Below are 143,051 nucleotides of genomic sequence, written 5' to 3' on the forward strand. Positions count from 1 at the left end.
ACATAACTTTAAAAATCTCTCCCTTAAATAATGTAATCCTTACATGTAATACATAAGTATTACTATGTTATGTAATACTTATGTATTACATAATAGTTCATGGTGATTTACCTGATTTTCTATTTTGGTTCTAAATACTAGTCTTGTTGCGCAATTTTGAACAGACTGCATTTTTTTAATAGTATCTTTTGAATACCAAAGTAGAGGAAGTTCCGATAATCTAGCTGTGAAAATATTAGTAAACATACAATGACGTATAAACCTTGTGCAAAAAGAATTGTTTTATTTTAAATATTTTGCTCATCATATCGTAACATCATGGCAGTGGTTGGCATCATAGAATATTATTATAATGTAAATTTATCTTATTACATATGTTATGTAACACTTGATAGACATGAAATTGGAGATAAGACTAGAATAAATGACAAAATAAATTTAAATAAACATACTAAATCTAAACAATTTAGTATGTTTAATTAAAAAAAAGCTTGTATGAAAGTTTGAATATTAAAGTATTTACAAAAGGTTATCCATCATTTACAAAGAATATACTAAAGTTTACAATTTCTAAAACTAAATAAGCTGAAAACAAAAAAATCACTCATCCTAAAATTCATTTTTCAAAATGAAGTCAATTTAAGAATTTAAATTTTGATAACTTCGATAAGTTTGAACAAAATACTTTCATTAAAACTATGAAACAAAGATCTCACACAAGTATCAAGGTGGCTTGCAAACAATAAATTAAAATTTAAAACAGTAAAATCCATGGCTATTCTAGTAACTGCAGCATATACATATACTGTAGTAAAATCGGCATAAGAACACCATTTATTTAAATTAGGTATAAGCATTTATTTTTAAAAGTGTTACATTACAATTTTATGTTAAATGCCCTTCAAATTTTTTGAAAAAAAATTTAAAAACCTCTAATATAATTAAGGATTGTCATTTGTTACATTTTCAGTTGTTATGTAATTGCATTGAAGTTGTTTCTTAGACCATTGAAGTTTAGTAACCATAATGTTTATATATTTTACATATGCAATTTAATGAATTATTCAGCTGATAAAATTTCAAGAGAGAACTGCTTATTTAAAGAATAAGTGACAACTTATCGAGTCGGTGTTAGAAAACAACTTTTAGGCAATTAGTGCTAAACATTATGACTGTAGCATATTTACACTGGCAAAATCTTACAACCTTAATTTAAGTTTGTAAGATTTTAACTAAATTAAGGTCTAATCTAGTTTAGAGTTCTACTATAGAACTCTAAACAAAACCATAAAATATATTCTGGTCGAACTTTTATTATTCTGGTAGAACTCCTACCACCTTTAATTTAGTTTTATGGTAAGTGAATGTCCTGGTTTTTAAACAACTTTAGGGAATTAGGTTAAACAAATAACAGAAACTTATTAGAATTATTTTAAAATTTTGTGATTTTGCCGGAATGTCTCAACAGAAATCTGAGAGCCTTAATCTAGTCCATTTTGGTAAGTGTATTTAATAAGAATTCAAAATAAAAACTTAATAATATTTCCGCGCGCGTTTACAATTTTTTTTTTATTCGAACTAGTTTGGGTAGGTACAAACGGCAGAGCGAATTATAATATCAGGTGAATTCTTAAAAGTAATCTGCCTAATAAATCGGCAGATCACATGCACACAAAGCAATCCAAATCAAAAGGTAATCCTAAAAAGAATAAATAGTTGAGATACTTGTGTACAATTGTTTTTTGTGTTTGTTAGTAAAAGCCTTATCAATAAAAAAATGGATCTGCCGTATTCTAAAATAATGATCTAATATGAACTGCCAAATAGTTTCGCAGATCGTATGTTAGAATTAGGTTGTTCTGATTTCCGAAAGTTTAGTTACAATGTATCACGTTGAATTGAATATCAATGCTAAAATGAATATACCATCTATAGTTTTATATTAACTGTTGAGAATGTATCCTTTTTACCAACAAGCTTCGATCAAACGTGATACATGCTACCTTTATTGATTATTTCTACCATTAAATTTCAATATAAATTGCATTGTTTTTCATTGCATATTTGATTTATAAATACAATATTTATAACATTTGTTTAGCCAAATTATTGTGCAGATCCCTAATAAGAATTCAGCTTCCTTTATAATTAAAAAGGTTGTCTTAAACAAGAACACAGCTGATTTTATAATCCGCTCTACCGATTGTACCATACAAATGATCTGCTCAGCCAATCTGCTCTGCTCTGCTGATTGTATCTACCCCTAATTTTATTACTAATAGTAAAGCTAAAATGATTAGGTCGTAAGTGTGCAATGAAAAAAAAATTAGGTTGTAAGTATGTGATGAAAAAATAAATAATAATAAAAAGTTAATTTTTGTTTGTAAATCTCACCTGCTAACTGTTGTAAACTGTTTACACTTATATAGGCGTATTTAAATAAGAAAACAGCATTGTAGAAACTCGTCCAAACAAATTAGGAATTTTGGACGTTTAACATTAAAAAAAATAACTATGCTTAACTGGATTAACTATGGAATAACTATGCTTAAACTACTGATCTAATGAAAAGAATAGTGACAGCTTGTACTTGTTAAGAAATTGTTGAATGACAGAGGAAGGTTTTTGTGATGATACTTCCAGACAAATTTGCAGTTAAGGAATGCCATAAGACTGCCTAACTTTAATATATATTAGAGATATGATATAGCACAATAGATTCAAAGTTATTAAACTGAAAATATGTCATTTTCAAGGATTTAATTTGGAGATGGGACAACCTTAAAATATTTGTTTATGGGAAATATTTGTTTAAATATTTGTTTATATTCCCCATACTTAACATGCATATCTTAGATGAATGGTATATATTGAGTTTCTTTACATAATGGCGGACTTTGACTAGCATTCCATTTGATCTGCTGAGTTTCATTGCCAAGTCATTTAGTTGGTCTTGAAAGAAAGATTAGGATCAATTTTAATGCCAAGTAATTAATAAATATTTTATAATATAATTTGCGTATAAGTTATGATATAAGTCGCAGCTGAAAAACCAAACAGCTCTACACTTTTTTATAGATGTCAAGGATTTGTGCAATATTTATAAACTAAATTTAGAAAACTTAATAGAAAGAAAAAAGTAGAATTATAATTAATGTCTTAAAATAAAGTTCCGAAAAAATCTCCTAACATATATTGTGCAATTGAGTGATGGAACAAAGTGGAACAAAAAAATATCTTGGAGAAATGATGTTCTTATAGAAAAAAATCAAAGATGATCTTATTTCGTTTTTTTTTTTCAATGTAACTAGATTACAATTTACCTTACTTGTATTTTGTAGTGGAAGTTTATAAATATATAATAATAATTTAAGTTCTGTATTTTAAAGCATTTAACCAGAAGAACAACCCACTGGACACCCAATATCATTCTGATCGCGGGTTTGCTTTGGATTTTCATCAAATACATATATTGATTCACCGAGCAATCTTTGCAATAACATCGCAAATGGAGGAAGTGTTTGTTTAACGGTGAAAAGTAAAAAAAAGTTTTATGAAGAAGAAAAAAAACCCAAACATTTTGGTAGTAAAAGTTTAAAAAATTAGTGTATAAACAAAATAGAGGTTTTAAATAAATAAATAATAAAAGACAAGAAAAAAAACCGAAACAAATAAAAACAAAGTTAAAAGAAAAAAGTCTTCAATGGAAAATAATAAAAAAGAACTAAAATATTTTATGGAAAGAAAAGAAAAAGAACAATTGTAATTAATTTTTTACATTGTTTATATGTTGTGTGTTTATGAATATAAAAAATGTTGAATGTATTTATTTTTTTGCATTTTTTTCTGTCAATTTAGTTGTTGTTACTTTTTCTATATCTTATATTTACTTTTATTTAACTAATTTATGTAATGCATGATATAGGCTTTAATATTGTATGTAGTAGTGTATATATATATATTTTTAATTTAGTTTGCCTTTAATTTGCTTTTTTATATTTTTCTACGAAAAGTTTTTTCTCTCACTCTATCATTCTGAACTTATGTGATTAAAATTTTTGTTTTCTCTTACATTTTTTTTCTTATCTTATTTCATCCGTTCATTCTCTCTTTTTTTTTTTTCATTTTTCTCGGAACGACGCACAGTTGCAAATAAATTGACAAAATTTAGCTTAACTTTAAAAGATTGTGTTGGTATAGACACTAATATGCAACAGAGCAGTCACAAAAACAAACGCAATAAAAAGTCATAACAATATTTTAAACTTATAAATTTTCTATTGTTCGTCTGTACAAGCTGTAAGAAATACAATTGGCACAATGTAAGAAGTAGTATCATATGTTAAATCTTTGCTAAAGCAAAGGAACGTGCTTGAATATATAAATAAGCTCTAAAGCTTATGTGAAACGAGATTGAACGACATGATTCTGTGTTAATTTTTATATCTAGATTGATAAATAAAGAAGAAACATTTTATTTGATATCTCAGTGGAAGAAACGGGATTTAACAAAGGCCGCATTACTAAAAAAATGCAATATCTGAGCCCTTATTTTTATTAACACTATGTGCATTAACCAGTTTGTTAAACACCGCAGTCTTTTTAAGTGAGGCATTTTAAAAAGAAATTAGATAAAGAATATGCAAAAACTATTCTAAAAGATACCATAAAGATATTAAATAAAAGGCCATGAAACAATGATGGAAACTTAAATGTTAAATTTAATAGTGCATTAAAATTACTAGAACACCCAAGCCTCTATGCTAAAACACCCATACCTCTATGCCAAATATTTTCAAATTTACTAAAGGTTCAATGTTTATTTACCTTTATTTGATAGTTTTACTTCTAGATTTATAGTTCAACTTTTCTGATGATAATTATATTATTGTAATTATATGATTCTAAATTTTGAGGAAAATAAGTATCTTGTCTTTTTTTTGTTGTTGTTGTTAATGAAACCTTGTACTCTTTTCAACTAAATGTAGCAATACGTAGGCTAAATGTAGCAATACGTAATTTGGCATCAATAACTAGTGTACTAAGTTTTATTAAAAAGCTGCCTAGCAACTGATCAATGTTTTTGAGATTATCAAATCATTTCTATCTAACCACAGTGTTAAAGTCATTCTCAAATGCCAACACTCTTTTTTATTTCCAGTTACTTCTAGGGTACCTCAAGGTTCTATCTTTAGTCCTGTATTGATTCTATATCGACGATTTTCTCTTTTAAACAAGATTCGAAAACGCATTGTAAACTTTTTTGGAACTGCTTTTTCCATCAATCAAAACTCATTCTGTCTTTAATTTATCTGTTTGTACAAAGATTTTATTCATCTAGTTTTTTATCCCGCTCTTCAATCTTTTTGAGTTCTCTCCCATTTTCATGTTTTCCTGACTTGTACAAAATACAACTTTTCAAGTTGTAATCTGTTACCTTGCTCTTTAACTTTATTCTTTGCTTTCTAGAAACTCTCTAATAATAAATAACTAATAATAATAATAACAACCTAATAGATTTAAAATTAGCTAGTTAGATTTAAAAAAAGAAAGAAATAACACAAATACTATTGATGAAAATGTTCAAATAACTAAAAAATTTTCAGAATTTGTATTTTTGAGCTAAAATGAAAAGACGCGATCAAAAAGGACAAGATCTACCTGACTGTGCACTTTTCTGTATAACGTTCTAACCTGAAAAAAATAGTAAAATGTATTGAAATGTAATAATAATAATTAAAAAAAAAAAAAAAAATACTACAATTTTACTACTTTTTTTGTTATTAACATTACATTTTAGCATATTATACATATGCTAAAATGTAATGTTAATAACAAAAAAAGTAGTAAAATTGTAGTATTTTTTTTTTTTTTTTTTTACCAATATTACATTTTAGTATATACCATAACACTCTAAGCATACAAGCAGTGTGATGGCTTCACTTTAATTAAAATTGTTTTGCAACTACTTTGCGCTTCTTTGTTTAACGTTGCTTCAGTAGAACCTTAGTTTCTCGGTTTAAAAAAAACTTAAAGCTTGATTAAGATTGACAATAAGATAAGATCAATTAAATGGTTTAGCTGTTTTGGACTATTCCCATCCCCTTCCGCTTTCCTCCTCCTCCTTAAGGACAATATCCTGGATCCACCATTAGTTAGCATATCATCAATAAAGAAAAGAAAAGAAAATTATTTAAAAATTTTTACATTGAGAAAGGTAAAAAGATTTAAAAGATTTTAATGCCGGTTAAAAAGATGTATTATTTGCAAGCTATTCGAAACGAAAAATATGGCGTCATGTTTTAAATTTTATTTTATTTTTCTGAATTCGTAAGTATGCGCGTGCATACGAATTCCGATGTTACAAATTCAGACATTCTCTCGTATACCATAAGTGTGATACACTATTAAAGAGATGGTTTAATGCTAAGTAAATGAGTAGATGGTTTAACGCTGGGTAAATAAGTACACGATTTAATGCTGATTAAAATGTTTTTAAAAATAATTTTTGCTTTGCGGCGAAATTTTTCAATTCATATAAAAAAAGAAAAAATGCAACAAAAAATTAAAACTATCACTACTATTTAAAAAATTTTTTAAATAGTAGTGAAATTGCATACTTGTACACAGTGAAGATTAAACACAGTGGATTTACGATACAATTGAATACAATGAAGTATATGTACTGTATATTGTGTGTAAAATATCATGGGATTCACTGTACCTATGACGTAAAAACATATGATAATAATGAAGCAGCAGATGATCGATGCAGATGATCATGAAGCAGCAGATGACGCGTTGATTCTAAAATATTTTTAAATAAATTGAACTTCTGATTCAATCAATTTTATTTTCAGGGGTTTTTAAGAAAAAAAAGTTTCATGGAAAATGTTTTAACGCAATTAAGATTGTAGCTCTGAGCAGCCGTGGTGTAGTGATGTAGTGGTGTAGTGATGTAGTGGTTAGAGTTCTGGCTTCAGAACTAAATTTCTGTTCGAAGCCAGCTCTAGCTATTTATTCATCATTGGTAAGGAATGGTAAGGAATTGGTAAGGAATGAGGCGTGAAATTCCAAATGGAATATTATTTCATAGAGCTTTTTAATAATAATTTTTAATAATATTTTTTATTTCATATTTTTAATAAGACCTTCTTAAAGCTCCTAAATAACAAACAAACAAAAAAAAACTAGAAAAATTTTATTTTAGCCAAGTCTGATCCTTTTAAAGTTTGCAAAGTCAAACTCAGACAGAAGCTATTTGCAAGACCAATATAATTGGGTTTATTAATTACAAATACCTTTGGTTGCAGTTAAAATTGCTGCAAATAAAATGATTTCATGAAAGTTGTAACTGTAAACATTAGGTAATGTTGATGGGTTTGTCAAAGCGATAACATAAGCTTTTAAAACTCCCAAAGTATTTTTATACAATATGAAAGTTTATCGAAAAATGATTCAAAACGTCCTCAAAGGAGTTATTATTTTGAAAAAATTGACGAATCTTAAAGTATATTTAAAAAAAAAGAAGTTAACGTTTAAAGATATGTCATTCTTTTGCTATATCATATTTAATTTTTTTTATGATAAATAATTTGCTTGTAAAAAGTTATAAAAAAATTGAAATTCAATTTATTTAAAAAACTGTTTTTTTTCTTGCGATAATTAGCTCGATAGACTAAATTACAACTTTCTTAGGTATCAATATATTTGAAACATCTTACATCATGATCATCATATATATAAGACAGCTTTCAAGTGGATCTCAAATTCCAGTTTACAACTATATGTCTAAATTAGAGTTATATCGTAGTTTTAAACTAATGATATAAACTAATTTTGATAACCATCAAAATGTCTGTTTTTGAATGAAATACAAATATATTTACAACATCTCTAAAAAAAGATATATTTGTTGTAAACTGAAATTCCAAATGTATATATTAGGAATCTATGCTGGAAAATTCAGATCATATGATTAATCATGGATAAAGGCATTAATTTGCGTATTAGGCGAATGGAGAAGTCCGTATATGTAGAAAAGAAACGCAAAAATTTTGCGAGCAAGAAGAAAAGGATTTTGGTGATAAATTGAAAGAAAAGAAATAGTAAAATTATACCAGTCTGGTGTTTACTAGTCAGAAAAAGGGTTTTCCATATAGTGCATGCGCAGGTATAAAGGAGTAAAGGGGTTACCCAAAAATGTGTACAAGGAGAGGGGAGCGAGGGGATTTTAAAGACAGCGTTCGTACGCAGTTTGACTATTTTTCTTAAAAATTGTTTTTTTTTTTAACAAAAGCATTGAATTTCGTGAGTTTAAAAATCAGCGTCATGTTAGGAGAGAAATGTTAAATCTAAATTTTTTTATTTCTTGAAAACTTTCAAGATGAAAGAGAGGTGGTTTTGTTATAAATAATGCGTACGTACGCAGACATTACAAAATTTATCATAAATTAATAATTTCACTAACACTGCAATAACTTTAAAATGGTTTATGACAGTTCTGTCAGTCATCCAAAATATAAAACGTGAAAGGGTTTCAATTAGACTTATTTCATCGTGTTATTTCATCTGTTACAAAAATACACCCGGTCAAAAAAAATATAGCGAAACCTTCAACGAAAAGCTTGTTAATCTGGAAAATATATTATAAATTTTAAATAGTTTAATAAGGGAAAAAAAATAATGATAATTTATAAAAAATATATGCATTTTTTTTAAAAAAATAAAACCTTTTTACTAAAACTACTTTTTTGGTTAACATGCTATAACCAAAATCGGATTCGCCCGTAAATTTAATTTATTTTAATCATATAAGTTAATATTGTTAACAATCAGTTTAAAGGTAAAGGATTGTAGGGTTTTTTTAGTGTTTTTTTTGTGAAGAATTTTTGTTAAGGGAGATTTTGTTTGCGGAGATATTGTTGGAAGAATACTAAATTTTCATTTTGTAGGCTTTAAAACTTTAAATTTGTGTGACAGGCGCAAAGATAGGTCAAACCAGGTGTAAGCAACATTTTGTATAGGGAGTCATTTTTTTGAAAATAATTCGTAAAATATTATAAAAAGTTGCAAGTATAGAAGTTGTAATATGTTTTAATGATAATTTTGAATTAAAATATATCATTTGGACAGCCTGAAAAGCCACACAATTTGGGTAAAAAAGCCGCATGTGGCTCGCGAGGAGTGCTCAGCCAAATTGATAATTTAGTTCATTAAGGTTATTATTATGTTTTTTTAAAATATTAATTTTTCAATTTGACCTACGATTTGAATATAGAAAAATGTAAAAAAACTATTTTTGAGTTTGCTGCATTAAAAAAACGTTATTAATTAAAATAAAATTTAAGTAGGAGATTTATTAAAAAATAACTTATTATTATTATATACTTATAATAAAATAGGAAATAGATTTAATAAATGGCAATAACCGAATAATATGTATATATATATATATATATATATATATATATATATATATATATATATATATATATATATATATATATATATATATATTATATATATCGATTTTTATAAAGTTCTTTTTCTTATTGCCCTTTATCTCTTCTTGCTCTGCATTTTGATATGGTAGTATGTTGCTATGGTAGCTATGGTAGTATGTTGCTATCGTTCATCTCCATATTCTGCTCAGTAGAGGTTTATTAAAAATAACTTATTATTATTATATACTTATAATAAAATAGGAAATAGGTTTAATAAATGGCAATAACCGAATAATATATAAATATATATATATATATATATATATATATATATTATATATATATATATATATATATATATATATATATATATATATATATATATATATATATATATATATATTATATATATCGATTTTTATAAAGTTCTTTTTTTTATTGCCCTTAATCTCTTCTTGCTCTGCATTTTGATATGGTAGTATGTTGCTATGGTAGCTATGGTAGTATGTTGCTATCGTTCATCTCCATATTCTGCTCAGTAGAATGTATCAAACTAAGCCCTTCTTATCAACAGGAACTTCACAACTTTCTGTTGGTCTCCATTTGTTGTATATTTTTTGAAAAATACTCATGACAACCCATGTTTTTATTTCAGCTTGAAAAAGACTCCCTATTTTTATATGAAATTTTTCTGTGCTAGACTTTATTTTCAAAGTTGGTCTTTACCAACGTTGCACAGTGTGGCAGAATAGCTTTAAAATCGGACAAAATTAATTTTTTCTGTTTTGGATTTTTAAGTTAAATAATAATTTTGTTAGGAAAAGTTACTCCATAGTTTTTATTTATAAACTTTGGCATATATATAATTCTAACATATATAAAATTCGCCGAATGGTCACACACAAGCAGTAAACGCCTGAGGGAAGAAATGAAGTACATTAGAATAAAGGAGAGTTGTTTTTCAAACAAAGCATATTTTGACAGTTGTCAAGACAAAATAAAGATTAATAGAGGAATATTTAAAAAATATAAATAAGAAAGACAATGCACCTAAACAGTACTAACAATAATAATAAAAAATAAATTGTTATATAAATACTAATATGAACAAAGATAAACAAAAAATATATCACCAAACAAAAAATAAATAAAACAAAAAATACATTTAAAAATAAAAAGTATGGATACAACAATGAGGCCTCAGAATGGAAAAAAAACATTAATGCCAATGTTTAAACATAATTTGTGTAGTGATTAAGTAATAATCATCTCCTCAGAGTCGCGTCTATTATTACTAGGTTATCCCGTCAGACAAACGTCATCGCCTTTTATGCTTTACCCCGCGACTTACGCCTATTCCATACTGCAGTAAAAAAAGACTCACTACAAATAGCCAAAACCCAACCACACCCAAATTTGTAAAAAACTAATATTTTTTTGATGACATGATATTACAAGTGTAGATTTACTGCACAATATAAATAAAAACAACTAAATAAATCACTTACCATACCACCGGTAGAAAAAAACTAAGCACAATAAATCAAAGTTCAAATAAAAACGCCAGAAACAAAACTAAAACAGCTAAAGTTCGCAAACAGAAAACAATAAATTTTCCCCTAAGACCATTTAAATCACACAGGTACTTTCAGCAAAAAAAAAAGCCATGTCTGATTGTGAACCAAAAGTTATAAATTTGAAAAAACGCAATCTTAAAACGAGTAATACTAATGAATTATCGATTAGACTAAAACAAGAAACGTGGTCAAACGTGTATAGATGTCACGACACTAACGAAGCTTTTGATAATTTTTTAGATATATTCCTAGACTGCTTTAATGAAACCTGTCCTCAAGAGAACATAAAAATCAAGACAAAAGCAATTGCCAATCCGTGGATGGATAAATCAATGATAAAATGCTCAAAAAAGAAGCAAAAACTCTAAAATAAATTTAAAAAAATAAAAACACTGAAAATGATATAAACTACAAAAATTATAAATATTTTTACCAAAATCTTATTAAAAAGGCTAAAAATAAATACTACAGTAATTAAATCATTAAATGCAAACCTGATAATAACAAAACGTGGACCATCATTAATGAGATAATGGGAAGGAAAAAAATAAATTCAACTTCTTTACCAAAAAGAATTAATATTAACAACACTGGCATATTCTGTAAAAAACAAATCTCGGAAGAATTTAACAAATACTTTATAAATATTGGTCCTAATCTCGCTAATAAAATAAGTCCAACATCTGATTCATTTAAAAACCCGCAAATAACGCTATCATGTATGATAATGAAGTCAATCTAAACCCGCAAATAACGCTATCATGTATGATAATGAATTCAACTATAAAGAATTCGAAAAAGCCTTTTCCTCTTTAAAAAACTAGAAAGCACCAGGGTTTGATGAAATAACTAGCGATTTAGTTATCTTCAATAAAATCAGTCTAAGCAGACCTCTGATCTATATACTTAAGCTATCAATAACATCGGGGATTTTCCCTGATGTACTTAAATTAGCAAAAGTAATTCCTATTTTTAAATGCAAAATAATCACCTCACTAAAAACAAATTATTTTACCCAAACCAGTTTGGATTTCAAAAAAATCTCTCAACAGAGCATGCAATCATTAAATTAGTTAATTAAATAACTGATGGTTTTAAACAAAACAAATTTACTCTAGGAGTATTTATTGACTTATCAAAAGCTTTTGACATAGTTGACCATTGCATCCTTTTAGATAAACTAAAGCACTATGGTATAATTAATAAAACTTACAATTGGATTAAAAGTTATATTACCAATAGAAAACAAATCCTTGGGGGATTTTACGTGTGTAAAATCCCCCAAGGATCTATCCTTGGTCCACTCCTATTTTTTATTTATATAAATGATTTTTGCAATGCATCTTTAAAACTTAATTCAGCCATGTTTTCTGATGATACAAATATCTTTCTTACTAAGAATGATATCAAGAAATTATACTTAGATATGAATATTGAACTAAATAAAGTAAATAATTGGTTTAGGGCAAACAAACTCTCACTTAACTCAGAGAAAACAAACTATATATTGTTCCATAAAAAAATACAAGAAGAAAATCTTCCTCTTAAGTTGCCTGACCTTATTTTAAATGATAGCTTAATTAAAAAACAAGCCAGTATTAGATTCTTAGGAGTTTTTGTTGATGAGAATTTATCCTGGCTACCTCAAAGAAGATATATTCAATCTAAAATCACTAATATAATTGGTATGATGTATCGAGTTTGCTCATATATCAATAAACAAAGTCTCAAACTAATATATTTTTGACTAATTCATTGCTTTATCAGCTATGCAAACATAACATGGGCGAGTACGCAACCATCAAAACTTAAAAAAATTTATAGTCAACAAAAACATGCTAGCAGAATCATTTACTCTAAAAATAAGCGTGAACACGCCAAACTTATAATGAAAGATATGAAAATGATGGATTTTTATGAAATAAATATCTATCAGCATTTAATTTTTATGTATCGATTCAATAATAATCTCTCTCCTGCAAACTTTAATAACAAGTTTGAAATAAACATAAATGAAAACTATTACCTAAGAGCAAATATAAGTAACTCTTATAAACTTCCTCAAAACTTCAATAAATATGCTGAATATAGCATTGCGTATCGAGGACAAATATATATGGAACAATTATCAAAAAAGATTCAAATGTATGGCAAAGTCATTAAGTTCATTTAAGTTCTAATAAAAAAGGAAATTTTGAAAATTTGAGAATCAATTGTGCTTAAAGAGATCACCAAGTAATTTTAATTATTTTAGTATTTATTTTATTTAATCTTTTTTTGATTTACTGATTAGCGCAGCAGTTTTATGCCCATTAGGGTTTTTAATTTAATATCTATATTCTATTGAAAATGTATAAAGGGGCTCTGTGAAAAGATTGCGATGACGTATTGTCATTTTTATCTTCTTTGAGCCCCTGTCTGTTTAACTCTTTATTTTATAAAGATCATTGTAAAAAAGATCAGTTTTTATTTTTTATTGTATATATAAAAATGGTGCTTGTTGACAAGATTTTACTGTCTTCTTTGTATCTACGGACATACTTTTATTTTTTTCTTGTATATATATGTTAATTATTTATTGTTAAAAAGCAAAAAAAAAAAAAAAAAAAAAATTTAAATTGGCTCAAAACAAATCTTACAAATTAGAAAGAACGTCATTAGTTCAAGCGTTCATTATCTGGTTTCTAATGATGTAATTGACACATTTCCACAAATACACACAAATGATGCAAATAAGTGCAAAAAAAAAAAAAAAGTTTTACAATCTGTATTAATCAGCAATTTCATAAAATAAAAATTTGATTCTTTTTTTTTTTTTTTTTTAATTTAAGTTTACCATGTTAGTCGTGTTACATAATTCATAAGCCGTTATACATAAACATAAGTCGTAATACAATTACGCAAATAATACAATTCAGCGTACTAACAATATGAAGCTAGGTTTCCAAAAGAAGATCATAAGGATCTTATCATCGGAACCTTAAAAAGTAATATTTATAACGTATATATATAAAATAAAAAAATATATATATATATACATACATGTTAAACATATATATATATATATATATATATATATATATATATATATATATATATATGTATATATATATATATATATACACATACATACACATACACATACATACACACATATATATATACATATACACACATATATATATATATATATATATATATATATATATATATATATATATATATATATATATATATATATATATATATATATATACATATACATATATATACATACACATACATACACACACATATATATATATATATATATATATATATATATATATATATATATATATATATATATATATATATATATATATATATATATATATATATATATATATATATATACATAAGAGTTAACGTATTTACATTATGCAAATATACAACACATTTTAATATATAATAAGCTGAAAATTTAACAAATACATTTTACATTTATTTTTAGTAGAAGTTTAGAATGTTGTCCATAGAGAGAATTAATTTTTTTAACTTAATTTTAAAAACAGGAAGAGTAATAGAAGGATCAAAGTTAGGTAATACTATTTTATTCCAAAGATGGGGTGCACGATATGTAATTCAAAATTGATTGAACTTAGTTCTACAAAAAGGTTCACTTAAAAAACTAAAATTTCTTAATGTGTACTTATTTATTATTATATACTTATTTATTTTTTAAAGAAAAAAGGTCATTAAAAACAAATAAAGATAAATCGTTTTTCCATATAAAAGTAAAACATAAGACATTAAATACGTTCAGCTTATAAACATCTAAAACCTTCATATAATCAAAAAAATATTTTGAATGTGAAAAGCGATCCGCATAATTAACTACGCGGATTGCATGTTTCTGACGGCGATAAAGATGTTGTAATTAACTTTTATCCGTACTTCCCCAGGCGATGATTGCATAATTTATATAATTGTGTACAAATGAATAATAGAGTTGGGTTAGGTTTTTTTTGTTTAGATAATTTCGGGCTTTGTACAAAATGCCAATGTTTTTAGAAATTTTAGTGCTTATATGATCAATATGTTTTCTCTAAGTAATATTCTCATCGAGATAAACACCTAAGAATTTTATAACATTATCTCTTTTTATTATTGTTTCATCAATATAAATTTAAGGCATATTACTTGGTAAAAAACGTTTTTTTGTGCAGGAGTGAAAAATAATCCATTTTGTTTTGTTAATATTTAAAGTTAATTTATTAGCTTTGAACCAATTAGAAATGAGATTGAGTTCTTTGTTTGTAGTTGAAAAGAGTTCATAAACATCAGTATGGGATAAGAAAAGATTAGTATCATCAGCGAACAGTATACTTTTCAATTTGGAAGCATTGTTTAAGTCGTTTACATAGATTAAAAATAGTAGTGGTCCGAGAATAGAACCTTGTGGAACACCACAGGTTATGCTCAGGGGTTCACTTTGCTGACCATCATTACTATACACAAGTTGTTTTGGATTTGTTAAAGAGCTTTTAAACCATTTTAAAATTTTATTGTTTAAACCATAATGTTTAACTTTTTTGATTAAAATTCAGTGATCGACCTATCAAAAGCTTTTGATAGATCAATAAAAACACCTAGTATATTGAGATTTTTCCAAAGATTCAGAGATGTTATGTATAAATTGAATAATGGCATGTTCTGTTGAACTTCCTTTTCTGAAACCATACTGATTGTCATGAAATAAGTTGTTGTAATTAAAATAATTATATACTCTGTTGAAGATAATTCTTTCTAAAATTTTAGAAAATACAGAAAGAACAGAGATAGGACGATAGCTACTGATATTGGATCTGTCGCCTTCTTTATGGATAAGGGTAACCCTGGCAAGTTTTAAACGTTCAGGAAAAATACCTTGATGAATTGATGCTCTGAAAATTTTAAAAAGAACATTTTTTAATTGTTCGTAGCAATCTATAACAATATTCCCGTTTATTTCATCTGCACCAGGTGTTTTATTTTTTTTTTAAGGATTTGAAAGCTTTTTTAAACTCATCAAATGATAGTTCGGCAGATAATTCTTCAGAGCTAATCAGTAATATCTTTGTCAATAGGTACCAAAAAATCATAAAATGAGGTTTGGGTATTTAGTATTTTTCTTGACAGAATTGATCCAATTTCAGTGAAATATTTATTGAATTCATGAGCTATTATTTGTGGTTCATACAAGCTATTGTTATCGACTTTTAGCATTTGTGGCAAAGAGCTTGAGCATGTTTTTTGTTTTCCAGTAATTTCTTTTAATACTTTCCAAGTGCTTTTTGAGTCATTTTTAACTTTATTAATTAATTTTGAATAGTAAGTTTTTTTTAAATTTTTTCGAAAAGATTTTTGTAATAATCCACTAGCTGGTGTTTTTGTTTTCAGATATTTAATGTATAGCATTTGTTTTGTTTAGGATAATTTTTTTTTTTATCTATGTAAGTGAGGATATAAACCGAAAATACATTGCTTAAAAAAGTTTAATAAAAATAAAATATTTTAAATGGACTTTTTTAAAGAATTTTTTAATATATATTTTGAGTACTTTAAAATTATTTTTGCATTACCAAAAAAAGCGGCAACTGAAAATTAAAGAATTTCTGAAAAAAATTAGGAGCTTTTAACAAACATCAGTTTAACACTATAAAAACAAACTAGTTCTAATAACTGTCCAGTTTTGAAGCATTTCTACCCCACTGTGCGTTGTAATAATCATTTGGATTTTTGGTAATTTTTAAACGATACATTAACTTGCTCAGAAATAGAGGCCTACCCTTCATCACAAATGTCTTTGAGTAAACATTTTCTGAAAAGAAATGTAACTTTGATTAATCTCAACCAAAACTTATCAACATGATTTATCTCTGGTTCATTATAAATCACTTCAATTTCTAAAATTGCTTCCTGTAAACTTTTATTAATAATTTCTATTAATTTTTCTTGAACATCAGTGTCAGTCATTCTCAACATTTAAATCCTTATATAAGTCGGGATTGACGTTTACCTCAAACTACTTTTAACAAACTACTTTTAAATTCTAAAAGAATTTAGAAAAATTAAAAAATTTTTAGTCCAGGTTTTTACAATTCGACATGTATTAAGCAAAACCCTCATTTTATCTGAAAACTCATTTATTGTTGGAAAAACTATTTTGAATAGTTTACTAGCAAATGATTGGTGACAAAATAGGTCAAGTGAAACCTTTTTTTGCTTAGGTGATAAATTCAATACAGGGATAACTTTGTTTGTTTTTCGTTTATTTAGCATTGCAGTTACAAATGCAACAAAGCCAATACAAGTACTGGCATAACCGTTTGATGAAAACGTCCTCCTGTGTTTAATACTGATCTAAAAGCTGATGAAAAAAGATTGATTTATTTGATCACCATGCTGAATAAAACCACGAATTGTGAACTCTCTTTTAAATTGCCTAGTACAACCAAAATAATGCTCACAATGTTCTTCAGTACAATATCTAGGACATCTAATTCACTCCTGTGTGTACAAAAAGATTTTTGCAACAATGTTTTTCAAAGTTGTGAAGTTAATACTAGTGAAGTTAATACCAATAGATAAAAGCCAAATTGTTGCTACCGTTTAAAAGATATTCTTAATTGAAAATCAATATCGTCAGCATTTGCTGATATTAGAAAAAGTTGGAGAAATACTAAAGTTAAAGAAAGTATGTACTTTGATGGCTTTGAAATTGCATGACTGCTAAAATCTGCTTCTATTATACTTTTTATTAATTTAGGGTCACAAATTCCAAACACTACTGCATCAGATGCATAACCTTTACCTTCCTATAAATCTCTAGATATATTTACACTTGCATGTGCAAATATTCCAGGTTGAAACAGATCTGATCCAATTGCTTTTAATTTAGTACCAGATAAAATTTGGTTTCTTATGGCTTTTGCAACATCATTAAGTTATTTATGAAAGCAACTTTATTTGTATTTTCATCAAGAAATTATAATAAAATCTTTGATATCCATTTTCTTTCATATGATACACCATCTATGCAATATGACAAAACTTCGAAATTTGGATGTCTTATTAATCATAAACTTGATCATCGAATGTATGATTATTTTCAGTTGTACTTTTGGGGATGAACTTATAGAAGTTTCATTGAAGTCATTCCTTCAGGACCATTATAACAACAACTTTAACTTCTGTTTCTAGATCTATTGCACTGTCAATACCACTAAGTGTTTCATCATTTATTGTCAGTATATGATTCTGCGCAACCTTACCCACAATACAATTAAACTTTACACAAGTTAAAAGGGCTGGTATAACTTTAGTAGCATCCATGGATACCGACACAATTAGTTTATTGGTATTTGACATCATGTTATAAACTTTATTTAATCTTTCGTTAAGGCTATCTAAAGAAACATCAAGAATAAAACTATTTGAAGTTTTTGCAGCGACGCGTTGTATATGTCTTTAGAAACATTTGCAACAACAACTCTATAATCACATTTAACAAATGTTCGAAGCATTAAAAAAAATCTAACATCACAATTTGAAACTTTAGATTTGTTTTACCACTTGCTCTTAAAATTTGACAAGATTTTTCTGATTTTAAGAACAATTCTCAAGATTTCAAGAACAAGTGGTTAATAATGTAGTATAAGATGTTTACGATTTTCTTTGTAAAGTTTGTGAAAAGATCAGAAAAAGAAATCATATCCTGAAATTTGATTCGTTTCTGAAACAGTAATTCCATTTGCAAAAAGTTCTTTTTTCATATTTAATAATGAAGTAATACCTTTAATTTTTAAACTGACCTTAGCAGCTAACAAATGTCGTTTTCTTATTATATTGTGCATGATTAAGAGGACCACCTTAAGTTTACAGCTTTTTACAAATTTTTTAAGAGCTGCTAAGTCTGCATCACGAATTACGGATGATTCTATAATTTTTAAAACATAATATGCATTGTTTCCAATCAGCTGAAAATGTTCAATTTCTACATAAATTAATAGTGATCATATTTTTTAATGTGATTTCCTGTACATTGAATGCTATGAAGATAAATTTTATCATCCATTTAAAAAAATTTGCATTATCAGTTATTATACTACCCATAATGCAGTAGGAATTAAAAAGGACTACAAGTTCTCTTCTCTTATTAAATACACCGCCGCATGGTTTAGTTAGTTTTATTTTAGCTTCAGTAATGATACTAAAATCAATTTCAGAAGTAGCTACAAATTCAAATTTCGAAACTTTTAGAAAAACAACAGGAAAAAACTGATATATTCATTTTTTTGAACAGATACCTCGTGTGAAGATTTATACTGTTGCACGTACTCATAGAAGACAAAGCTCTTCCTTTTCGTACTTTGATTTTAACGTTACATAGCAAGAATTGTATATTTTTACCATCTTGATCCGAATAACGTTCTCTTTGATTTTAATTGTACTGCTTACAGACCACAAACTTTTCTTTTTCGAGCCATATTTTATACAATCATTTTAATGAAGGACGGGTCCGAAACGGAAGGCCCTTACGGCTCAAATATATAACGCCAATCATTCCGATGTAAGCCTTTTAAAGTGGAAAAACGGCGCGGAGAACCCTAGATAAGACCGGCATGCCAGCATACGGAGGGCCTTACTTTTGTAGGCTCGTCTTTTAAACTAGTGGCAGGATATAAAAATTTTCGTAGCGCATGAAGTCACATGTAGAATATATGATTTATCATATATAAACCACAATGGATTAATAGCCCTTTATAATAAATATTTTGATACCGTTTCAAGGAAAATCTAAGCTAATTCTTAATTTTACGTAAACTGACTGAGAAATAGACAGCATACACCGATTTAAATACACAAGGAGTGTATATACGTCGACCAACAAATAGGTAAGTAGCACGGCTAAAATGATTTATGGGGGTTAATGAGGACAGGCGAGCCATCAGTAAAAATTTTTTTAAGGCCGTTTTTCCTAGAAATTTTAAACTAACAAACCCGAGTGACTTTTTTTTCAAGTTAAACTTATTAAAAATTCCGTGAATTTATGATAGGTTTAACTTGAAATAAATTTATCGAATAGCGTACTACACTTGAAACAGACGGAAATTAGACAGCGTGCGTACCACAGCATAAATTTATATTACTTGGCTGTTCCTAAACTGCTTAGTCCAATAAATTCACGTTTATCTTGGGATGAATAAAAAAAAAAAAAATAGTTATTATTTTAATTATAGAAAAAATGCCTGCAACTATCATATAGAAAAAAGAACAAAACCAATTAAGTCCTAGCTTTGACCAAACTTGTTAATGTCATTAATTGACATAACATGCCACTGCTATTAAGTAGGTATATGTATAAAATATTTAAAAAAAAAACGACAGGAAAAACAAAAAAATTTAAGTGACGGCATTAATCTTCAGCTTCAACATTAATGGTTTGGAGTTCTAAAAAAAAAAGTCGATTATTAAATATTGCAAAAAGAAAAAGATGCGAGTAGTACTTGAAAAAAAAAAAAAAAATTAACTTAATACAAAACCTTTATTAATTACTAATAACACTTACTTTTGAAGGAGTCAACTTTGACAACGGTTACCAGAGTATATAATTTGTTAGCAGAATCTTCATCTTCGTTTCTACGACGAGCCAAGCGAACTCTAGCACGACGAGGAACATTGCTAAATGAATTAATACAATTAAATCATTAATTTAATTGAAAAACTTATCAAAGAAATATTATTTGGGTTCTTCCATTAAGTACATACACAAGTATGGGGGAGAGGTATTACTATGTACAAAAGCATGCAAGAAAGGAACAAAACAAGTAGAACTTATTTCAATACCTAGAGGGAAAGGAGGGAGAAAGTTAAAAACAGCAAGTAATGCAGTTGTGGTAGAACACTCGTTTCATAAGAGAGGCTCCAAGTTTGTTCCCCACCACATCCCTGGTAGTACAGCGCTCAACTTGTTTCTCCACACAGCAGCCTTGTTAGTCAAGGTTCATGTTTCGGAGTTAAATAGTTGAGAGAGGGTTATAACCACCATTAAGTAGCCTCTTGTCTGTAGTGGCCTTCTCGGCCTTGCGGAGGTGGATAAACATTTTTAAAAAAAAGTATGCAGTTAGAATATCTTTTATTCATTATTTCTTAAAAAACCAATATTATGTTATGCAACAGAAAAATGCTAAATTAACTAAAACTTTTATGATTTTAATCTTTTGACGAGTTTATACACTGGGATGAGGTTAATTTTGTAATAGATGTTTAGGAAAGATAAATGTAATAGGTTTGCGTAGGAAAGGCGAGAGAGTAGTCATTAGAAACATACAAATGCACACTAAAAGGGAGGATAGGTCTTAAATTTGTGGTTACATACTCTATAACATCATTTACTAAAAAAGGATATGGTTAAAATAACTGTTATTAGCATTAAAAATCCAATTCTAATATTTAATCAGTTATTTTAACCTCAAATTTAGTTAATTTAATCTTAATGGTTTAGGAAAACCAGTTGAATTGTTTTTTAAATCTCCCTAATTCCTTATCAAGTTTTAACTACCTAAAACATTAAACAGATAAAACATGGAATAAATTATGTTATGAAATGAGCTATACAAGGCTATGACTTACCGAATACCATGAGACCACACATACTTGTTTAAACCAGTATCTATTCGAACATCAGTAGTGCCCATCATTTTCTTGGCAAATTTTTTAATTTCTCTTATTGCTCGTGGAGCCTTTTTCTTAAACGGTCTAAAAATTACAGTCAAAACTTAAATAATAAAATAAAAGTTAAAACTTATTAGTTTTTATAATCAAATTCTATAATTGTAGCTAAATTAAATGATATATATTCAACACATGCAAATACATATATTGATATAAAAAACACACATCTATTAATTTGCACACAAACGCTGCTTCTTATTATGAAAAGAAACACAAACATCATACATTACAACATAAGAATTATTTTAATTGTAAATAGACATACATTTAGTATTTTACAGTTACAAATAGCAACAAAAAAACATGCAAGGTTGCATTCTAAGTAACTGTGCGCAAATATTTGTTTAAATATGGATTAAGAAGTTAACTGAAGGTAACTTTGACTTCTGTACTGAATTTGAAAATTTGACTTTCAGTAAAATTTAATATAAAATCGCTAGTTTTCATATAACCTTCAGTTAAATTTAAAAGTTAAAGTTTTTACCAATTTACAAAAAATTTTTTTAAAAAATGTAAATATATATAAATTTTTGATTTAATAATTATTTTTAAAAGATCACAAAATCTTATACATTATTTACCAAATTTAATTTTCATAAAATCCAAAAAATTAAAACAGGTAAATACTTAGCATAATACTCTTCATGATCGATTTGTTTTATAAAATGGATGTTCAAAATTTTTGAATGAACACTGTAACAATACTTTTAAATTGGAAATGTTTTGTCAAAAACCATATTAGTTAATTTCTGATCATTGCTGCATTTTTAGAATTTCATTTTAAACCATTGTTGTTTTTCATGTTTTGAAATCTTGGAAAATGAAAAATGAATATTTGAAAATGTACTTAAAATATTTTTATGAAAGTAATAAATCTGCTTTATATAAATTTATTACTTATTGTATGTTGATGCTATATTTAGTATATGTTTTTAACATAGAAGTTTATTTTTGGCTGTTTCGTTTTTTTATTTTTTTGCGAATTTATGAAAGTTTGGATTAAAAATACTGCATACATTGAAACGCCATTGATTTTTTTGTTTGTTTACAATATCAATCTTTTAAACAACAACAAAAAACAACGTCAGGTTAAACTCTTAGGGATAAAATGTTCTTGAATAAATTATCAAGTCTGTAGATTGCTAATTATTATTAGCAATATACATACTATTGAGAAATAAAAAGGTTAGTTTTTCTTGTTAGCATTTATTTTGTTTTAATAAAAAAAGTTTAGTCTAAAAGTTTAAAAAGTTTAAATTGGTTTTTTTTTATTAATCTCTTTAATATGAAAACAGCATGTCTCAGAGGTTTGCAATCCTTTTAAGTTACTATAAGTATGTAATAGCCAGTAGTAGTCCATTGTGGCAAATAATATGTTTGATGATAAACACCACAAATAGTTTTTAAAACTCTATAGTTTTTTCTTATTAATTTCTTCCTTTCACATTTGCATTTTAAAAATTGTACTCTAGTTGATTTTGTTTACAAAAGTTATTTCTGTTTACTTAACATTATTCTAATGTGAATTATTTTCCTTTCTTTAGACTTAAGAGATTTTACCTTGACAATGATCTCTGACTTGAGTTTTTGGTCATCTTTTGTTAATCACAAGTTAATTTAATAGGCCAACATGGTTTGCCTAATGTTTATATGATAAAGGTGTGTAAGTTGTACACTTCATCAGATAATATCTTGTGATAATTTCTTGAAGTATTAGCAAAGCTCTTCACTTTCTATATTGCTTAAAAAACATTTTTATTTACAAAGCTTAATTTAAGCCAGAAGTAAAATTAGCTTTGCTGTATTTTAATGAGGAATTGCTGATGTTCTGAGAGTAACAGAATCATCTCAACCTTGAGAGCGGTTTAAATACCACAATGTTCTTGTATTTAAGGATCAAAAACAATATACTCACAATATACTCTAATACCTTATTTGATTAAAAATGATAGAATTTGAGAAGTTTTTTTTAAGTGGTGAATCACCTTAAAAAGTTTAAAACTAAATTTTGTGTCATTTTGAAACAACAATGACATGATTAGATAATGGGAATTTAATACAGCAAATTACATCCATATATCAGGCCACATGATTATACCATATATCAAGCCACATGATTTGTTTTAACGTTCTTTATTAGTTAAAACATTACAAAGTTTAAAAAGATTTAAACATGAATTTTTAAAAAAATTAAAAACAGAATTTTAAAGGCTTTTTAAATTATGATGGTTTTTATATTTAAATCCAACTTTGAACCAATAAGCAATAGTTTATTTGTCCATCTTTGATAGTTTGGTCACTAAATTTACTCGAGAACAGCACCATTTCAACATTACTAACAATAGTGCATTGCAAATTTAAAAACTCTTTACCAAAAAAAAAGCCTTTTGTCAAATTATGAAAAAAATCAGGTTTTACAAACAAAATAGTTTTGACAAACTATTTTGAACAAATAAATCACTTGAATTTAATCAAGAGTTTTTGTCCAAAACTGTACACAATGAAACGATATTCAAAAATTAGAAATATATATTTGACAAGTATTTCTGTCTCTACTCCTGTCAGCTCCTGCCAAGCATATCTTTTGCCAGAATGGATTAATAATCCGCCTTCATAGAGCGTTTATATCAGATTTGTTGCTTGAAACTTTGATGTTTCTTATATTTAACGAAGACTTATATATATATAGGTCATATAGTTAATACTTTTGACATTAATTTTTGAGTTAATGCTAACAGATAATTACAACATAAGAGATGTAACAATAGTTGTTAGTGCAAAAAATACACAAAAATAAAGAACTTTTAATTTAATCTCTAAATATACTTTTTTTAGGGACTTCTGCACATAATCTTAGTATAATTTTACAATGTGTGGTTTTAATCTCACAGCACTTGCTACCTTCTGTAGTTCTGTTAACAATTAGCTTTAACGTTAAGCCAAAATTTGACTTTACATTAAAGGCCTTAAAACTCTTAGCCTTGGAACATGTGGTCTTGGCTTTGCTATTGGCCATGTTAACAACTTTGATAAAATGTATTACTTAGTATTATTGATCATCCTTCATTAATGTGTATATAGGACACTATAATTTAGATCACGAGCTAGGTTTTCTTAAGTAAACTAGGATGTAGGTTTGCTATAAATTTCGCTAAAATGTACTTCAATTTTGCTAATTATAAAAAATAAAAAAACATTCTTAAACTGATGATTTTATTATAAGGATGTAATGTGATAATGATGTAAATAATGGTTTACAAAAAAAATCATAAGTGATGAATTTTAGGAAAATTCGATAAATTAATTTTTAGCAATAGAAAAAATTCATCTGAAATTAGAAATGCTTGTCATAGGTATAAATTTAAAAAATAAAATATCTTACAAGTCATGAATTCTTTTATGCAAATTAATAGTATACTCTCTTGTCACCACTTCATTCATAGGCGATTTAGTCGACTTTTTCTTGTCGTTTTTTTTTGCCATTTTTCTAATATAATTATTTAAAAAACAATTTTAAAAAACACTTCTCGGTATCATCAATATATCAAACAAAGTCAATGTAGGTCAATTAACAAATTCTAAACAAATAAGGCGATTTTAAAGATATCCATCGATTAAAAATTTACATATCGGCCAGTCAACTTACCACAAATAGTGAAGTAAAAAGGCCGACCATGTTAATTTACGCAAAATTTTTTGCGGAATATATTTTGCCGGTGGCCGAAATAAACAGTTCATGATTGACTTGAGCTTTAAACATAAAATCGTGACTATATTATTTACAAGTTGGTTTTGACCATCAATAATAAGAAAATACATATTGAACTTCTTTAAATTAGATCAAAAGAGTTTATACAAAAGTACGGTTAAATTTTATGGACTATGTTATGACATTTTTTAATATTATTGTTTGTGGTCAAAATCAATTTGTAGTTTTTTTTAAAAACTAAAACCATATGGTAAAAATATACTTTATGGTATATTTCTATACTTTATGTTCAAAGTATTGCCCTTTATGATTTAATGTTTAAAGTACTTAACTTAATATAGCGCCCAATTTTCTTACTGTTGAATCATTCCTTAGTTATAAAAAGAATTTTTAATGGTTAAAAATTGAACCTCTTATTAATTTCAGAAGTTCTTTTTCTATTTATTTATATATTTACTTACCTTTTATTAAAATTACAACAATATAAAATCTGGCCGAAGCAAAAAGAAGACAAGGTACCACCATACCCCGCAACATTGGTGTTTTTAAGCGTTATAAAAATTAACATATTTAATGACTAATAAGTAAAACAGTAAATACACACAAAACTTTAGAAATGAAAAAAGACAAACTAATAATATTTCGATTTAATAATTTAAGAAATAAAATAAGACAAAAAAGAGATAACCATGAAAGTTATCAAAACCAAAAGCAAAAAAAAACAAAAAACAAATAAATAACAAAGATTAAAAGAAATGTAATAATGATTTTTAATAATTTAATTAATTCAAAACTTTTAAATTATTTTCAAAAAAATATATTTAAATTCCAATATATCAAATTCCATATTAAGTAAATGCAGTTTAGAATTAGCCTTAAAACTTTCTAAAGTACAGTTAGAGGCAAAGCCCTATTTTTCAACAAAAAAGACGAAGAAACATTTTCCATACAAAAGGTCGACAACATTTTTATAATTGTTTTTACTTTTCTCCTGTGTTTATTAAGTTGCTTCTAGAAGTCCTTTCGGTCTTATCACAGAGCACCGTGGAAGAGCATTTAAATTGGAAGTTAAATAGGCTAGAGCTTGTGTCGACTTCTTGATTCTAAACCAGAACTTCAACCGCTGCGCCACGGCTGCTAAATATTGAGTTTGAGTTTCCAAATCACAGCTAGCCATTGCCGTTGAACAGCGCAAACCATTTCCATTAGGTTTGATCTGCTAGAGCACGGGTGGCATTAATATTCTGTAAAACACGATACTTTAAGTCATTTTTAACAACATTTATAAACTTCTGATATATATGCGAGTATGTTTATATATGTGTGTGTAAGTATGTTTGTATATGTGTTTGTGTATGTGTATGTGTACATATGAGGATGTATATATGAGTTTATATTCTTCACCTAGTATTTTTCAGAAAAAATATTTTATTGTAAATTTAATTAAGTCATGTGGGCTTTAAATGTTATTAAATGTTATTGTAAATTATGTTATTGAGTTTTATTCTTCACGTAGTATTTTTCAGAAAAAATATTTTATTGTAAATTTACTAAAGCCATGTGGGCTTTAAATGTTATTGTAAAGGGGCTCTATGAAAAGATTGTGGTGACACCAGTCATCCGTATCTTCTTTGAGCCCCTGTCTATTTTATATATATACTTTGTGTAATGTAAAAGTTTCATTGTAATTTTATTATTTTATTTTTATATAAGCGAAAAAAAAATAAAAAAAAATAAAAAAATAAAAAAATAAATAAATATGAAATAAATAAGAAAATATACTTTTAAAACATTCATCCAGGTTTGAATGTAATTTTGTATCTATAGTTTTTCCCCTTTTTATTTTCAGTTTAAAGAAAAAATAACTGTTATATTTACCAGGCACATTACTAAACTTGTGCTATTATGAAATATATATATATATATATATATATATATATATATATATATATATATATATATATATATATATATATATATATATATATATATATATATATATATATATATATGTATATATATATATATATATATATATATATATATATATATATATTTATATATATACACGCATATACATACATATACGTGTATATATATATATATAAATAAATATATATATAAAAACAAAAAAAAACACACATACAGAAACAAATACATATATAAAAAAAAACACACACATAAACATACACATACACACACATATTAACGCACATACATGCATACATACATACATACATACACACATACATACATACATACATACATACATACATACATACATACATACATACATACATACATACATACATACATACATACATACATACATACATACATACATACATACATACACATATACACACACATGCGTATACACATTCCCACACATGCATACGCACATACACATTCAATCATTGTACAAGAACGGCAAAAAAGCTGTGCATAAATGTAAAGATTCTTAAGAGAGTATTTTTTTGATTAAATTCTAGTGATTCTGAAATTTTTTTTTACTTATTTTTATTTTTCTTCGAAAAAAATTTTTTTTCTAGGGAAAATTTACCGTCTGCGATTTAAAATTTACCGGTAAATTTTGAATCAAATTTTACCGAAAAATTTACATCACTATGATAAATACTCATAAGTGTTTCAAAATTTACGAAATGTCTGATCTTGGGAAATATTCCAACTGATCGACTTAGCTTAGTCTGTAAATAAGTTTGGTGAGGCTTAAAAGAAAGACTCTCATCCAGCCAAACTCCTAGGTTCTTTACAGTTTTTGACGAAGTTAATATTTTTCCATTTACTTTAAAAGTGCTCTTTTTTTTTTTGATTTTTGGTTTTAAAGACAACTATTTTAGTTTTTGTAGTGAATTTTATTTGCTCTATGTTAATTAATAACAGAAAATATGGCCTCATTAATTTTTAACTGCATTTTTTTAAGCAAATCTTCAACGTTTAACAGGTTAGTATCATCGGCAAAATAATATGCTAAAACTAATGCAGATACTAATTTTACTAATTTGTACTAATTTTATTTTGTTTTAAATAAGTTTTTGTTCCATTTTTTATTTGATACTTTGTACTATTTTTATTTGACATTAAATAGGTCTTTGTACTATTTTTATTTGATACCATTAAAATTAATGCTGGTGTTGAGTTCGTTGATGTATACAAGGAAAAGAAGAGGCCCCAATATTGACCCTTGAGGAATTCCCGAAATTATAGTTTTGGTTAATCAAGATGTTTAATTAACTGTAACTTTTATAAATGTGTGTGTGCGCGTGTGTGCATGTGTGTACGTATGCATATAAAATTGAAAATACATCATTTATGGTGACATACTCTTTATTTAACTTATTAAAATTTTTTAAGTTTTAAACGTGATATTTTGGCTTATAGTTGGAGCCATTTTCAAATTAAAATGCGTTACAAAAGTTCGTTATTTACTGTAATGATATCATTGCTGCGTAAGAATATTATGAAATTTTTTTTTAATTCAACAAAAAATAGTTAGTCATTACTAGATTGCCATTATCCTGGTTAAGAATTTTATTTTTGCAACATTGCAATCTGTCTATTTCAATTGCTTGCCTGATTTTTCAAGTATAATTATTTGGGATGACTGAAAGTTTTTTAGGATAATTCTACCTTTAGGATAGTTATACCTTTGCAATGTTTTGCAAGTTCAACAATTTCAGACGCTTTCCAGTTCGATTTAGTCTCGTTTTTTTTTTATTTTTAGCTGTTCGTGTTGGTATCTTTTTCCTGGTTTCATCCACATAAAAAACGCCACATGTACATTCAAGTTGGTAAACAAACAGGTAACTGTTGATAGCTTTGATTTATTTTGGAATAATATGTTCAGTAAAGATCTTCCGAAACGAAAAACAGATTTTATGCCAACTTTTCGAAACTCACGTCTAAGAATAAGGCTTAATTAAGGAACCCACGAAAGCATTATGGTATTACTTGTGTTAACTTGTTAAGAGTATTTCAATTAGGATGGTTAGCAATATTTTACAATGTCTTTTACAAGTTGCTGCCGAGAATATCCATTTTCCGTAATAATATTAATTAGGAACTCAATTTCTTTTTCTTTATAATCACTAGTGCATAATTTATAAGCTCTTGCAACAAAAACTTTAAATTTACCTATTGCAATATATGATCCTCTTCACGGTTGCAGTTTTACTAGTACTTTCGTTATCGCATCCTTGCGGTGTATAGAAAAGTTATATTTGTGAGTTATATGATTAGTTGAAATGCAGATATCTAAGAAATTAAGTTGATCTTGATTATTTTGATATTCGCATGTGTATTGAATAGCTTTGTCTTGAAAATTTAATAGTGTCAAAAACAATTCTCATTTTTCAGAGTTAGAAAAACCTGCATGGCAGTCATCAACACATCTTTTAAGTGTTATTGGTGCAACATTAATGGTTAATGCTTGTTAAATTGCATTATATTCGATATGTTGAAAGTAAGCTTCTGAAATTAGTACTATTAGGGATAATCCAATCGGACGAGAGTTTTTTTAAATATAAGTATTGTTATCCCACAGAAAATAGCATTTAATTAAACAAGTTCAATTAATCTATGAATGCCAGTTAAAGATAATTTAGTACGCAGCTGAAAATCATTTATATCATTATTTAAAATATCAATAATTGCATTATCGAGTGGTAATGAGGGATACAAACTTATTACGTCGAAAGATACCTGAACATCATTTTTTTCAATTTTCCATTTTTTTGCTTCCAATAAAAAAGATATTTTTTAAGCGAAGATTGTATAAGCTAAGCAAGATGCTACAATAGTTTATGTGAGGGTGTACCAACAGTTGAGACTATAATTCGCATTGAGTAATCTTTGTCACTTTTTATGAGCTTTAATGCAGCCGTATAATCGAGATGGTATCGCATCAGAAGGATAAATACTGTTGTATATTTATATATATATATATATATATATATATATATATATATATATATATATATATATATATATATATATATATATATATATATATATATATATATATAGATTCTTCCTCATAAACCTACTTATGGTGAAACACAGTGTAGAAGAAAAGAAAAGGTAGATAAGTGTTTTTACTAATTTATTATTGCTCTGTTCTTTAAGAACATTGAGCACTCTGTTTGTAGAATACACTGACATAATTGATATATATATATATATATATATATATATATATATATATATATATATATATATATATATATATATATATATATATATATATATATACCTATTGTAATATTATTGAAAAATTACATTTTTTAATTTTTTTAAGGTATTAGACTACTAAAAAAATTATTTTTGTATCTGATAATATTTTAATTGACTTTTTCATTTCATTTCACATGATAAATACATTTAAAAAAATTACAAAAAAATTTTTTTTGGGCAAAGCAGGTGGTTTTAAGCCAAAAGCAATATCTTGACAAAGGCATTTTAAAAAGTAAAATGTATTAATTTTATTTATTGTTTTATTCTTTTTATGTAGATGAATGTTTTGAAATTTTTTTATTTTAAAGCATCGTAAGATTTTTCAACGCGCCTAATTCAAAATAAAATTTCTGAAATTATGGACCAAAAACCAGTTTTTTTAAATAATTGTATTCTTAATTTTTTCATCTCAGAATATTAAGTTCATTATTACAAATGTCTGTACAAAATTTGAAGTCAATTGGACAATTACAGCTCCTGCAGTGTTTGCCAGAAAATTAGAAATATAAAACAGAAAAAAATGCAAATAAAATTTAAAATATTGAATATACAAAAATCCCCCTTTTTCACAATAGATATTGTTTAAAATAATACGACTTTTGATAAACTTATTTTTTCTTTTTTTTTCTTTTTTTGTTAGACATTAGATCAAGGATAAAACCTTGAGGTACCTCAGAAGTTACTGGAAATGAAGAAGACTTTTGGCCTTTGAGGATGACTCTAATAAAGCGGTTAGAAAGAAACTATTTGATAATCTTAAAAACTTTTCTAGATACACCATATGAAGCACGCTTAGTGCAAAACTTTGTCGAAAGTTGAAATAGCGATAGCAACAGAAGCGGGAGTGATTTAAATGTCTAACAATGGGTTAACTTGTTTAATTGGAATGGAAGGAAGAGATTCGAGTCAGAAGAAAAGTTCTTTGCAAATTGTTCTGCTTTGTCCTTGGGAGAGGTAATAAAATCAGTCCCATGAATGAGAGATGAAATGTTAGACCTACCCTTGTTAATGACGCTGTTAAGATTTTCCAAATGTCTCTTAAGCCTAACTTCTGAGATAAGATACGGGATTTAGTAAACTGAGAATAATGGAGCTTAGCATCAGACAGCACTTTTTTGCATCGATTTCTTGATAATAGTATAAAACTATAAACAGTCAATAAAAACCTTTCATTCGATTATTATTATTATTATTATTATTATTATTATTATGTATTTCGCCGATAAGAAAAGTTTACAAGTTTATGCAATACAAATATATGAATACATGGCTGGGGCAAGAAGAAGACAAGTTCTGTCTTATCACCAAGCCCCTTTAAATAAAATGTCAATAATATAAATACAAAACAAAGTAACTCCTTAAATAAACGTTAAACAAAACGTTGCGTTAAAATAAAATAACGATAAATAAAAACTAAAAAACATTTTACGCTATATTACAGTGTAATATATAAGATTTTTTAATTAATTATTTTAATTAAATTATTTTTTTCCTAACTGGTTTTAGATTTATAAATCTTTTGAATTTAAATCATAAAACAGATAATACACGAACAACAAACAAACAAACAAACAAAAAAAAAACATTTTTTAAAAACATTTTTAATATCATAATGTGTCTTTTATATATGTAAAGTTTATTATATCAGATAAAAAACAACGTCATAATGTACAAATTGAACTGTATATAGAATATATATTTAAACCATATTTATAAAGAAATAGACACACGTGATTACTCCTAATCAAAGGCTTCAGAAAAATTTTAATTCGTTGTCATTTATTAAAAGCTTAAGTTTGTTTTTAAATTGTTTAATAGAAGAGATAGTTTTTAACTCATTATTTAATAGCATGTTCCATAGTTTAGGACCTCTGTTAGCAATTGAGAACTTAGTAACAGAGTAATAGGTTTTAGGTTGAACATAATTGTTTTCTGAAAATCGTGTTGGGTATAGATGATATTTTTTTTCCAAAAAAGAGTTAAATAAAATAGGTGCTATTTTTTTATTAACTTTGAACATAAAAATAAATATTTGATAAAGATTTAGTTGAAATACGTTGAGAATATTAAATTTAATGAATAGAGGTTTAGTGTGTGAGAAACGATCTACATTTCCAATAATTCTTAAAGTATGCTTTTGTTTAATTAATAGTTTATTTATTTTAGTTACGTTAGTGCTACACCAGGCAACGTTTGCATAACTTAAGTAGCTATGAATAAATGAAAAATAAATGTATTTTAAACAGGTTTGATTTAATAACTGCTTAGCTTTGTAAAGTAGACCAATATTTTTCGAAATTTTATTTTGAATTATATTTATGTGCTCCTTCCAACTCACATTTTCATCAATAACAACACCAAGAAATAACAATGAACGCTCTCTTATTATACAAGAGTTATTTACAACTAAAATTGGAAGATTTAATGGGATGAGTCTCTTTTCATGAAGACGATGGAAGAAAGTATATATATATTTTTTTTATGTTTATGGATAATTTATTTGCTATAAACCATTCACTTAGTTTTGCAAGCTCTTTGTTTACTGTTTCAAATAAAGAATTAATATCCTTATCAGAATAAAATAAGTTGGTGTCGTCTGCAAATAGGATTGAATTTAAGATACTTGAAAATTTATTTAAGTCATTTATATAAATGAGGAATAAAAGGGGCCCTAAAATTGATCCTTGTGGGACGCCGCAGAAAATTGCCGCTAAATCCGTTTTACTATCATTAAACGAGATGTACTGTTTCCTGTTTGCTAGATAACTTTTAAACCATGCTAAGTTAAAACTTATGATACCATAATTTTTAAGTTTGTGCAGGAGAATATTATGATCCACCGTATCAAAAGCCTTACTTAGATCAATAAAGACGCCTAAAGTAAATTTGTTTTCATCAAAAGCTTTAAATATTTCGTGTACTAGATGAATGATTACATGATCGGTTGAATGGCCAGATTTGAACCCAAATTGTTTATCGTAAAGGATTTTATTATTAGTTAAAAAAGAAAACAGTCTGTTATGCATAACACGTTCTAAAATCTTGAAAAAGCAGGTAAGAATTGAGATTGGTCTGTAGTTTGAGACATCAGAAGGATCACCTGTTTTATAGATTGGTTTAACCTTTGCACATTTTAAGTTTTCAGGAAAAACTCCGTGTTTTAAAGATAAATTAAAAATATGTAAAAGTGGTATTTTTATAAAACTTATTGATTTAATAATGACAATACTACTGACATCATCAGCACCCGAACTTTTATTAGGTTTTAGTAAAGAAACTGAGTTTAATAATTCATCTTCTGTAAGTTCATGATTAGACATGACAGATTTATTTGGTGTTAGGTATGAACGAAAGTTTGTCTGAGATGGTCCTATTTTAGAGGCTAAATTTGAACCTACATTAACAAAAAAGTTATTAAGTGTTTCTGCAACAAATGATTTATTTACAATTAAGTTATTATTAATTTTAAGATTAGTTGGAATGCATTTCGGTCCAGATTTTTCTTGCCAATTACCTCTTTAATAATGTTCCATGTTTTTTGTGTACTGTTGTTTTTCTTTAATTTTTCAGAATAATAGTTTTTTTTTTTGAGCGTTTTAGAACAGATTCAAATAAACGTTTATAACTTTTATAAGTAGTTTCATTTACCAAAGTTCTTTTTTTAAGAAACTTACAATATAATCGTTGTTTAATTTTGGAAGATTTAAGGATTCCCTTCGTTATCCATGGGTTTAAAAGCGTTTTCGATTTGACTAATTTAGTAATTTTAGGGAATGCTTCATTATAATGAGTAAGAAATTCAGTTAAGAAGATATCGTAGGCTTTTTGGCATTTTGATTTTTTAGCGTCTCGTTTCAATTTACACACGATATAAGATAATGAAAATATTTTACGGATGTATCGTTTATAATTCGTGTTGTAACTTTTTTTTTATAAGCATCAGGCTGAATGCATTTATTTGATATTATAAAAATCGGAAAGTGATCCGAAATGTCCGTTTTAAATATTCCAGTTTTAATTTTTGTATTGATAAATTCATTAGTTATAATTTGGTCTATTGACGTTGCACTACCGCTAGTCACACGCGTAGGTTTATTTATTATTGGAATGTATCCACTTTGAAAAATGACATTAATGAATTTATTCGTTTGTTTATTTACGTCATAATCCAAAATATTAAGGTTAATGTCACCCACGAAATAAACACTTTTATTCAAATTCAATTTATTTTCAATTAAATTTTTAATGTGATCTTTAAACGCATTAATATTTCCTGATGGTGGTCTGTATAATGCATGCACGACAATGTTTTTTGAGGCTTTATTAATGATTTCCACACATAATGACTCATAATCATTTGTGATTGAACTTAAATTTGAATTAAATTTGAATAATAATGAATTCTTAATAAACATACATAAACCCCCGCCTTCCTTGCCCAGGTCTCTAATTTAGTGGACTACATTGTAATTGGGTATTTGGAAATATGAATCGTTCTCAACATTTTTGTCTTGACACCATGTTTCACTAAGACAAATAATTTGAAAATTAATTTTAATTTTATATAGAAACTGTTTTAAACTAACAATTTCTCTTGTTACTTTCATTTAGTTGAATTTATTTTTATAGTTTTTGAAATACACAAATACGACACTTAAAGTATTAATATAAAACTAACGTTTACAACTTAAAATCACTTCCAAATTAAAATAACGTTTGGATCATTGTCTATTGTCGATTTAATTTCTTCAATATGCATTGATTCACCGGCAGTCACTGACATGCAGCATATTTTTGAGTAACTATGGCAGCCATTAAAGTATTTTAAATATTCAATCGAACTATTTGTAATTTGATTAGTTGAACTGTATACTGGATATTTATTTAAGTTGTGAACAAACTTCTTTATTAGGCCGTAAAGTATTAGTCTTTGAATGTTGATTCCCAGTGCAACAGGATCGTGTCGATTGCAAAGATCATTAACCGATATTCCAGGCCCTAACTCACAATACAATTTAAAAATATTATGAAAACTAGATGGCTTTTCACTGTCTTGAGAAACGTAGGCGATGCATTCATTCCTCATTGAAGGGTCTTTAAGAAGATTATTGATTTTCGGTTTAACAGCATACTTGTTTGAATATAGAAATATAGGTACTAAAGCAACAACACCATAAAAAAGTAAAGTTTGTATAGCAGAACGCACTATGCTTAAATCTACTTCAGCAATAAACGCAATCTTTTGCACATGATTGCATCCGTCTATACAAGGAATTATACGCTGCGCTGTCAAATCCCAGTGCTGATTTTCAATGGCAGATTTACTCCACAGAAAAACTGGAACTTGATCATCATACACAATTGGCGGTTCTTTTGGAAGTTTTACTACTTTTAAAAATATTGTATTACAATGATCTACTGGAATAGTACACTCTCCCAGCGAACTAAAAATAATAATTTAAAGATAATAATGTAATGAAAAGATTTCAAAACAATAATAAGTATGTCTATAAAGTAACGAAAATAAAACAACATTTTATCAAGTAAATGTTAAAAATAAAAAAATGTTAAAAGTAAAATAAAACAACATTTTATCAAGTTAATTACCTAATATCTTCAAGTATCTTCGTCAAAATGCTTTGAAGATTTCTTTTCGTTTTTGAATTCCATATATACTCTGTCTCTAATTCCAAAGTTGTAAGGTAGCCGGCTAATTTTGTCACAACTGATTCAAATTCCTGCACACAGTCATTTTCATTAAACACAAACAGCGCATTAAATAATAACGCGTTTCTGTCATACTTTTTATTATCAATTTTTATCGGATAGCCCATAAATGTAAAACCATATGCTTTAAAACTTATAAGACGTCCTTGAAATTGAGGTTTAGGAATGATGTAAGGTGCTATTGAATCAATTTGTTCTTTTGTAATAAAATCGACTGGGGCTTGATAAGCCACTTGAGGACCAAGAAGAGGATGAAAATCGCAAAAAAGGACGCACTTTAGTTTTGACATAAAAGACAATGACAAAAAGAATAGTTTAACTAACAAAATTTTTATTTGGAATGTTAATAAATTTATTATTTTTCAAGAGGAGCGTAATTAAGTAACTTTTCGATCAGATCTACGTGAGCCAAAAGCATTCGGCGACAACAATAACGTTTCAGACCAAGCGAATCAAGGGCGTCTCCTTCCGAATATTCAGCTTGAAGCAGACCAAGATAAGATTCCCACTTGTTACCAACAACTTTTCCGCATGTAAAACAACGGATTGGAATGATCATAATTTATACTTTGCCTGCTGAAAAATGAAATGAGCACATAAAAAAATTAACAACATAATACATAATAGTTAATATCGCAATACTTTTACATCACAAAAATTGATTAACACGACAATACATTATCTTTGTTTTTTTGTGTGAATAAAATTCAAAAATATAATCAATATAAAGAAATAAAAAATAAACCAGAATTTCTATCAATAAAATATACATCTAATATTGATCAACATTGACAATCATGGAATTATTTATAAAACATTAGAAAAGAGGAAAACTACGTGAGATTTAACTTCAACAAAGTGCCAAATCTTACTGAAGCTTCAACAAAGTGCCAAATCCTCTTGTCCAAAATATTTTGAAACAATAACAATAAATAGATTGAGCTGAGGAAATAATTCAGATTGTTCTTTATACGAATTCCTGATCTTTAGGCATTTACGCGCTATAGTTCTTAATACAGACATAGCATCTTGTGGAGTTGGCTTATCAATACATAACATTAAACTGTATAACCATCGACCTTGTTCTGTAGAAAAGCCGCATAAATCTAACCACGTCAACTGATACTCTAAAAGTTGCACAGCCAACGGTTGAGTAAACTGAGCTATTATACTTAGTAAAGGTTCGTGTCCAGTCTCTAGAGTTGTATCATTAATAATCTCTTCTGACAAACGACCTTTATAACATTTTTTTACAAAATCTAAACCAAAACAAAACGCACACCACGTTTGGGGATTCTGTTTTTTAGGGAGCCTTATAGGCACAACCTTTCTAGTTTGAGTTTTGTAAAAAATTAATTTCTGACGCATTTCAGCAAAATCAGCAGCTTGCATCCGCTGTGTGCTTGGATTTGGGGCGTCACTTAATGGTTGAGGTCGTTGATTACATTCTACATATTCTGGAGTTATTAGTGATTTAGGAATGTTTGCTATAACAACCTCAGGGCATCTTGAAGCTTCATATTGAACACGTTTTAAATACTCTATTCCAGACGACGGTGGTTTTAATAAATCATTTTCATCCAATGGTTGATTAAAATCAATGTAGCCAAACGCAGATTCCATTATATTAAATTTATGCTTAAGAAAACTAAAGATGAACTTAAAAATATTTAACAAAAAGTTAAAAAAAATAAAAATAAAAATTACCAGTATTATTATCAATAACAATAATAATACAATATTATTTTGTTATTAAACATTAATACTATTACAGACCTTTTAAAAAGTAATACTTTTAACACTTACCAATCAATATATTTAAATACCTATATACACATAAATATCTACGCTTAAATCAAGTGTATTTTGATATGAGCTCTCAAAGAAAATTACACTTATTTTAAATATCAAAAGAAAAAAAAGTTTAATATATATATATACATATATATATACATATACATACATACATACATATATATATATATATATATATATATATATATATATATATATATATATATATATATATATATATATATATATATATATATATATGATTTATATTAGGAAAAAATAAAAACAAAAAAAACTGCATAGGTTGAAAAGTATAGAGTATATATAAGTTATGTATTTACACCATGTTAAAAACATATTTACAATTTTAAGCTATAAATATCTTCATGTAGAAAATATTGATGTAAAATTAAATAATTTATTTACAAATATAACTTCACTTTTAAAACACTTTACCATGGGGATGTAAATACCTCTGCCTCAATATTTCTTTATAATTTAACTGCGTTTCAAATCGCTGTGTTTGGCAAAGTGTGTCTTTTTCTAATTGATGCCTGCTTATTAAAGAAGCCTGAAAATAAAAGCTTACGCCAATAAATCTTATGAAACTAACTTGAATTCATTTTTGAAAAAAACTTTTAAATATATATTTTAAGTTTTAATAAAATCTTGAAGCGAAAATAAAATTTTAACAAGTTGCAAATTTAGTTCGCAAACATAAACATAGAATTGTATGAAATGTAACAATGAGCGTGCTAGAAAAAAAACACAATAAATTTTTTAAGAATGTACATCCACCTAAGACTTACTCTACACTATTATATGAAATGATTCACTACACTTTATAAACAAAGAGAACAACGCAGTAATAATCAAGCAAATTCACTACTACTTTATGCATTAGAAACAATATATATATATTTTTTATAAGATTTAAGTAATCGTTTTCCATATTCAAATTTAAAGTTTGTTTTCAAGTTTGTTCAGAGCACATTCTTAACATAACAACCATTATAATTATGTAAAATAAAATGCCTAATGAAAGTTTAAAACAAGAAATTACCTTTAGCAGTTGGTATTTGTCTTTCAAAGCATCAAGACGAGCAGCCAAAAGTTTATCCATATCAGGTAAATGTGAAGACTTATGCCTAAAGCTTAACGTTGTATCCTTTAAAAAATAGAAAATAAAACAAGAAATATTTAAAATCAATTGCCATTTTTTAAAAAATACATTTTTATAAAAAAAAAAAAAGAAATCAAAAAGGATTTACAAGTGAATTAGTAAGCTCGTCATTTTGAAAGTATAGTGCTAGGTTAACACTGGCCAGTCCTTTTCCTTCCTTCTGAAGTTTACAATTGCATTCAACACGTGAAATTTCTTGAAGCAAAGATAGTCGCAACTTTTCCTGAATGTATATATAAGAATATATATATATATACATATATATATATATATATACATATATATACATATATATATACATATAGATATATATATATAAATATATATATATATATATATATATATATATATATATATATATATATATATATATATATACATACATATATATATATACATACATATATATATACATATATATATATATATATATACACATACACACATATATATATATATATATATATATATATATATATATATATATATATATATATATATACACACACACACACACACACATATACCCTCGGAACTTGAGGTCAGCATTCGGCAATGCTGACCTCAAAGTGTTTGAGGTTGGCAAAAAATTTACCTTGTTTCTATGTTTTATGGTAAGACCTTTGTATCAAATTTTTTTAGCTGACCTTATGCCGACTTCTGAAAGATCGAGGTCAACAAATTATTGCCAACCTCGTTTTCCCTAATATATATATATATATATATATATATATATATATATATATATATATATATATATATATATATATATATATATATATATATATATATATATATATATATATATATATATATAAGCATATATAAAATAACCTCTTCTGATGCATGCTTCAATAATAAATCTTTAAGTTTTTCATTATGACCAGCCTAGCATTAAAAAAAGGAAAGTTACTAAATACTAATAAAACAAGGATTTTCAATAGATCAAATTAAAAAAGTAATACATAAGTGTCACATTTTAAACATCTATTGATAATAGTCTGATATATTTTTATAAATCCATCTCAGAGTAAATTACTTAAATAGCTTTTATCTACTTAAAAATGTTTTTATTTTAACAAAAAAGTATTAATATTATTTTTATATAAAATTCAGAATGCCAAAATAGAATATTATCCCCTAAAATAAAATAAAAATAAAAAAAATAATAGAATAAATATGAAATAATAAAAAAAGTAATGAAGCTTTTACTTGAATTTAAAATACAAAATAAAATGATAAAATAAAATAAGTAAATAAAAAGATGGTAATAAATAATGGTTTGGGCAATATAAAAAGAAAAAACAAAATATACTTGTTCTACAATGTTCGAACTCTGAATCTGCAAATTATGACGCAGCGCACTAACCACCACGCTATAATGTTGATATGTAATCATAAAATAGTAAAAATATATATATAATATAGTAGTAGTAATAATATAGGATTCAGAGATTTAAAACTACAGCGATGGCCTCATTGCTAGCTCCTGACCATATTTCAATTGTTTTTCAAAGAATTGAAAACTGGACAGGAGCTAGCTTTTTTTCACCCAATAAATGGTGTTGGACATTTTCAACAGCATGTTAAAATCTATTTCTTTAAGCTTAAAAATGATTACAAGGAGAAAAAATTTTAAAATCCTTTTAAATGATTCAGGAGAGAAAAACCAACTAACTTATAAAGTAATAAAAATATCAAAACTACAATTGAATGACATTAAATAAATAAAAAACTTTATCTGAGCCAACTCTTGTTATTTTCAAAAATCTTTGATCACAACTGAGGTCTATTAGTAGTTCTTCTGAAGTATATCCATATAGTATTCGATTTTCAACAAAGAAAAAATTGTTGAACCTGTTAAAAATCTTTCTTTGAAAGATTTTTGAACAACATGCAGACGTTGCACTCACATCTTTCTCAAAAAATGAAACTTATGTTTTATTTTATGAATTGTTTATTATTCTTGTTTATAAAAAACTTAAGAAAAGAGATTCTTTCAACAAAGTTCCTATCAAAATACACTCATTAAGACAAAGAAAACTCTAACTTTTTGAGGAAGACTTTGATAATTTTTCCCAAAATCTAATTAATTTTTCAATCATATTTCAATTAAACGATCTGAAACAACTTGGTCTTCAATCCATCTAATTGAACAGAACTTAATGGATAGCGATTTGACCCAGTGACACTGCTATAGTCATCTCTTCTAGCAGGAGTATCATGCAATATTTGATATGCTCCCTTAAGAATACTTTTTAAATTCCATGATGTAGACTTAAAACCGATCTTAAAAGCTCCGTGTATTGAATGCAAACTACAACTCCCAATGTCAAACAAAGAATTTAATTCGCACTAATCTCAGTATATAGAAAATTCTTTAAAAAACTTCCAATTTGTATTAGGCCCATCCACAGATACTTGGATCATTTTTGATAAGTCCAGACATTCTATTTCATTATTAAAACCTTTTAGTATATGCGCTGCAGAAGAGTGTCCAAGAAAAACTGAATTCAAATATCGCACAATAACCTGGTTTTCTAGAGTATTCCAAAATCTAACAATAATGTCCATTTGACAATTTTGTGTAACTTTGTTTAAACTTTCATCAAACGTGACAACATAACATGGTGAAGTTTTGATGGTTTCAAGAAGTAACGATTTAAAATATGGGGCTAACCCAAAATTAATCATATACCGTATTTTTGTTCTTCCTAATGTTAGTCCTTTTGCAACTTTACTATCTGGAAACATACTAGTAAATAATTGGCTCATATTAGCAGAAGCATTGTTTGACAATCCATACATAACAGTTGCAAAAGCCCATTTAATTTCAAATCTTGTTTCATTATTAGAAGAAACAAAAAGTTCTAAAGTTCTTTGACCTACTGCCAGGGGTACTGTTAGTGTAATAGTAGAATTTTTTACAACAGGTTTGAAAAAGTGACTTTTGGATTTAGCTAAAACATTAACTTGGTGCTTTTTACCTTCATTATGACTCTTAACTGCCTGAACTCCCATATTTGACAAGTTAAAGGTTTTGCAGCAACTGTTACATTTAGCAAATTTATTGTCATTAGTCTTTACAAGCCATTATACTCTGGGTGAGTAAGCAAATCATTTGAAAAAAATGTTTGATCCATTTTAATTATTACTCTAAAAAATGCCTTCTTCTTACAACCATATTATATATTTATAGATAAAATGATTACAAATTATAAAATTGAATATAATACATTTTTATATTATTTTATTTAGGATCCATACATAAAGGACATCACGCAAATAGGGTTGTGGTCAAGATAAAAAGGGAAAAAAGCACAAGAGAAAGGAAGGGGGTTATCAGAAAAGAATGTCATTTTCTAGATTTTTTATTTCAATGTTTTTATGAAGTTATTTTGAGATAATATTTTTTATCTTACTTTTTAAAATAAGGCAACAGTCTCGAACATCATTATAAATTAAACCAAACCAAATTTAAAATAAATTGTACAATCTTATAAAAAATTACTAATAATATACATTATGAATTTTAACTAGTTTAAACTATTGTAAATAATTTGATATATAACTATTTTACAAAAAAAAAAAAAAAAAAAAATTCCCTGAGATTTCCAGGTTTTCCCTGGGATTCATGCTATTTCCAGATTTTCCAGGTTGAGTGGCAACCCTGACTATGCTGCAATTAATGAAGTGTGTAACTTCAATTCAAACCTTTTTTTCTTAAGTTCAATAAAAGTTAAGAAAAAAAGGTTTGGATTGAAGTTACACGCACATAGAGGACTATTGATAATCCTAGCAGACAACTCAAGGAAGACATTGGCAACAAATAAACAAAATAAATTTGTAGGTAAAAACAAAACAAAAATTAAAAGTAGTTTTCGAAGAAAAGCCAGATTAAAATGTAGTTACATTTTCCATTTTATCAAAAGTAGGATTGTCAGATATTATTATATCAAAAACATCTGAAAACTGAAACAATCATAAACTGAAATGGAGCAAAAAAGTTTTATTATAACTGCATGTTAAAAATAGGGTAAACCAAAGCTTGTTCAAAATTAAATCATTTAAAAAAATCCTCTACAAGGAACACACATTAATTAAAAAAACCAGATATTTTTATAACAAAAAAAAAAAAAAAAAAAAAAAAAAAAAAAAACTATACACAATTGTAAGCCAAATATTAAGCTTATAAAAGAAAATAGAAAAAATATAATATAAAAGAAAAAAACTGAAAAGCTTCTGTTAATATCTCGATAAATAACTTTGACATTCCTATGTGAATGAATGGCGACCCTCTCACTGAGTCCTCTTCTTTACGTTACTTCTTGGATTATCATTTACTACTAACCTTTCATGGAAACCATATATACAATCAATTGCTAAATTAGCATCTGCTAAGGTTGCTTGTATTTATCATGTTCACCATTTTCTCTCTCCTGATTTCATTCTCTACCTCTACAAATCTCTTATTCATCCCTGTATGCAATACTGTTGTCATATTTGGGCTAGTTCTTCTAATGAAGCTCTTTCTCTTCTAGACAAGGTCCAAAAACGCATTACAAACATAGTTAGACCCGCTCTATCTGCTAAACTTAAGCTTCTTCCCAATCGTCGTAAAGTTGCATCTCTTTCTCTTTTCTACAAATACTATCATGGTTGCTGCTCAAAGGAGCTATCATCTCTAGTTCAACCAACTAAAACTCATTTTCACTTGATTTGCCATTTAGCAAAGTCTCATCCTTTAACTTTATCTGTCCATGTATGCTCAAAAACCTTTTTTTGTCTAATTTTTTTTCCTTGCACTTCAACTCTTTGGAACTCTCTCTCATCTTCATGTTTTCTGGACGTTTTCTGTCAACTGTTTCCTTGCTCTTTAACTCTATTCTTTTTTTCTTCTAGTTACTCTCAACTTACTTGCAAGCTTGCAGACTTGTTACAAGTAAATCAAAAGAAAAAAAAAAAAAATTAAAATACTTTCTTTATTTTATATAAAAAAGGTACTTTTTTATATAAAACAAAGAAAGTATTATATAAATTAAGAAAGTATTATATAAATTAATCTATTAAACATAAAAAAAAAAATTTAAAAGTCAAATAAATAATATTTAAATAATATGTTTAAATACGCGTAATGCAAATTATTTTAATTATTTTAAAAACAAAAATATTTTTCTGTAAACTTTTTATCAGTTTAAATTATTCTTTTAATAAATAAAATACCTTTTTAACTATTTCTTCATGTGAAGGGATTTGAAAGATATCTAAGATTTGCAATCCTAAAGAACTGGTAAAATTACTTCTATTAAGTTGCAAACAATTGGTTTTCATAACTTGTCGCCAAGAGCTAAACGTAACTTTATGAGGATCATCAAGATTGTCCATTTCAAATAAATCTCTGCTAACAGAAACTGGTACTTTATCCAATAACATTTCTTTGAAACTTGAAGAATTTTTAGAGGTAGATAAATTTTGCTTAAAGTTCATTTTATGACTTTCTTGATATGAAGACAATTGGTCGTTTCCTGATAAATAATTTAATGGATATAATTTTTCATCTAATTTAGATGACATAGAAGTCAATTTTTTAACAGTACCAAACTGATCGGGTTCAGATTGGTTTACAGAAGAAACATCTGTTGGCACTATTAAACATTTTTGCCTCACTAAACTCTCTGTGCCACTTGAAAACAAATCGAGCTGATTAAAATTGTCACTAACAGTTTCAGCTAAATGTTGAAATCCATCATTTGAAAATGCATTCAACTGGTTACTGTCATCATTCAAAGTTAAAAATACTTCGTCACTTGAAGTGGAAACACGCAGAACATCGCTGCCTAAAGTTGCATTAAGATGGTTAAAATCACTGCTAAATGATGCAGAAAAATTGCTAAATTCATTACTTGAAATTGTATTTAAAGTTTTACGGCTTGAACTTTCTGTAAAATGAGTTTGTTCAATTAAAGATGATGTTTGATGACTATTGGTGTCTAAACTAGAAAGTGAAGATACAGAGCTTTGCAAACAGCTGGTGATCATACTATTAAGCGAAGGACTGTTTTGCACACTGTTGGCAATCAGATTGGACAGCGAAGGTACAATATTTTTTAAACTGGTTGTTATCATGTTAGAATGTGGAAGCCCAGTGTTTTGTTTACTGCTGGTGCTTGTATTAGAATGTGAAGATACTACTTCAGAAATTAATACAGGTTCTTTGGGTTTAATTTCCGAGTTAAAATGCAAGGCAGTGCACGATTCCACTCCTAAGCGTAAATTTTGGAGAAAAGGAAAGGAATTAGTAGAAGTAACTGGAACAAATTCACGCATAGTATAAGTATGCCCAGTTGTATCCATTTCTAAAATGCAGTCTCCAACTTTGCTTATAATTTCATTTTCTGGAAGTATAGTTTGTGAAGTTTGAAGTATCCTGAATTGTTCAGTTAAATGGTTGCTTGACAACAAATCAAGCGATTTGTTGTCAGCGCAAAAAGTTTTTTCCACAATTAGAGGATCTTGATAAGTAGTCAAAGTAGAAAAATTTGAAGTTGGCAGGAAATAGTCAGGAGCATTTTCTGTAACTAATGGATCTCTTAAACTATTGTTAACTAAAGAACTATCCTTTGATTTTAGATTTAGATTAAATTCTCTTTTACATGGTGTGGGTTCATTACAATTAAATTTATTTGGTAAGCATTTATCATCTTTAGGTGCTTTTTCTTCAACACTTGATATAAGTCCCTTTTGTATTTGGTCACTTCTTCCTACTTGAAAAATATTTTTTTCAAAAGCAACTAAGTCATCTTTATTTTTGCGATCTGTAGAAAAAGCATCTATGTCTGCAAAGCTTTGAAAATTTAATGTATTTTGAAAGTTATTTTTGATTTCTCTCACTATATCAGATGTTTTCAAAACTGATTTTTCATCATCTATTGAATCCTCAATACCTAACAAATTACCAACAGCATTCTCATTTTCTAAAAAACTTTCTGATTCATTTGTTATTGAAATTTTCACTAAATCTTGCTCAAGTGATTTTTTATGTTTAATGTCTGCCTTATCTTCTTGTTTTATAATCAGAAAAGGATTCTCTACAACTGTTACTTTATTTGATTCGCTTTTTTTAATTAGGCTATCAATGCACTTTATTGTAGAACTTTCCGAACTTTGTGAAATATCAGATGTTTTTAATTTTTGATTAGAATTAGAATAGGAACTTATTTTTAAAAAATTTTTGTTATCATCTTCATTCCTAAAAACTTTTTTAGAAGGTTCATCACATTTATTCAGCTCTTTCACAACATTTTTTATTTCTTTAATTGGTTCTTTAATAGCATTTTTTACTTCTTTGGTATCTTTATGTTTAGCTAACATTTGTTTTCGTTTTCTTCTGTTTGCTTCTTCAAGTTCCTTTAGTGCAGTTATTCCCATTCCAATATTTATATCAAATTCTTTAAGTTTTATACTACCTTCCTTTGATTTTAATATTGACGGATTTTTGTTGCTTATGTTACTAGTGTTACTCAACCCAGCGTTATTATTAGAAATCTTATATGCAGCATTTGCTTTAAAAGCAAACTTGGATTCAGACACGGAATCTTCATCTTTTTTAAATCTTTCATGATATTCAAGTTTATGCTTTTTAATAGATAACATCTCATCATTTACTGGCAAAGATGTTTGATTTCCTAAACATTTTGAAACATCTTTGGAAGGACAGTTTTCAATTGATTTATTTTTTTCAGAAGTCTTAAGGTTTCTATTCTGTATTTCATCAAACTTAACAGTTTCTTTTTTGATGTCCTCAGGCTTAGCAGGATCTTTCTTACTCTGTACTTCATCAATTAAACCAAGATCTTTTTTGTTTTCATCTGGTTTATTAGAACATTTTACTTTTGAAGGTGTATTTTCCTTGAAAACCATTTTTATTTCCATTTTTTCTGTAAGTAAATTTTCAGCATCTAATGACACTGACTGAAGCTGTTCTTCATTACTAAGTGGTAACTCTGAAGTTTTATTAGATAATTCACAATACTTATCATTATGTTGTTTTGTAGTAGAATGAACTGTTTTGTTCAATATTTCATGTGACGATAAACTTTTGTTTTCTTTGATTTGTGGATCTTCAGGTTGTAATGTTGCTGATAATTCATTATCTAATCCAATTTCAGAGTCTTGTTTACTCAGTAGCTCTTGTTTACTTGGTAACTCTTGGTTGAAAGAGTGTTGTTGTGTAATGTTAACTTGCTTTTTAACTTTAACTTTCTTTAAATTTAATGAAAGATTACTAGTGCTTTCAAGCTTCTCAGCTAGATGCTCAGTTTTTAAAGAAATAAATTTATCTTCATCTAATATTGTTGAGGGCTGAGCTGAGTCAGCACTTAATTTTTGAACTTCTTTTGAATTGCAAGTTGTTTGATCTAGCTTTGCTATTTTAGCTGTTGTTGTAGTTGCTGGGAAACCATGTTTGCGCTTTAATTCTTTTTCATTGTGTTTTTTTTGAAACTTTTCTGCCTTTGGACGACATTCCAATATATGTTCATGAATAATAACACTTTTTGGTAACTCAACTTTATGATGCTTTCGTGATGGAACCGTATTCAAAGCAAATGATTTACTTAAATCTAGTTCTACTATCTTTTCATCAAAATGTTTTACAGGAGAAATAAACTTTACTCCTTTCTCTTTATCAAGATTTGATTCCAAACCAAAATTACTTACCTTTAAAATGTCTTTATTTATTTCCCTACTAGTTTCTTTAGTTGTGTTTTGATTTATTTTCATTTCAATGCAGATCTCTTTTTGTATATCTTTATTTATTTTTATTTCTTTGCAGGTTTCTTTTGGCATTTCTTTATTTATTTTTATCTCTTTGCAGGTTTCTTTTGGTACTTCTTTATTTATTTTTATCTCTTTACAGGTTTCTTTTGACATTTCTTTATTTATTTTTATCTCTTTACAGGTTTCTTTTGGCATTTCTTTATTTATTTTTATCTCTTTACAGGTTTCTTTTGGCACTTCTTTATTTATTTTTATCTCTTTACAGGTTTCTTTTGCTAAATATTTATTTATTTTTACTTCTTTGCAAGATTCTTTTAATATGTTTTTATTTATTTTAATTTCTTTACAAGAATCTTTTATTATCTCTTTATTTACTTTTCCTTCGTTGCAAGATTCTTTCAAAATGATTTTATTTATTTTTATTTCTTTACAAGTTTCTTTTGGCATATCTTTATTTACTTTTAATTCTTTGAGAGATTCTTTTGATATCTCTTTATTTATTTTTGTTTCATTGCATATTTCTTTTACTATGTCTTTATTATTTTTAATATCTTTGAAAGGTTCTTTTAGTAAGTCTTTACCTGCTTTAATTTCTTTATCATACTTTGAATGCAAGTCAGCTTTGAAATCACGATTTTTAACTGAACATGAATCTAATTTATGAACTTCTTTTCTTTTGTGTTTTGGAATAGAATCAATGGAAATAACCTTTAAATCTTTTTCTAGTGCATTGTCTGATGATAGTTGTTTTGCTTGTTTACAGTCATTTATTTTCTTTTTGCCATAGGAAAATTCACTGGTCTCATCTTTTAACGATACAGCATTATCTTTAATGCCGTTACAAACAACAGCTGGTTTGATTTCTTTTGTTGATAACTTACCATGTGGATCATCTATATTGATATCTTTACTAACCATTGGTTTTATTAGTTTTGAATTGTTTTCCAAAATACTGTGACTTAACCTGTGGTCAGGTTTCTGAAGATGTTCTTGGTCAGAAGTCAGACTTTCTATTTTATCAGTTATAACATCCTTAACACTTATCATTATAGGTACAACTACTTTAGTTAAAGATTTAGGATCCTCTATCTTTTCTGTAAATAATGCAGCTATATGTGGTTTTTCTTCTGTTACAAATTCAATTTTAGGATCATTTATGGGCCTCTCAATATTTATAAGTTTATTTTTAGTACACTCTGTCTGAATGCATGTCTTTTCAGAACTATCTTTGGTAAAATCCAGCTCAATAGATATACTTTGAGACTTTACTTTGCTATAATCCAGCTCAATAGATATACTTTGAGACTTATCTTTGCTACAATCTAGCTCAGGAAATATGTTTTGAGAATTATCTCTGGAATAATCCAAATCACTGCATAAGTTTTGAGAATGTGCAAAAGGTAACTCAAACTTAGAAACTTGTGCAGATTCTTGTAAAACAATTTCTGAGTTTTGTAAATTTTCAAATCCACATGACTTGTTTTTTGTGTTAATATTAGTTACAGTATTTATGTTGCCTAAACTTTGAGGTGACATCTCTTGTGTTTCAGAATTTCGGAAAAACATGGAGTCTTTTTTTTGGTCTTCAATTTCATGCTCTATTAAAGATTGTGACATTTGATTGATTGAAAAATCGTTAATTTTTTCATTAACTGAAAAAGAAATATTTTCTGGCAAAATAGGTAACTCGGTAGCATTTTTATCTGGTGATGGCTTTTCATTTATAGTCAAGTCATGTTCATGTAATTTTAATTCATCTTCAAATTTATTTTTAATAAGTTCGTTAGCTTCTGGAACTTTCTTAAGTGTTGTATCCTTGTTAGTTTTTTTAAACGGAACATTTTGGTTATACTTTTGAGGAGAGTGATGCACTCTGGAGGAGAGTGAACACTCTGTACTTTCTCTCTTCTTTATTTCTGAAACCTCATCATCTGCATTGTTTTTGGTATTAGATAGTTCTAAAAATTCATTTGTTGATATTGTTTTATGCTTAAATGAACTTTTTTTATACATCTCACTTTCATTGGTATGAATGCTTTTATGAAATGATTCATATAGGTGTTTATTACTTTTTTTTTCTGGTATAGTTTCTTCTTTTTCAAAGACTGTTACTTTGTTTTTCATTTTTATTGGTGATGATTGCTGACTTAGCAATGAGCTAGTTTTATGTTTGAAGTCAATACAAAAGTTTTCTGATTCTGAAGCATTTAATTCTTTTCGATTAGAAATACTACTTGATTTGATTATTCTATCATATTTTTTTTTAAACTGCGCTGAAAAAATATTTTTGGGTTCTATATTTTTTTTATTATCTTCAAATGAATTACTAATTGATAAATCAGGGAAATCTTTTTTTTTTGAATTTAAACTATTAGGTATATTAGGATCCAGGTTAGTTTCTTTATCATTATTTAGAACTTTTAGATATTTATCTTTTTTACACAACTTTAAAAACTTTAAAAACTTGTTTCTTGGTTTCTTAACTTTTGTTTCATTGCTATTACTTTTTAATCTTTCATTCTGAAAATCAGTTTTTTGCTTTTCATCTGGAAGAATAACTTTTTTATGTCTTTCATGATCACTTTTGTTTATATATTCATCAGTTTTAGTTGATTGATATTTATTAGATGTAAGTAAAGAACTTTCATCTGATAAATGTTCACTTTCATCACTATCATCAAGAAAACCTTTAAGTCTTATCAGTTGTTTCTTGTTTTTCTCTCTATCTACAATTTTGCCATGATTTTTTGAATGGTTTGATTCTGTTAAACAATAACTATTGTTACTGTGAAGGGCTGCTGAGGGGCATCCAACTTTGTCAGTTTCATTTAAATCTAAAATCAAACCAGCATTTTTTGTTTGTTCTGATGTACTTTTTAATACTTGTTCAGTTGTTCTACCACCTAAAGTCAATTCAGTTTTCTTATCTTCACAATCACTTTTCTGTAACAAACATGATAGACTATCAGTTCTTTTTTTCATTTTTCGAGCTTCTTCACTCTCATATCCAGCACTTTTAGTTGAAGAATTACTCAAAGAACTTCTTTTCTTTTTGTGTGGTTTTAAACTATTGTCTTTAATAAAATTTAAATCAGCCAGTCTCACTGTTTGGGAACTATTTGTACTACTTGTTGTCTTGTTTTCTTCTTTATTTAAATAACATGGTGTAGTGATGTTTGGATTGAAATCCTCTTTAGAAAATTTATAATCATTTTCAAATTTTGGCTCAGCTTTAAGTGAGTCAAATGAAGCTGAAGAAGTGAGATTATTTTCACAACATTTGCTTTCCATTTTAGACGTTGAAAACTGATCAATATCCTCAACGCCTAAAAAATCGTTAATGTTTGAAAACCTTTTTAATTTTTGGAAAGACCGATGTTCTTTTTCATTAATAGGAGATGTTTTGAGACTTTCTTTTATTTCCATATCTAAAAGTTAGAACAACATTTATTTTTTCATACTTTAAATGTAATTTTTATTTTTTGTGTGTATATATATATATATGTATATATATATATATATATATATATATATATATATATATATATATATATATATATACATATATATATATATATATATATATATATATATATATATATTGATAAATTTAGTATACCGTTGGAAATACAACTTGTCTGAACTCTTGTCTGTTTAAGAGTACTTGTCTGAACTCTTGTCTGTTTAAGAGTGATCAATATCTTTTTTTTTTTATAAAAAAATAGATCAAATTATATGAAAATAATTTAAATGAAAAACTACAACTTTATAATGGAACTAATTACAAGTTCCACTATAAAGTTGTACTTTTTCATTTAAATTATTTTAATATACACACACACACTCACAAATAAAAAACAAAGATATAACCTAAAGTTTTATATTTTTTAATTGTTTCTTATGTAACTTTTGAAGTATGTTCTAGGTATTGAATATATATTTTAAGAATTAAAAATCTAGGATCAATAAATAGTATAATTAAAAATAAATCATAAGACAAAGAAGCTGATTTAATATTGATGAAAACTCTTAAAAATTAGTAAATTTTACAAAGAAAAAATATTGAGAAGAAAAACATCTGGTAAAAAAAAAGATAACATCTAATATAAGAGAACTTATGAATGCAATACATCTGAAGATTTTCCAGAAAATAGAAGATCTAAAAAGTTTCAAGAGTATTAAAAAACACAAAAAAATTTTGTTTTAATGGTTAGTTAGATAACAGCAAGCTGTGTTACCTTATTTTAGGCAAAAAAATTGTTTTCTTAACATATCCATTTTTTTTCTGAAAAATGTCAGGATTCAAATAAGTATTTTATAAGCAATATAATAGGTCTGTGCAGATCTAAGTACACACCAATAAAGATACAAACAGAAAATGTATATCTAAGGATGCAATTTCCTCATATATTTTAAGCACTTTAATTCCTAAAATGTGCTTTTAATTTTCAGAAAAAGAAGATAAAACATTAAAAAAAAAAGAAAGAAACTTTTTACTGCCCTACCCTAACTCTTAGCCAATGTTGCAGGACTTCCTTGCATGTTCTACCTAGATAGTCAGATATATGTACTGAAGCCCTAGACTATCTATTTTTCAGTATGGCATCATCAGTGTGTTTCTAATGCTGTATGTGTGTGTGTGTGTGTGTGTGTGTGTGTGTGTGTGTGTGTGTGTGTGTGTGTGTGTGTGTGTGTGTGTGTGTGTGTGTGTGTGTGTGTGTGTATATATATATATATATATATATATATATATATATATATATATATATATATATATATATATGATTGGTTATAACTAATCCTACATTATCTTTGTCTTTCATTTCAGCACCATTGTTTGTTGCCTCTAAGAACAAAACATTGGTTGCCACAATTTTTGAGAAAAATTTAAGTGTTGAGCACTATTAAACTGTCACTTATTTGGTAGTCTTATTTAGTCGCATTACACATGAGTTAATTATGATTAAGCTTGATTCTGTTGATATATTGTGCATGATTCAAATCAGAGACCATGTATATATATATATATACATACACAAATAATTACATATATAAAATTATGCCTTTATTAGGTTTTAAATCAAAGAGCATATCTTTGGTAAAATTCTTCAGTGCTTTTAAAACTCTATCACTATCAGCCACATCTATTGGCGTTCTTCCTTTATCATTCTTTTGATGAGGATTACCACCATGTCGCAAGAGCAGTACAACAATCTACAAAATAATAAAATTAACTAAAAATACCTTTCTGATTTAAATTAAAAATAGAAAAAAAAAAATATCTCTAGATAAAATTCTTATGAAATTTAAAAACGCTTAATAATAGCTTCACAGAAATGCACATAAAATTTAAAAATACTTAATAATATGTCAATAATAATAATTAATTAATAACATTAGCTTCATAAACATGTACAAGTCTTGCATGTTTTAAAGAAAATATTTCTAACTAAATGGTTTTAAAATACTCATTTAAATATTTTTTAAATACATTAATAATACAAAATACTTTTTTTTTTGTTAAAAAAAATGATTTTATGAAGCAGTGTTGTTACTTAAATAAAATCCAATCAGAATAATTACAGCAATTTACTCCATCTCTACTGAAATAACAAAAGAAGCAAAAAGAACTATTTTTATATAACATTAAAAAAATGCTAGATTTAAATTGAAAGCAAAAACAAGACTGAATCATAATTATCAAAAAGTTGAAAATAATAATTCTTTCAAAACCAGGAAAGAAAATGGAATGAAAAATATTGAGGAAAAAGATTTAAAAAAATTAAACCAAATCTCATAGCTTTGAGGGTAAAGTCTCTTGATTTTCAAATTTTTATCAATTTTTTGAACATTAAAAATATTATAACAGTAGAAATACTGATTGATAATAAATTTTTTGGAAATTTATGATTCTGTTTTATTAGATAAAAACGATAGAAGCAATTTTACTTTTTAACAGGATAACTTTTGCTTAAAAACCATATTATTTGATATTTTGCGTTCTGTTTGTTGATAAAAAAAATTCTGAAGATAATGGTCTCTTTCAATTCTAATCAAAGTTTGAGTATTTACAGGAGGAACGATGGATGAATTTTCGAATGATGAACTTTTTTTATGGGTTTATTAGTTATTTTGTCTAAACTAAAGCAAACACTAAAAAGAATTCTTTTGTTAATAGAACTCTTCTAGAAAAATTAGTTCACAAATTAAATAGATGACAGTTTTCAACATAACAACCATGCCTAAGTGAATTCATTCACACATATTGAATTTAACCAAATAAAATAAACCTAATTTTTTTTTAAAAGTTACATTAAATACTCCAAGAAATCCCAATTCTTATCCTAAATCCTATCACAGAGCACTACGGAATAGCATTTAACCATGAAGTTCATGCCCCCTACCTAACCAATGATGCCATATATGGCCAGAGCCAGCTTCAAACCACTGGTCTTCAGTTCTGATACCAGAACTCTAACCAGTATATTAAAGGTACTAATTAAGGCATTTCTATGAAAATGAAACATTTTGATTTTTAAAGTAACTTGCTAAACTCTTTCAAAGTTTCTTAATTTTTAGAACTCTTCAGAAACCTTTAGAATGTCCTATGCAAGATGTAAGGTACCTAAATACAGTATGTTCAAACTAGTTTATTTAGTACTGCCATTATTATTGAAACTTTTAAAATAAAATGTTTTTAAAATATTAATACTAATGAAGCAGTGTGAAATGAAATAGTGATGTGCATAAATCTTTTTTAGAGATACTTTAAAGCCAAAGAGAACGCAAAAATTAAAATGCCTAAAAATATCTGAAAACAATTCTTTTTGAGCCACCCTGATATATATATACATACATTAATACATGAATACGTGCATATGTATGTATGTACACACACGCATACAGCCCTCGGAATCAGGGTCGACATTCGGCAATGCAGACCTAATTGCTGACCTTAAAGTGTTTGAGGTTGGCAAAAAATCGCAGATCTTGTTTTTATGATAACCCCTTTTGGGTCTATTTTTTTTACCGACCTCAAACAGTCAGGCTTGGCCGGGAAGCAAGTGCAACCGCACTTTATATCTAATCACGCATATAATATTTAGTTACGACAACATAGTCATGGCTTCTTAGATGCTTTGAGAACGTTTCAAAAAGTGACAAAAAAAAAAAAAAAAAAAAAAACTGAGACAATTACTAAAAAATTAACTAAAAAAACAAATGAATTCTTAAAAAAACTTAACTGATACAAAATAAATTATGTTTAGAATAAATCTTTTCCAAATTTTTCTCTTTTATAATATTTTTGTAAAATTTAGCAACATTTTTATAATAAGTAACAACTAACAATTAATGATGGTTTAGCAAAGAAACAAACATTCTTCAATTTATCAAAGAGTATAATATAATTTTTTATTTAAGTATTTATGTTTTATTTCAACTCTAATAAAACTAATGGTAGTTGAATAATAAATAAATAAAAATTTTTTCATAACCATTTCATGCTTTGCGTAGTTTGCAAAGTTTAAAATATTTAAAATAATTCTTCTTAAGTAAGACAAACAAAAGAAATAATAAAATCGCTGCTTTACTAGAAAAATATCAATCTTTTCTTTTACCAGTGCCTTTAAAATGTTTAAAAAAATTCAGACAGATATCACCAGACCCAGCAGTTTATAATGATCAGAATCCAAACTACAGACATTTAATAACTTTATATTTTATGTCCATCAGTTCATTATACTATAATAATGAATATATAAAGGGTATATTACATTCTAAGTAAATTACGATTTTATTTTGTCTTTTGCAAACTAGAAGCATACTTTTATTGCATCAAATTATTAAAAAGCAAACTTTTATGATTAAACTAAAAAATATTTACGAAGAGGAAGTGGAACTGCTTCACAAAACCACTGATGATGTTTAGTGAGTGGGCTTTTTAATATATTTGTATGTTTGTGTTCTGTATTAACCTCTGGTGTGCTAATGCTTCACCCGTTTGTCACTTAATATAAATGTATGTTTTTGTTAATTTTTGTGGACCCTCTGGTGCGGTGTTTATCCACTCGTAATTCACTATGTATCTATGTATGTTTAGTTCAGTCGCCTGTAAGTTCCTGAATGTTTATTTGATAATTAATTTTATTAACTTTGATTATCATTTTTTAAATTTTATTGAAAATGCAGTTGTTGTTGAAAGTCTTGTTTATATAAAATCAAATTACAAACATTTTAAAAAAATAATTAACATTTAAAGAATAAAAACCTATATTTTTATATATATAATTATTTATATAATTTGTAATAAAAATAATTTAACTTTATATAATTTAAACATTTTCTTTTTAATAACGATCAATAAAAGTAAATTGTCGCTTAATTTAAAAGCCCTTTGCTAATGTATAAACATTTGATTACAAAAGATTATTTACAAGTTTATTTGTTTTAGTGTGTCAAAACATTTCGGCATACACAGAAACAAACATAAATTTGAATGTTCTCAAAACGTCTAAAAAGCTGTGGCCAAGTTGTCCCAACTAAATTTAATTTGTGTGGTCAGGAATAGAGTGAGATTGCACCTGCTTTTTGACCAAGCCTGATATATATATATATATATAGGCTTGAACAGAAATGGGGTGCGATCACACGCTGTAACTGACCACACTTATATTATTTTTTCTTTACAATTTAACCACAGCTGTTTGATGTTTTAACAATTTAAATGCAATAAACAATTTAAATACATTTACGTTATGAATAACTTTTAATCATTGATCTTTTCTGAAGTAAATAGAATACAAAATTAATTCTAACAATTGTTTAAAATAAACGCATTTTGTGTAAATTAACAAAAAATGTTATATTTAAATTTTTTTATGTAGGCATGTATTTTTTGATAAATTTAAACGTTTGAGACTATGTTGCCATGAATTTTTTAAAATCTTTTAAAAGATAATTTTATTAAGGTAAACTTTTAATTATGAATAAGATAAATAAAATCTTTCAAATGCAATGAAATGGTATGATAGCTTTATTATTTTTTCTTTTTTTGTTTCAGAGCATTAATTAAAATGATTCAATGAAATGATTAAAAATTACTTTATTAAAAAGAATTTTTTTTTGTTGTTGCAATTTTTGGAAAAAATGTTTATACAACAAACAAAAAAATTTATTTTTTTAAATTTTAATTAAAATTTTTTTAATTTAAATTGAAATTTTTAATTTTTTTCTTAATTGAATTGAAATTGTCCATTTATTAACAATCATTAAAAGTAACTTGTAAAAACATTTTGCGTAAATTTAATAAAAATGTTTCTAAAGATAAGTTATAAAGTAATTTCAAATGTAATTAAAAATGTAAGAAAAACTTGAGTTTGAGCTTTTTGAGTTTTATTTTAAAGTTTTATCTATATATTTTCTTTTTCATAAGGAATTGCTTTTTTGTTTTCTTTTTTTAATTTTTTTCCTAGTTTAAGTTTAGTATAGAGTTTCTTTTTCAAGCGTATTTCTAATATGTTTAAATCATCAAAACATCTAAACAGTCATGGTAAAAATGTCAACAACAAAAAATTGTTTGCGTGGTCAGCAATAGCGTTCAATCGCAAGCCATTCTTGTCCAAGCCTGATATGTGTATATATATATATATATATATATATATATATATATATATATATATATATATATATATATATATATATATATATATATATATATATATATATATATATATATGTTACTGTTACCCGCATATCAGGAATTAGCTAAATGCTAATGCTAAATGCTAACATTTATACTATATAGCTCCAGTTTATCTATTGAGCACTCTTTTAAGTATACAATATTATACATGATAATACAAAGATATTTTCTATATTCATATATATATACATCATTACCTACATCGACCTTTGGAATTAGGGTCGGCATTCGGCAATGGCGACCTTAAAGTATTTAAGGTCAGCCAAAAATTCTCCTCCTTTCTATGTTTTATGGTCACACCTGTGACCATAAAACATAGAAAGGAGGAGAATTATTTGTATCAAATAATTGATAAAATGAGGTCGGCAATAATTATTTGTATCAAATAATTATTGCCGACCTCATTTTTCCTAATTCCAAGGGTTGCATATATATATATATATATATATATATATATATATATATATATATATATATATATATATATATTCACACACACATACATAAACAAATTTAATAAATTTATAAACAAACTATACAAAAATTGTTAAGATAACCTCAAGGTGGCCATTTGAACTGGCATCATGAAGTGGTGTATCACCATCAAAACCCTGTGCATTAACTTCTGCACCAGCACGTAGTAAAAATTTTGCAACTTTAAAATGACCATGATTGCACGCTTCATGAAGGGGAGTCCATCCTTAAACAACAATATAAAACTTGATTACAGTTTTTTTCACCTTTTAAAACCTGAATAAGTTCCTCTTAAAAAGCAACTTTTAAAAAAGCTTAAGCCTGGGTTCAAGACTAAATCCAAAAATCTGCATTTTATTTTAATCTGTAACGGATGAGCAGAAAAGTATTTATGTATTTATATAAATAAATATTAACAAACTGATAAATTATGATAATTTATTGTAAAATTGATAAAACTATTTAACTTTGTAACTGATGAGCAAAAGAGTAATTATGCAATTTTATAAGCAAATTATAAATAACTGATAAATTATAAAAATTTATAATAAAAATTTTTTTTTTAAGACAATTACCAACAAGGGTGCATACAAACACTATAAGAGTTCGATGTTACTAGAAAAGAAAAGATGAAGTTTATAAAGCAATTAACAGGTGATTTAAAAAATTATAAATCATATGATTCAGGAAAAAAGAAAAAGGGAGCAAATTCCAATAAACTGATGTCTGAGGAAAAAAACTAAATGAATAAGAATTTTTGGAGCACTTAGGAACAGTCACAGTAAAAGGATGATACTTAATAGAATGACGAATAACACGAAAATGAATTTTAGTAGATGGCACAACAGAGGCTAGCTTTTCAAAGCAGCCCAAATTATTGTATTCATAGAAAAGAGAAAGAGAAGCAACATTATGACAATATGACAATGGCAGAAGGTTGGCTGCAAAAGCAGGTACAACTATGTTTACAATGCATTTTTCATCAGGCAAGTAGTAAAAGTTTAATTTTGCTCCGATTTGTTTAGTGGATGTTACGACAGATTTGTTTAGTGGATGACAATGGCAGAAGGTTGGCTGCAAAAACAGGTGCAACTATGTTTACAATGCATTTTTCACCTTGTCTAAAAGAGAAAGACTATCATTCCAAGCTCCACTCCAGTTTTTTTTTTTAAATATCTTCGCTTCCAACAAGGCTGCAAGCAACCACTATTAGAGTTGGAAGTTACTGGAAGAAAAAAGATGAAGATTGTAGAGCAAGATAACGATTGATAGACAGCTTAAAAGATTGCGAATTATATGAATCAGGAAAGCAAGATGAAGGAAGCGAATTCCAAAGAACTGATGTTTGAAGAAAAAAACTAGATGAATAAGAGCTTTTGGAGCACTTAGGAACAGTCATAGAAAAAGGATAAGACTTAATTGAATGATGAGTAACACGAGAATGAATTTTAGTAAATGGTACAAGAGACACTAGCTCTTTAGAGCAGTGCCTATTATAGTATTGTAAGAGAAAGAGAAGCAACATTATGACGATGTGATAATGGTTGGAGGTTTACTGCAAGACCAGATCCAACTATGTTTACAATGCATTTTTGCACCTTATCTAAAAGAGAAAGGGCATCATTAGAAGATCTGACCCAGATATGGCAAGAGTATTCCATACAAGGACGGATTTGAGATTTATAGAGAAAAAGAATAGAATCCAGAGTAAAAACATGTTAAACACAATAAAGAGATGCAACCTTAGCAGATTTTTTGCAATCGATATGATATACCCATTCCAAGAAAGATTGGAAGTAAGAGCTAATCCTAGAAGATGGAGTGTAGATGACTCATGGAGTGCATTACCATTCATAAATATAGGAAGATCTAAATTATTGTGATAAAGATTGGCTGAAAAAAATTAAGTTTTATCTGAATTAAAGTTCACCAGCCACTGTGAGCCCCATGCTGAAACAGAAGTGAGATCCTTTTCAAGCTTAAATGCCCCTCTTTAAGAAATCAGAGTTTTAGCTTCTTATCAAGACAAGAATAAATGGTAGTATCATCAGCAAACAATGCCATCTTAGATGTGAGCTACAGAATGGGGCTCTCAGTGGCTGGTGAACTTTAACTCAGATAAAACTCAATTTTTTTCAGCTAATTGTTATCGCAACATTCTAGATCTTTTTATATTTATAAACGATAATGTACTCAATGAGTCATCTACCCTTTGTCTTCTAGGATTAACTCTTCCAATCTTTTTTGAAAACAATATATCAAACCCATCGCAAAATTAGCATCTGCTAAGGTTGCATCTCTTCATCCTGCTTGCAACTTTCTTACTTTGGATTCTATTCCTTATCTCTAAAAATCTCAAATTCGTCCTTGCATGGAATACTTTTGCCTTATCTGAAATGGATCTTTAAATGATGCTCTTTCTCTTTTAGACAAGGTGCAAAAACACATTATAAACATGGTTGGACTAGAGTCTCTTGTGCTATCTATTAAAATTCACTCTTGTGTTATTTGTCATTCAATCAAGTCCCATCCTTATACTATAATTGTTCTTTACACTGTAATTGCACCAAAAATTTTTGACTAGTTTTTTTTCCTCGAACATCAGTTTTTCGGAATTTCCTCCTTTCATCCTGATTTAATTTATTTGCAATCTTTCAAGTCGTATGTTAATAAATAAAATGCGGTAGTGGTGTAGTGGTAGAGCGCTTGTTTCATAAGTGAGAGGTTCCCAGTTTGATCCCTGCCACAATCCCTGGTAGTACTGCGCTCAACTTGTTTCTCTATGCATCGGCCTTGTTCGTCAAGGATCGTGTTTTGGAGTTATAGCGTTAAGAGAGGGTTATAACCACAAGTAGCCTCCTCATCTGTAGTGGCCTTCTTGGCCTTGATGAGGTAAACTAACATTAAAAAAAATAGTTATCTTGCTTTATAAACTTCTTTTCTCCTCCAGTAACTTCCAATTATAATAGCTGTTGCTTGCAGACTTGTTGGAAGTGAAAATGTTCAAGAAAAAATAAAAAACAAACACGCATTGGGCCAAAAAACATAAACAAGGCAAGACAAAACACTTTACATTTAAATTTGTTAAAACTATTGGTTTGCAATTAAGTGTCCTATTTATTATTGTATATGTAAAGAGTATTATTGTATATGAAAAATGTATATAAAAAAACTAACCAGCATTATCTCTGCAGTTAACATCAGCTCCTTTTCGAACTAAGCTTTTAGTTATATCTAAATCTCCCTTTGTTGCACAAAGATGTAGTTGTGTCTCACCACTTTTATTTTTAGGTTTATTGATGCTCGACAGTTTATCTCTACTTCGTCTTTTTGTTTCATTTGCAAGTATTTCAGGTCCCTCATTTGTTTCACATTTCACTTCATTTGCAGTTAATGATAATAAATAAGCTAATTGTTGACGTTCTGTTTGTGGCATAGGAAAAGATGTCTCAGCATCATTGCCTCTGAATTTTCTACGGCCAGAGTGACTAGGCTGTTCAGGACCTAAAGGAAGAACTTAAAGTTTAGAATTTTTATAAGAAAAATCTAAAAACTAAAAATAAATAAAACAACAATTATAACAATTTTCTAAAATATAAATATGAATACTTTACTTGAATATAAATGGCGCTTTGGCATTTTGAATTTACTTTTCTATTTTTATTTTTCATGTATAATTCTATAAACATACTTTAATAAATCTAAAAGTATAAAAATTAGAAAAAAAACATTTTGAATAAAAAGTTTTTAAGTGTCAACTTTAACTCGACAGTTATAATTTATTTCAGATAAAAGCATCAAAGTAACTGCAAAAAAGACTTCCAATTTTAAAAAATCTACACACTTGATTTAGCAATAAAATAGGGATTACAACCAAATTTTTAAGAATGGCAGTCTAACATTACTTAAAAAAAGTTATTAAAGTTGCACAACTTTGAAATAAACTTAAATCTGTTTGTAACAATACAAAAATATTGGATATACAATAAGTATAAATGAATAAAAATAAAAATTAATAAAAATGAAATATAGTAAACAACTATTTTTCACGATTAAATTTTAAAAACTAATAAGCAGATAAAAAAAGTAGTAAATATTTTTATGCATTACTGTTTATGTTATAACTGATATGATCGGCTGCAAAGTTACAAAAAACATAAACCAAAATATTAGAAACTGTATCACAATATTGCAACCTAGTAACAAATAATAAAGTTGCAACAGGTGTTGCAGAATAGTATTCAGTTCAAAACTTGAATGCATGTATCTCTCAAAATAAAATTAGTAAATGGGCAAAGATTATTAAAAATGACATTTAGTTCTCCCAATAACAGTTCTTGCCTTTCAAGTTTCACTGTCTAAAATATCCACTTAAACTTTCAAGTTTTGCTGTCTAAAACATCCACTTAAACTTTCAAGTTTCAGTATCTATCTTTTTAAAGTTTTAATGTCTAAAACAACTGTAACAAACTTAAAAAAATCTTACTGTTTTAAATTTATTTTTGACATCAATATACTCAACCTTGGCCATTTTAATAAATATAACCTCAATTTTCATTACAAATTATATTTAAAAGAATTTGTAAATGATTATATGAACAAAATTTGTTTTTGGAAATTCTACAACTGTTCTGGAAGACCTGAAAATCAATATAATTGATCTAAAATCAACCAATACAAAATTGCTGACAAAATTTTCATCATATAGCATCATTTTTATAATGTCAACAGACAGTAACAAAAAAACTTTTTATGTAAAACTCTACATTAAAATAAAAACTCAATAATATTTTTATCTTGAATATCAACACGATAGCAGTATTTCTAAACAAATGATTAAGCAAACTGCAAAAGTTATTAAAAAGTTATTGAAAAATTTTTAAATCTTCTTTTAAACACTAATTACACTGAAATTAAAATACAAAAAAAAAAAAAAAAAAAAAAAAAATTTATATATATATATACTTATATAGTATTTTATAAATACTTATAAACAGTTATTTTATATAAAGCTATATGACACTTTCTATAAGATGCAAAAATATCAACAATAAATAAATGAAAGGAACTTCAGTTGTTATAAATAATGTTCTACTAATTTTAAAAATAAAAGATAAATAATTTAAAGAGAACTTTACTCAATACAAATTATTTTAATTTTGCTACAAATAAATCTGCAAACTGTAAACACTGCATAAATAAAAATATTCTGCAGATAATTGCATTAGAATGTTCTGGGTACAAATATAAACATATTAAGAACATTTTCCCATAAAATAAAATTTATGAAATTCCTATTAACTTTCTGAAGTTCTTTGAGTAACTGTACAGCAGTTTTTTTTTTTCAGATAAACTTGATCAAACTCATTAAAAACTACAAAATTGTGTAGAACGGGATTCTTGAATTATTGTCTCTCCTAAACTTGAAGTTAATTTTCTATCCAAAACCTTTCAAAACTGATTTCATCACTATTTCAATAGTTTAAAGCGTACGTATAACAGCTTGTTTAAGCAATTTCATATTCCATGCTGAAATTTAGGATTATACTTTGTGAAATATGTTTCATAGAATAATGACTTCTTTAACTATGCCACTCTAATGTCATACTTTCAATGCAGGAACATCAAACAAGTCACAAACACCTTCATTATCATCAAGGTTAAAATAATAATCATGTTCCCCTGGGGGAGGTGACAGTCGAAGAAGAGGAGCAAACACTAAAAAAAACCAAAAACAATAAACATTCTCTTTTTTTATAACCTTCTCATAGTATCAGAAAACATTTACCAGAAAATTTATTAAATAAATTAACAAAAAATTGTTTTACAATTAAAAATCTATTTAATAATTAAAACATTCTAAAAAATTTAACTTGAATTAATTATTTGAAAAAATTAAATATATTATTTGATTATAAATTATAAATAATACTTATTTCTTATTTAAATTATTTTTATACTTTATATAAATTATTTAAATATTTTTAATAAAATTTATTTTAAATTATTACCAAGAAAAGCTTTGACAAAATTATTCATAGTTGTTCATAGATATTACAGTCCAGTTAGCGCTTAACTGGATAGTAACATAACAAAGTTAATGCTACAAACATAATGCTTCAACAACTTGAGAATAACAAATATAAGAAAAATAAAAAATGAAATTTTTTGTTTTTGAAATGATTGCTTACAATACATAATCCTTTATTTATAAAACTGTCTAAACCTATTTTTTGTTTTAGTCATGAACATTTAAGTTAAAGACATTTAAAACAGTATTATCAGTATATGTTTTTATTTATAAAACTGTCTAAACCTATTTTTGTTTTAGTCATGAACATTTAAGTTAAAGACATTTAAAACAGTATTATCAGTATATGTTTTCACTTTTTTTTTTTTAAAGTTTAACGATTTAACACTTGTGTGGTTTGGAATTACTAAAATACCATTTTCTTGTTTAAATATGACATTATGGAAGAGAAAAAGCAATTTTTTACAACTAAATATCCTTCCGGTATTTATTTGTAAAAAATCCCCTAACCTATTTTAAAGATCAAGTATTTTTATTCTTACTCTTGTATTTACAAAACCATTTTACTTTTTTTTATTGTTTTCGTGTTATAGTTTATACTTTATTTGTTATAGTTTATACTTTATTTGTTTACAAACATCCAACTTACACTCATTTTCTTTACAAAATTGATCTAAATTCATATCTTCTATTTCATCTAAAAAAAAATTAAAATATTTGAAAACAAGTATCCTACAATAAATAAAAATCAACTTATCAAATAAAGTTAAATTACATAAAGCCTACTTTGATTAATGGCAAAAATATTCTTATATATTGTGTGACAGGCATTTAGTATGTAAATCATCCAGCTTTTGGTTAGGTTTTATGTTTTATGACATAAGGAATAGTCATATTAGAAGTATTTTTTTTAAATCTAAAAGAGGTTTAATAAACTAACTTATAATGACCCTTTATCAATCAAAATAGATTTTTATAAATGTTTTAAAATATTTTAGTAGTAAGTTGTGAAATCATCATATTGTGAGGAATTATTATAAGTTTCCCTGATACATTAATGATTTCATTTGTTTACCAATTTATTTATTGTTATTGTATTACCATCTGACTGTGAATATTATTAATAAATATCAACCTTAATATATATACAATTCGCAACCACAATATATTATGCTAATACTTTTTAAATAACCTGTAAATGAGATTTACAAACATAAAAGAAGACCACATCATTATAAATACCATCAACTTTATTATTCAAACACAACCACTAATTGTTTCTAGAAGCTTGGAAGACGCCATTCACAAAACCCTTCCCCAATTAAAGCTAAAACTTCAGCTTTAATCAACAATCTTGTATTCCACAATGCAATTGATCTTTTGTAGTGCATCCAATTTAGCCCATCTTGTTGCTCTTTTCAAGGTTTCTGTTTTTGCTTGACTTTTCACACTTTCTTTTGGTTCAATTACACTTTTTACTTCACAATCAATTTCCAGAATTGGTTTGAATTGGTTGTTTAATCATACAACTGTTTCCCACTCATACTTTAAAACCACACCTGACTCCATCTTTACCTTCAATTTTGCTTTTAATTAGTCCAATATGGAGAAGTGCTTTGTTTTTCATATCATCTTTAATAAGCACTAAGCTTCTGATTCCTAGCAGTTTTATGTTGCTTTTCTAGTTTCATTTGGTTTGGTTTGGAGCAATTTTTTGCTTAAATTTTGGTGGAACACTAATTCACTGTTTTGTCTGATAATCCAAGTATCCTCATGATCAGTGTTCAATAAGAAAGTCTTTTTAATAACTGAACTTAAATGTGTACATCTCCCAGCAAGAGCCCATTGCAACATAGTTAATTCTGCTCCTGGATCTTTAACTGGGTCTTTTCTGATAATACACGGTTCTGTAGTTTTTATTTGTTGATAATCAGTAGCACAGAGTATTATATGAACAGGTTGCAATTCATCGCTTCCTACATTGCCACCGAATTTCAGTTTCCTCAATTTTTCAAATTTCATTTTTATTTTTTTGCCCATCGAATTGGGTAAAAAAGTTTTAACTTCAGTTTTGTTAACAAGTTCGTACATATATATAAACTTCCAGCACACATATCCAACATTTTATTCTCAATTTTTCACCATTTACTTTTGCAATCACTGTCAGTGAGTAGTTGTACTGGCCTTAAGTATCATTCCCATGGTTTCTTTTTTGTTTTTAACTTTACCATTAATTGCTGCATTAGCATATTGACAGATTGATTCAAGAATCATCTTTAATTAAAGCTTTGTGAACCTAAATGTCTTCTTCATAAGCGTCTTGTAATATATGAATAATTTAAATATACTGAATCAATGTTTTTGTCATTGTCCAAGACTATCCTGGTCAGCTCGCCTTTCGCCATTTCAAATCTTGTTAATAAGTTTGTTCTTATAATTTATTCAAGTGTATTTAATTTTAGTAAGTGACATCATTGTAAAACTTCTGTAGATAGCAACGTATATTTAAAAATAAAAAAGACTTAAAAATCACACTAAAATGGAGAGCTTCGACTAAAACTACAAAGTTAGTTTTTCTTAGTATATGTTTATTATTTTGTTTTAATCAAAAAAAATTTAGTCCAAGCATTTTTTTTTAAAGATTTCTCAAATTGAAACACATTGTTATAAAATTTTTTTTTTTTAAGATTTCTTAACTCTTTATCACTATAATTTTCTCTTAAATTTAAATAATTTTGCTCCTTCCAATGCTTCTAAAAATATTAAAAATTTATTTATTCATTATTGTTGTTATTATTTACAAAATCTTCTCCTTTTAGCCAGCTCAAGCTTATTTAGGCTCACCTGCAATACTTTTTTAGGCTCACCTGCAATACTTTGGCAAGTGCTTAAAAAAATGCCTCCAAAAAAAAAAATACAGGTATTTTTATAAATTGCAACATATCTTTTTCATTAAATATTTTGATAAAAAACAGTTTAATGTACAAATTACTTTTTTTTAATTTTATAAATAAAATATTTGTTATGCCATTTTTATATTACTTATCTTATTTAGAATTTAAATAAAATGTTTGCCTTGCCGTTTTTAATTTATTACAAAATAAATAATAAAAATGTTGTTTTTAGTTTTAATTATTTTATTTAGAATTTAAATAAAATGTTCATTTTGCTGTATTCATTCTAATTTTTTGCTAAAATAAATGGGCAAATAGTTTGAGAAAAATAAACTAGTTATGTGTAATATTTTGTATAAATTTGATTAAATAAAAGTTATAAACACAAAATTTTTTTTTTCTTCTAACAATAAAAAAAAGAAAACATTACGCTTCAAAACAATACAAACACATAACACAAAGCATGTATTTATCTTTATTTATGTATTTATATAATCAAAACATCAATATAACATAAAATAACATAAAAGGGTTAACTCAATTGCACATGAACCACAAAAACAAGAACTGATACATTGACACTTATAAGAAACATCTTTCAACAAGTGTTACAAAAAAAAATAATCTTGATCTCTAAAAATGATAATCTTATATGATTTTTTCTTGAAACTTGATAAATAAAGAAAATTTACTCTAAATAAATATAACACAAGCATAACCACAATTTTTACTTGTAAACTTTATTTCTTTAAAAACATTCTTTAAACACATTACCTGAGATCCTTTTTGAATGCTGAGGGTCACCAATATTGCTGGTGAGTATTGGATCTAAATTAAAATTTAAAACAATTAAAAAAATAAATTTTTTTTGAATGTTAACTTTTTGATTCATAACTTAATCATAATTGCTTCTTTAATTTATTTTGATTCCAGTTTCTAAATGACTTCAACATTTTCTGACGAAAGAAAATTTATTTTTTTAACCTGGAAAAATAACATTATGACATGATTATGACATGATAGTGTTACTATGCTGGTTAACACAAAATAAATTGAAGAAGTTGAAGATATAATGCAAATCATATATTCCTAATTTAGTCATTAAATTTTATGCTCTCAAATTCTGTTGTTAGTTTAATTTTTTAGTTTTAAACAATTACGTTGAAGTAACTCTAATAACGAAAATAGTTTCTTATGATTACACTTGATTACTAACATTAGACATAAATATATGAATATTGCAATCAAAGTAAAATCAACAATTTTTGTTTCTGTTTATAAAAAATAAACATTAAATTTCTGCTTCAAAAATAAAAACCTCAAGTTTTTAAAGAAAAGATTAAGATTTATTTAAAATAATAAATTTATCTGTACCATCAGTTTCCATGTCTTCACCATTTGTTTTTAATGCATCTCCATCTTTGCTGCTGACCAAGCATTCAGCACAGTTGTTTGGACTTTCAGGTGACACATTGGTAACAACAGGCACATCTGACTTTGCATCATGATTTACCAATAGTACACAAATAGGCCCATTTTCACTGTTTAAGTGCATTTGATAATTAGCTGTATGGCCTAACTGGTAAAAATAAACAAACTACATTTACCACATTGTAAAAAATCATAAAACTAAAAAAGTATTTAACATGGACATATATAAGATTGTTTATGTGGGTATATACAAGAAAAATGTTTTAGTGGATGTATGAAAGATAAGTGTTTATATGAGTGTTTATAAAACAAATGTTAACATGGATGTAAGTAAGTGTTTAAATGTGTGTAAGATAAATGTTTAATTGGATGTATATAATGTGATTAATACGCAATTAAAGGCAATTTTCAACTTATCAAAACACATATTTGTGTATAACATGGATACCTAATGGACCCATAAAATATTTTTATGTAAAATAAAAATTATATTATTGAATATAAAAAATTCAAAACACAATGTTATAAAAAAAAAAAAAATCGAAACACATGGTTATAAAAAAATTCTTTTGCTTTATATTACAAAAAAATTTAATAGGTAGAATCAAAATGTACTAGGTAAAAAGTTTTCAGTAACTTTTTAAACTAAAAAACAATTTTTGCAACTTAATTGCTACATAGTAAAACTAAAAATTTCAGCAAAAGCTAACAAGACTAAAAAAAGTCTACTAATGATGTAACCTTAAGTATTTGTCCATTCGCTTATAGAGCAACTAAAATTGCTTACATCTTACTTAAGTTGTCAGCTAGGATCAATAGTAGTTTCGTATTTTAATTTTTTGGCAGCTTTTCTCAACTGCAAAGGAAAAAGACAATTAAATTAATAAGGAACTGTTAAATTAAAAATAAATTTAATAAAAAAAGTAAAGTTGTTTGTTTTTGTCACAGTCAATATTTTTAATATCAACTATGACAATATAATAATTTTCTAAACAAAACTTCTTTATTTAGAAAACAATTTTTGTCCATAATTAATGTTTTGTTTAAAAAAGTTTAAATAAAAATTTATTAAACTATAACAAACAATAGGTTAAGCATCATTAATAATTTATGCGTACATTCATGCGATTTCAACTTGTTTCTCCGTGCAGTGGCCTTGTTTGTCAAGGTTCTCGCTTCGGAGTTATAGAGTTGAGAGGGTTATAACCACAATTAAGTAGCCTCTTTGTCTGTAGTGACCTTCTCGGCCTTAGGGAGGTGAATTACCAACCAACAAGCAAACAAACAAAAAAACAAAAACAAAAAAATTTAAAATGCAACTATAAACATATAAAAAATGGTTTATTCGTATTTTGAATTGAAAGAAAAAATGCAATTTTGAATTGAAAAGAAAAAATGACTTAAAATGCAACTATAACGTTTTAAAAAAAATGATAGTTGCACTTAAAACACATGTCTATTCTAATTTAATTTAAGCTGACTTCATTTTTTTTACATTCAGTAAAATTAAATATTGTAATTTTGTTAAACTTTTGTTTATAACTATTTTAAATGCTTTTAAAAGGTTTTTTAAATAATCACAAGGAATAAAACTTTTATAGTTCAAATTTTATTATTAATCACTCTTTTGTGAGTAATAATTGTCTGGTCACCCTGCTGGCCTACTAATTGGTATTTTTTTTAGATTTCAGTTAGCCTTTGTATAAACGAGATGTTCCATACTACAGGACAACCATGATGTTATGCCCCTATCTACATATTTACAACAAACTGATATTGTTTATATTATTATGAACTTGTAACAAAAAAAGGATTTTAACACCTTTACAACTTTTAAAAAATGTGTTTAAGGGGTTTCATTCATTTAACATTTTTATTGATAAGTCTTACATTTTATTTTTTATATCTTCTAGAAACCATGCAGTCTAGTGGATACATACTTAAAACGTAAAATCTTGGTAGAAGGAAATAGCAGAGTTCTTTTCTGTTAAACTTAAACAGAGTAAACATTTTTTGAAAAAAGAAAAGATTATATAAAAGTTTATAATACAACCATGGGAAAAACAATTTTTATGAAAAAACGAAAACAGATGCTAAACAAAATCCAACATTAAACAAGAAATATGTGAAATATTTTATAAACACAATTTCATATAGACATAAATCTACTAGTTTTAATCATTACAATAATGATGACCAAAAATTTTTCTATATAGTTTTGACAGCTATAAGTAAAGAAACATTTATTTTAAATGTTTTGTTTAAAGCAAGTCATTATCAAATTAGTGCCATGACCCATGAGTTAATATATATATATCTGACATATATAAAATTCGCCGAATGGTCACACACGAGCAAAAAGAGACGGTAAAGTATTTAGTTAATCTTATTACAATTTTTTTAATATATGATTTATCCGCTGATTTTCATATTATTACTATTATCAAGGAACTTTTATGCAATATTATCTTACATTCATTACTCAGCTTTGTTTTAATTTTCACAGGCGCAATTTTCGTCTTTTATTATTATTCGGAGAATTTCTTATATCCTTCACTACATGTTTAAATCTTTACATTTTTGCAGGCGATATATATATGTTTTTTTCTACTTTCAAATATTACTTGATTTTTAGTTATGATTTTAAGTTGCGCGGGTTGTTTCATTTTCTTACACTTTAGATTGGTTAACAAAATTCGAATGAAGTATCTATGACAGCGTTAGAGTTTTTTGAAGACTCTACTATGTTTTATTTTATTTTAAAAGAGTTTTTAATAGGGTATATTGCCATTTGATTGTTTTTGGTTTATTTGTGCTGGAAGAACCTATGTGGTTTAAATCATTGACATATTGCATGGTCTTAGAGGAAAATTTAATAGTATTTTCTGTTTGCACACTTTAGTTGTTTTAGTTTTGTTTCTGGTGTTTTTATTTGAATTTTAATTTATAGTGCTTAGTTTTTTCTACCAGTGGTATGGTGATTTATTTAACTATTTATATTGTGCAGTAGATCAACACTTTTTATATCATATCATCAAAAAAATATTAGTGTTTCACAAATTTGGGTATGGTTGGGTTTTGGCTATTTGTAGTGAAACCCTTTTTACTGCAGTATGGAATAGGCGTAAGTCGCGGGGTAAAGCATAAGTGGCGATGACGTTTGTCTGACGGGATAAACTAGTTATAAGTGCTGATCCTCATCGAAACGCAAGTAATAATAGACGTGACTCTAAGGAGATGTTTATTACTTAATCACTACACAAATTATGTTTACACATTGGCATTAATGTTTTTTTTTCCAATTCTGAGGCCTTTGATTGTTGTATGCATACTTTTTATTTTTTAATGTATTTTTTGTTTTATTTATTTTTTGTTTGGTGATCTATTTTTTGTTTATCTTAGTTCATATTAGTATTTATATAACAATTTATTTTTTATTATTATTGTTAGTACTGTTTAGGTGCATTGTCTATCTTATTTTAAATATTCCTCTATTAATCTTTATTTTTGTCTTGACAGCTGTCAAAATATGCTTTGTTTGAAAAATAATTCTCTTAATGTACTTCATTTCTTCCCTCAGGTGTTCACTGCTCGTGTGTGACCATTCGGCGAATTTTATATATGTCAGATATATATATGCCAAAGTTTACAAATAAATTATATATATATATACACTCTATTTTGCTTAAACTAAAATATAAAACTGTTGAGAGAGCTGCGACACAGCAAGTTACCACATCAATAATTAGAACTAAGTGTTTTAATTACTAATAAAAGATACATTTTATATTACTTACAAAATCTGGTGGAGGAACTTCAAGTTGTGTGCCAGATGGTGCTTGAATAGCAAGTAATGTTTCTCCTTTAAAACACATACATACATCTTCATGTGAAACATACGCATGACGCTCATTTTCAGGATCCTCTGAAATGTTTTTTAAACTTTGCTGAACCCATAGCTGTTGCTGATCTAGAATTGTTTCAACAGCATCAAGTTTACTTATTTCTCCTTTAAGTTCACATAGTTTATCAGAAATTTCTTGAGAATTGCAACCAGGACCAGCCCCTCTAGAGTAAAAAAAAAAATTGAATATTAAAAATTTTCATTGCAAATATACTTAAAATGGTCATTTTCGAAACTTAAAAACACGACATATACTTAAAATGGTCATTTCCAAAATTTAAAAACACGACAAGCCATAACAGGGTTTGGAATCACAAAATTTTTGTCTTCCTATAATCTATCTTTCAAATGGTACTTAATTATCTGATTATACAGTTAAAAAAAAAACCATTGTCATATTTTTTAAACTTGCATGATAGTAAGAAAAAAAAGAATATCAAACAAAAAATGCTGGTTTAGATGTTTTAGTAGCAAAAACAGTTGTCAAACACTTATAAATTTAGATGACAACAACTCTGTAAAGTTGTTATGGCACGGCACTTAAAACAAAAAATTTTTATATAAAAGTTTCAAGGTTTATGATAAACCATGAGTGCTCAGTTGGATACAGGACATTCAAAAAACAAAAAATATTAACTTCAATATAGATGAAACAAGCCACATTAAATGCTTAGACTATGGGTAAGAAAATCCCAAAAAAATAATCTTGTGTGATTTATAGTTCCAAAGATATAGCTAATCAAAGTTACATATTTAGACAGGGCATTGTATTATTATATATTTATTAATAATAGCAAAATCTTTTGGCATATTCTATATTACTAGGTGATCAAACACAACAGCAAAACTATACATGTATAGTTTTGTCTTAAAAGTTGAATTTCATTTTCATAATTAGGATAACAATATCTCTATAAAAAAAAAGTCCTTTTTACTGGTGCCCCTAAATAAGTTACGCCCCTGGATACGCCACTGTCAGCTTAATGTCAGTGGACAAGTGTTTAAACCACTCTGAGAGAAAGGTTAGATTTTCTTCCTAAACTGCTGCACTTTCTTCCTTGTTCTTACCCTGTAGTAAATACTCCTCTTTTTCTTTATCCTTTAAAGCTTTATCTAGAAAATTTTCATGACTTGAACTTTTTTTAATTAAAAGTGCGATTGATTGATCGAAAAATCAATATTAAAATATTATAAAATGATATATTCAGAAATCATAAAACTCGAAATGATATTTTTAATGACAGTTTAATTAAAAAAAATTTCATATTAAAAAGTAAAATAATAGTACTTTTTTAATAGTATTTTTTATTAAAAGGAATTCTTTTAATAAAAAATACTCATACTGTTGCATTTTGCATTCTATGGTGATATAATCAAATAAAGAGTATTATGTATCCTTTGAAATCATATCTACTTTTCAATGACAATAAAAGTAATTTTAATATATCTTATACAATTTTGAAATTAAGCTATTGAACAAAAGATATTGTTACAAAAACATAAATAATCAGAAAAACAATCAATGTAAAAAATTTTTTAGACAGTTTATTAATTCTTGTTTCTTATCTCAGAATCTAAGAACTTATCAACAGCATCATTAACAAAGGTAAGTTTAACATTTCATGTCTAATTCATGGGACTGATCTTATTACCTCTCCCAAGGAAAAGGCTGAATTATTTGCAAAAAACTTTTAATCTGACTCTTGAATCCTGTGGCCATTCTCTTCCTTCCATTCCAGTTAAACAGGTTAACCAACTGTTAGACATTCAAATCACTCCAGCTTCTGGAGTACCTCATGATTCTATCCTTGGTCCTGTTTTGTTTTTTAATTACATTAATGATCTTCCTGACCACCATACATCTAAAGTGACTCTATTTGCTAATGACTCAACTTTAAACTCTTGTCTTGATAAAAAGTCATCTCTTTTGATTGCTAAGAACAAGCACCCGATCTTGAATCTGATTTCACTTCTGTAACAGATTGGAGCTTGCAGTGCAGTGGCTTATGAATTTTAACTCTAACAAAACTCAGTTATTTACTGCAAATAATTTAATTATCTAAATATTAAAATTATCTAACAATTTTTAATTATCTCAATACTGTCAACATTATTATATCGATGAATGGCAAACCTCTCAGTCCTCTTCTTTACATCTTGAATTATTGTTCACTATGGAAACCATATATCAGCCCAAGGAATTAAGAAAAAAATAATTATTGCCGACCTTAATTTCTATGAGGTCGGCAGAAAAAATGTAAAACAAAGGATTGACCATAAAAATAGAAACGAGGTCAACAATTTTTTGCCAACCTTAAACGCTACTAGCTCAGCAGTTAGGTCAGCATAGCCGAATGCCGACCCCAATTCCAAGGGTTGATATATACAATCGATTAGTAAGTTAGCATCTGCTAGGTGCTTCTCTTTTTTTTGCTCGCCATTTTCTTACTTCTGATTCTGTACTCTATCTCTACGAATCTCTTATTTGTCCAGGAGTCGAAATAGGTGTTGGACAATGTCACCCCTTGGACCATTCTTGAGACCTGTTAGAGGAGAGCAACTAATCATTGTTCATTTTTTCAGTAAAAATGAACAATAGTTTGCTGCCCCCTTAAACAGGTCTTTAAACAGTCTGGGGGGCGCCAATGTCTGACATTTATTTTGACCCCTGTTCACCCCTGTATGGAATACTGTAGCCATATTTGGGCTGGTACTTTTAATGATGCTCTTTCTCTTCCAGACAAGGTCCAAAAATGCATTGTAAACCTGATTGATGGACCTGCTTTATCTGCCAAACTTGAGCTTCTCTCCCACCATCGTAAAGTTGCATCTCTTTCTCTTTTCTACAAATATTATTATGGTAGCTATTCAAAGGAGCTATCATCTCTAATTCAATGGCTGGTCACTTACAGCCTTGTTGGAAGTGAACCAGAATTAAAAAAAAAACCTTATTCTGCTTATTATATATTGCTTATTATAATCATCTATGAAAGAGTTTATGAACTGCAACAATCCTTAAATGTTATATTTATCTGGATAAGGAGACTTAGTTGAGCAACTGGCTCCTACACCTGAACTAAATTTGATATCTGTCTGGAAAAACTTGCTGCTTAGAAATATTTTGTTAGATATCTGACCAGGACTTAATGATTGAGTCAACAAAAAGTCATTCATTGAGACAAACTTTATAGAGATTGAAACAAGTCAAACAAAATAGATAACTAGAATTTTCTTCAAACAAAAATTTTAGAATCATTTATGAGTGTGATTCTGATTGTTCAGTGTTTAAGGAATTTTTGTAAACTATTGCTTTTGTATGTCAAGTTACAAACTTTCAAAGAAACATAAGAGAGTGTAAAAGTACTCTAGACGGGTGTTAGTAGAAACACTAGCAATCTTGCCATTACTGCAAATTAAAAAAAAATTAAGAGAAATTTTTGAAATGTTACAGTCATTAAATACTTGTATTTCTTGTAAGATAAATAAATGATTTTATCTGTTTAACAATAAATTTTAAATCAGTCAACTCTACGTAAAGATGACAGGATTAGGAACTACATAAACTAGGAACTACTAAATGCTCTGAATTAGAGAAACTAGATGGTGCTAATGTATAGTAAGAATTTAGATTAAAAAAGCAGATAACTGAATATATTTAGAAGTTCCAGATATTAAAAAAATATATAATCTTTTATATATGGGTGAAATTAAAGCCCTCTGCATTTTATTAAAATATTTTTGTTACCCTTACAGATATATCAATATTATTCTGATGCTTGGATGACCAGCCCCTGATTATAACATAATTTCTTATCGTGTTATGGAAAGAATTTTTAGTCATTTTACTTTTTGCTAAATGATTTTTATCACTTCTATTAAAAGAATATTGCATAAGGATTTCCCAAAAAGAAACATCTATTTTTGATTTATTGATAGACAGTTTGTCCTGTTTGTAAACTTCATTTAAATAACAAATGGTGTAAAATGGTCACAAAAAAATACATGTTCTTAAATTTCAAAGTTTTGTTTTATCCAATAGAAAAGTAGCTAATATGTTTGAATCAGTTGAGGACAAACATCATGATCGTAGTCTATTTAGAGTGTCAAACTTGTTACCTAAACTAAACAGATATCCTAAAGACACTATTATAAGCTTTTTTTTTATTGTCATGGCACTAGGTTAAAATATCCATTTAGGAACAACAGAAAAACCTCTCAACATTTAATAAACCAATGAATCAATTTAGAGTGGCAGCACAATTGATTTTGGGAGATATTACAAGATGATGGGGATTCGCAGATTAAAAAAACAATATTAAACCTAATTTAAGCATGGTTAAAAAAAGATGTACCTTTTATATGCATTAATAATAAATACAAAAGGTTGTTTATATGGAAACATGACTTTGGATCTATTGCTTGTGAACTCCGAATATTAAAAGAATACATTATATAAATCATTTATAGCTTGCTTTTTTTTTTTTTTTTAATATTAACTTATAAAAAGTGATGATTAAATGGATTACTTTAAAGAATATTGGGATATGGAATCCAATACAATATTAATAAGTTTTTTTTAACAACTATAAAAAATATAATTTTTTTAATCACGCAGGGGCTATTCTAGGAAAAAAATTTGAGAAATTTAGCGGAAAATCTGAATTTTTTTAACAAAAAACAAAAACAATATTTACCATCAAAAAACTATTTTTAAAACAAAAAAACATCCTCAAATTTTAATTTGTGCGGCACCCAAATACGGTTGACGCTGTCGAAAACAGCCTAGAATAGCCCCTGTCATGATCATTTAATTTATCAGAGATATTACAACTGATAAAAAAAGTGTTATTTAGATAATAAGGCTGTAGTCTGTCAATTAATTTTGTTTTTCAATGAATGCAACAAACAAAACAGTCTGTTATTGTATTTGTTGTTGTTGCAATTGAAACTGCCAGTTCATTTGCTGTTGTTGCTTTTAGAGCTGCATTTGCATATTTGGCATCATACCATTATTAGAATTTTTAGCTTCTTATTTTTTGCAATTCTTTTTTTTGAGTTTTCAAATCTTTCTTTTTATTGTACTCTAATCATTTCATTTTTTCCGTCAAGAACTTTAAGGTGTCTGTCTATGAGGTCTTAATACAAAAGGTGTCACTTTTGTATTAAGAACATATTTTCATTTTTTATATATTTATAACATATTTCCATCATTATAACATATTTCCATCAACTTTTTTTTCTGTTTTGCCAAATGTTTCTACTACTATTTAGCATATTTGTTCTGCTTTTACCTCATGATGTCATCAATGTCCTCAGAATTCTCTTTAATTTACTTAGTGTTTCAGACACTTTTTACATATCATACAACTAGAACACCAAAGTTTTCTCTATGACCACCTTCATTGTTACTAAAATTCCTATTAGATTGGTAATATATATACCTGTAATATTTATCACCCATCCATTCCATTAAACTTTCTTTTAAGAAAAGTAGGGTCAAATTAACAGAACTTTTTAACATAAGAAAATATTTCTAATCTGATTCCATTTTTGCTGTTTTTATTTTCATAATTTTTAATTTATTAACTTTAAAGCATTAAAAAAAAAATCACAAGAAGATTTTTGAACTCATTAATTATTTATATAGCACATTTTTGAAAATTGATAAGAAAAAAGAATTTATACCGTATGTTTCGACGGCAATGTGTTATGCCTCAAGATAATGCTGAAATGCTTAAACAGACTTATAAAAAATCTGAAGGACTCTGTCAGTAGAAGAGATTACATTGAATTTCAACTTTTTACTTTCACATTATATTTAATTTTCAACGAAAATTAAATATCATGTGGAAAATTCACATTCTGCTGAATATATTCTGACTAATATATGACTCAAGCCAGAGTATGAACACTATAAGCAAGACTTGACTTAGTAACTTAGTTGCGTGCTGGCCCCAAAGGGAATCCCAAATGGGCCTTAAGCTTTTTATCTTAGAAGGGTCTTTTGGAAGAAAAAAAAGCTACACTACATCCTTTAAATGGTCAACAAATATTTTCCTATTCACTTTATTAATGCTTTCACAAAATAATTCTTTAATTAAGTGAATCTAATTTTGAATAATCTGAAGTGTTGTGAACTATAATTGTGAACTAGTACATTAGTATTTTTCATAATGAAAACATCATCTAACATCGGTTTCAAAAATAATTGAAAAAATGTTTATTTTTATACCGCATAAATCGATTTTAACATTTAACATAACATTACGTTTAACAAATTGTAATAAATTAAAGAAGGCTTAATAGTTAAATAAAGCGATCACAACGATTGTGAAATTATTTAATTAAAAGAAACCAAAATCACTGATTTTTAAGTATTACAATATATTGCTTGTAAAATTAGTTTTTTCAATTAAAAGATTTTATTAATAAAACTGTTTAGTTTTAAATTGCTTGCTTTGCCAACTGTCGGATTATTTAATTACTAAGTAACCATGGAATTGAAACAATGCCTTAAGTTGAAACCTCAAGTTTGTTTTCTGATTATTTTATGCGGTCAAAATCTTTTCAAAATAATAAAAATGATTTAAAAAATTAACTTTTCTAAAAGGTTTTACTATTAAATCAATCTGTGGAAAAATGAATTATTATATTATTAATTGATTATTAAAAAACAAATATGAAAACAAATATTTGAATAGATAAAGATTTATTTACCCTAACAAAAAAAAATTGCCGTGAGACAAATCATAGCATTGTTTTTTGATTGAAACTCCAAGTAATCTTATACAAGTTAATTAAATTTAAAGCTTGAAAATTATTTGAAATAACAAAAGCTTGTAATGTATCAATTAAATTAACTAGTTTAATATTTCTTGTTTTATGTAAAATAGTAATGCACGCATTTTTCAAAACAAAAGTTATACACTTTAAGAATTTTGAGTTTTACAAGTTATCAGGCAAATTTTTATTTCAAATTAAATTTGGTATAAATTCCCAGATTATCTATTGTTCAGTTACATAACAATAAAATATTTTTTGACACAAAATGTTTTTGCAATTAACTTTTGAGGGATAAAAATAATCAATTGATTTTTCTACACTCTCAAAAAATATCTTTTTCTATACTATTTTAAATCTATCATTACTACAATACCAATGTTGATAAAAACCAGCTCTCGTTATAACACAATGTAATGCTAATTAGTTTTCTCTTTGTTACATACCGTTATAAAAAAGTAAGTAACAAAAAATGTCGTCTAAAAAGTAGCGGTTTTTAATTTAGAAATTCAACTAAAAAAAAAAAAAGTTTTTTAAAGATTTTATCATCATTTATCTTTTAACAGTTTTATTATTTTATGTCTGATAACAATCTATTCTATTCAGATCTAAATGCAACGAAAAAAATAAAGAAATTATTAGGCTACAGTTACTTATATGGAATATTGTTTTATATGGAATAAGCTCTTAGTTTAAAAAAATCTGGGTAAGTCCCAGATTTTAAATTTTTTGCAGAACCTGCTATGCCCTAGTCTAGTAAAAGTTAAAATCAAAAAATGAATAAGAAACCATTACCTGGTTTAATCAGTTCTATTAGTTAATATATTTATACTTTGCTGCACCTACCCGTAACAACTAGTTAATGCATCCTGTTAATTGATCATAAATGTGTGATGTCATTTGTAGAAAAATAACTATATTGTCATGTTAAATAACCTTTATGTATGCATACATGATATTTATAGCAATTGTCATGTTAAATATCTGTTACATGGGGATACATGATATTTATACCAATTAAATAATGTATGTTATACAAACATATGTATATTTATATATAAATAAGAATGTATGTTCATGTCTGTATGTATATGTATAAATGTATCTGCATTCATATGCATGTGCAATCATGTTTTGAAAATAAATGTATACATGTATCAGGCTTGGACAGGAATGGCGTGCGATCGAACACCATTGCTGACCACGCAAATGATTTTTTTTTGACAACTCGACCACAAATGTTTATATGTTCTAGAAAGATTTTAGAAAATCACTAAAAAAATAAATGCTGTTTTCTTCCTAATTTAAGTTGAACTTAAATTAGGAAGAAAATTAAAGAAAACAATTCCTTACGAAAAAGAAAATATATAAGCACTAAAAAAAACTCAAACTTGAAGCAAGCCTTCCCAGGAGACGCGTGCAGTTTTTTGTCTTGTATGTCCACGCATGAGTATTTTATTTTAGACAACTTGATCACTGCTGTTTGCAAGTTTTATTATATTAGGCATTACTGAAAAAACTAAGTTTCAAAAAAAAAGAAAGAAAAACTAACAAAATAATAAATTAAAATAGAAAAAAAATTAATAATTTGTGTACTGTTTTTATTTTTGTTTCTTTAGGGTGGTTGTTATTTTTAGCAACAAAATTGGATAAGGTAAAGCAAAAATAAAAGCAGTTTTAAGTCAGCATTAAAAATAATGACTTCCTTATATTTTATTTGTTTTTTAAAGAGGAAAGCGAAAATGTAAATTGCTATATGTTTGTAAATTATATTTGTATAATTTTAATATAACAAGTATATATTGCAATTATTTTATGTATAACTTTTTTTATTATATAAGTATATTTATTTGCATATTAGCATACACATATTTACATACAGACATCTAAAAAACATGCCTACATAAAAAAAATTTAAATATAGCATCTTTTGTCAATTTACACAAAATGCGTTTTTTTTTAAACAACCATTATAATTAATTTTTTATTTTATTTAAAGCCTTTGCGTAAAATATTGACTTTAGAAAAGATCAACAAAAAAAGATAACAATTTTTTATTGCATTTAAATTGCGATTAAAAGTTAACAACTTTTGCATTTGAATGGTTAAAACATTAAAACAGTCGTGGTCAATTTGCAAAGAAAAAAATATATAAGCGTGGTCAGTTACAGCATGTGACCATTCCTGTCCAAGATGTTTTGATGCAACTAAGCTGCTATAATTGTTATTTAAGTATGAATTTTGAAAAAAAAAATCACTTTTTCCTAATTTTTTTAAGCACTTATGTTAATTAATTTCAGGACCTGATTCTCTGAAGAAATTACTTAACAAAAATCAAAACAAAATTATATTTTAAAATGACTTCCAAATTCTTAAACAAGTCTAAACCCCTTTATAACTTAGCCTACTGCCCAGACCTCTTGCATTTTGTTAAGATTTAAAATTAAAAAATTTTTTAAACAGGATTACAACTCTTATGTTTATAAGGTTCTGTTTGGATGTCACAACATAAAACCTACTAACCACTTTGGTCCAATAGTGCAACAATAAAATACTTACTTCCATTGAATGCTATTTTTAGATTTTTTTTCTATTAACCCAATTCCTTCAAGAACATTTGTAATGTCATAAATTCTTCTTTTCTGACGAACTGCTAACTGGTCAGCAGCCTAAAATAATACTTTAGGTTTTAGGGAAAAGTAGTTTATTCCTTCAATTTCTAAGTTTGACTTTATTTTAATTTTTTTACTTTTATTAACATGTAAATATAATTTTTTTTCAATCTATAAAAATTTAATAAAATAATAATAATAATAAAAAAATAAACCGATAAAAAATCAAATAAAAAATTAATAAAACTTTTTAACCCCTTAAAGACCAGGCCCGAGATATCTCGGGTCATGCTATATGGTCTAAAAAGACCGAACCCGAGATAACTTGGGCGGTCACATATTTTACGTTTCATTATGTATTAGCCCGAAATAATTCATGAAAATAATCTTATAACAATATTATTATATTAAATCAACTAAGAATCAATCAAATTAATAATATTTAGATTTATAACAGACTTTTTTTATTCTTAATATGTCAATATCTAAGTTCTAAGCATAAAAAAAAATTGATTTTTTTGGTGCATTCATTTGAAAAAATATCGGTCCTTAAGGGGTTAATAAATAAAAATACATTATTCAATAATTATATTGATTAGTTATGAGAAACTTAACCATATATATGAACTAGATTTAATCTAAAATTTCAGCAGATATTCTTTTTTCCTGGATTAAATTTAATGCCTGGATTAAAGTTTTTAATATCATGATTAAGTATTTTAAAAAAACACAAGTGATCAAAATATATTAATACAATGTGACTTATATCTGCAATCAAAGATAATGCTAATCATTAAGTCATTTTCTTTTTAAAAATTTGAAGAAATCTTAGACCCAAAAGCTCCCTAGAAAATGCTAACCATCTACTGAATTGAACTCAAATCTAAACCTTGGTTTACAAATGATATATTTAAAAATTTTGAATTGAAAATTGCAAGATAAAAAATTAAATAGCTTTTTAATAACCTAACAAAGGTCTTTAGTTTTTATTTGTTGTTTTTTTTTTGCAGTATTTTTAATATGGTTTTTAATGGATTTTCATAGTGGCCATTTGAACTTAACAAGTTTATTTAGAAACAATTACTTCATTATTTGTCAAAACATTAAAAAAAAAATTTTCAATAACAAACCTTTTTACTTTAACACATTCACAAATATGTAATAACGAGTAGACACTTTTTTTTTTAATTTCTATTATTATTGTGAACTATGCAATACTTATTAAAGCAATCTTTTTAATTTAAATGTGCAAGATATATTTTACTACTTTTGTTTATGTATATGCACTAGTGGTAGAATGCTCCCCTCATAAGTGAGAAGTTATGCTCTACTTACTTCTCCGCGCAGCAGAGTTTGTCAAGGTTTGTGTTTCGGAGTTATAGAATTGAGAGAGGGTTGTAGCCACAACTAAAGTAGTCTTCTCTACTGTAGTGGCCTTCATGGCCTTGAGGAGGTGAATTGAAATTAAAAAAAAAAAGTAAAATACAGCGCAACCTAAAAATCATTAAATTTTAACTTAAAAATGTTAAATTTTGGTATTAAAAAATATATATATTGTACTTTGCACAGGCTTTAATTCATCTATGTAAACTAACTTACATGAATGTGAAGATGGGTGAAAGCAATTGATTGCCATTCCTGCGGAGGCCTGTATTTATATACATATAAATACAGGCCTCAACTTGTTTCTCCGCACAGTGGCCTTGTTCATCAAGGTTCATGTTCTGGAGTTATAAAGTTGTGAGAGGATTGTAACCACAACTAAAAGTAGCCTCCTCGATTGTAGCAATATATATATATATATATATATATATATATATATATATATATATATATATATATATATATATATATATATATATATATATATATCAGGCCTTGTTTTAAAGCGTTAAGAGTATAGCGATTTACATATGCCTTAAGCGATTTTTAAGTAAGCAGTTAGCGATTTCAGTTAAGCAACTTTTTATCATTTTTAACTTTTAAATCATACAATATGCAGTAAGATAAAAGAAGTAATTAATTTTAAAAAAAGTCACATTAACTTTTGAATGACATTTATGTAAAAATATTTGTTACAAAAGTTTGAATGAAAATTATGTTTTATATAAGCGCTAAATAATAAATTTAAATAATAAACTTTTTCATTATTAAATATTTACTAATAAAAAAAATTCAAAAAAAATTAAAAAATTTATTTTTATCTCGTTTTTATTTTATTGTAATGATTGATGTTTGAAGCAAAGATCATAAAAACATAATTTAATTCTGATAAAAAAATAATTTAAATTCAAAACTAATTTAATAAAAATATATAATTTTATACTGATAAAAAAAATATATAATTTAATTTTGATTTAGAAAATATATTTATTTTTATTAAAATTAAAGTTAGGTTGGGTTTAACTTAACTGTCAAATCTATTTAAAAATATTACTAAATATTGTTCAATTTTTAAATTTTATTTGTTCTTAAAAAAAAATTAGCTCATTTTTATCGCAATTATTTTTTTCGGTTTTCCTTCTGAAACATTTTTTATTTTACTGAAATGTAATTTTATTAATAAAATAATAAACTAATAAACTTTTAACAAATAAAGTAAATAAATTAGAGTAACTTTTTTATTTGTTACTCACTAATTTTTTTTAAATAAAAAATCATTTGTAGTTGCAAAGCCGCATTTAGAAATTTAAGAAATAATCATTTTAAAAATTCAAAAATTTAACATACTTTAATTCATTTATGCAAATGTCGACAAAAGACAGAAATTTGTTAATACCCAACATTTTTACAAATGCAATATTAAATTTAATTATTTAATTTAATAATAAAAGAAAATAAACATTCCTAAAATCATTTAACTCGCTTTGCGGTAATTAATATTATTGCAGTAATTTAAAAAAGTTAATGTCTTTAAAAAATAAAAAAATAAAGAGAATTTTATGACGTCAAATATCGAGCTAGTGCTAGTTAAGCATTTTTTTATTTAAAATTATGATATATATATATATATATATATATATATATATATATATATATATATATATATATCATATATGATATATATATATACAATTATAAAATTGTTATTAATATCATTCAGATAAAGCAAACAACTTTTAAAACAGATTATAATTGTATTTTAATTCAATCAGAATGCTTAAACTAAAATGTGAAACACACATTTTGATTGGATTAAAATAATAAACACTTAACATTTTATATTTTTATAATTTCTTAAATAAAAATATTAACTTTAAAATTTAAAATAAACCTAATATAAGTTCCCTTTCGCTTATGGCTTCATAACTTTATTTTACATGCATAAACTCCATAAGCTTTAAACTCATTTTAAATTAAACTGCAGTAAATATGTAAATAAATAATTTTAAATAATAAAATAAAAGTTTATTAAAACGTAATAACATTACAATAATCATGTAATATATAAAAATCAAGTAATAGTCTTCTCTTACTAAGTTATTAACTTTTGAATGAATTAATGAACTCGCTATGCTTGTGTTATGAATGAATTAATGATATATTATACATTTAACTTATGTAATATGGATGGACCAAAAACTTCTGTAGAAGCCACAAAAGAAATTTGTCCACATTCATTAGTTTTTAGTCTATTTGAAAGAAATTTATATAAATATATTGTTTATTAAATGTTATAATTATAAAACTTCTCTCGCAAGTACCTGTAATAAAGGGTACTCATGGGAGAAGCAAAAGGGAAATGAATTTGATTTTATTCTCTATATTAGTTAACTAATAAAGCATATAAATGAAAATAGTAAACAATTTTGACATTTAAGCTATCAATATTATTTATGTTTTTGCAATATACGCAATTTACAACTAGATATTAGGATGAGATATATTAGATATAATTTTTCAAATTTGTCTTCTAAAAAAAAAAACCTTCAAATGTAGACAGGATATTTAGACTGGTATGCCCAAAAATTTTCTGGATACGTCACTGTTAGCTGCACACAATTTTAAATATGCATTTTATTTTTTCAGAAAAGAAAAAATGAAAAATGGTAAAACAACATAATTTGTACAAACTTTTATATCTAAACAGTATCGGCCTAACCTTAAACATACTGTGCATCAAACAAACAGTGAGCATCTATTGTGCAGCACTTTTTGTTTGATGTAAATATATATAAGATATATTTACAACCCTTGGAATTAGGGTCAGCATTCAGCAATGTCAACCTAAAAGTTTTTGAGGTCGACCACCCATATAATATTTAGTTGCGACAACATGGCCACAGTTTTTTTTAGATGTTTTAAGAAAATTTTAAAAAGTACAAAAAAAAAAAAACTTAACTTGACAGGAGACAACTACTAAAAAGTTAACTAAAAAAAAAAAATATTAATTCTTACCAAAGAAAAAAAATATAACAAAAACAAAATAAATTATGTTTAGAATAAATTATTTTGTAAATTTCTCTCTTATAATTTTTTTATAAAATTAAGCGACACTTTTATAAAAAGTAGCAACTTACTATTAATGATCATTTAGTAAAGAAACAAACCTTCAATTTATCAAAGTGTATAACATAATTCTTTATATAAGTATTTATGTTTTATTTCAGCAAGATTCTAATAACTTTAAAACTAGTTGAATTATGTAATAAATAAAAAGGCAAATATTTTTTACTTTTATATTTGCAAAGTTTAAAATATTCAAAACAATTCTTCAAAAAAACTTCACAATGCGCCAGACCCTTAAAACAGCAGTCTATAATGATCAGTATCCAAACTGCAGACTATGTATACATTTAATTACTATATTTTACTTAAGTCCATCAGTTCATTATACTATAATATATATTATAAATTAATATATAAAGGGCATATTACATTCTAAGTAAATTATGATTTTATTTTGTCTTTTGCAAACAAGAAGCACATTTTTATTGCATCAAATTATAAGAAAGCAAACTTATATGGTGAAACTAAAAAGCTAAAAAATATTTATGAAGAGGAAGCAGAACTGCTTCACAAAACCGCTGATGTTTAGTAAGTGGGTTTTTTAATATATTTGTATGTTTGTGTTCTGTATGGACCTATGGTGCGCTGCTGCTTCACCTGTTAGTCACTTAATATAAATGTATGTTTATTTTAATGTATGTGGACCCTCTGGCACGGTGTTCATCCACTTATAATTCACTATGTATCTTTGGTTCAGTTGCATGTAAGTTCCTGTATGTTTATTTGATTATCAATTTTATTAACTTTGATTATTATTATTTTTCAAATTTATTGAAAACACAGTTATTGATGAAAGTATTGCTTTTATAAAACCAATCGTACAAATGTTTTTAAAAAGATTTACATTTAAAGAAAAAAAATTAATCTATATTTTTATATATATTTATATAATTTTTAATAAAACACTTAACTTTATATGATTTATGCATGTTTCTAAAACCTTTCTGACATACATGGAAACATACATAAATTTGAATGTTCTCTTAACATCAAAAACCCGTGGCCAAATAGTTGCAACTAAATATAATTTGCATGACCAGAAACAGAGTGTGATCACACCCGCTTCCTGACCAAACCTGTGTATATATTCTTGTAACATTAACGTTACAAACATACTTGTAACAATTAAAAAAAAAAAAATTTTGTATTTAATAAACAATATTTTTAATGAATAAACAGATAGCTTGTGCAAAAAAAAAAACCTCTGGTAAAAAGCTCTCTAAACAGCTTCTGAGCAGCTCGCATGGCTCGCCATGTTGATTTTATGAGAGCTTTTCTCTGTTCTTGCGCTTATTTACTCCTGCTGAGTATATATATATATATATATATATATATATATATATATATATATATATATATATATTATATATATATATATATATATATATATATATATATATATATATATATATATATATATATATATATATATATATATATATATATATATATATATATATATATATATGGGTCAAATCATTATACTTCATGTATATGTATTGATTGAAATATAATGATTGGACTCATGGACAAATATAATGATTGAAGTTTCATGCCATTCGGCAATCATCAGCCATATTATACAAATATAAAATAAAAACCGTTATAAAAAATACAAATTTAGCGTTGCAACGGCATCTGACGTCAAGTGTACGTGATCCGATATTTGCTAATTGCCAGAATCAAAGTTAGAAAGTAAAAATTTTTTCCTATGCCTACAAGCAGAAACCAATTCACTTTTTTTATTAAGTAGTAAATCACTATCAAAATTCATAATAAAATATTTTTCACTAATGCAAAGGTTACACTTTTTTGTAGATGAATTATAAGACTGGCATCTTTTAATTATGTTCCACTTAATTATAGTTTTTTCGTTTTTCTTCATAAATCACCAGTCTAACGGTATGAATGATATTAATAGCAATAGTAATAATTATACCAAATTTAATTCTTATGGTATTAACACACCACATTGTCCACAACAAATTAAAGATATGCGTGCGTTTGAATGCGATTTATTCAAATTAATTAAGAACATACAGTTTAGGAAGGTTCAATGCGCCTTCCAAAATAAATTGAAAAAAGACATTTCTTCTATTCGAAAATCAACGTATACTTACACTTACGCAGATAAAACATCAAATTTGTATAAATTATCAAAAGACGAATACAATAAGTTGTTAATGAACGCTACTACATCTAACTATAAAAAAACCAACCCTATTATAAAAGATCACATTAATAAAGAAGGAAAAACTATTCTAAATAATCATGACGTTTTTAAAAAAATCAATATAAACAGTTCTTCAAATTGTTTCATTACATTAAAAGACCATAAACCTAATTTTTTAAATAATCCTACTGTTCGTCTAATTAACCCAGCTAAAAATGAAGTTGGTAGAATAAGTAAGCATATTTTATCAGATATTATCACCAACCTAAAAAATATTTTGCAACTAAATCAGTGGAATAGTACACAAAATGTAATAAATTGGTTCAAAAACATCAATGACAAACATTTTTATAAATTCCTTATTTTTGACATCGTTGACTTTTACCCTTCTATAAATGAAAAGCTACTTATCGACTCTATAAACTTTGCAGAACAATACGTTTCCATTGATGCTGATCATAAATCTTTAATTCTCCACGCGCGTAAGTCTTTATTATTTACCAATGATCAAGTTTGGATTAAGAAATCGAGTGGTTTGTTTGATGTTACCATGGGTGCATTTAATGGAGCGGAAGTGTGTGAGTTAGTTGGTATTTTTCTTCTCTTCAGGATTTCGCAATTTTATAAAAAATCTGATTTTGGATTTTATAGAGACGATGGCCTAGCCGTGTTTAAAAACGCAAGCGGTCCAAAAATGGAAAAAATTAAGAAGCATTTTACTCAAATATTTAAACAATACAACCTCTGTATTTCCATTCAATCTAATATGAAAGTTGTTAACTACCTTGATGTTACATTTGATCTTAATTACTGCACTTTTGAACCTTACTATAAACCTGATAGTACGCTAAATTATATCCATGTTAGTTCCAACCATCCACCAAGCATTTTAAAACAATTACCAACCTCAATTGAACATAGATTATCTTCCAATTCTTCAAACGAAAAAATTTTCCAAAAGTCTGCTTCTATTTATAAAGACGCATTAGAAAAGTCTGGATTTCCCACCAATCTCCAATATCATTCAAATCTAAATCCTTCTAATACTAATAAACGAAAAAGAAATATAATATGGTTTAATCCTCCTTTCAGTAAAAATGTGGTAACAAAAATTGGACACCTTTTCTTAAACTTAATTGACTTACATTTTCCATTACATCATAAGCTCCACAAAATTTTCAACAGAAACACAATATAAGTTATATATATATATATATATATATATATATATATATATATATATGTATATATGTATATATATATATATATATATATATATATATATATATATATATATATATATATATATATATATATATATATATATATATATATATATGGGTCAAATCATTATATTTCAATCAATTTGAAGAAAACATTGTGGGTCGCCATCTCTGATTTTCTTGATTTTTACATATTGGTAAGTGCATTAAGTAGATCCTAAGGTGAGGGTGTGGTCCAGACCACATATAGACCACATACAGATCACTGATCGCCCATAATAAAATAGGATTTAAAGAAATAACACTTTCTATTTAAAATTTATTTAGATATTAAGAGATATTATTCTAAATATCTAAATTCATTTAGAGACCTTCATTTGAGCCATAATGAAGGTCTCTAAAAAGACACTGCCCCCTTTATTTTTGCCCCTATCTATTATAAAGACCAGATAAAGGAGAGGGCAACTAACCATATCTTTCTTTTATTAAGAATTGACTTATAATTAGTAGTATCCTTCACATAGGCCAGTCGGCAGATTAGAGGGGCACAGGTTTCTAGTAACACATTCAATCGTCGATAAGTGAAAAAAGGGTTATTTAAAAATGCTGGCATTCTCAGATAGTTTGCATTCTCAGATAGTTTGCATTTTCAGATAGTTGGGTCTAATGATTTTATATGCTATTAATCTTAGATCAAAACAAAGTGTTAGAAAAATTTAAAAGCATCTCAAAATGGCTGAAAATTACTTTTTAGGGGAGTGGACATTTTGCTTTTAGATATATTTGAGTTCTAAACTGCAACAAGCTGCCTACATTTTGCCCATTTATTGCAGAGAGTAGTAGATAATCAGAAAACTCATCTGTAAACACTTGTGGATGAATAGAAAAATGCCACAGTTAGTTTCATTTTGGCATTATTTAGCAATTTTAGGATTTTTTCCAAAGTTGAGGAGGTCATAATTTTTTTGTAATTTAATACAATTTGATAAAAACCACTTTTTAAAAGAGAGAACTATCCAGAAAATAGTTCTAGAAAAAGACACTTGATGAAAGTTAGAAAAAAGTTATACAGCTCTAAAGTAGTCTGTTTTGACCATTTTTGAATTGAAAGTTGATGAGACACTTGTTGAAAGTTAGAAAAAAGTTATACAGCTCTAAAGTAGTCTGTTTTGACCATTTTTGAATTGAAAGGGGGCCACTGTTTCATGTTTTCAAGGCTATAATTTCTGAACCGTTGTACTTGGAAGTCTGAAATTTCAAATTTAAGCTATCTACATAATACACATAACAATATACAATAATAGATTGTTGTATTTGGGAGTACGGAAGGAAAAAAATGATTCTTATGCCAACAAATACGTCACTTTTAATTACTTTTGACTTTAGTCCAACATTTGCGTATTGTCAGGAAGTTAAAACCATTAGCTTAATTACAAAATAATCGTTTTTTTTTAAAACCGCAAAAACGCAAATTTAATTGACCAGAATGTTTTTAAAAACATTCTGAATGTTTTTAAAACATTCCAAATGTTTTTTATAATATAAACAATGTTTTTATTTTTATTTTTTTTAATAAAATGTTTTTATTTTTGTTTTTTTTACTGTAAATCACGCACGGAGTGTTAGTACATCAACAATCTTATAGCCTGACTCGCAACAAAGTGCTGCTACATCGACTGACAAATAGCCTGACTCGCAACGGAGTGCTGATACATAGACTGACAAATAGCCTGACTCGCAATGGAGTGTTGCTACATCGACTATCTTATAGCCTGACTCGCAAGGGAGTGCTGCTACATCGACTGAAGGTTTGGTTGGGGCAGACAGTCTATCAAGTAACAAAATAAAAATTCCGGTCTTGCATTTTAATTTTTACTTTTTGTCAACAAAACTTTCTGACAACCAGTTAGGAGTTATAATCAAGATAAAGGTTTTCTTTTTACTAGGTAAGTCAAAAAACGATATAAAAATATAACAACAACATCAACTATAATGCTGATAACACTAATAAAAAAAAAAAAAAAGAACAATCGGAAATAGCAATAATAATAGTAATAATAATAATAATAATAATAATAATAGCAATAACAAAAATAATAATATAACACTTTAAAATAAGAAAACTTTGTTTCTCTTGATTCGCCTATAGAGAATAATAAAAGGAAGGAATAAACTGACATATAATTGACTAATATATGATTATCTACCACACTTGTAAGTTTCTTTTAAAGATATTGAATATTTTCATAAGATACTAAAATTTAGATTATTCGAAAATGCTAAACTTATCCGACTCAAAATTTATTTATTTTATTATCAAAAGAAAAATTGTCACTAGATTTGATAACTGAAGAGTAGAAAGGATTTAAAATATGAATACCTAATATTTAGGGCGCTTCATATATTTTCTAGAATTCTAATTTCTCAGCTTTCATGTGATTTGATTTTAAAAATTCAATTCATTTCATTAAATTAGTGTTTAAATTTTGACAACTTTTTTATCTTTGATTTGTTTACAAGGTAAAATTTGTAACTTTGTTTAAAAGGTAAAAATACCAGGTAATATTGCAGAATAGCAGTGTAAAATAATTTTTTTATTTGTTGCGCTCTCCTCAGTGGAGGTTTTTTAATAATTAGGAATATTAATAGAAATAATGAAAGAAAAAAGATTGCTGCCCCTTGCTAAACCCTCAGTCGATGTAACGGCACTTCCTTGTAGCACCAGGCTGTAAGATAGTTGATGTAGCAGCACTCCTTTGTAGCAGCAGGCTTATAGGATAGTCGATGTATGTACTGAAGCCAAAAAATATTCAATTTGTTTACATTAAAAAGTCTCCACTTTGAGCAAGTCAACAACATGAAAGCGCAACAAGCAAAAAAAAAAATTATTTTACGTTGCTATTACCAAATGTTGCTATTGCAACATTACCAATACCAACAAAAAAATTTTCGAAATCAAGTAAGAATAAAAGAAGTTAAAAATAAAATAAAATCATTTGTTTGTTTTAATGTTTTTTTTAAGAATATTCGTGAAAAATGTTTGCTTGAAATTGTATAGGTAATTTACCTGTACCAAAATTTGAAGAGTATTTTTAACAGTAACATTTAGTAAATCAATAATCTTTACTTTCATTTTAATCAGCATTAAGGTTCTCATATTTAGTTTATAGTGGTTAAATAACTCCCTTATATCCAAAAAAAGTGTATTTAACTGATCAGATATAAACTGGGAATGAATGATTTTAAAAGTTACTTTATACAAAATTTACTGATAAATGTGAAAAAACGGTGATGGTATTAACATTAAAAACACAATATTCTAACTTTATTTTTTAGTTTAAAATAAACCCACCACTTTTAAGTCTAGCACACCATCTTTAGCTTCTTGCAACAACCCAACAAATTTTGCTGTAAGAAGGCCTAAAGACTTCTCGTGTCGACTTGGAGTTCCAGGAGAATTGTAGTCGGACGCCATTGTGTTTTCATGACATTGAAATTGTATTTGTAGCGAAATAAGCATATAATGTAATTTACATATATATTTTTACACTAGTTTGAATAAATTTTGTATTTATAAATTTTTGGTGTAAAAAAAAACTTTTTAAGATGAAGATCTTCTGTCTTGCTCGGTGATCTTAACTCGATGAATCAATCGAACAAAATAAATTAATACCTTGGTTGCACGAATCCCTAATTAATTCAAAGTTTTTAACAGAATATTTATTTATCTTACTAGACCAATATATTTTTTAAATTTTGCCTCGATTGTTTACAAAAAAAACCATTATTTAAATTTTGTAATAAGATACTTTTGAATTGTTCTTAGTAATTTAATTTTTTTTTTATTTATATATAATAACAAAGATCGCGGAAACGTTGGATGGAGTGAGAACATGCCGTGACTAGTGGGTAAAGGCCCCCCCCAAAAAAAACCTGTCATTTGGGCCCTAATGTCTTAAAAAATTTTCCTCTAAATATTATTAAAAAAAAAAAGACGCTACTTAAATTTCAAAAAGCCCCTAAATTTGCAAATGGGCCCCCTAAAATCGCTTCCCCCCTCTTCCATTGGGGGTGTGGGGTTGACTAGCCACAGCTCTGAAGGAGGGGCCCCTATCCAACCTTAGGCCTTACTACATTTTATAAAGCTTATAAAAATCAAATATAAAATTTAAAATCGTCATAAATTTTTTAATAAATCATTTTTTGTGGGTTTTGAGTTAATAGTTGAAATGTATACTTTACACAGTGTTCTATTATATGAAAAATCGCCTTTATCTTAAACCTATCAACAAAATTTTTTTTTCATTTTATTGTGATGCAAGAAAAAAAATAGACATTTTTTTTTCAGTTATTTTTCTTTTTAAATTCTTAAACACTACACAATGACTTAGGCGATTGTGAAGTAATCGTGACGTTATATTGATCGTAATACGATCTTTTATGGAATTAACTTTATTATACGTTATTTGGAGGAAAATCCAAAACTATGTTACCATGCAAAAAATAAAATAAGAAATTGAAAATTATGTCATAATAATTAATTAAATAAATATAAACCTAGCGGGCTAATATACTTTTTAATCTTTGCAATGCAAAATTACTATAGGGCTCTGCAAAAAAGGTATTTCAGTTTTGAATTGAGCCTATAATCAAATCAGTAACTTAGTAGAAGCAATATCGTTTTTAAAAATTTCTTAACTGTTTTTTGATTAAATTAGACCGGCAAACTTACATAATTAAATCATAAAAAACTTTTAATAACTAAAAACTAATCATCAAACTTTACAGAACTAAAATTAGATTTTTTTCTAAAGAGGTTTATATTTATAAAAATAAGTGTTATATATCTATACAGATTTTGTCGAAAAAAATGTAAAAAAAAAAAACTCTTGGGGGTCAAAAGGCCCCCCATTTTATGGGGTTAATAATACCTACTTTATAGTTTCGTGGTTTATTCAAGTGCATCTATAGAGATTGTTTTCACCATTTTAATACCTCAAGTGTAAAAAATGTTCTTAAGTATAAGTAGTTTGTTAGAAATGTTTCTAATGAGCTATTTTAACCAATTGCAAATTATGTCTGAATTGGTTTTTCTTTGTAATAAAACTGATTAGATATAACATGATTTCTCAGCATAAAATGTGAAAATACTGAAAAATTAAGACAATTTTTTCAATTTTATTTAAATACATTTTATTACTTTAAGACATGTTTCGACTGCATATAGTCATTATCAGTTAAAATATATCTTATAATACTGGTTTAGGTGAGCAGTGTGACATCATACTGAAATAGCCTGCTGCCGGGGGCTTCAGTACATACATCGATTAACAAATAGCCTGACTCGCAGCGGAGTGCTGCAACATCAACTGAGGGTTTGGCATAAGGCAGCATTCTTCTTTTTCATTATTCTTCAATTTTTTCTTATTTTTTCTAAAAATGCATATTTAATTAAAGTAACAAAAATATGGTAACAATTTGTTACATAAATATAGCATAGCAGATATATATATATACATATATATATATATATATATATATATATATATATATATATATATATATATATATATATATATATATATATATATATATGTATATATATATATATATATGTATATATATATATATATATATATATATATATATATATATATATATATATATATATATATATATATATATATATATATATTTGTTAAAAACGCAATATAAACGGTTTCAATTCATTAGCTATTAGCGCATGTGTTGTGATATATCCTAAGGAATATGAGTTTTGAGTCCAAAAACATCTCTATCGAGAATGCAACATGTGCAAGAAACTAATAAAAACATAAGAAAATACACAAAAGTCTTCCAGTTTAATTTTTCTTAAAATGTAGGTTAAGCACATACAAATTTCTTTTTATGTTTTTGGGGAACTTCTAGAGTTAAATTTAGAGGTTAAAAAATGTGCAAAAATCTATTATTTGAAAATAATGATAATAAAAAAAAGAGGAATTTGTTGGAATAAGCAAAAGAACTCTGATTGCTGATAATTATGACTAGAATTTGAATATACGCTTGTTTGTATTCAAAATGCAGTCCTTTGGGTCATGTTTATTGTTCTCAGATATTTGGTTTTATATGTATTAAAATTGTTTCACACTGATAATAAGTCCAACAATAATGATAAACAAGTATCCTTAATTGACTTATGTCAATTAAGGATACTTTGCAAAAAATTGTCATGGTAGGAGCTTGGGAACAAAAAAGCCATAAACATTTAGCTACATCTGCACCAAATGTAAAAGCAACAAAAAAATATTTTTTAACTATTCTCAGCTAAATTTATATTCATCAATAAATTTTAAATTTCATAAAATATTTTTAAAGCGTTTAAAAATTATGGCTCTTTAAAACTTGTAACTCTTTCAACTTGGGAGACTCAAACTTTATATGGTCATAATTTATGAACACTACGATATTAGATGGAATTATCTCCCAATGGTTCAATTCATAGCTTTATGATAGATTTAAATTTGTCTCTATTGATGGTAGCACATCTTCTTTAGTAAAATGCACTAAGGTGTACCTCAAGGCTCTGTTACAGGGCCATTTCTTTTTCTTGTTTTCATTAATGATCTTAATTTATCATTAAAATATAAAACTTCCATTCTGCTAATGACACCTACTTGTTTAAAATCAACAAATTGTTAAAAAAGATAAAGAAATACGTTAATCACAATCTGTCAAATCTAGTTCTATGGCATTTAACGCATCTAACGGAATGGCATTGGTCTAAAAATCTGTCACTAAATACTAATAAAACTTTTTAAGTTTTGATAGTATTTAGTGATTTACTAATTAAACTGAAATTATCATATTTAAATCAAGATAATTTAAATTAAACACCTAAATATCAGACTAAGTAGCCCAAAAATCCTTAAAGTATCTTGATTCAAAATTGGTTCAAATTTATCTATTTTACATTATCTAATGGACTTTTAGCAGTTGCGTAGCGAAGGTCCCACAGCCGCGGGAAAGAGGGGGCAGGGTTATTACGGGCTCAAGCCAATATTAAATTTTTTTTTTTTTCAAATTATCACTCTAAAAAATAGTATGCATGCATATAAACATAGCAACATTAGCAATTTTACTATTATTATATAGCTAAGCACTAAAAACTCTTTTTCCGACTATTTTTTTTAGCTTTAATAAAAGTCTTGATTAAGACTTCAAACAGCGAGCAACTTTTTTATTTATTTATATCTAAAAAATCAAAACAAACTGCATTAACTTATTATTTTATTATTTAATAATATACAAATATTAAATGGCAAGTTGTAACGTTTTAAAGCAAAGTGCATTAAAAAAGCTATTGTACACAATAGTTTTATTTGTGATTTTTTTCTTAAAACGAGTTATTGTTTTATAATAGTAAAACTACGATTACTGCTTAATAGTTGGTGATTTAACTTAACAAATATAAAGTGGTCTAATGATGATATTTATCATTTCAACCTAATAAAGTTTTAGCGAATATGACAACTGGAATATTGACCAAAACAGCCTCTTTACACAACATATTCTTTTTCTACCTCCAGGTATCCTAAAGTTCCACAAATAATATGTTGAAGTTGTTATTTACTGACAGCAGTATGTAATATAAATTGTATCTCCTTAATCGTAAATGCTGAAATATTTAAAGCAAAAAGAATACATTAAAAAAAACTTGTCTACGAATATATTAACAAACAACTAAAATTTAAAGATAGAGTTCGTTCTCTCAAAGATACTTCAGGGAGAATTATTGAAGCTCCTCTTAATATAGTTAATTTTCTGAGCTTTCAATTCAAATCTATGTTTACTCTTAAAAGCTCTGAATGTTTTCTATCGTTAAATAAATTAAGTTTATTGATATAATCTATCACGGTTTCGCCAAAGCGTTTGATTCTGTATCTCACAACAGACTTATGTTAAAATCGTTCGTTTGGAATCAACGACAAACAAAATAAAACGGTATAATACCTAAGATTTTTTTAGATTTTTATTTTTTATTTTTTTGTATTTTTTATATTTTGAGAACATATTTTCAAACTGCTGTCCTTACAAATTCTTGGTATGCGTAAAAAACCATTTACTTTTATTGATGAAAATATTGCCTTCAAGTTAAATAAAGTGATTATAAATCCACACCTGAAATATGCAGTGTCTATTTAAGCCCCTCGTTTAAAAATTGATATAGCCTTGGCTGAATCTGCTCAACTTAAAGCAACAAAATGGGCTTTCAGCTTAAGACATTTTCAATATCGCGAAAGACTAAGACTATTAAATCTACCATCACTTGAGTTTCAACATGCAATCTAATCAAAATAGTAAATGATGTACTGACAAATCTGTTATATAATACATCAGCAAAGTTCTAGAACGAGCTACCTGAGTAAACAAGTTTCTACTTCACTGTACTTTTTTAAAAATTAGACTAGACTCCTGGTTTGGAAAAAAATTCAAAACATATTTTTCTTAAGCAGGTTGTTTATAGCGATATAGCATTTTATGATATTTTCTTTTAATTTAGTGTCTCCATAATTTTATAATTGACTTACTGCTCCCCCCCACCCCAATCTTATATGCGCCATTTGCAGATCCCTTCTTCCTCTCCGAGCGTACTTACTTTATGGACGATCCCTTAGCATCTTTGATCCTATAGCGATATCTCCATACTTACATAGCTTATTAAAGAGGGCTGATAACCAGCGTGTAATAAATATTGTATCTTCAAAGTTAATTGTGTTTTGGTTAGAGAATAGACCACTTTAAATTTATTTCTAAAGAGTTTGATCTTGATGACAAAAAGTAATTTTGTTATTTTTACAAGGAACGTCACATCTTCAATATTTTTTTGAGTTGAATAATTTTGCTTATGTCGTTTTATAACTAAACTATTCATCTCTTGTATGGTTACTTTTGGTAAGCTATAAAAGCATCTAATATGACAAAAAAATAATCTTTGTAAAAATGGAGCAGGTTAGCACCCTTGATCCAGCTTTGATCCTATGATCAAAGATGCATACACACACACACAAAGTATTTTTTATATCCTTCTAATACTTTTATATTATATAATTGTATTGTATTCATATATATATATATATCCTAAGTAAAAATCTTTATAAATGTTCATCCAAAAATTAGGAATATAGCAAAACTATATAAATATGTTTCATTTTTTTACAATTAAATATGGTGTATCATAAAAAACGAAAAACCGATAGACCACCTATAAGGGAAAGCTAATGAAAATGAAATGCGAGCAGCAGTTAATGCAGTTCTTAATGGTGGTACAGTTTATCGTGTATTTAAAGAGAGGGGAATCAATTTAATGACACTTAAGAGATATGTAAGGAAATGCCAATTAAATCTAAATACAGTCTGTAAATCTAACTTCATTACCATGCAAATCTTTACCAACGAAGAAGAAACATCTTTTTCAGACTATCTTTTAAGGGCTTCAAAACTTCACTATGGATTGTCAACCAAAACAAAACGAAAACTTGCCTATGAATTTGCAATGACTCTTTCTAAGCGCATTCCTAAAATGTGGAAAAGTTTACAATTTGCTGGGAAACAGTGGCTTTGTGATTTTATGTTACATAAGAATGATTTATCTTTGCGAAATCCAGAAGCTACTAGTAAGGCACGAGCAACTGCTTTTAATCGTTTTACAGAGGGAGAACTTTTCACCAATCTAAAAAATGTTTGTCACAAGTTTCAGCCACAAAACATATATAATGTTGGTGAGACAGGTCTCGCAACTGCTCAAAAACCAGTTAAAGTAATAGCTGAAAAAGGAGATAAACAAGTTGGAAGGATAACTTCAGCAGAAAGAGGGACATTGGTAACAGTTTGTTGTGCAGTTAATGTAATAGGAAACTCAATCCCTCCTTTTTTTATTTTTCCAAGAGTTCATTTCAAAGGAAGTATGTCAATATATTTTTTCGATAAAAGATCTTACAATTGAGGTCATTTACATATAGTTAAAAATTAATCTTAAGTAAATACCATGAAATAGCATTAATAATACAAATAATAATGATAATAATAATGATGATGAATTAACAATTATAAGAATAATAAGAAAATTATACGATAATAAATCAATATCAATTTTAAAACAACAATTGATTATTATGCATAGACAGGAAAGATACAAATAGTTATGTACTGACAAAACGTAACAACCTACCATGTATCTAAAACAATTACTGAAAAAAAAAGTAACAATGATTTAATAAATATAATAATTCTAGTATCAATAACCATATAAATTAAAGAAATATAAATATTTCATTAAAAAATAACAATAAATAAACAAACAAAAAATTTTCAATAATATTCACAAATAAAAACGTGTCACCCACACACGCACAAACAATTAGTCACGAAAAGTAAAGAGTTTTCATAATAAATGACAATATTAAAATAAAAAAGTAAATCAAGTAAACACATATAGTCCTTCAAAAATAATAAAATTTGAAAAATATTCTTTTTCCTTTCTTCAAAAACGGAGCAATTTTTTTATTTTTATTTTGATTCTTTTTAATTACTTTTCATTTTCGAATGTTTTTTTTCTTTTAACTTTGGTTTTTTGTCTTTCCTTTTTCTTATCTCATTTTTTTCTTTTGTTAATTGATTTGATTTGGTTATTAACTTTTTTAGTTTTTGCTTTTTTATTTCTTTCTTTTTCTTTTCTTCATTCTCTTTATTTTTATTTTATTTATTTTTCTTATTTTAATCTAATTTTTTTATCTTTCTTTTTTTTTAATTCATTTATAAAATTCATTATAAAAAAGCGTCCGCTATTCCGGAAGTCTCTGCACTGTCTGATATGATAAATGGTGGTCCACCTGGGGGTGTGTTGGGGTTGCAAACCTATCTGGTTGAATGAATGTTGCAACGTTTTTAAAGTGGATGAAACATTTTATTCAAAATGTTCACCAGCAAATCCAGTGCTTTTACTTCTTGACAACCATAAGAGTCATGTTTCAGTTGTGTGTTTCGATTTAGCAAAAAAAAGGGCATAGCTATGCTGTCCTTCCCACCACATTGTAGTCACAAGCTGCAGCCGTTAGATCGGTCAGTTTTAGGGCTGCTGAAACGTTATTACAAACGTTATTAGCCTGTGATGGTTGGGTTGTATCTAATCCAAGACCGATGACCATATATGATATAGCTGCAGTTGTAAGGAAAATTTATGCACAAGCTTTTACTTTGTCTAACATTTCTGCAGGATTTGCTGTGGCAGGATTTGAACCCTTTAATCCTAACATATTTTCTGATAATGAGTTTTGGCTTCATATGTAACAGACCGTCCAGAACCTATTACTGCTAACCAATTTCCAGGTGCTGTTCATCCAGTTTCTGCTATTGTTCATACCCAGCTTTTAATCAATCATTGATGTCAAGTCTGTCATCAGATTCAGCTTGTAGAATATTGCCTATTTAGCCTAAATCTGACCCTGGAAGTCAACTATCCAGTGTTTCTATCAAAATCTCTCTTCAAGCAAGTCAAGAAAAAATTAGGCCATTTTCGAAAACTGGATTAAGGAAGTCCATTAAAGGACGTAAGCATCAGCGTACCCGAATACTCACAGACACTCCTGTTCGAAATGAATTAAATAAGCCGTGTGAATAAAAATGAGCGATTGCTTTCACTCAGTAATTAGTCAGCTTTACCTAAATAAAAACTTTAGCAATTATTATTCTGTTTTTATTCACGTAAAGCTGAGCAATTACTGAGAAAATTGCTTAATAACGTGATTAATAACGTGAATAAAAATTTGGACAAAACTGCTGCTGAAGTTTTTATTCACGTAATGCTGATCAATTACTGAGTAAAAGCAATTGCTCATTTTTATTCACCCGGCCTAATAAACTTCAGGAAATGAAAAAAAGTCTCAGTCAAAAAAGAAAAAACATGAAATCCAAAATAAGATCTTCATGACAAGGAAAAGAAAACATGATCTTGAAAGTAATGAAAAAAAAAACAAATGTTGAGCCTTAGTAAAAAATAACATTTTTTTCATTGATAAATGAAAATGATCATTAAAAATAACATTTTCTTCTTTGAAGAAAGATAAATTAGTAGTAAAATTAATGATAACTTTATTGGTATTTATTACAGGCGTTTTTAGTTTTTATAATTTTAAATCTACTTAACCCAGTGGGCACAGGACCTAAATAAGACGTCTTTTGAACGTTCAAAAGACGTCCAAATCATTCAAAAGACGTTTAAAAGACGTCTTTTTTACGTCCTGTGCCCACTGGGAAGATATTCTGGTAAAAAAATCATCATAAGGTTTAAAATTTGCTATTATGTACTGTTACTTTAGAGATCGAAATGAAAACATATATTCAGTAAATTGGCCTGATAGATTTTTAGGATCATGGGAACATACTCTCCCCTACTAGACTTACATAGTGTAACATACTGCTTTTTATTTCAGTAAATTAAAAATTTATTTAAAAGTTTTTGCTTTCATGTTGTTGTTTTTTTATCAAAAAAGAGTAAAAAAATGGGGAGGGGGTTGCAGAAAAGTGGGGCCCATTTTTGTCGCTACGTTACTGACTTTTAGTGAAGCAATAGTTTACTATTCGCTTACTCTTGCTTCTCGTTGATGTGAACGGTGTCTTAGATTTGGGCAAATTGTTAACAATAACAAGGCATTCGTAAAACGCGGAAATTTTTAACGCGTAAAGTGCAGGAATAAGTTGTGAAAACAGGGTTTTTAGTACATACATCAACTGATAAAGCGATATCACGGAAAGTAGTGATGCTAAATCAACTAAGGTTTTGTGGTGCTTTGTGATAAGACTGTAAAGATTTCTAGAAGAACTTTAATAAAAAAAAAAAAAGGTTTTGCTCGGGGCAGCGATATGACTAGAGTTATGATACATTTTCCGCACTTTATTCATTTCGAAAATGCGAAAATCTTACCCGTGTCCATAATAACATATTGTGATATTTATTGATATAATCGCAGCACTTATGCTATACAGTGGTGTGAAAAATATTAAAATCAACGACTTAAAAACCATAAAACAATGGCTTTGGGTAAAATAATTTGTAAATTCTTTATATTGTTTAAATTAAACACTTCATTGATGCACCTTTTAGTTTAACAAATTTTTCAATATGCTGTAGTGTACCATTTTTAAATTTTGCCATATTTTCTAGGTTTTAGGATTAAAAACATTTTTTTTATACATTAGTTAATGCAAAATCAATGAGATTTTGCAAGTTTGTTTATGCTGTGAAGCTCTCGGAACGTTAATTATTTTTATTTTATGAATTAGATTCATATCTAAATAGGCCATAGAAGATTGGAAACTTTTTATCAAGGCTATGATTGACCATATGACATGTACTGGATCACAAATGAAGCAAACAATTTGAAATAGTAACTTGATTTTTTAAGATGTTTTGCTTGCTTGTGAGAAAAAAATAGTTATAAAAATGCGTGCAATAAAATATAGCGATCTTTTTATTTGCTCCAAACAGGAGTTTGTGTTAAGCTTGTATATATTATATTATATTATATTATATCATATTATATATATATATATATATATATATATATATATATATATATATATATATATATATATATATATATATATATATATATATATATATATATATATATAGCGACGTTAGAATTATCTTATAGTTCTAATAATAAGATTTTTTTGATAACTTATGTTTTCTCCATAACTTTTTTACTTATAAATTAGGTTTCAATAGATTAGAAAAACATTTATCTGAGGTACACTACACTACCAATACGTCATTTAAAAAAGTTAAAAATTTGAAAATACAAAATTAGAATATAGGATAAGACTGAACTAAATAAAAGACAATAACTAATGTCTTTCCATGCAACACATGTGTTTATATCAAACGTGTTAAAGAAATCTTAGTTTTACTAAAGTAACCATTTTCTTTAAAATGTACATTTAAGGCATGAGGTATAGTAGATTGTTGCACAATTTTTGGCGTATTTAATCAGTAATGTTTATTTTTACAATAAAATATTTGACTAAAGTTTTTATCCGATTTTTGCAGAAAAATCGTTGTTTATTTCTTATTTTATACTGATGAGATTTGATGATGAGAGAGTATTAAAGTCTACCATCTCTATAATACTTTTATCCTGTCAACGTCCTAAGGACGTCTAACATGGTAAAAGAAACTATTCACTTAATAATCATGCTATTTATGCCATATGTCATAAACATTTGTTAAACCACGCAATGACGTCTAGTATTTCTACAGTAATTAATATATGGTCGAAAGTTGGTAATTATCATCTTAATTTTAGTTACTGATAATTGCCAACTATGTCAGATTTAGTATAAATAACGCTGTTTTCTTAATAAGCATATATAAAAACAAGTTTAAAAAAATGCGTTGAGTTGATCTTCCTTAGTCAGTTAAAAACAAAAAAAAATATTCACAACACCATATGTTTTACAATGATATGCGTAACTTGCTATCAAATATAAATATAAAATTTTAAAAAAGTAGGCACAATTCATGCGAAAAAGTTTATTTTTTTTTGATATATTTTTTTCTACTACAATTATGTTATTTTATTTGCTTAGTTTAGATTTATAATTAACTTTACATAAAATGTTTAAATTATTTTTTTGTATTAAAAATATTACTTAACAAAATATTAACTTCACGATTTAAAGACTTTGATTAATTTATTTATTTCATTTCGGTGCCATTATTTCTTTATTAAAGAATATTTTGCTGTGAATAAATACATACGCCAATGGGCGGTCGATAACAGCTACTTAACAAGTGGTGTTTGTTTTTATTGTTAAGAACTTCAATGGTATAGATTTCTTTGTAAGCATCCGCTGAAAAATTTTTTATTTCAATCTTCAATATTGTCCTTTATGTATAAGACCTCTTCCGCCGAATATTCTTAATAAAAGGAAAGTTCTGTTTTCATAGTTCTGAAACAACCAAGTTGCATAAATTGATTGTTTCAGAATCAAATTGTGCAACTATGTAATTCTGAAACAATCAAATTACATAATTTACATAAATTACAAAATTTGATTGCTTTAGAACCATAAAAACAAAACATTTCTTTTATCAAAAGTAAAAAAATCTTTTTTCTTTACCCCATAAAAAGACTATAGAGCTTCAGCAAATCAATTTAAGCTTTTCAATATGTTTAAAGTGAAAGCATCCCAACTGAAGCCCATTTTTCACTACCCAATCCGTTAGTTGAAATTTCTAAACTCTAAAATATGAAAACTAAGTCTATTTAAAAAGTATATTTAATAGACATGATACATTAAAAAAAATTTAAAAACACTTAAAAAATAAATTCTAATTTAATTTTTATATAATCACGTATTTATTATTAAAAAATTTTTTTAAAAAAAACCTTAAAATTGAATAAAGTTACAATATTCATTACTCCAAAAAAAAGTTTCCGACACACACTGTAAAAGAGAATTTAATCAAATTGAATCAAACCTATAATGAACTAGTAGCTACTTTGCTTAACAACTAACAATTTGTGAGGGGAGTGTGTTTTAACAATAATCACTAGGAATTGTATCTACTTTACAAAAAATTGTAAAAAATTAAACGCAAGTTCTGATAAATCTTTAAGTTGAAACATTTAATAAAACTATGATTTATCAGAATAAAAGTGTGTGTATATACACGCTTTTTTTCTGATAAATTATAGTTTTATTAAACGTTTTAACTCAAAGATTTATCATAACTTGTGTTTAATTATATATATATATATATATATATATATATCTATATTATATATATATATATATATATATATATATATATATATATATATATCAGTGACAGGTTCTGAGAGGGAGGGGGGATGTGGCATGCATCCCTCCCCCCCCCCCCCCCATCAGAATCTAAAAGTCCTAAATAATCTTGTTAAATGTCTCCCTTTATAAGGAGACGAACATATGGTAGAAAATACAAAAGTATTTCAACATCCTCTCCCCCCCCCCCCCAACAAAATTTCTCGGACCGTCACTGATACACACACACACACACACACACACACACACACACACACACACACACACACACACACACAAATATATATATATATATATATATATATATATATATATATATATATATATATATATATATATATATATATATATATATATATATATATATATATATATATATATATATATATATATATATATATATATATATATATATATATATATATATATATATATATATAGTATATATTTGACTAAAACATTCAAAGCTCAAAATCACTCAATGCTTTTTTATTCCATTCCAATTTGTTAAAAACTCTTTTAAGATCTTTCATTTATTAAATTTAAATTTTTTGATAAAACTGTGTTAAAAACTTCACAATAAAATACTTGATGCAAAAAAAAGTTATATATAAACTGATTCCAAATGTTTTGTAATTGTCAAATTTTATTCTCTAATGCGAGAACCTTTGGATTATCTTTAAAACCAAAACAATATTACTTTGGTTATACTCCAAATAAAACAATAATCCATGTATTATCCTTCAGTAATTAATAATCCTCCTGATACCATTTTTAAACTTTTATAATTCGCTTAAAAAGTTATGAAAAAAAAAAGTTATGAGTATTTCTCAGATTTTAATTTCTTACTCTATATTCTATATTCCCGTTTGTATATTTGCTTTACGAAATTATCCCTACAATCAGTTATTCCTGCAATCACGAAATTATCCCTACAATCAGTTTACTCGAATAGTCTTGCTTTTTGGATTTTTATTTCGTCAAGCGTTAGCTAACATCAGATTCTACTTAAAAATAGAACAAAAGAAAATAATAGAAGAACAGTAAAAATTTTGAAAAAACAAACAAAAATAAAGTTCTTTATGCTTTTTTTTATTAACATTTAACCAGCTTTTGTATGTCAACAAGTTTTGCGTAGTTTTGTGAGAAACATTTATTGACGTGCGAATTTGTCATTTGGTTTTTATTTTTAAAAAAAAGAGGCTTTTTTACTCTCTCTATATAATTTTACTTTACTTATTTATATATAGATTTGTTTCATATTTATACTAATAGATACTATGAAGTGAATGTAATATACAAATTCTATGAAGCATATGTAATATACCAATTACTCTATTTATTATTTTAACATGTTTAATTATTCATTTTTGTCTATTACTCTTAAATTTTTCCAATATATTTGCGTTCTAATAACTTTTTTTGTATATTTATACTTTTATTCATATCTAGTTTTTTATATTAAAAGATAACATGATACTAATCGGGAAAGAATGTTTATAAATCTACTTTGTTTTCTGGTAATTCAGCTTTATGAAATATCATATGTAAATGGCAAAGAATCAGGAAATAACGAAATAGGTCAGTATATAAAAATAAAAAAGGTTCAATACACTTAATAAAACTTGAAAGCAAATACAAGTTATATAAAGATGAAAAATGATAACAACATAACTAAAATCCGCAGTTAATAAATTTTTGAGTTAACAAATTTATTGTTATGATTTGGGTTTTGAACACTTCGATAACGACTTTGAATGTTATTTTAAGTTTTATAAAACTATTGTTATGTCCAAGCTACTCATCAACTGCATCAGCAACAAATTGTTTTCTCTTACGCAGGTTTGAATATATAATGAATATGAAAATCTTTTATGCATTATCAAACATCGATGTTTATATAGGTTCTTTCTTAGGATTAATTAATTGTAGTTTTCAAAGTTCAAAAGTTTCAAAGGTCATTATTTGAAACAACATTAGCTGAAACATTTACTTTATGCGAGTTATCAAAACAGAGCCACCAGCATGATACCAGAATGAATAGAATAAAATATTTTAACCCTATCATTTAGCTAATTTTAAATTTGAAGTAATATGAAACAATAGATAAAACTTTCATTCATATTCCATGTCGTACTTTATTTATAGATATTATTTATCTATAAATAAAGTATGACATATTTCAAGAACATCGGAAAATAAATCAAGTGTAAATAAGATCGGTTCTGACCTTAGCCTTCCTGGTGCCCTAGTGTAAAATTTTTATGGCCTCCCCTGACAACATTATAAATTTGCTTGTAAATTACATGAAAAATATTAACAAGTTATATTTAAGACTAATACATTGCAATAAAATAATTATCAACATACATCACGAAAACGTTCCTTTTCAGGATACATCATGAAAATGAACGTTTTGTTTACATAAATAATTTTTTATTAACAAATACAAAATTACAATGTGTGAAATAACAAAGTTTTTGCCCCAATTTACTTGCCGCCCTCGTCTCGTGGGGAACACTATCTCACCCTAACCCCCCCTCCCCGCCCATTACTAAAAAAAAAGAAGCTGGTGCTGATTAAGATGCAAATAGTTTTATAGCTCTGCATCATTACATCAGTAAGTAGCTCTGTACTTTTACGTCCGAGACTATGATTAATCATATAAAGAACCAAGCTGTTCATATCACAAGTAAATGCTTATACACAAGAGCTTCAATTTAAATAGTTATCTTTCCAAATTGCTGTTAAATACTTCCATATCACTAATCAGCAGGTGTAGTGTAGTGTTTGTGGTATGGTGTGGTGTTTATTTGTTTAATCGAAGATAATTATCTTTTAAATCAACTACTTAATTCATCCACTTAATATGTTTTGCGAGGATTTTTCTGGCTTTATCATGCATATGAGTTAGAAAGTTATCTCTCGTTATTCTCATTTTGATCTTTTCTCGTTAATCAATTATCGATGACACTTAGTATAGCTGACGTTCTCTTTAATATATTAAAGCACGTTTTTTGGCAAAAATGTTTTTATATATCAATACCAGATGCTTTTTATCTTCACCAAGTTTTCCTGCGTTCAAAAAAACTCTTAGAAAAGCATTAATATTTGCAGCAGCAATAAATGATGACTTGTAAAATCAGTCAGATACAACAAAAACATTAATATCAAGATAATATATATTTCCATATTAAGATATTAACTATATTATAAATAATGCTTTTTATTAACTAATTTTTTTAATATTTCAATTTTTTTAAATTAGTGTTTAATACTACCCTAAGAGATAAAAATGCTGCAATGCAAAACATCCAGCTAATATTAAATGAAACCTACAATTGTTTTATAAATAATGCGTATCTAGTTGAAAACATATTATCATCATAAAATATTCAGAAAAACGTATATATATATATATATATATATATATATATATATATATATATATATATATATATATATATATATATATATATATATATATATATATATATAAATATATACAGTATGCAAAAAAAAAAAATCGTACACTTAAAAAAAAATCATAATTTTAAAGATTGCATCAAAAAATGAGTTGTCCGTTAAAATATTTAAAAGTTTTTTTTAGATATCTTATTAAGTAGTGTTTTAAGAATTTATTTATGTATTGGTGAATTAATTGCTTTTCAAACCTTTTGAATTTTACACAATTGATCTAATGATGCTTAAAATTGACTGCAAAAAAAATAATTGTACAGTTTAAAAATAATGTCAAATTGATCAAATTCCATGGAAATTAATATCGAGTGGGGCCTCCTTTAGCCTTGATAACCTTATCTAGATGATTTGGCATTAAGTTAATCAAATTTTGGGTCTCTTCTGTTGTTATATTATCCCATACCCTCATTAAAGCTTCTTCTATTTTTCTATCCAAAATATACCACCAATTTTCTATTGGATTCAAGTTCAGACTTTGAGATGGCCATTCCAAAACATTGACGTTTTTTATGTCAATGTATACCTTCGTTTTCTAAGCGGTATGTTTTGGATTGTTATCCTGCTGGAGTATGAAATCACTTCCCATTCTCAATTTTTAAGTATATGGTTGCAAGTTAGCTTTGAGAATTTCACAATACATTGAAGCATCCATTTTGTCATCAATAAATGTAAATTTCCCCACTTCTTTTTTTTTGTTCCATAAAAATGGTCCGCGAAAAGCAATGCAAAACTTACTATAATTTGTTTGAAAATATGGCTGCTTAATAAAATTATCATTGCGTAAAATGTATTTATTTTTATTTTTTGACAAATACAAATTATGAAAAGAAACCGGGGAAGAATTGATTTTACATAAAAGCATAAAACATAGTACATTATAAATATTAAGTTGAGATTTATTTAGTGCATTCATTTTTCTTAATAGAGATTTTGCATGGGTAAAACGTTCACTAAAATTCATTAAAAGTGCTACGTGCTTCTAATGAAGATGAAAAGGTTCAAGTTTGCTTTTATTGGTACTAGCCCATGCAATATTTGCATAGTTAATATGGCTGTGAATAAAAGAGAAATATAATTGAGTTAGAATTTTCTTATTCAAAAAGCTTCTTACCTTATTATGTAAAATTCCTATACTTTTTTAAGTTTAGCTGCATAAATTTTCAATGTAAATTATCAAAGTAAGGTTATAATCAACATAATCACCTAAAAATTTTGTAACATTTACTCTGTTTATTTCGACATTTATTTTTCGACATTTATTTGTAACATTTACTTTGTTTATTTTTCATTATCAATGAAAAGGGATGGCATTTTGTTAGGAATTAATTGTTTTTTAGAAAGTGGATGAAAGAAAATCCAATCAGTTTTTTTAATGTTAAGCGATAATTTGTTTGATTTAAACCAATTAGGAATGTTGTTTAATTCTAGATTCATAAGTTGAAACAGTGTAGGGATGTTATTATGTGATAAAAATAGGTTTGTATCATCGGAAAACATTATTGTCTTTAATCTGGATAATTATGAAGATCGTTAATATATATGAGAAAAAGAATAGGTCCGAGAATTGATCCTTGTAGAACACCACAGGTAATCTTTAGCAAATTCATTGATGAAGGAGCACCGACGGATACAAATTGTTTGCGATTATTTAAATAACTTTTTAACCATTTAAGAACATTTACAGTTATTCTGTAATGTTTGAGTTTTTGAAAAAGAATTTTATGGTCTATAGTATCAAAGGCTTTGGATAAGTTAATGAAGATACCTAAGGTATACTCAGATTTTTCAAACGATTCCGTGATACTACGTGTTAACTGGAGAATCGCGTGTTCTGTAGAGTTTTTTTTAAATCCATACTGATGGTTTTATAACAAATGATTGTCAGTAAGATGTGCGTAAATTCTGTTATAAGTAAATTTTTCTAGAATTTTTGAAAAAATTGGAAGAACAGATATTGGACGATAGTTATTAACATTTGTTATATCTCCTCCTTTGAATATCGGTGTAACTTTTGCTATTTTAAACTGATCAGGAAAAACTCCTTGTCTTATTGAAGATGAAAAAATCTTAAAAAGAATGTCTTTAATAACTTCGTTTGAATTTTTAATTATTTTGTTATTTATATCATCAAAACCACTCGCTTTGTTTGGTTTTAGCATACTAAAAGCAGTTTCAAATTCCTCAAGTGATAATTCAAAAGAATCGAGATTAGTTGTTGCTAAGGACGAGATGTCAATTTTTTTTTATATTTGGAATTTTTTTTTGCTAAATTAGGTCCAACTGAGACAAAAAAATTTGTTTAGTTCAATTGCTATTTCATGAGAATCATATATTATTTCATCATTAATTTTAATGCCATTTTTTAAAGCGCATGATTTAGATTTAGTGCTAGCAGTAATTTCTTTTAGAATTTGCCATGTGCGTTTGGAATGATTTTTGTTTTGCTTAAGTAAATTAGTATATTGATTTTTTTTTTTAGATTCTTTTAAGTCTTTTAAAAACTTTCGCACAATTCTTGTAGATGGTTTTACTTTCAAATGTCTTAGCTTTTAAATATTTTAGTTATAATTTTTGTTTAACTTTTGAAGATTTTCTTAGAACTGTTTGTAATCCATGGGGATTTTACATTTTTCAGTTTTAGATTTATTTTACATTTTAGAAAGTTAGCATCATATATTTCATAAAAAGATTTTAGGAATTGGTTGTAAGCTAAGTTAACGTCGGATGAAGTGCTTATATTTTTCCAATGAAGCAATGACAGTTTCTCCTAAAACAATGATAAATTTGCTTCATTGTAGATGCGTTTAAAAAAGATTTGTTTGCCAATTGGTATTTTATTTGGTTCTAAATTTATAGAGAAAAAAATAGGGAAATGATCGGAGATGTCACTTTTAATAATACCCTTTTTTAGAGATTCATAAAAAACATCGTTTGTTATGATGTTATTAATTAGCGAAGCTGATTTTTCGGTGGTTCTAGTTGGTTTATCTATTAATGGAAACATTCCATTTTTAAATAAATCGTTATAAAAATTTTTTATGATGTACATGATGTGGTGGTATTTAAAACAATTTAAGTTGAAATCACCAATTAAATAGTTTAGTTTATTTTTTTTGGTCAGTTTTTTTATAATTGTTGTAATTAAATAATTGTTAAAACATTCAATGACGCCAGAAGGTGGGCGATAATAACATCTTAATAGTATATTTTTAGTTTTTTTGGTTAAAATTTCGATTGTTAAAGTCGCTTATATCGTCATCAGAAATACACATGTCAAACCTCGTAAAAAATTGAAAACTTTCTTTTATATAAATAAGCACACCGCCACCTCGCTTTTTCGCTTTACGCGATATTATTTTAAATCCAGGCAAGTGAATATTTGAATTAGAATTTACTTCATCAGAATCGCACCATATTTCGGTTATATAAATACAGGTTTCGGTTATACAAATACAGGTTTCGGTTATACAAATACTATGCATATATGTCATGAATTGACTACTAGCAAAATAAAAAAACTCCTCAAACAAATTTTATTTTTTTCACTTTGAATCTCACCGCTGTCGCTAAACTCGATTTAGTCTGGTTCTATGTCTCATTATGCTGGAATTTGTCTTTTCTTCCTTGGTTTTCAGCCTGTGTTAGTAGTACTTCTTTGCATTTTCATTCGGTTTTGCTTTTGTTTTCCGGTTTATCCCGTTTTTTTTTACTAGTAGCAGCACCTCCTACATCCTGCTTAGATTATCATCTGATTGTTTCAACAAAATTGGAAAAGAATCCTTGTTAAGAGTTGTGGCACACTTTCCGATTCCTTGCTTTTATTTGGTCAATATTTGTCTCCAGGCAATTTTCATCGGTCAGAAATACGCAACGCCGAGTGGTTGAGTTAGATTAGTTGAACTTGGTGGCAGCGCCACAAAGGCATTATTATTGTCTTCACAAGTTTTGAGAATACTCATATTGATATGACTTGCCAGATTATGACTAAAAACCACTTTTCTCTCTTCCAGTCTTTTTAATTTTGGCAGTAAGGTACTCAGAAACCAGTCCTCGAAAGTTAATCTTTCTAAGCAACCACTTTTTGACCTATTGTAACAGGCGCCTGCCTTCTTTCAGGCCCACCTTCTGTCCAGTAGTCCAAAGACCCTCTATTTTACTAATGACATATGGAGGTCATTAGTAAAAAAGAGGGTATTTCCCACATCAATACTACAGTACATTATGGAAATGGCTGATTTACTGTTACTTATAAATCTTTCGGGATACCTTACACCTTTCTTCGTGATAACTCGTTTGTTGCCAGTATCGTCGGTGAGGTTTGCCTTGTCAAAGCTCCATAAGTTTTGATGTGGCACTCCTTATATTTACTTTTCCAAGTTAAAATAGTAACTGTTGATAATTTCACTGATGATCCTTGCACTTTTAATAATGCTTGCAAATCTCTCTGTCAATTTTCTATTTTTTTTTTTTGACAAATGACTTTGACCACTCTTCCCCTAGCATGATTTTTTTTTTTTAACTTTTATTTTGCTATTTAACAATAAATAATCAACATATGTATATATACAAGAAAAAAAAAATGTCCGTAGAACAAAGAAGACAGTAAAACCTTGTCAACAAGCACTTTTTTTTATGGGCATAAAACTGCTGCGCTAATCAGTAAATCAAAAAAAGATCAAATAAAATAAATACTAAAATAATTAAAATTACTTGGTGATCCCTTTAAGCACAATTGGTTCTCAAATTTTAAAAATTTCTTTTTTTATTAGAAACTTAAATGAACTTAATGACTTTGCCATACATTTGAATCCTTTCTGATAACTGTTCCATATATTTGTCCTCGATACGCAATGCTATATTCAGCATATTTATTAAAGTTTTGAGGCAGTTTATATGAGTTACTTATATTTGCTCTTAGATAATAGTTTTCATTTATGTTTATTTCAAACTTGTTATTAAAGTTTGCAGGAGAGAGATTATTATTGAATCGATACATAAAAGTTATATGCTGATAGATATTTATTTCAAAAACATCCACCATTTTCATATCTTTCATTATAGGTTTGGCGTGTTCACGTTTATTTTTAAAGTAAATGATTCTACTAGCATGTTTCTGTTGACTATAATTTTCTTTAAGTTTTGATGGTTGCGTACTCGCCCATGTTATGTTTGCATAGCTGATGAAGCAATGAATTAGTCAAAAATATATTAGTTTGAGGCTTTGTTTATTGATATATGAGCGAACTCGATACATCATACCAATTATATTAGTGATTTTAGATTGAATATATTTTATTTGAGGAAGCCAGGATAAATTCTCATCAACAAAAACTCCTAAGAATCTAATACTGGCTTGTTTTTTAATTAAGTTATCATTTAAGATAAGGTCAGGCAACTTAAGAGGAAGGTTTTCTTCTGGTGTTTTTTTATGGAATAATATATAGTTTGTTTTTTCTGAGTTAAGTGAGAGTTTGTTTGCCCTAAACCAATTATTTACTTTATTTAGTTCAATATTCATATCTAAGTGTAATTTCTTGATATCAGTGTTAGTAAGAAAGATATTTGTATCATCAGCAAACATGACTGAATTAAGTTTTAAAAGTACATTGCAAAAATCATTTATATAAATTAAAAATAGTAGAAGACCAAGGATTGATCCTTGGGGGACTCCACATAAAACATTTAAAACTCCAGATTATATATTACACACGTATTGTTTTCTTTTGGTAAGATAACTTTTAATCCAATTGTAAGTTTTATTAATTATACCATAGTGCTTTAGTTTATCTAATAGGATGTAATGGTCAACTATGTCAAAAGCTTTTGATAAGTCAATAAGTACTCCTAGAGTAAATTTGTTTTGTTTAAAACCATCAGTTATTTAATTAACTAATTCAATGATTGAAAGCTCTGTTGAGAAGATTTTTGAAATCCAAACTGGCTTGGGTAAAATAATTTGTTTTTAATGAAGTGATTATAGATTCTATTATAAATTACACGTTCAAAAAGTTTTGAAAATACAGAAAGTATTGATATAGCTTTATAATTGGTTATGTCTGAATCTTCATTACATTTACAAATAGGAATTACTTTTGCTAATTTAAGTACATCAGGGAAAATCCCCGATGTTATTAAGGGCTTAAGTATATGAATCAGAGGTCTGCTTAGACAGATTTTTTTTTTAGACTGGTTGTTATTTTTGAAACATTTCAATTGGCGGCCAAACCTGTCAAGATACGATTTTAATACAATTCTTAGATCATAAACACTCAATGGATACCTAACTCGGACATCTTATGAAGATAATTGACAAATGTTTTCTCCTCTTCTTGTGAAAAAGTGTAGAATTTGGAACTGTCCATTTTGTTATTTCACGTCATTTCCTTTAGCAATTTTTCTATGAAGCATTGCTTTATTGATTTTAAAGTGATCAGCTGCATAACGATAGCTCATTTCACCAGATTTTACTGCAGCAAATGCAAGTTTTAAATTTTCACTGCTAAAATCATTATATTCTGGCACCAACTTTGCTTATGAACGTCCAAACCATATTTAAGGTATACGATCAACTAGCGGTGAATTTTAAAACAATCGCGATCTATAAAGTCAATGCAACCAAAATCTGATTGTTCAACGAAATAAAATGTTTTCACTTTAAACCTGTCAAAAAAATATAATGTTGAATTAGCCCCAAAATCATAGGTCAAATAAATTTTGGGAAAAATTTCCTAAAAAAAATTATTACATTATGCAGTTGAAATTGAATTATAAATAACACATCAATATGTTATCCATGACTAATGTTAAAACTTATGATTTGGATTAATACATCCAAATTTTCTCCATACACACTAAAAATTAAAGGTAGAAATTTTTAGTTAAGGTAGGATATGTGATATACCCTTAGTAAGGTATAATTTTCTACCTTATAAGGTAGAAAATTATACCTTTAAGTTAGAAAACTGTATCACAGATAATTGTTTTTAATATAATTTTCTACCTTAAAAGGTAGAAAACTATACCTTACTAAGGGTATATCACATATCCTACCCTAAGGTAGAAATTTCTACTTTTTTTTTTTAGTGTGTAGAGAAGAGTTCGAAGACATTTTTTTTAACGCATGCAAGTTAAAAGTACGTTTTTCGACATGCAAATTAAAAGTACGTTTTTCACTTACTGGTTACATATTTTTTAAAACTAATTCTCAGATTCTTAACCCTAATGGATTGGTCATGCAATGACTCCAGAAGACGCTGAGAAGAAGTACAATTCTTTATTGACCCACTTAATTAGCTTGAAGTATCTTTCACCAAGTCTTTCCTGATAAAGCTATAAATCAATTTACAAATTTCTTTAGAGAATCGTGGGTTCATTAATACAACTTTCATAAATTCAATAGAGATAGAGATAGTTTTGATGATTTCTATTTAAAAAATTTTTTCCATTGAGTCATGGACAAGCTTCAGTTGAAAGAGGCTCAAGGAAAAAGTACTTAAAAACAGGTGAAAATTAGGGAATACTCAAGGAAAACTCGAGGAAAATAGATTTCTAAAACTGCCATGAACCCTAAAAACAAAGTTAAAAAAGTGTTCAAGTATGTACTTAAAATTATGTGAAATACCAGGTTTTTTCGTGTAATTTTATAAACTTTAACCTTAAATTAAAGTACTTTTGTTTAAATTTTCGACCTATTAATCTGAAACAGAATAATATATTCTATCATAAAACAGGGAATGGGAGGGGAAGGAGTGATGGGAGGGAATCAAACATTTATACTTTTTTATATCTTTGTGAAAGTGTTCCAGCATAATACAGTTAATAATAACGCTAAACACAAAGTAGTATCTGCGAAACTTTTTTTGCTATTACCTAATAAGGGTATAACCTTCTGGAGGGAATCAACTTCACTGAAAATAACCACAGAGATCGGAAATTTGTACTTTCAGTGTATTAGTATTTTCATGTTGCTCATAAATAAAGTCCTTGTTAGTGTGGTGTGCGTTGTTGAGGCTCTTTGTTACAACTTTGAGTAAATAAGCAAGACTAAAGCAACTAAAAAGATTGTTGCTTTTTATAAGTATCTCTGAGAGCTACCACTAAGTTCGGTGAGCCATTCTAACAGTATAGCAACTTAAAATATTAAACATATATAACAATCATTATCACCAAATTATTTCAATATAACTTTTACAAATATTTTTGGTCTTCAAAAGAACTTTTCATCCCTTAAAATTTACCTTTTGCAAAATCTACTTGCTCTTTATAAAGCTTTAATATGGCTTTTTTGAAATTCAGATCTCATTATTGATGGGTATTATACATTAGTTTGCAAAGATTTTAATAGTCACATACTTGACTTGGGCACATAATTACATAATTGTAAAATCAGGTTTGAATACTCCAACTATTCCTCCTAGCAACTTTTCAATCAATCGATTTTTCTATTTATATTTATTATTCTGTTTTTTACTAAGATCGCACTTTTTTTGATATTATTTCTGATCAAATTTATCAAGTTCTTTCTCGTTATTTATTGATCAATTTGTTTTTATTGGTAATTTAAATATTTATTGCACTGAATGGCTCGGGTCTATTACCACTGACTCTGCTGGCACTAAATCTCAAAATTTGTGTCTTGTTCAATCTCTTATTCAGATAGCAGATAAAATTTTTGATTTGTTTTCTAGACAATGCTTATCATTTACCTTCAGTCCTTGGTTTATGTCTCCAATCGTATGTTGTGTCTTGTATCCGACCGTATGTTGTGCTCAGTTTACCTTTGTTCTTTCATTTTGGTTTAGGGGCCATCCATAAAGTACGTACGCAGGTATGGTGTACACAATGGGTGTTAAAGACAGTGAGTACGCGGTTTGACTATCTCTCCTTAACTTGATTTTATTTAATTTATTTTTTATCATTTAATTTCACGTGTGTAACAAATCAGTATTGTGTTTACTTTTCTAACATCAGTCACAATTTTTTAAATTTCTTTATAAATAATTAGGAGAGAAAAAAGAAATCGAGCGGCAATCGTTCTAAATAATATTTTTTTATTTTTCGTAATATGTTAGCGAGATGAGAAGCATAAAGACGTCAAATAAAAGCATACTTTTTTTGAATTCTTTTTTTTAAATTACTGTACGCAAACTAGTTTTTATCATTTCTCTTAAAATGTTAAAATATGATGTAACATTTTAAGATTTAAATAAGTACAGAGAAATGTTAAATAAACTAAATGTTTTTTTTTGTTTTTTATGATTTGAAATATTTATGCGTTGGGGAAGGGGGGAGGTGGTCTTTAAGGGAGAGGTTCTTACAAGGACGGAAGCGAGGGAAGGGGGGGGGGGGTCTTTAATCAGTGATTATACTGTTTACATACTTAATGGATGCCCCTTTACTTACAAGATTCTATCCTTGGTATTATGTTGTTTCTCACCTGTGAGAAATGCAAAAGCAGCAGGTCTTGCATTTCTGCCTCCATCTAATGCATGATAAAACCTTACTGCTCTTTAATCTCTTTGTTTTCTTTTTTATCTCATTTTTCTCTTCTTTAAATTGAGATCATGTTTAGCTTGAGTCATAATATTATCCAAGTATACAAAGGCGTCTTTTTAAAAGTTCATATCAACAAAATCATTCTCTGTTAAAGTTATTTTTAGCTTTGGAATGAATTAAATCAAATGGACTGTTGAGACTTAATTACAATAGGATGAGAATTTTTAAGAAGGTTCACAAACAATTTAGCAGTTTGTATTTACTGTAATTTGTATTTTTAATGCATGATGCGAATAGACAGAGGATGTTCTTTTTCTCCATATGATGTTGTTTCTATCTATATTGTTTCTTAAAAGACCCTCAGGATGCCTAAACAAAAAGTATGGTGATAATACCATATTTTTGGTTTAGGAACTCTAATTTTACTTTAGACTAGCTTTGTTACTTTGTTCTGAGTGCTATTAATACACTACAAATACTTTTTGTTACAGAATGTTTTACTTATAAGGTGATTTCGCATAAAAAGATCTATTTTTTTTCATAAAATGCAACCTAAAGTTGCATTTTATGAAAAAAAATAAGTATTCACCATTACCATGCTTTACCATTATTTTTTATTTTTACCATTGTTTAGAATATCACCAATATTTCATCATTTAACTCTGACCGGTTTCATAAATTTATTATTTGTAAAACAGGAGATAAGGAAAATCAAAGAATAAAATAGATAGTTGCTCTCAATACATAAAAGTAGACATTAATTAATTTGCAGAAAATTTTCCCTCCCACAACCTGAACACCCTGAACTAGTTAAGATATATTTAAAAAAATTTCCACTTATATGTCTATTAAGACCCCTTCCCCCACCTCATTTGTTAGATTAGTATGAGTATCGCCTTTATTTATTCTTGGATTTTTTTTATTTCCTGTTTTGTAAGTAAAAAATTTTAGTAAATTTGATCATGTTTTTTTTTCAGTGAACCAACAAAAATAGCAGATTTTTGTTGGTTCAAGTCAATGTTAAAATAGTCACATATTTAAGACCGGTTGAAATTTGATGATAATATTTTGAAGATGTTTTTAATTCATTAAAACCTTTGAGCTGTGTAAAAATCAGCAAATTCTGGGACTTAGGGTTGCATGTCCTGGATGTTTTTACATGAAATTGTCCTATAAACAGTTTTTTTTTTGATATTTAGCATCTATGGTTCTACACTGTGTGGTTTAGATGGGTTTCCATAATGCCAATTTTTTGTTTAAATATTACATTACGGAAGTGTTAAACAGTTTTTTACAATGGGAATCTTGTCCTGGTATTAACCTCTTTTGCAGATCAGTATTGAGTATCTTTATTGTGGCACTATCAGAAAAACTGCCATTTTTACTGCATTCTAAGGTACATGTGCTCCTCTTACCCACAACAAAATTTTCTTGACTTTTTTTCAAAGTTTGTTAAGAAGGCAATGAAAGGGTGTTAAGGGGATTTTATGTGTTTGCTGGGTATTATGATATGATCTCCTTATTGATATGAATTTTTTTATTATTTATGAACACTTTAAACTTTTTATGGCTAAATATTTGTTTGTGTGACAATTTTATTTGTGAGTGTTGTTGAAGTATTTTTCTGTTTATTTATTGTTATTTTTAAATAATTTATTTATAGACATTGTATTTAAATATATTTATAGACATTGTACTTTATTGTTTTTAAATCATTGTTATTTTTTGTAACTTTCTTGTCTGTGCATAAAATTCAATAGCTGTTTTGTATAAATATTGGTTATAAATATGATTCTTATGTAATAATCTTATTATTGTTATAGTTATTAATTTATTATTTGAATCATTATTTTAATATTATTTCATGGTGTTTACTTAAGATTAGTTTTTACTTTTTTTTTAAATGGCCTTAATTGTAAGATCTTTTATGAAATATATTGATTGATTGTTTCATCAGAGTTTTTCTACTCTTTGCTTTCATTAAAGATAAAGAGCCTCACCTGCTAAGATATAGAATCAATTTAATGTCATTGAACTGGATTACAAAAAAATTTTTGATTAAGTTGTTTGATTTTCCTGTATTAATTAGTGTTAGATGGTTTTTACCTGTTTACATATTAATTTTTAAATACAAGTAAAATATATATATAGTTATTACCAAGTGTCCCTCCAAATATCATTGCTAATATATTGTCAGATTTAGGTTCACAGCTAATAATTTAAGCTAAAAACTTGCAAATTTTTGTAAATTTATTAAATTAAATAAATAAAGCAAATTGTTCTTGATTCTGGCATTTATAACAATTGGTAATTTAAGCAGGACAAGTGCTACATAGATAACAATTGTATTTAATGGTATAACAAAAAAGTTTTTAGTTGTATAAATATATATTTTTTTCAGAAAAGATTTGATAGATAAGTTATTAAAAAACATGTAAAAAAAATCAGCATTTATCAATGGAGAAACAACTAGTATATAATAAAATTAACACTTAGGTTCAACATTAACAATAAAGTTCATTATAGTATATATAACAATCTGAAAAAAAAAAATGTACCCAAATTATTTTGCAAAAATTGAATCTTTTTTATATTTATTTTATATTTTTTTACTTACAAATAATTTATTTTGTTGTCTATGACATGAAAAAAAAAAATTATATGTGTTTGTGTGTCTGTGTGTGTCTGTGTGTGTGTGGATATATATATATATATATATATATATATATATATATATATATATATATATATATATATATATATATATATATATATATATATGTATATTGTATTTGTATTCCAATTTTTTTTATAAAGTTGTACAAGCATAAAAGTTTTTTTTATTTTTATTCAATTTTATATTTTGTATACAAAAAATAACTTACTATTAATAATTTAAAATTTAGATAATGTTATAAAAGAAACTGAACTTCATATTAAAAATGGCGAAATTAGACATTTTTGTATTTCAAGAAAAACTTGTTGCGAAGATAAGTTTATATCAATAGTTGAAGTAAAGTCTGCCAAAACTGACTGCACAGATTCTGAAGTACTGCAAGAATTACAATTTTTTATTAATTTTAAGGAATCATTCACAAATGTCATTACAATACCATGTCTTAAAAGTTTTAGTGGAGAACTTAAAGTGAAATACAGGTGTTTTTCTAAAGTATTAGGTAAGTTTAAAAAAAAAGTATTTTTCAATACTTTGTGTTTATTTTTTCTAACTGTCAACTTTAAATTAATGGTGAAATCTAATAAAGTATTTTAATTCCAGTAGTTATTGATACTTTTTTTATAATAAAACTTAACTCATAATTACTTATATTATGTTTAGAAATTGTTGTCACTCCTTTGATCAGATTTCTGTATGAGTGTTACCATCCTTAATAAATGTTTAACTTATTATGAATTATTTTATGCTCATAACCACCATTATAATATTAGTTATTATTATTATTTTTTCACTGTAATTATTGTGAACACTTTTTATTACTAAAACTATAATTTGTATTTATTTTTTTTTATCTTATATTATTCTAATATATTATTATTATTATTATTATTATTACTATTGTTATTGTTATTATTATCAAAACTATTGTAAAAATGATTTATGGAAAATAAATAGCTTGTTGTTGTTGTTGTTTTTGTTGTTGTTGTTGTTGTTGTTGATGTTGTTGTTATCAAATCAGCTTCATTATTTCAGACGGTAAGTTGCTCTATGCATTTGCAACTTGGTTTTAGATTATCGAAGATATAGGGTTTTTTGATGTTTCAGATATAACACTTTCAAAATTTACAACCGCCTCATTTTGGAGAAAAAAAAAGGGGGGGGGGGTCAGAAAATTAAAGTTGAAAATTTTACTGCATCAAAAAATAAAAAGTAAAGTTGAAAATTTTGCTGCAAAAGTGCCCTCGCATTTGGGCATAGAGGGGGTTATTGTTTTATTGCTTTTTTGTTCCCAGGACTCAACCACCCCAATTTTTTGTAAGGCCTCCTCATTTGGCATTGGTATGAACATACCTAAGTTTAGAGTTTGCACAATGTGTGAAAGTATCATATCTGAAACATCTAAAATCCTGCAGTCGCTAATGTTTGAAGATATTTCTGGTTTTTTGAGTTTGAGTTTGTGTTGTCTTAAATATACTTTTAATTTATATTGATAATGGTCTGTAACCCAATTTATTTTATGATAGCCATGTTGAATTTTGTTATGTTGAATAAGATCTCAACGCAGTCCGAGTTCTTCTAGTGTTGATAATTACATGTTTAACCTATCTTTATAAGATAGATTTTTAATTGTAGGCACTAGTTTGGTTGTTCTTCTTTGGATCATTTCAATATTACCTATGTCTTGTTGTTGGTATGGAGATCATGCCTTGTCCGCTCAAGATGTGGACATTCAAACATCTTTTTTACTATGTTTATGTCTAAATATTTAAATGTTCATTTTATGATACCTAACTTTGCTAGTTACTGAACTAACTTGAAATTACCATTTTAGACCTGATTGAACCACAATAATCAAGTCACATTCAGCTTCTGTGTTACATAATGTTTAATTGTAATTGTAATTAATATTAGTCATTAAAAATGTAGCATTTAGGTTTTTTTTTATGATATGCATAACTTTGAATTTTTCATAATTAAATTTTGTGAGCCAAACAGATGACTATAATATTATATTATCTACATCGTTTTTAAAGGTTTATTGAATCATTAGAATTTTTTAAGTTTATTATTTTACTATTATCAGCATAAAGACTTGATCTGGCAAGTGGTTAATGAAAATCAAAAACAGTAATGGTCCAAAGCTGATCCATGTGGTGAACCACTGATTACTGGTAGCCAATCTGAGACATTGTCACCGAGGATTGATTTCTGTCTTCTATTAGTTAAAAAATTTTCTATTCATCAAAGATAATTTCTCATAATTGCTATAGGCTCTATTTGTTACAGTGTTAACAATATAGATTAAAGCTCCATAACCTTTTTTGTTATAATTAACATAATTAAAATAATTAATATAACTTTAAAATAATTTGGAATCTTTATTTGATGATTCACTGATTCTTTTTTTGTATTTATATATATATATATATGCGCATATATATATATATATATATATATATATATATATATATATATATATATATATATATATATATATATATATATATATATATATATATATGTATATATATATATATATATATATATATATATATATATATATATATATATATATATGTGGGCATTTCCATTTCTGTGCATGATTTTTTATTTTTCTTTGTTTTAGCAATTAAAAGCTGAGACTTGAAGTAATGTGAATACTATTATGATTTTCTTAAAAAACATTTATAACAAAAATATTTTTCTCATATTTTAGGTTACCTGAATAAGTTAAATATATATTTTTTGATCATTTTTTTTTTTTTTTTTTGCATTATAATATCGCTACAGTTTGAAAATAAACAACAATTTTCAAAACGCTATACTTTAGCTAGAAATAAGTGATGACTGTCATTTCTCATCGAAAATATATTAAATAAGAGTCATAGAAGTAAAATATTTCACTTAAAATACTCACAAGCAATTTATTTTCTTGAAAATATCTACATGAAATTAACAAATTCGCAACTTCTGTGCGTGACTTCCATGCGTGATCATTCATGAACTGCATTTAAACAATTGCTGTGACTCTATGATACATAGCGCAATCCTGTAACTTTCTGGAAAGCTTTACTAATGTTTAAAACATTAAAAAAAAAATTTATGAAGCTTATATTTTCCGAGAATTAAAGTTTATTTATCTAGTAACTAAAATTTGAGTTTTTCTGTTCTGTGCGTGATTCTGCTTCAAACTTAATTTACTCTTTGTTAACATTACTAATGTATACCATTTTTTGTTTACCAAATATTTATATAGGTTAGAATTAAATGAGAGCAAATTGGAGATCGCCAGTTTAATTATTATGAAAATAATAGAAAAAACATATACAAGTTTCCGTGCATAATTTTTCATGCCCATATATATATATATATATATATATATATATATATATATATATATATATATATATATATATATATATATATGTATATATATATATACATTTTAATCTTATCATGTTTTTAACTAATTTACTTTGTATTTTGTATTGTTGACCAAAAATTGGTGACTTGAAGTTATTTTATAATATTTTGCTCCATAAAGTTTTATGTCTGATTTCAGTCTTTTTTTTTTTGTCAATCCATGGTTTTAAAGCTATGTGGGTGTACACTTTTTTAGGTATGTAATAGTTAGAAAATTTATCATATTTATTTATAAAAGATGTAACCATTTTATTTTATATAATGGATTGTTAATTCTTGATAATTTTCAGCTTTGTAGTTAAACTTTGATTTTCCATAAGTAGCTTTTGATGTGGTTTTTTCAACAATGTGATTCCAATGCAATACTTGATGTGCATTATTTAAATTACTTAAATAAGGATTTTAGTCTATATTACACACTGGCGCATTGTTAAAGCCAAATCTAAGTAATGTCTTTTGACTGTGTGCCTGAATTAAAAGTTGGTTTTGTGACATTTTGAATTAAAAAGTTGTCATTTAAATTGTTCAAAAATATTTGTGCCTGTCTATCATTCTTTAACACTATTCCAAATAGTGTATTCTCATCATTTTATTTTATATTTGGGTAATTGAGGTCTCCAGCTAAAAGTAGACTTGAATATTTGTTGCAATCAACACGTTTTTTTTAGCTATATTTATTATGTAATTGACTTTTTTATTTGTTAGTTCTGTAACATCTAGTGGATTATATTTGCTACCAATTAAGATATTCTCATTTTCTGTTTTAATAACACACTAGACTTGTTTAACTGTCATTTCTTCAGATTCTAGGTCATAAAAAGTATAAGCAACATATTTATTTTATATATAGATAGCTGCACCTCCGCCATGACATTTAGTTGAGTTAGCTTTAGATTGATTGTTATAAAAAACATTATATCTGGGTGCATATATGGTACTTGATAAATTAAACTAAGTTTTGATTACAATAAATATGTCAGGATTATACTCTGCTATTTCTAACAAAAACAAATCAAATTTATTGTTTAGTGAAGTTGCATTTGTATATCTACAGCTTAGATGATATTGGGGTTTTGGTTTGTATACCAATACTTGTGATTTATCATAATTTGAACCTATTGTAGACGCAGGATTATATGTTGAAGGGTCAGTCAATACTATAGGTTAATAAAAATAAATTGATGATTGCTTTTGTTTTGGTTTTTTTAAGAGTTTAACTATTTTGAAATAATATTTAAGATCAGATCAGGTGTATGATCTTCATGATCAGCCTGCTACTGGTAACATGTAATCCAGTGCAACCTGTTCCATGTTCTGCTGCCTTGTAGGATTCGCTTTCTAAGCAAAGGCTGGGAGGAGTTTGCCTTCTGTCATCAGTATTATTTAAAATCTGTCAAGTCTATAGTAATATATACATACATATATATATATATATATATATATATATATATATATATATATATATATATATATATATATATATATGTATATATATATATAATTAGTAAAAAACACTTATCTAACTTTTATCTTCGACTCGGAGTTTCACCATCGCTGGATCATCAGGAAGAGTTACTAAATCTCAAAAAAAATTCAATTTATAGAAAAAAATATTTTACAGGAAGTTATAAATTATTATAAAAAATTTTTAATTACTATATTTTTTTGTTAACGGGACGTTACAGAAAGTAATTATGAAATAATTTTCTTTGGAATGGGGATAGTTTAATTTGGTCATTTGTTTTTATAATTTTTTAAGAGGTATTTATTTTCGTGCCTACATTTAGAAATTAATTCAGATTTTTTATTTAATAAATTTTCTTGATTCAAATGAGTAATTATTTCAAAATAACAATTATTTCAAAATTGAAATAATTACTCATTTGAATCAAGAAAATTTATTAAATAAAAAATCTGAATTAATTTCTAAATGTAGGCACGAAAATAAATACCTCTTAAAAAATTATAAAAACAAATGACCAAATTAAACTATCCCCATTCCAAAGAAAATTATTTCATAATTACTTTCTGTAACGTCCCGTTAACAAAAAAATATAGTAATTAAAAATTTTTTTTAATAATTTATAACTTCCTGTAAAATATTTTTTTCTATAAATTGAATTTTTTTTGAGATTTAGTAACTCTTCCTGATGATCCAGCGATGGTGAAACTCCGAGTCGAAGATAAAAGTTAGATAAGTGTTTTTTACTAATTAACTATTGCTCTGTTCTTTAAGAACATTGAGCACTCTATTTGTAAAATACACTAACATAATTTACATATATATATATATATTATATATATATATATATATATATATATATATATATATATATATATATACACTCTTGCATGGTCGTCTTTAAGTTTTTACTATAAAATGTCAGTTTCAGGTTATTTTTTTAAATAGAATTATTTTAAAGACCGGAAAAACTTTTTTTAACTTTTTTTTTTATTATTACTTAATAGACTGTCTGCGCCAACCAAACCCTCATTTGATGTAACGGCACTCTGTTGTGAGTCAGGCTATTTGTCAGTTGATGTAGCAGCACTCCATTGCGAGTCAGGCTAAAAGATAGTCGATGTAGCAACACTCCATTGCGAGTCAGGTTATAAGATTGTCAGTGTAGCAAGGCTCCACGCATGTTTTATAGTTAAAAAGTTAAAATAAAAATATTGTGGTCTTTTAATTTGCGTTTTTGTGGTTTTTAAAAAAAAACATTAAATTTAGTTAGTTTCTTCATTTAAATTAATGTGATTTGTTATAATCTAACCTTAATTTTGTAAGTCTAAGTACTATAGACAAGCGAAGAGCTGTTTTCTACCACAAACTGTATATCTAAGCCCTTTACTATAGGTATATATATATATATATATATATATATATATATATATATATATATATATATATATATATATATATATATATATATATATACATATATATATATATATTTTGTGTTTATCTTTTATTTAGTTTGAGGTGCCTTAGTTACTGTTTTAGCTGACTTGTAATCTATTTTATATGTATGTTTGTGCTCTGTCTAAACCTCTGGCATGGTGTTAACTCACCCGTAAGTTGCTATCTGTATGTTTGTGTTCTGTCTGAACCTCTGGCGCAGTGTTAAGTCACCTGTAAGTTGCTATCTGCATGTTTGTATTCTGTCTGAACCTCTGGTGCAGTGTTAACTCACTTGTAAGTTATTTTATGTATGTATGTGTTCTGTTTAAATGTTCTGTTTAAATGTTTAAATCTGTTTTGATGCAGTGTGAGCTCATTAACTAACTAGACACTCCAACTATTTGGGCTGGTTCTTCTAATTTCGCTCTTTCTCTTCTAGACAAGGCCTAAAAACGCATTGTAAATGTAGTTGGCACTGGTTTCTCTGCTAAGCTTGAACCTCTTTCCCATCGTCATAAAGTTGCATCTCTTTCTCTTTTCTAACTTTACAGCTACCTACAAAAATTACCAAGATTAATGATGTTTATCTTGTTTCTATTAATGTATGCAGCCTTTGATATACTCATTTTATCTGATTCATTGTCTAACTTAATGATAGCTGGTGGTATTTTAGATAGGAATTTTGCTTTGAGTCTGATTACTTTTCTTACTTTATGTTTGTCTGCATTTATTGAGTTGAAAATATCTTTTACCATTTCTTCATCAGTCACATATTTGTACAATGCCAAGCACAATACAGTTCTCAAATGGTAAAGATGAATAAGATAAAAGTTGTATAGAAATTAAACCATCAAATGTTAGATCAGAAGCACCTAAGGGTGAATGTGGATAAACTGAGCGCTAACTAAAATTAGAAACAAGACAATATATACAATATTATCAATATTATGATCAACTGAAAATTTTTTCTTTTGTTACATGTAGAACCTCAATCATGTATATAGTGTTTATAATATCTTTTTGGCCTTCATTTGTTTTAACTTTTCTTTCATTTTTTCATTTTTGATTTGTTTTAACTTTTCTCAATTCAACTTCACTCCAAATATTTAGATCTTTTAATTTATTAATAAGTTTATTATAAATTAATGAGTAATATATTAATTTATTTATTATAAATTTATTTTTTAATTTATTAACCTTTCTTTCAAGATTTTTTATCAAAACACCTTTCTTGTTTATTTTTTCTTGCATTTCTTGCAGTAATATAGTTATGTCTGAATTTTTTGGTTGCATTTTAAGAGTGTTTACAAACCAAATCAACCATAACCATTACACCAATTTAACTTTAAGTTTTATTATAAAAATAAAAGATAGGAGAACTACCACCCTAAAACAGTGGGTTACCCCTTGGTTTCTTTTAAATCATTATATATTTATTTTCTTTTTACACAGGGACTAAAAAGTTTAAGTATGTGTTTTTTTTCCATAGTATGTATATATATACATACATACATATATGTATATGTATATGTATATGTATATATATATATATATATATATATATATATATATATATATATATATATATATATATATATATATATATATATATATATATATATATATATATATATATATATATATATATATATATGTATATGTATATATATGTTTTTTGACTGTTATAAACAATTTTTTGAAACTAACATAAAACTCATGTTTTTAGTAAATAATATCACCTTAATGGATTTTAATATTTTAAAAAGTAAAATAAAGTATTTAATATGTATTTCTAAATGTATGTGTCATTTGAGCCAAGGTTTCAGTTGAGCTTTTTTTTAAAAAAAAAATTTCATTTCAAAAATTCTTTAATTTCTGAAATAATAACAAGTTTTAAATTTCAATTGTTTACATGACAACAACATTTACATGACAACAACATTTACATGACAAGTAAAATAATTTATTCGATTTTTAGTACATTAGTAATATATTAGGTAATGTATTCCTAATGTACTAACAATCGAAGTAGTAGTAAATTAGTAATTTATTACTTTTTTGTATACATACATATGTATACAAACTATTTTGTATACATATGTATACAAACAAATTTGTTTTATTATGTGTACATTTTGTATACAAACAAAAAACAATGCTATAAGTAATTTGAATGCATTTTATAAATTATATAGGTTATTTATATATGTAACCAGGTTGTAAGGTCAAGGTTCCCACTCCTCCTTAAAAACCTTAAATATCCTTTAAAAAAAAACTGCTTAAAAGTCCTTAAATAATCTTAAAAAAAGTTCAAATTTAACTGCTCTCCTTAATTTCTCCTTATTTTCTATAATTATCTTCAAGGAAATTTTATTAAAGTATATAGATTATACTTATCAATAGAGAAGCAAATAGTTACTTCTTTGATAATTTGAAATCCTACACCTATATATATATATATATATATATATATATATATATATATATATATATATATATATATATATATATATATATATATATATATATATATATATATATATATATATATATAAATATATATATATATATACATATTATACATATATATATATATATACATATATATATACATATATATATATATATACATATATATATTCATATATATATATATATATATATATATATACATATATATATTCATATATATATATATATATATATATATATATATATATATATATATATATATATATATATATATATATATATATATATAAGGGTGCATCACAAAACAACAATTTGAAAAAATTGATTTTGTCTGACACCTAATTGTGTTCTATATATTAAAAAAACACTGACTTTCATTTTTTTTAAAGGTTCCCAAACACCCTCGAATATTTGACCGGTCCCTAGTGATAAATTGTTGATATCTGATATCGTTGTTTTCTTTTTTAAATATATTGATTGAGGGAAGAAGGCATTATCAATATTCTAAAATTTCAATATATCTATCAAAATTAATTCGACCTTAAAATAATCAATAGCATACAACTCCTGTATAGTTCATGCAGGCCCAAATGCCTACATGTGCTACTACTTTGCTTGGTTCGCTTTAATGTAAAATCGAATATGCAATATTTAACTTTTTTTTCAAATTGTTTTTTTGACAATGAGATAGTCCTTGGTTTTAAAAAGAAAAATGAACTTTTTTAATAATGTTATATATATATATATATATATATATATATATATATATATATATATATATATATATATATATATATATATATATATATATATATATATATATATATATGTATATATATATATAGTATATTATATTTATAAAAGTTTATCTATTTATATTTAATATTTATTAAAAAAAGAATGATTCTGTTTTTAAAGTAATCATTTTCTCCTTAATTCTCCTTATTTTTTCCTTGAAAAAATTGGCGTTCGCAACCAAATCTCCTTATAAATTGGGAAAATATATCCTTAATTCTCCTTAAAGTCCTTATTTTTAGCCTCAGTTTTAATAGTGGTAACCCTGAGGGTTATTTATAGATGTAAGTCTAACCATTAAACCTTTGAATTATTTTTTAACTGCTATAACAGTTTTTATAACTTTTTAGTATCTAATGTTTATTTATTAATGTTTATTAGGAATTTTCTACTGTTTTAGTTTAGTTTTAGGAATTTTGTGAGTAATTTTATAACAAAAAAATTTGATATAAATTTAAAATATATTCTTATAATCATAATTACAATGATTTTATAATTATTAATGTAATTTGGTAACAACAGTTATAATACTCGCAGATCTAAACTATCCAAAGAGCTCTCTCTTTGTAGAATTTAAAATCAGGAAATTAATGTATATTTAAAGTATTTATAGACCTTTTAAAGACCATATTAAATATTTATGACCACTTTATTCTGATATGTTCATAAATAGTAAATTTAATCAAGTTATTTATAATGTAAATCAAATGGTTATAAATGGTTAATATGATAACATTTTATAAGCAGGAGATTTCAACTATTCTAATATTAAATGCACAAAAAGTGCTGGTAGGATGGTCATTTTAAAGTTAGTCAGCACTATTTAAAAAATTCATTTTGATATTTAAATTGAAATTAAAACAGAAAAAAAGAATGCTTTGATAAAATAAAAACAGAGAAAAGAATGCTTTGAATAAATACTAGATAAAATAGTTTTAAAAAAAAAACTGGTAAAACTGGTAAAAAAAGCCATTTTTGATAAAAGTTGAACAAATGAACAAAAAAATTTTGTTGCAATATAAAACAAGACGCTTTTATTTTTTTGGCAAACGCTTTTTTATGCGCTCGCCAAAGTTATTGCAGGCGTGTGGGCGAGCGCAAATAGGCTTGATCGCAAAAGCGCTGGCTAAACGGAGAAGACTGTTGGGTCAAAAACAAAGTTTCCAACTACATGAAATCAGGTATCTTATTCAAGAAGCAAGTTGCTTTAAGTTGCGAGTTGACGCTATGACTATTAGTCATGATGTCATTTTTTGTTACTTTAAATACTTTGTTTTTTTATTTTAATTCGTTACCAACAAGACTGCAAGCAACCACTATTATATTGAAAGTTACTAGAAAACAAAGTCTATACTTTGTTTTTTTAGTAACTTCCAATGTAATAGTTAAAGAGCAAAGAAATGGTTGACAGAAGACTTGAAAAGTTGTAGGTTGTATGCGTAGCTGTAGGTTGAGAGAGTTCCAAAAAATTAGAGTGCAGGGAAAAAACTAGATTAGATAATTTAAAACATCAGATATTTGGATTGGATATTTGTTCCTATAAATAAGCTACACTAATAAGCTTGAAAAATAAGGCTGCTGCACAGAGAAACAAGTTGAGTGCAGTACAACTTAAGGCATAGTAGAGTTCAAATTTAAAACTTCTCACTTATGAAGCAAGCTCTCTACTAGTACATCACTACGACTTTTTTTTATAATTTTATTTTTTTTCAAAAACATATCATTGTTACGGTACCCTATGCAATGTGTAGACTATATATTCTATACACTACCTGAGCCAATATTTCCCTGAAATTTTTTGTTGATTTTTAGAAGCATTTAATAGACTAATATTTTGATGAAAACTTTTTATTTGTTTAACCAATTTGTTGTTATTGTTGTTGTTTTGACTTATTGTGAGTTTAGCAAAATTAGGCTAAAAAAATTGAATAATAATCATTATGATGTAATTAGGTAAATTTAATCAATTGGTGAAAAAGATTTATCAACTTATGGACCTATGTAATAATGATCCTTATGATGTAGTTAGATAAGTTTAATGGTGCAAATTTTCATTGAATGGGGGTGGGGCGCCCCCTATTCAATGAATTTTTGCTCTATTAGGACCTTTTTTATACCTTCAGTTGGCATATTGGAATCTTAATTTTAGATACAGTTGCCAAAATGGGACTTAGACTTTAATTTCTAGCAAATTAGAGAATTAAAGGACTTTTTTTTTTAGCTGGCAAAAATATTTCCTCACCCCCCCCCCCTCCCTCCCCCCTTACTCTATTATCTACTCCTTACATCTACTCGCGCCAGCCTTGTATATATATTTTTTAATAATTTACAGTTTGTAAGACTTCTGTTAACATTACTTTTTTCTTTAACTATATTATTACAATTACTGGTACTGGAGATAATTGGCTGCATATATATTTTGGTGAAATGCCAAAACTTCTTCAAATATTCAAAAAAAAAATGTCTAAAATAATCTTTTTATTTTTAAGATTCATTTTTTTGAGCTTTTTAAAATATTTTTTACAAAATTGTTTATATTTTAGTGCAATGTCATATATTATATGTCCAAAGTCTATGCATGAAATAAGTAATTATCTTTATAAATAAGACATTTTTACTTAAAACTTTCATTTAATCAAATTAATACATGTTTTGACTTAATTTAAGTCATCTTCAGTTGAAATGAAAATTTAAAATTTATACTATATATAAAAAAAGTTCTATAGATACAATTATAATTTTACATTATATATACTGTCACATTCTCTAAAAAAGACTTTGATGTCTAATAAAAAATAATTCATTTTTTATGTATTCTTATTTTAATATATATATTTTTTAATGTACAGAATGTCATCCACAATGTGAAAAAGAAAACTCAACATGCATTTTTACAGCAGATGGTAGCAAATGTCTATTAAACAGCGTTCTTGGCATATTTGGCACAGACTATAGTAAGCTTTAGGTTTAAAATATAAGTTTGTTTAATAGAGCTAAAAAACAATGTTTAAAAAGCTTTTTTAATGGTGTTAACTCATAGGTTTATTTAGCTTTATTAAATTTAGTTTTTTTGCTTATTTTATTTTTTGTATCTTAGTATTATAGTTCTAAATACAAAACACTGTGGAGCAGAAATCCCACTAGGTGTCACCTGGGATTTTATTTTATTGACAATGCAATATTTTCATAATTGTAACATAATAAAAGTTACTGTCACAAATTTAGTACATAAAATTTAGTATATAAAATTTAGTCAATATAATTTACTTTTTAAAGAATGATATTTTTCTACATTTATAAGAAACAGCTTTCTTCACTCAGAAAGACTACTATAGCGTATTTATATAAGCAAATGTTTACATCAATATAGCATATAGCTTTTCAGAAAAAGAAGAATAAAACTAAGAATAATGAAAGAAAAGATTGCTGCCCCATGCCAAACTCTAAGTCGATGTAGTGGCACTCCTGCACAGCAGCAGGCTATAAAATAGTTGATGTATGTACTGAAGTCCCAAGGAGCAGGCTTTTTCAGTGCGACATCACAGTGCTTATCTAAACATGCATTCATGCATATATATATATATATATATATATATCTATATATATATATATATATATATATATATATATATATATATATATATATATATATATATATATATATATATATATATATATATATATATATATATATATATATATATATATATATGCATATATATATATATATATATATATATATATATATATATATATATATATATATATATACATACATTTTCAAAAGATTCGTTTTACTATTAAAAAAAACTCTGGAATAATTAATAAAAATTAGAAGACTTTACAAAGAAATATTAAAGGACAAAAACTATACATAATAAGCCAGTAAAATAATTACAAAATGACTCAGTAAATAACCAATCATTATAATCATAATAAAATAAACTGTCATTTTAATTAAATAGATAGGTTAATGTTATAATTGGAAAGTTTGTTCATTATATGAAGGATTTTCTTATTTAATGTGTAGCGCTTTCTTTACTTTTAATTTATGTTTAATTGTAGTGGTATCTAAAATCTCAAATAAATTACAATTAGACAGGTTTTTACAATTTAGGGATGTAATTAAGTGTTTATATATGTGGGATTTTTTGTCAGTCCCAAGGTGCTCATTAATTCTAGTTGATATATGTCTGGAAGTTTCTCTAATATAACTGGCATTACAGCCAGCGCAAGAAAATTTGTAAACAACATGAGACTTAAGTAGCTTTGGAAGTGGATCTTTTAAACAAAAATTATTTTATATTTTATTAGTAGTAAATATTAATTTTATTAGAACATCTTTGCAGTATTTATTAACAATTTTTTAAATTTTTTTTTTAGTATTTAGAATAATTTCCAATAAATGGAAGCTTGAAGTATCTTATATTTGAGTTTTTAACTAAGGTAGAATCAGATGGATTATTTACCTACGGTGTGACCACAGACTACTAATTATTACTAATATTACATTATTACTAATAATGCTCATTATTGAGTTTTAAATCTAATAAATACATAATATTATTTTAACAAGAAATCTACTTAATTAATACCTATAACACCTTTATATTGTTATATTCTAAAATAAATACAGCAAATGTATTAACCAAATGTACTAAATTTATTTATTACTAATTAAATTTGCTAGCCCATCCCATTCCCAGTTTTAGTATCATTAGAATACATTTTTTATGATTAAAGGCATTCAGAAAGGCATATGAAAAACAAAGTTTTAGATCTCAATACTGAACTTTGTAGAACATCACTATATTAATCACATCGGTCTGACAGTTGCTCATCACTTCTGCTTTTTGTTTGTTAAATGTAATCCAATCAAACTTAAAACAGTATTTATAATTCTATATAAGAGATCCTATGTATTAGTCAATAATGTGACACTTTGATAAATGTTTGTACAAAATTCAGTCATTAGTGTGATTTTTAGTTATTTGGAAATTTGTTTACTAACTTGTTATGCACTCTTTATTTATTAGAAAATTATTTTGTTAACAGAAAATGATGTTCTTATTTTGTTAATATATTGTTTTAAAATATAAGCTTTAACTATTATTTTAGTAATGATGTTAACAATATTGGATCACAATGAGAGAAGTGATTGGATCACGTCTCTTTAAATAAAATATGGTGTTTTTAGATTTTTAATTTACTTAGTTTAACTAAATAGATTGATTTCTTGTAAATATAGTTTTAATAATCCTTTTTGGAAATACTTTAACATATAAGAATGGATATCATTGCAACTAAATTCAACTTTATTTATTAACTAAAATATATTATTAACTAAAATAATATAAGTAAACTTTATTTGTGTCTTTTACCTTGGTTACCTTGGACTTTTTCTATGTGTTTGTGGTTTTCCTTTCAATGTCTTTGAGTCTTTGCAATGATGTTCTTCAGAATTATCTGTGATTCACTTGAACATTTAATTTTTTAAATTTTAATTATAATTAGTATCATGATTCTTTTACTTTATGCTTTGGTTCATACTTTATGCTTTAGGTTACATTTTATAATCAGGGCAACACTCGTTCATTAGATTTATACTCAGAGCAACACTTGTTGAACCTTGTGGAGCAAAACTTGTTTATTGGAGTAAAATATATGAATAAAATCTAATAACTAAAGAATGTAATTTTAAAAGTTTAAAACAAAAAAAAGTGTTCAAATTGAAAAAAAAAAACATGAAAAATTTAAAGTATATAAGTAAAACAGTCACTCTACTCGTATGAATTATAACATAAAAATAGTACAAAAAAGTACATTAAGAAAATCATAAAATAAAATGTATTTATAATAAATATTTTATTCCAATGTGTATAACTTACATAACAACCTGATAATACCGTTGATTAAGTTAAAAGTTACAAATAATGTGGTAGTGGTGTGGTAGTGGTGTAGTGGTGTGGTGTAGTGGTGTACTCTGAATAATTGTAAACAAACTGTTCTTCATACTGAAACTAGGTAGTCATAAACTCCTACAAATCATTTGATACAAGTGATATTTGTTTATTTATTAGGAATCAAATACATTGGGTGTCGTAAAATAAGAACACCATCAGAAGAATCAGAAATTAATATTTCACACATTGTGACTCCACAAATTTGCATAAAAGTTTGCCAAATGCTTGGTTACACTTATGCTGCGCTTGGTGAAACACATACAAAGTGTTCATGCTATCAAAATGTAACCTATTTTGAGGTTGCAGAAGAAGAAAGCTGCTTATCTGCATGTTCATACAATCCCTACTACAGCTGTGGTAATGGATACAATAAACATGTTTTTCATACAGGTATGTTGAATTTGTTTTACAGAATCAATCTGTAAATAAATGATTAAGATTTAAGGTTTATATGTTTAGATTTTGATTGTGTGTTTGTGTTAATGATTAATAAATGTATGATCTCTTTATAAAAATACATAAATTTATGGACTAATTCTTCAATTAATTTTTTAAAATCCCATAAGGAAATTTATTTTTTCATTATTATTTTATCTAAATTTTTAAGAGAATTTATCCTGTTAAATTGTTTAGGAAACTATTTAAAAAAATCGTTTCTAAGTATTTTATTTAATAATAAATAATAAAATTATTTTATTAAGTTTTTTTTCCAAAAATTTACCCAAAATCATTTTTAAGTATTTGTATAAAGTTCAATAAAAAATTTATTTTGTAGGAATAAAAAATTTAAAGTGTTCTGAGTCTTCATGTCCAGAAGGCACATTTTGTGTTCAATTCTATGAAGATTATTACTGTCTATGCAACGAAACCTCAAAAGAACAACCAAAAGGATGCTATGGTATGATTTATTTGTATATGTAAGCTATTAAGACAAAAGTTGTTTAATTTTTAGGTTTGTTAGCTTGTATAATATATTTTAGGCTGTCTTGAAGGATGGTCTACAACTCCAGATTCTACTGAATGTTTTGTTATGGTTAACAACTTAAACACAAGAAATCTTTCGAATGATTGCAGAAGATATCATGGAGCTTCTTTGTATAACACTTCAGAGAAAACAAATTATTTTTTATTAGCCTTTTTAGCTAACAAGCTACTTAAAAGCGGTCTTGTTGAAGCTAATGAACTACAACTGCAGTTAATAAACAAGAGTATAACCAATCAAACGATGCCAATATGTCGTAGAATAAAATGTAGGAATTACTTTATGTCATTTTTTAAAATTTTATTTGCAACTTGAAGCAGAAATATTTTTGATTAAAAAATTAGTTAAAATACAAATAGTTGTATTCAGCAAGGAACTTGTAAACTATATGCAAATGAAGTTTCCAGCAAGCTATTTGGAAAGTTTGGTTGCCTGCAAGTTTTCACTTACTTGCTGGAAAGTTTTCAGCTGCTTTCTGAAAAGTGTGTTTGCTAGAAAGTTTCATGCTGTTTGCTGAAATGTTTAGTGGAAAGTCTCTAGGTGCTTGCTAGAAAACATTACTTTTTTCTTCATTTCAAAAAACATTGTTTTGCATTGCATTTTTCAGTAATAATATAATTATTTTTACCATTATAAGAAGAGGATTGCTATTATATATTTTAATTTTTAATTTTAAAAGTTTTAAGGTTTTTTTTTAACAATAAAAAAAACAGTAAATTTTTTTTGCAACTTAAGCAATATAAATATAAGTTTTCCATAAGAAAAAGAAGGTTTAAGGAACTGCAATACAAATTGGTATCACTTTTTAATGCACTAATTATATATATTTATATTATATATACAATTATGATTTTATATATTACCAATGTGTACTTTTTTATTTTTACTTTATATACTACTTACTTTCAATTACTTGTTCATTATGGATGAAATTATGAAACTGGACTAACACAAAAAAGATATCTTTTGTTTTTAAAGATAGGAAAGTATTAATGTAAGATGAAGCCCATGCCACAATGTAAAGCCCATTAAACAATTATTGGATTATAACAAAATTTCATATTTTAGATGGCCAGAGGATTTTCTGGATATAAACTTCATAAAATTTTCATGGAAAACCTCACAACCTAATTGGTTGAAAAAAATGGTTGGTCACAAATATGACCCAATTGGTTGAATAATTTATTTAGGATTGAATTTTTAATGCAACTTGAAAGAAACTTGAAAGAAAATTTTATATTGAATTTATAGTATGCGGAATCAATTTTGTGCAATGATGTAAAAGGAGTATCAACAAACTATTAAGAATTTGTGTTAATAAACATCTTTTAATTATTATTTTGCGTACTTTATGTTAGAAAATGTTTTATATAAATATAAAGTTTATAATTGTATATATTTTGAAAAAAACTTTTACTGATATAAAGACAAGAAACTAAAAAATATTGACATGGGTTCATAATTTGATCATGGTGTAACTTTAACATAATTTTTGTTAATAATTATTGGATTATTAACTGTAGAAAGCCTGATGCAAGTATAACCATAAGTGAAAGAGATATATATATATATGTGTGTGTGTGTGTGTGTGTGTGTGTGTGTGTGTGTGTGTGTGTGTGTGTGTGTGTGTGTGTGTGTATATATATATATATATATATAAGAGATTTATATATATATATATAAATCTCTTATATATATATATATATATATATATATATATATATATATATATATATATATATATATATATATATATATATATATATATATATATATATATATATATATATATAAGAGATTTATATATATATAAAGAGATTTATATAAACTAAAAGAAATTTTTAATTTAATTCAACTTTATTAGCTGCTGTTATTGGTACATATCCTTGGACAACATGGCCCAGTGGAAGTTATGGTTTACCTATGCCTGTATCTGGTTGTCCTGATGGTCACAATTTTAAATGGGATCAAGGTTTTTATAGGCAGTATACAGAACACACAAACAATCAAAATGAAATTTCTGATTCATTTCATTTATTTGGAGAAGTCACAAAAGGTGAATTCGAAATAACTTACAAAATAATGTTTTAAAATAATTTAATATGTAGTTTAAAAAATTTATAACAATATAAAATAACCAAGTTTTTTTTTTTTTTTTTTAATAATAATTTTTTTTACAGAGTATGTCTTTAGAGGATTTTGTATTAAAGTAGAAGAATCTTTTACTGAATGGCCAAATGGTCAATATTGTATATATAAGAAAGGAGAACATTGCCCCAGCAATATGGTTGAAGGAGAATTATTTTGGGATGATGAGGATACTAACAACAATAATTCAGGTATTTTTTTATTTTTATTTTTTTAAATTTTTTTATACTATTTTTACTGTTATTACTAATTTCTGTTTTTAATAATTTTTTGAATGGTCTCTTTCAGCTACTGGTGTTTTACCTGAAGGTATGTTCAAAAGAGATACTCAGATATTTTATTGTTGCACAACTGGAGAAATTAATCAAGATGGTATTTTGCTTCCACGTGAAAGACCTTTTTATTTGTTTCCATATAAATTTCCAATATGTCAGCATGTTATTGGTACAGAATCATCCTTAGAATTTATTCAATATGATATTGAAAATTATTATGAGAATATTGGTGCTGCTGTTGCTAAAGGAGAAAGGCATCCTTATGCAGAAATTGTGTTACCTGGATACCACCTAAAGATTTATTACTGTTATTATAAACCAAGTGTGTACTACTTATAAAATACTATATTGATTTAATAAATGAATAGAAAAATTTAATGTTTTATTAAATCATTACAATTTTTTTTTATAAAAATTAATGATTAAATTGTTAACCATTAAATAATTGATAAATGATCTAATTGTTAACAATTAAACAAGTGATATTTAATCATTAATAAATTGTTAACCATTAAATTTAATTTATTAAATTTTTTTAGATAAAAAAATTTATTAAATGAAAATCTATATATATACATATATATTAGAGTGGTTCAAAAAAAATTATTAAAAATGCCTCGGCATTTACCTAAATGTGTTTTACATAATAGAATAACACTGGGTTTTAAAAGACTCTCGAATACAAAATGGGTCTGAAGTAATATTGCATGAATATTTCAAAAATAATTATCATTTTAGAGAAAAAATTTGTTATTTTAGATTTTATGACTGAAAGTGAAATTTTTAAACAAAACATAAAAAAAGTGCATTTTTACAAGATTTTTGATTCTAATTTTTATTCCAATATTTTTTGTAAAATGGTTTTTATTTTCTGAATTTGCTTTAAGTTTCACTTTAGTTAGTTAGTTAAACTTTTCTTTAAACAATAATGTATAATATATATACTCTACTTCCTAAATAAAAAGCACACCTTTTGACTCGACTTAATTTGGAATCGACCTCATCTGAACATGATTTAGGAATCATAGTTAGCAACTTAAACAAAATGCCCAGGTATGCACTGCTATCTGTAAGGTCAACAAGATGCTTCGCATGCTTAAAAGGACATTTGTTTCATGCAATGTAAGATTATGGAAAAAATTATACATAACGTATGTTTGTCTTCACCTTGAATTCTCTGCCTCAAGTTGGAAACCACATACAATTAAAGATATAAATATCTTAGAGAGAGTTCAGAGATGCGCCACTAAGATAGCTCATAGTATAAAGCATCTACCTTATAAAAAAAAGACTGCTTTTTAGACCTGACCACACTCAAAAAAGATGTCTTCGTGGAGACTTATTACAACTTTTTTAAACCAAATCTGGTAAAGAAACTATTAACTGGCACCACACTCCAATCCATTCTACATCTCGCCACGGTCATAGAAGTCAGTTGGTCAAAGAGATTCTATAATAACAGAAGTAACTTCTTCACAAATCGAGTTATTGACAGCTGGAATCGCCTACCAGATGAGATTGTAAATGCTAAAAGCTTAAACGCCTTTAAGATTCAGTTGGACATATTCCAAGAAAATTGCCACAGTGCCGCTAAAACGCTCTATGCAACACGATAAGGTTGCATTGCGGTTAACTAACTATATACATATATATATATATATATATATATATATATATATATATATATATATATATATATATATATATATATATATATATATATATATATATATGTGTGTATATATATGTATATATATATATATATATGTATATATATATATATATACATACACATATATATATATATATATATATATATATATATGTGTATATATATGTATATATATATATGTATATATATATATGTATATATATATATATATACATACACACATATATATATATATATATATATATATATATATATATATATATATATATATATATATATATAAATACCTCTACCTTTTTTTTTAATAATGATTTATTCAAAGCACCATTAATAAAATAAGGTTAAAATTTTTTTTTTAGGTATAATGCAATTTGTTATATTTCACTATTTAATATTTTTAAATTTAATTTTTGTCAATTTTCAAGTGTGTAGGTATGTATAGTTAACAGAGCAGGGTCAGATCTAAAAGGACTAGAATTGAGGGTAATTTTCTCATTAAAAGGTAACAAGTAATAAATTTGATTAGGTAACTAAATTGATTCAATTTATCAACTTCTGAACTGTTAAACTCTCTGTTACAACCATTTATATGTCAAATTTTTTTAATTAAATTTTTTTCCTTAAATTTAATTCTACGTGCTTTAAAATGCCCCTAAACAACACAATTATTTTTTTCATTTTATCTAGGTTTTACCTGAAATTTATTAAAAATATATGGAACATTATTTCTTTTATATATTATAGTATATTTTTTTGTTTATTTTATATGCTATTGTTTAAAGTTCACTTTTTGAAACCTATTTTTTGTCAAGCTATATTTTTGTCTGCTATATTTTTTTTATCTTAAAAACTGAATACCTTAACTTCTAGATGACCTAGGATTATAACAAAAAATTTGGTTGCGAAATTCACCTTTATAATGGAATTGGTTTGGTTTTAAAAAA

General features: G+C 26.4%; 6 protein-coding genes across 6 annotated transcripts in view; 1 reads left to right on the plus strand and 5 right to left on the minus strand.

The window, feature by feature from the left end:
• Nucleotides 1-20,448: 20,448 nt before the first annotated feature.
• On the minus strand, nucleotides 20,449-25,373 carry LOC136072156 (large ribosomal subunit protein eL31-like). The gene is made up of 4 exons (XM_065820813.1): nucleotides 25,164-25,373; nucleotides 21,680-21,805; nucleotides 20,616-20,728; nucleotides 20,449-20,497 (listed from the first exon to the last, which is right to left on the minus strand). Exons 1-4 carry the CDS (start codon nucleotides 25,262-25,264, stop codon nucleotides 20,463-20,465), a joined length of 375 nt encoding a protein of 124 aa, XP_065676885.1. The 5' UTR covers nucleotides 25,265-25,373; the 3' UTR covers nucleotides 20,449-20,462.
• A 9,999-nt stretch (nucleotides 25,374-35,372) lies between these two features.
• LOC136072062 (GATOR1 complex protein NPRL2-like) lies at nucleotides 35,373-37,217 on the minus strand. Its single transcript, XM_065820169.1, has 2 exons — nucleotides 36,351-37,217; nucleotides 35,373-36,187 (listed from the first exon to the last, which is right to left on the minus strand). Exons 1-2 carry the CDS (start codon nucleotides 36,758-36,760, stop codon nucleotides 35,437-35,439), a joined length of 1,161 nt encoding a protein of 386 aa, XP_065676241.1. The 5' UTR covers nucleotides 36,761-37,217; the 3' UTR covers nucleotides 35,373-35,436.
• A 3-nt stretch (nucleotides 37,218-37,220) lies between these two features.
• On the minus strand, nucleotides 37,221-38,093 carry LOC136092293 (gem-associated protein 2-like). The gene has a single exon (XM_065820170.1). The coding sequence runs from the start codon at nucleotides 38,091-38,093 to the stop codon at nucleotides 37,350-37,352; it is 744 nt and encodes a 247-aa protein (XP_065676242.1). The 3' UTR covers nucleotides 37,221-37,349.
• Nucleotides 38,094-38,568: 475 nt separating this feature from the next.
• LOC136092294 (ankyrin repeat domain-containing protein 12-like) lies at nucleotides 38,569-62,120 on the minus strand. The gene is made up of 9 exons (XM_065820171.1): nucleotides 62,017-62,120; nucleotides 61,580-61,906; nucleotides 58,486-58,628; nucleotides 53,289-53,439; nucleotides 44,671-51,653; nucleotides 40,282-40,335; nucleotides 39,536-39,670; nucleotides 39,328-39,432; nucleotides 38,569-38,835 (listed from the first exon to the last, which is right to left on the minus strand). The coding sequence occupies exons 1-9, from the start codon at nucleotides 62,039-62,041 to the stop codon at nucleotides 38,707-38,709; spliced, it is 8,052 nt and encodes a 2,683-aa protein (XP_065676243.1). The 5' UTR covers nucleotides 62,042-62,120; the 3' UTR covers nucleotides 38,569-38,706.
• A 1,337-nt stretch (nucleotides 62,121-63,457) lies between these two features.
• Nucleotides 63,458-93,604, minus strand: LOC136072063 (transcription factor E2F5-like). The gene is made up of 7 exons (XM_065820172.1): nucleotides 93,312-93,604; nucleotides 82,002-82,111; nucleotides 72,556-72,826; nucleotides 68,702-68,906; nucleotides 68,102-68,155; nucleotides 65,083-65,130; nucleotides 63,458-64,120 (listed from the first exon to the last, which is right to left on the minus strand). Exons 1-7 carry the CDS (start codon nucleotides 93,477-93,479, stop codon nucleotides 64,005-64,007), a joined length of 972 nt encoding a protein of 323 aa, XP_065676244.1. The 5' UTR covers nucleotides 93,480-93,604; the 3' UTR covers nucleotides 63,458-64,004.
• A 13,623-nt stretch (nucleotides 93,605-107,227) lies between these two features.
• The window catches only part of LOC136092295 (uncharacterized), a 51,335-nt gene continuing 15,511 nt past the window's right edge, over nucleotides 107,228-143,051 (plus strand). The window contains exons 1-9 of the mRNA XM_065820173.1: nucleotides 107,228-107,404; nucleotides 121,705-121,974; nucleotides 133,917-134,021; nucleotides 137,148-137,420; nucleotides 137,806-137,928; nucleotides 138,011-138,280; nucleotides 139,877-140,068; nucleotides 140,193-140,351; nucleotides 140,449-140,757. Coding sequence (XP_065676245.1) covers nucleotides 107,317-107,404; nucleotides 121,705-121,974; nucleotides 133,917-134,021; nucleotides 137,148-137,420; nucleotides 137,806-137,928; nucleotides 138,011-138,280; nucleotides 139,877-140,068; nucleotides 140,193-140,351; nucleotides 140,449-140,757 — 1,789 coding nt within the window. The 5' untranslated portion in view covers nucleotides 107,228-107,316. The remainder of the gene's footprint in view (nucleotides 107,405-121,704; nucleotides 121,975-133,916; nucleotides 134,022-137,147; nucleotides 137,421-137,805; nucleotides 137,929-138,010; nucleotides 138,281-139,876; nucleotides 140,069-140,192; nucleotides 140,352-140,448; nucleotides 140,758-143,051) is intronic.

This window comes from Hydra vulgaris, chromosome 15, assembly GCF_038396675.1.
Source record: "Hydra vulgaris chromosome 15, alternate assembly HydraT2T_AEP".
Classification (NCBI taxonomy): Eukaryota; Metazoa; Cnidaria; class Hydrozoa; order Anthoathecata; family Hydridae; genus Hydra; species Hydra vulgaris.

Coding starts and splice junctions, on each gene's coding strand:
- LOC136072063 (XM_065820172.1), bottom strand. CDS start 93,479: ATGCTTATTTCGCTACAAATACAATTTCAATGTCATGAAAACACAATG. Junction 82,112..93,311: donor GTGTGCTAGACTTAAAAGTG/GTGGGTTTATTT, acceptor GTATTATTTTAG/GCTGCTGACCAGTTAGCAGT. Junction 72,827..82,001: donor AAAAATAGCATTCAATGGAA/GTAAGTATTTTA, acceptor TTTTTACTCTAG/AGGGGCTGGTCCTGGTTGCA.
- LOC136072156 (XM_065820813.1), bottom strand. CDS start 25,264: ATGGCAAAAAAAAACGACAAGAAAAAGTCGACTAAATCGCCTATGAAT. Junction 21,806..25,163: donor CATAAAAGAATTCATGACTT/GTAAGATATTTT, acceptor TGTAATTTTTAG/ACCGTTTAAGAAAAAGGCTC. Junction 20,498..20,615: donor CAAAGTTGACTCCTTCAAAA/GTAAGTGTTATT, acceptor TTTTTTTTTTAG/AACTCCAAACCATTAATGTT.
- LOC136072062 (XM_065820169.1), bottom strand. CDS start 36,760: ATGTCAAAACTAAAGTGCGTCCTTTTTTGCGATTTTCATCCTCTTCTT. Junction 36,188..36,350: donor AAGATACTTGAAGATATTAG/GTAATTAACTTG, acceptor TATTATTTTTAG/TTCGCTGGGAGAGTGTACTA.
- LOC136092294 (XM_065820171.1), bottom strand. CDS start 62,041: ATGCCAAAGCGCCATTTATATTCAA. Junction 39,671..40,281: donor TGAAGCATGCATCAGAAGAG/GTTATTTTATAT, acceptor ATATACATTCAG/GAAAAGTTGCGACTATCTTT. Junction 39,433..39,535: donor ACGAGCTTACTAATTCACTT/GTAAATCCTTTT, acceptor TATTTTTTAAAG/GATACAACGTTAAGCTTTAG.
- LOC136092293 (XM_065820170.1), bottom strand. CDS start 38,093: ATGGAATCTGCGTTTGGCTACATTGATTTTAATCAACCATTGGATGAA.